Genomic DNA, 104,531 nt, shown 5'->3' on the forward strand with positions numbered 1-104,531 from the left:
GGCCTGTGGGTTCTCTATAAATGTAAACATGGCGTTTTAGGATTGAGCACGGGTTATTTTAAGGCAGCTACTTTGAGCCATAATTTGCCCCCTTGTTCCCCAGAGCTGGGAAAAGTGTTGGTCCCACTGATGTGGCCATCTAAGCTGGAGGAGGGGAGGGAAGGAAAATTAAAAATCTTTTCCTGGTAACTTCTGGGGTTTTAGCCAAACTTAAGGAGTATGCTGACGTTTCGTTGCTTTTTTTAAATTTTTATTTTTGGAAGCAGGGGCTTAATATGTAGACCAGGCTAGCCACAAACTCTAGATTCTTCTGTCTGCCAAGTGTTGAGGTGGATCTTTTTATGGGGAGGGGGGTGGTGCTTCACTACGTTTATTTTTGTGTTTGGGGAACTGCACGCGTGGCAGTGCGGTGTGGAGACTAGCACTAGCTTGGAGTTGCCTTTCCTTTGCAGGTCGGGAGTGGGAGGATTCAGCTCAGGTCTTCCGGCCGCAGGAGCCACCCCCCCCCCCACCTGGCTGAACTGTCGCACCATCCCTATTTTGATTCAAAACTTAAAGGTCTCACGGCTGAGAAGTTTTGTACTAATGGCATGTAAGCATGGTGACATGTGGCACCTGACTGATTTTGTTATTCCGGACAGGCAGGGATGACTGCCTCCTGCCCCGGGCACAGCAGTGGTTTTGCAGGCACCCACCTGTGTTATATTGGATACTGTGAGGTCTTCCAACAAAGTCCGTCATTAGTCTCTGCCTGGCAGACTCTCTGGGCTCCTGCCCCCAGCAACCATGGCTACTAACAATTACCCAACTTAGTTCCAGAAAGTGAAAATAGCCCTTAGGCAGATTTTAACACACTCTCACCCCAGTTGCAACAGAGGCAGGGATTTCCTCTCCATCCTCCCCCTCCCGGAGCCACGCTGGCCCTGGAAACAGCTGACAGCTCTTTGGTAATCTGTGAAAAGCAGAAATGAGGATGATAATGTGATTCATATTTCGAGAGTAAATACTCAGGCTTGCTTCCCCTGCAAAGGGAGGGTGTGTGAGCTCTCTGTGCCCTCTGTGAACCACTTCTGCAAAACCCACAGTGGCCCTCAGCTCAGGCTCGGGCCCTTCTTGCTCAGAGCTTTCTCTGGAAGAGGAAAACACTCCCTTAGAGGGTTGGTGTGTTGGATTTTGATTTTTTACATTTTGTGGCGATTTGAGTGCCAGGATCATGGCCCTAGAGCTGCACTACCAGGCACCCACAATTTAATCTTTTTTTTTTTTCAAAATAGGATTTCACTGTACATTCCTGGCTGTCCTGGAACTCTTTAGAGATCCACGGAGAGCTGGGGTTAAAAGCGTGCACCACCACTGGGTGCCCCCTCCCATCATAAGGTTTTTGTTGTCGGTTTGGTTTGCTTTGCTGGGGTAGAAAGTGCTACGCCTCTGAGCCACACCCTGAGCCCTTCAGATGTAAATAGCTCCGTGCACAGTCCTGCATTCTCCCCTGAAGCTAGAGCCTTGAGCCATTTTTCTTGTGTAGTTTTTTGGTCTCAGCCCAGGCTGGCCTCAGGTTTAGTGTGTTGCTCTAAACTAACTTTCTCCAGGAATAAATACTTCAGCTGTCCCCTGAAAGGCTCTGAGGCTGAACCAGGCTCCCTGAGCCTCGGGTGGGGTGCCGCTGGACTGCTACTTCCTGTGGGCTGCTGAGGATGGGTTGGAGGTTCCTCCAGCAATGGGCTTGAGCATTATGTGCCCCCTGGGCTGCCTCCTTCCATTCCTTTGCCCCCTCAGACAAATGTGTATTCTGTGTATTCTGGTGACCACCTTTGGAACTGGGGGTGGGCTCGGTGTGGACCTTTTTTGATTGCCCTAAGGCTCCCGTTGGCTGGCAACTAAAAGATACACAGGGCAGCCCTTGTGAGACACACTGAGGCTGAACTCTGCTCTGGGTGCTGAAAAAGAGGTGGCCCAGTCTGGGAGCAGTGTGACCCAGCGGGGGTGATGAAAATTTCTGTCACCATTCTTGACAATTCTGGGACGAGATAAGGCATAGGACCATTTTTCTCCCTCTAGAAAAACTATCCACAGCCTTGTTCATGTCCGTTTTTTGTTTTATTTTTAATTTAATTTATTTTTAGAGTCAGGCTCTCTGTGTAGCCCTGACTGATCTGAAACCCAGAGATACACCTGCCAGAACCTCCAGAGTGCTGAGACTAGAGGCATGTATACCAGGCAGGGCCATTCTTGGCCTTGGAGGAGATGTTAAATGTCAAGGGTACACGAGATGGCTCAGTGGAGGAAGGTGCTGAAGGCGGTTGCTGCCAAGGCAGACCATTTCCATGCCATCCCTGGGACCCACATGATGGGAAGAGCAAATATATATATACACTTTTGGTGGTCTGAATTTCAAGACATAAAATGCCAGCAAATAATAACAATCAAAATCAAAGTTTTTCAAGTTCTGATGTCATCCAATGTAAACTAAAGAGAGACGATTCATTTTAAAACCAACTTCATGGTGCCTCCTCAGTCTCTCAAAGCTCTATCCATATTAAATTATGCTCTGTGTCTTTAAAACCAAAGTCTGCTATAAAATGCACTCACAGTCTATAAGCCACTGCACCCTCCACTCTGGTCTTGTCTGCGGGTGCCTGGCTCATGGCTGAGTTGCTTTCAGTGTTAGTGTAGCCCTTCACTCCAGAGTGATACGGTTTTCACGTTCTCTCCCCTGCCTTTCCCGCCCTTCAGTTAGATCTTCTAGGGGTGCCTATGCAAGCTGGGGGGACAGTGGTCTCTGTGTTCCTTCTCTTATTCTCTAATCTAACAGCTCACATGGTGTTTTCAACGTGTCAGGTATTCTAACTCGCATGTACACATGTGTGTAGAGCCCTGAGGTTGAGGTTGGGATGATAGATCATCCATCTCATTTCTCCTCCACCTATTCAGCGAGAAAGACCCTCATGGATGTGGCTAGTCTGGCTGGCCAGCTTGCTCTGGGGATCCCATCTCTGCCTTCTGTGGCTGGAACGACAGGTGGGCTACTACAGTCACGCAGCATTCACATGGGTACCGGGCATCCGATTGCACTCTCCTCTGAGCCATCTCCCCAGCCCTCACTGTACTAATTTTTAGCAAATGTGTGAAAGAAAGTCCGTGGGTTTCGGTATGGATAGAGGGGCCTTGCAAGCCAACCTCTATGAAGTCTAAGACTGGACATCAGATGGTCCCCAGTGCAGGGGTCACAGTACATCTCCAGCCTTTATGGGAGGATCCTTGACTCAGTTTAGAGCTGGTTCACCACGACACAGGTAGTGTGAAGTTCTGGTCCCCTGTTCCTACCTGTGCCAGTGTAATTCCATCTCAGCTTGATTGATAGAGGGCTCTAGGTCATCTCTGGGACTAGAATACCGAGCAGAGTCCCAGTCCCCCACCCAGTTCCTCACCTGGTTCCCTACACTGGTCCCTCACTGGGTCCCCCACCCAGTTCCTCACCTGGCTCCTCACCCTGGTCCCTCACTGGCAGAAAGATCAGTTCAGGGCCATCCCCAACTACATGGAGAGGCCAAGTCCAGCTGCCCCTCCATCCTTCTCCCTCTCCCATTATTTCTTTTGTGAGACAAGGTCTTACTATGTAGCTCAAGCTAGCCTCAGACTCAGTTTTTCCTCCCTGAGCCCCCACTTCTCTCCCCATTCATCCACTCATCCACCCAACCCTTACTCCCAAGGCCTCATCCTCCTGTCCCCTGCCACTATCACTGACAATCAGGAATGACTCAGACTGTCTCAGCCTCCGGCCCCAACCTAGAGCCTGTGCCAAGTGCCCGTCATGTGACCGAGAAGCTCAGACCTACTTGTGGTCCCTCCAGAATCCTCATAACACATTCACTCTGGACATCCTCATGGACCAATTTCCTACCCTCTCAGCAAGCCTAGGACAACAAACAACCCGAATTTTACTTACTTATGCAGAGGCAGGGCTTCTCTGTGTAAATTTGGCTGTCCTGAAACTCACTTAGTAGACCAAACTGGCCTTCAATTTCAGAGATCTACCTGCCTCTGCCTCCTGAGTGCTGGGATAAAAGAGGTGTGTGTTTCTGTGTGTCTGTGTCTGTGTGTGTGTGTCTGTGTGTCTCTGTGTCTCTGTGTCTCTCTGTGTGTGTGTCTGTGTGTGTATGTGTCTGTGTGTGTGTCTGTGTGTCTCTGTGTGTGTGTCTGTATGTCTGTATGTATGTGTCTGTGTGTGTCTGTGTGTGTGTGTAGTCAGAGTCGGATTTTTTCATCAGGACCATCATCTCCCCGATAATGACACAGAAACTTATAAAAAACTGAGCCAATAACTTAAACTTGTTTCTAACTAGCTCTTACAACTTAAATTAACCCATTTCTACTAACCTATGTGCTGCCATGTGGTTTGTGGCTGTTACCTCTCCTCTGGCATATTTTGTTTGTTCCTGTCTCTTGATGTCTCAGCCTCCTTTCTGCCTCAAAAATCCTGCCTAGCTATTGACTGTTCAGCTTTTTATTAAACCAACCCAAGTGACACATCTCCACAGTGTACAAAAAGATACTCCCCAACATTTCCCCCTTTTTGTCTAAAAGAAGGGAAAAGTTTTAACTCTAACATAGTAAAGTTATATACAATAAGAACAATTATCAGATAAGAATTACATTTACAATGTTCAGTCCATTTGTATTTGGAAAATTTAGAGAAAATATTCCATTACCTATCCTCTCTTGATGAATCCAAAGTTTTGTACTCAAGTTATCTTCTATCATAACTAAGAAAAACTATAACATTATCTTGTCTTCAGTTCCATCAAAGACCCCAGAAGGATATAATATTACCTGAGTAAACAGGATGTGCAATTCAAGATACTTCTAAAACTAAGAAATAATAGAGACATCTGACTACCTGGACATTCCAAGGTTTCTCTGCAACATTCAGGTATCTATGTTCGGCCTCCAGGCCTAGAGTATTTGACAGACTTTCCGGTGAAGCAGGAATTTTTGAAAGGCTGTCCTACCCTTGCTTGACAAAGTTCAGCAGTTGCTTTCTTTTGTGTCCTGCTTGTTCAGTTTGAACAGCATACTGTCAGCAGTGGAGGCAAGGGCAGTTTCTTGCTCAGATGGCTAGCTTTTGCCACAAAGAAAGCAAACTCCATCCTTTTATGAAGTAGATTTGTATTACCAGGAATAGACATGTCTCACTGCCATTAAAAGCCCTATGTTATTAAAACATTAAAATGTCACATTCTATAGGTCTCTGAAGTATTTAAAGACCATCTATCTATTTAAAATATGTCTCTGATTAACCCTAAAAATATACCTAACATGACTATAAGTTTGATTGTTATAGATGACTAATTATTATCCTGTCTTTCTTTATTATCCTAAGTAGCTTTCAAGAACTAGAACTTTACACTACATTGTTTTTTTGTTGTTGTTGTTGTTTTGTTTTGTTTTGTTTTGGTTTTTCAAGACAGGGTTTCTCTGTGTCCTGGAGTTTCTTCCTGTCCTGGAACTCACTCTGTAGATCAGATTGGCCTTGAACTCAAAGATTCACCTGTCTCTGCCTCCTGAGTGTTGGTACATTACATTTTTAAATGAGCTGCATAGGTACAATACCTTAAACAAGAAATAGAACATGCAATACAGTATAACAAAAAAAACCTTGAATTTGTATCAACATACAAATATCTTACACAAAAGTAGAAACATATATACAGTATAACAAAAATAACCTTAAATTTGTATCAATATACAAAATATCTTACACAAGAGTAGAAACATATACAGTGTAACAAAATAACCTTAAATTTGTATCAATATACAAAAATCCAGACCAATGTGAAATATTTGAGACTAGTGGGCTTTTTTAGTCTGAAAGCAGATATAATAATCTACCCTTTTATCATTTCTATACTATATCCCCTTTTTCTCTTCAGAAATTGATTCCTGAATCTAATCTCCTTTGTTTGGTTTTTTTTTTTTGTGACCATGACCAATAGCAATTTGTAACCAACCCACTTAAACAATGACAAACATCTATAACCCACTGAATGACTAAAAACCACATACCCTATCTCTTGAGAATGTGGGTGCTGTGTTCTCTCTAGACTGTTTCCTGTTGTCTTGGGATGCTGGAATCTTTGGGGGACCCTGAGAAAATTAGGATAATGGTCAAGCCCTGGCTAGACTAGTCTGTGAGGCTGGAGCATCTCAGTCAGCAATCTTGAAGCTGTTCTGGATGCAGAACTCTGAGGAAACTGCAGCAGAGGCGTCTAAGAGGATGGATCACCTGTGACACCCATTTTCATTGGTGTCTGGTCCCCTTGCTCTGAAAACACAAATTTTCAAAGGTAACATACGTATCTGCATTAACACAAACATGGACTGTGTATTGTACACAAGTCAGCCAAAGATGATTTTTTTTTTGTTTTATGTTTGAGAAGATAAAAGATATGTCACCTGTAATGTAGTTTTTTTTTTTTTCGGTCTATTTCTTTATGTCGGTAGCCAGGATTTTTGAGGGGGGGGGGGTCTTGTCTTCTCTAATGAAATCAGATCTCTACCAACCTCGAATGAATCCACAGCCTTTTGTTTTTTGTAGAAACAAAAGCCTTACCTCTTTCCCAATGTAACCTATTTTTGACTTTCATTTTGAAGTTAAGACATTTTTAAAATACATAGGTTGGTTTAATTTAATAGTTTTTATAACCCAGCCCCTCTCAGCAGCTGTCATTTGCTCATCAGCAATCAAAAATTTAAAGTTGCCAGATGGTGGTGGTGCATGCCCTTAATGCCAGCACTCGGGAGGCAGAGACAGGCAGATATTTGTGAGTTCGAGACCAGCCTGGTCTACAGAGTGAGTTCCAGGACAGGTCCCAAAAACTACAGAGAAACCCTGTCTCAAACATACACACACACACACACACACACACACACACACACACACACACACACACAGGATCCAGATTCCCTGTGTATTTCCCATCTCTATGTGGCCTATTCGTTTTTTATTATTTATAAACTATTTCTTTTTCTATGACTGCCAATACCTATTTTCCTTTTTCTTAAGTTTACACATATTTTTAAACATGCTGTGACCCATTCAGATGTTTTTCTGTCTGAATCTGCTTTACAGTGTATGTGTAACCCTTTCTGCCTGCATGAGCAAAATCTTAAGCCAAATCTTAAGGTTTGTTTATGGCGGGCTGGCAGCTCAAGCTCGAAGGCAGCAGCCAAGAGACATCCCTGTACTGTGGCCCGCGTGAGAGACTCGGGGACTAGGCAGCTGCGTCTGGCTCTGTTTTTGTGCATTTGGAGCCTAAAAAACTTTCTCATGTGAAAATGCGTGGCCCCACACTGGATGCCATTTGTAGTCGGACGTTTTAGTCAGAACCATTATCTCCCCAATAATGACGTGGAGACATTGTTAATTATGAAAGCTTGGTTGATAGCTTAGGCTTGTAACTAGCTCTTACAGCTCAAATTAACCCATTTCTATTCATCTATGTGCTGCCACATGGCTCATGGCTGTTACCTTTCCTCCTGCATGTCTTGCTTGTCTCTTGGCATCTCCCTTTCTTCTTTCTAGCATCATTTCTGCCCCAAATCCCACAGAATCATCTTGCTGGCCCACTCCCACCCCTGCATGCTCTTGCCAAGACACTGAAAATCCAGAAGAAACGCACTTTCCAGGAAAACCTACCAGGACAGGACAGGCTAAGAGGCACTGAAATAAGACATCTGAGGCCTCAGAGCATTCCCTAAAAACAAGAGTGCAATGGTGTGTTTCTTTGAGATGTCATCCCAAGATACAGGCCCCAGGAGACACCTGCCTGCTCATGTCCTGGGCTGAGCCATCCAAACAGCTCTCTGCCCAGGAATGCAGAAACCTCCACATCCCGAAAGCTAGAACCACCACGTGTGACTCACGGACCACCCTGCTCATTATTTCCCCTTGCAGGTGTCGTCTGGATTTCCCAGGCCCTCTGCCCCCTGGGACCCCGGGTCTGATGAAGCAGTGGCTCTTGATCTCTCACAGCAGGACCTCCATGCTCCTTGCCACCTGTTCTCTGATCCGTAAGCATACTTCCAGCGAGCCCTACAGTCTCTGTCTCTGGGGTCCCCCATCCACCAGCAGAGCAGTGGTGTGTGGTTCCTGGGGTGGAGTGTTAGAGGAGATGCCTGTTCTTTCGTGGAGCTTGAGGTCATCCCAACAGGAATACATTCTAAGAGAAAGGAATAAGCCAGGGCTGCAGGAGTGGGTGGCACTAGGGAGCCATGGAGGGATCAAGGCAGAGAGTGGCCATCAGCTTTAGTTGGACCTTTAGTTGGGAGGGGACCCTCCTTTCCCCTCTGACCCATCACACCCTCCCCTTCGTGTATCAAAGGGCTCTGCATTCTAGATTTTTGGGAGACGATCTTGTTGGTTCTGAACTGGGACTCCATGGGTAAATACTAGGCCAAGTTCCCGTCAGCACTGGGAGCTACCTCCACAACTGTGCAAAGAATTTTGAAACTGGAGAGGAGATAGCTAGGAATGAGGACTCAGAAATCCCTCTACCCTCTCCAGCTTGTACCTTTGGAAGCTTTTCTTTTCTTTTCCTTTTTTATGGTACTGGGGATGAAACCCCACCATGCTAGGTAGGGGCTCCACCCCTGAGCCACGCCCCAGGTCCTCACTGGCGGATTCTAGGCAGGGGCTCCACCCTTAAGCCACGCCCATAACTCTTTCACTTTGGGTGGGAGTGAATGGGTACCCTTTGAAGTCCGGAAAGTGGGGTCTCATCCCTCAGAGCTTGTGGGTTTCCAGATGTGAGTGCTGGGATCAGAACTCCAGTCAGCAGAGCAGAGACTAACCTGCCAAGCCGCAATCCCTGCACCTTTCCCCTCTTTATTCTGAGCTGGTCAGGCCAGCAGTGAGGCATGTGTTAACACAATCTTGATCTCCTCCTGGTCCTCTTGCCTCAGTCTATTGGTAGCTGGGTGACAGGCTGTGCCCGCAGCCTGCCCAGCCTTTCTTCCTTAATTATTGTGGTTAAAAACCCCAAACAAAACCTGCCACCTTGCAGTGCTGGTGAGGTACCCAGGGTTCTGGAGCCAGACAGCTCAGGCTCAGGGAACCATTCTCAAGAACACAGCTCAGCACACGGAGCTTTTGTTATGTAATCGCCACCCTCCAGCTCTCTCTACTCACAACTTTCTCACCTCTCAAACTGAAACTATGCTGCTTTCTTCCCTCTTCTTTTTCTTTTCAAGACAGGGTTTCTCTGTGCAGGCCTGGTTGTCCTGGAACTCACTCTGTAGACCAGGAGGCTGGCCTCAGATTCACAGAGATCCCTCTGCCTCTGCCTCCCGAGTGCTAGGAAATAAGGCACATGCCACCACACTCAGTTTTTTTTCAAAAAGACTTCCACATAGCCCAAGGCTGGTCTCGAACTCACTGTGTAAAGGAGAATGGTCCTCCTCCTGGGAGCTAGGAGGACAATCAGGTGTCACTGTATTTGACCTTCCATCCAGATTCACTCCCTTCTACGCCTTCTCCAGGGAATGCCTATAAGTGGGGCTGGCTTCTTTCTTTATACTGAATAAATACGCACAACAGTCCTGTCCAGCCTGGAACTCCTTGTAGACCAGGATGGCCTCCCAGCATCACAGACATGCACCACCACACCCAACATGTCACAACATGCCTAGCAGGCCTAGAGGTGTGTTCCTGCCATCCCAGCACTAGTTAGACCGAGGCCAGAGGATCAGGAGTTCAAGTTCAGCCTCAGCTATGTGAGACCCTGTCTCCAATGAGATCACATAAAAAAGCAAATTTGTCGCTGGGTGAGGTGGTGAAGGTTAATTACTTTGGTTACTCAGGAGGCTGAGGCAGAGGGATTCAAGTCCAAGACCCTATCTGGACAGCTTAATGAGACTCTGTCTCAAAATTTTGAATTTTTAAAATTAAAAATATGTATTTATTTATGTATACATGTGTGTCTATGTACATGTATGCCAGGTGTGAGGAGGAGTTGGCGCTGCCCCATGCAGGTGCTCCCTAAGGGCATGTGCTTTTAACCACTGGGCCATCTCTCCAGCCCCTTAAACATAAAAAGTTAAAAATGACAAGGGCTGCTTTTTAAAGCGTGGAGCTGCACCTTCACGGCAGAGTGCCTGGAGACCAACACTCTTCACCACAGACCAGAAGACGTTAAAAAGAAGATACAGATAAGGTCTTGGCTGTCTAGGCAGGCAGAGCTCTCGACCAGTGTGCACAAGGCCCTGGGGCCCATCTCAGCACGTGCTACAAATGTGATGGCACACACGTGATTACAGCTCTCCAAACTCAGGCACCGCAGCAGCAGCAGCAGCGTAAGAAGTTCAAGGCTACAGGGTGAGTTTGAGGACAGCCTGGGCTACAAAAGACTCGATAGCAAACAAACAAGCAATGGCTACAGAAAGAAGTCTGATCAAGCCATCTGCGGATTCACACTAAGTGACTTCAGTGTCAGCTGGGTCCCACCACACTCTAGGCCTTGGTTTCCTCTTCTATGAAATGGGGGGGTGACAGCTAGGAGGGTGTTGGAAGACCCGGACAGTGGGCCAGATTCTAGGTGCCACCCGGAACCCGCGGTTTAGCAGCAGCCAGGGCTGCTGGAACTGGGAGCGGCCTGTGGGGGTAAGTGCTGTTCGCACCCGGCCCACTTGCCCTCGCCTGCTCAGCTGTGGCCTGGACACCTCCAAAGACGGGACCCACATGCCACAAGGGGAACTGAGGGAGACTCGTGAATAAAGGTCCTCAACATGCTGTCACACCTGTCTTCCCAGAACGTGAAACACTGAGATAGGAGGATCACAAGTTCTGGGACAGCCTAGATTGAATAACGAGAACCTGTCTTAAAGAAAAAGCACAAAAGTGGCTGGGGCTGGGGCTCAAGCCTGTTCAAGAAACCCTGGCTTTGGTGGCTCAGTGGTAGATCCAGTGAGGGGGTGTGGTTCAGGGGTGGAGCCCTTGCTTAGAATCCTCTAGTTATGAGCTGGGGGCGTGGCTGAGGAGTGGAGCCCCTGCCTAGAATCCCCCAGTGAGGGACTGGGGGCGTGGCTGAGGAGTGGAGCTCCTGCCTAGAATCCCCCAGTGAGGGACTGGGGGCGTGGCTGAGGGGTGGAGTCCCTTACTAGAATCCCCAGTAAGGGACTGGGGGCGTGGCTGAGGGGTGGAGTCCCTGACTAGAATCCCCAGTGAGGGACTGGGGGCGTGGCTGAGGGGTGGAGTCCCTGACTAGAATCCCCAGTGAGGGACTGGGGGCGTGGCTTAGGGGTGGAGTCCCTGACTAGAATCCCCAGTGAGGGACTGGGGGCGTGGCTGAGGGGTGGAGTCCCTGACTAGAATCCCCAGTGAGGGACTGGGAGCGTGGCTTAGGGGTGGAGTCCCTGACTAGAATCCCCAGTGAGGGACTGGGGGCGTGGCTGAGGGGTGGAGTCCCTGACTAGAATCCCCAGTGAGGGACTGGGGGCGTGGCTTAGGGGTGGAGTCCCTGACTAGAATCCCCAGTGAGAGGCTGGGGCTGTGTCTGGGCAGTAGAGCACCGAGGAAACACCTTCACTCTGCCTTCCTGCCTTTCACTTCCTTGCCCTCTTCCGTGCAGTCTCTTCCCTCTGCTCTATGCAGCACTTCTCTGTAAAATGTTCCTTACACTACAAAGCCCCTTCCGGAATCCATGGCCCAGCTCTGCATCCCTCATCTGGGAAACCCACTCTGGTTCCCATAAGTACTCTGCTGCCTGTGCTAGTCCAGGCACTATCAGGGAGAGGGGCCATGACTACCTGAAGTCAACAGAGAAGACAGGGCAGTTATGGCCTGTGTCATTGTGACTTTGTCCCTGAAAGAGACAGAAATCTAGCATCCAAGATTTTTTTATATCAAGGCCAAGATGCTACTGGATGGAATGTGGGGAACACACCAGAGTCCTGTAGGAGCATCAGAGTCTAGACACGGCATAGCCTGTGGGAGCATCGGCGTGCTGGTGCTGCAGAGTGCGGGGGGGGGGGGGGGCACACCTGAGTCCCATGGGAGCATCGGCGTGCTGGTGCTGCAGAGTGCGGGGGGGGGGCACACCTGAGTCCCATGGGAGCATCGACGTCCTGGCGCTGCAGAGTGCGGGGTGGGGGGGGGCACACCTGAGTCCCATGGGAGCATCGGCGTCCTGGCGCTGCAGAGTGCGGGGGGTGGGGGCACACCTGAGTCCCATGGGAGCATCGGCGTCCTGGCGCTGCAGGCTGTCAGTGGTTGTCTGTATCTGCGAATGAATTATCACTGACAGCTGAGAAATACATCTTTTTCCATAAGGAGCAGCAGATGTTCTTCCTAGCAGACCCCTATGTAGCCTGCTGCGGCACATCCTGAATTGCCGACCTTTACTTCAACAAACCTTATTTTCAACCTTAACCTTAGGTTGGCCTTTTGGGGACTGTCCCAAGATCAAGAGAAACAAACTCAGCAACCAGAGCCTTTTTATTCAGTGGTATTCCAGAACGAAGAGGGAATCCTGGAGCAAGGAGTTGGGGGGCAACTTAGTCCCTGTCTGGCTTTAACATGGATCCAGAGGAATCCACTTGGGCTCTGAGAACAGAATTCTCCATATCCCCAGAGCACTTCAGTTGAACCCCAAAACCTCAGACACATCCTGATGCCTCATTTCCTCAGTGTGGCCCCGGGGTGACTCGGGCCATATTGCCAGGGGCTCTAAGGATCGTTCTGAGTCATCCCTGAGTCTGTGAAGGAAGACTTGTCATCTCAGAAGCTGGTGGCCACAGCGGCACACCAGTTCCCACCAGTCAACAGCTGGGCATTCCTGCAACTACTCTAGTGTGTGTGTTTATGTGAATGTGTGTGAGAGAGTGCATGAGTGTGTGTGTGCGTCTACGCGTGTGTGTGCACATTCTGTGGTGCCTTTTGGAAGCCGTGCTCTGCTAGATTAGGGAAGCACAGCTGGGAAGTAGAGTGCAAAGCCCATTTGTGCAAAGCCCTGGGTTCTGTCTGGAGTCTTGAAAAAGAAGGAAAAAGTTGGAAATTGGAAAGGAGTATTTCCTCCCCTCTACGGGTCAGAATGCCTCTCTGGACAAGGGATAGGGACATGCAACTGACGATCCTGGGAAGACACGGGGATGGGCAGGTACAGCGGAGGACAAGGGCTCAAAGGCAGAATCAGTGTAGCTACTGTGAAGGGCTTAGAGTGATTGGACTAAGCTCTGCAACGGCTGTGGGCTCCCCGGGGTTTATGTGTTCCAAGCGCTCAAGCTTAAATGCAGACACTTTCTGAGCGCCAAGCCACTTCCAGTAAGTCTCATTGTCAGCTACAAAAATAACCACCGTGGAAGTTGTGACAAGCTGGGATGCTGCCCAGCCATGCCACAAAGCGCAGTGGCCTTTGCACCCGGTGTGTGTGGGGGTGTCTTCCTTTAAAGTTAGCACCCTGGTTTTAGACACACCAACGTCAAGGGGTCACGGGAATAGTAAGATTTCAGAAGACTTTGGGGACAGTGAGCCTGCACCATCACTCAGAAAGCAGGAGGCAGGGTCTTCCATCATCAGCCAAATTCCCAGGTGGGTGCAGTAACCTTAGATTCAAGCGCCTGGGCAAGGCACATGGATCTCTGTGAGTTTGAGACCAGCCTGGTCTACTGGTCTACACAGTAAGACCCTGTGTCAGAGAGAGAGAAAGAACTGTTGATGGCTGTCTCCCAGGTATGACATGGTGGTCCTTGTGTTCCTTAGTGCTGTTGGTCAGTTGTCACCACCTGTACAGATTGGGTCCTCAACACTCCATCATGGACGGGGGAGGGTTCAGGAAGCTTGCCCATCCCTGAACATGAGAGGCAGTTAATAGGTTCATAGCTGTCAAGGGATGGAGAGACATTTTCTTCAGCTCTTTGGGTCACACGTGTGTGCATGTGCACAATAGAAGATCTGGTTGGGCATAGAGATCACCCTAATAGAAGGGGGTCACCAGAGTATGAGGGGGCAGGAGAGTGTAATGGGGATGAATATGATCATAGTCTGTTAACAAATATGTTGGAAAATGTCTCGAGGAGGGGCTGATGAGAGGGCTCACTGGGTAGAGGTATTTGACACCAAATCCGAACGCTGCAATTGTATCCGGGACCCACACGCTGGAGGAAAGAGCAGCTCCTGAAAGTTGTCCTCTGACCTCCATACTCACACTGAGGGAAAAACGGCAACAGCAGACAAGGTGGAGCCAGGGATATCCTATCTCCAGATCTAGAGCTGGACCCAGTCTGGGGCTCTGGCCCATCTGCTGTCACTTCCACTGAAGCTGGTGTTTATTACTGAACAACTGCTGTAACTGTGTCTTTCTTGGAGGGACTCCTGCGGTGGGAATCAGCGTCTTTACTACAAACGCCCAAGAACAATGCTACTCACGCCATTTGCTACATTGTTTTCTCACACCGCCATTTGCTACATACTCTTCTCACACCGCTCCCCGCTCCCCACTCCGCCATACTCTACTTGCTGGCATGCTTATTTTCTGGGGGAGGCTTTACTTACTTCTGTCTTAGGGGGGTGGGATTTGGGGGCTCTTCAGGTGATGGTGTGAGACCCAGAGCCTCAGGCACACATGTGCCCTCACAGGATGTGGATAGGTTTTGCATCTGTCCCGTGCACACTTACATGCACATGTAGAAGTCGGAGGACTTCTTGCTGGAATCTGTTGCCTCTCTCTTTCCACCACGTGTGTCCATGGGATCAAATTAGGTCATCAGGCTTAGCTGCAAACACCTTTACTTGCTGAGCCATCTGGCCCATGCTGGCCCATTTTCTGCTGTTTAGGACAGGGTCTCCCACAGACCTGTCTGGCCTCTGACATGCTATGCAATTGAGAGTGGGTTTGAATTCCTGACCCCTGTGGCCTTTCTGCTTGTGCCCCTCTCTTTGGTTATTAGATTCTTAAAACAATGAACCAACCCCAAGAAATCAGAGTTCTCCCATGGGGAAGGCTGAAGTCCTGGGATCAGCCAGAGGAACTGCTCTCTGTGGGAGAGCCGACTTGTCACTTGACCTGGAAGGAAAAACAATGAGGGTCAGTTGTGACTGCTTAGTTCTGGGAATTTATTTCCATTCACTTGTTGATTTGTTCATTCCTTGAGGAGGTCAAGAGCAACCAGCTTCCCTCCCACCTTGCAGGGCCTGGGGTTGGTCTTCTGGCTTGGCAGCAAGAGCCTGAGACAGCTGAGCCATCTCACCAGCCCTGGCTGTATGTTATGCTGCAGGCAGGGTCTCACAGTTTTGCTCACTTTGGTCTCAACCTCTTAGACATAGGCAATGTCCTGACAAGATGGACCACACTCCACCTGCTTCAAAACCTGCTTCAAAACCTTCAAAACCCTGCTAGATAAAGATTCGTGAGCAAGCCCTGTTCTGGGGCTGACGCTCAGTGGGCAGCACACTCTCCCAGCCTGTACCAAGCCCTGGGCATCCCCAACATCAACCAGGTGGCACACCCCTGTCATTTCAGCACAAGGGAAATGGAAGCACTCAAAATGGTCCACAGCTATGTAGCATACATGCTTCTCAGTATGGCCAGGCCTCACCCAGGAAGGAAAGTTCTACAGCAAACTTACAAGCACTAGTGTTTGACTTTATGCTGTGGTACTGGGTCCTGACAAAGCGACTGAAACCCAAGAGGTCAGTCTGGGAGCCAGGATGAACCGGTTCTCTGACCTTGGGAAGAATCGGAACCTAACCAAGGCTGTTCAGTTGAGTGACAAAGAGAATTCCTCCTGTCTTGAGCTGCCTCACACAAAAGAGGCCACCTACAGAAGCCAGGCCAGTCAAGCCCAGATTTTTCTTTTGTTTGTTCCTAGTTTGCAAAGAGAGCAACTTTGAACTGACAAGTCCGCAAGCTTCCCTTTAAAAAACAAAACAAAGGAAAAACTATGGCGGGGGGGGGGGGGTACAAGGTATGGCATCCCTGGTCTTCCAGCCTCAGCCTCCCAATGGCCTAAGTACGATTGAGACCCCCTCTCCTGCTCCCCTACATTCTTTCTGAGGCGGATGATTGTGGGGTTCAAGGTCATCCACCACTGCACGTTGTGTGAGGCCAGCCTGGGACACCTAAGACCATCTCAAAACGAAGAAACTGACAACAAAGCCCATAAAAACAAAGCCAACTTTTCTGGAGGGGAGGACGGTCTAACCTGGTAGCCCAGGTACCAGGAGTGCACCCCACACCCAGATTAGCATAATGCTAATGTCGCCTTTAAAACTGCATTTATTTATCTATTTAATATGTGTGTGCATGTTCGAGGGCCATGGTCATGGTGGAGGTCAGATGACAACTTGCAGGAGTCAGCTCCTTCCATGTGGGTATCCCAGGACAGAACTTCGGTCCTCAGCAATCTCTTTTGCCCACTCAGCCATCTCCCTGGCCAGTGAGATTTGTTTATTTAGAGACAGAGTCTCATTATGTAGCCCTGGCTGACTTGAGTCTGCCATGAAGATCAGGCTAGCTCTAATTTTTAAAGAGATCTGCTTGCTTCTGTCTCCCGTGTGCTGTGACTAAAGGCATCTGTCTCCATCCTTGGTTATTAGTTTTTATTTACTGTTGTGTGAGACAGTCTCAAGAAGCACAGGCTGGCTTTAAATTTCTTAAGCCGCCTCTACCTCCCAAGTGCTGAGACAACATTGCTGTAACTAATGCTGCCACAGCTGAGTGAAATGATTCTAGGTTGTGTTTATCAAGCTGAATCACACCATTTCAGAGTCAATGTTTGAGTCAGGGTTTGTGCCTCTCAGGCAGCCAGCAAAGTTACTCACATTTGTTTTAATTGGGAGGGGTCTTGCTATGTAGTCCAGGCTAGTCTCAAACTTCCACTCTCCTTTCCTTAGCTTCCCAAATGCTAGGACAGGCACGCACCACCACTACCCACTGACAAAAAAGACATTTAACAGTTTTTTCTCATTTTTAAAGTTTTTTTTTTAATTATTGCATTGATTGATGGATTGTGGGGGAATCCACGTGCCATAGCTTGTGTGTGCACATGTGCACGTGGACATCAGAGGACAATTTTTGAGTCAGTTTTCTCTTTCTGCCAAGTGGGTCCCAGAGACTGAACCCAGGTCCTGGTGGCAAGCGCCTTTGCCCACTGAGCCCATCCCGGTCCCTGATAAAGGATTTTTGGTGAAGACGAGAGTGAACCTCAGGAGGCTGAAGTAGGCGCTGGAGTTCAAGGCCAGCCTTAGCTACACTGAGAACTGGAGGCTACAGAACCCCTCCAATCAAACAAAACAAAACCCAGAAAAGATGGAAAACGGGACCCATAACTGAGGTCCTGTCTATTGGTCAGAAAACAACCAAAGCCCATTCTACAGACCCGCACATGTCCACACAGCTCGGTGCTGCCCCCATCATGGAATTTCTTTGGAATAAACAAGAGATAATGATCATGTTTCCATTTCCCCCTATGTTTTTTCTTTTTCCCAATCTCACCTCCTGATACAGTTTGTCCAGCGCCTAGGAACTTTTTACTGAGGAAAGAACCTGTAGGGTGGGAGGCCCTCGTTTGAAAGGCACTAGAGCTGATAAGGGGCCAAAATAGCAAGTCTATTATTTTTAGTGGCAAGTTTGTTTTCTGGCTGCTTCCTGTTTGGTCCTAAAATAGCCCCATAGAAGGGGCTCAGGACATGCACGGCCGTCTCATACACCGACTTGAAAGCTGGGACTCCGTCTCACAGGAGTCTGACCTTGCAGTGATAAACTGTTGTCCGGCTCGGGTAGTTCGGTCCCTTGACTCTTTCTACCTACCCAACTGCCATCAAAGTGACCTCAGGTCATCTGCAAGGTGAATCTTAGTGTCTGCAAAACATCACCTCTTGAGTCCTGACTCGGCTCATCTGCCATTTGCCTGGCACAGGCAGTGGCTCCCCACAAACCCAAGCTGAGGACATTCTGCCATTGAGCACCACCCTGAGCCCCCCTTTACTGTTTACTATTATTATTGTTGTTGTTGTTCTTCAAGACAGGGTTTCTCTGTGTACTCCTGCTTCTGGCTGCCCTGAAACTCACTCTGTAGACCAGGCTGTTCTCAAACTCACAGAGATCATCTGCCTCTGCCTCCAAGTGCTGGGATTAAAGGCATGTGCCACCACTGCACAGCTTTTTGTTTGTTATTAAACTTTTTTTTTTTTGAGTCAGGGTCTGTAGTTCAGGATGACCTTGAACTCCCAAACTCTCTGCCTCAAATTCTGCAGTGCTGGGATGACAGCGTGCATCCCAAACCCGGCTTTTGTGATCCTAGGGTGGAGTGCAGGGCTGCACAACAGGCAGCAGATTTTCTTGCCATTCCTTTTTTGAGACACAGCATCTCCACACAGCTGTTTAGTTCTGCCTCAGCTTCCCATGTGTGGGATCAGTTGTGCGCTGCCACACCTGGTTGGCTGTGGGGACCCTTTTCCTTCTGTGCGGCTATCTTTTTTTTTTTTTTTTTTTTGGTTTTTCGAGACAGGGTTTCTCTGTAGCTTTGGTGCCTGTCCTGGAACTAGCTCTTGTAGACCAGGCTAGCCTCGAACTCACAAAGATCCGCCCGCCTCTGCCTCCCGAGTGCTGGGATTAAAGGCGTGCGCCACCACCGCCCGGCTCTGTGCGGCTATCTTGTGTGCATCCTGGTTGTAGAAACCAGAAATGGATGTCAGGTGTTTCCTCAGTCTCTCTCCGTCTTTTGTTTTTGTTTAAAGACAGGGTCTCACATTGAACCTGGAGTTCAGGCAGGTCAACCTGGCTAGCCAGGGAGCCGCAGACATCCTCCTGTCTCTGACTCCAGCACTGGGGGTACAGCTTCTAGGGATTTGAACTTAGGCTCTCATGCTTGTATGGTAAGTGCTTTAATGACTGGACCCAATAGGACCCAAAAGGAAACGCCTATGTGTTTCTGCCCATGAATCCCGAGGGACGTGGGCAATATACCTCATCTCTGCGCCAGCTGGAGAGCTGGCTCGGGGTGAAGAGCGCTGGCTGTTCTTGCAGATGACCCAAGTTCAGGCTCCACTACGACAGAGCCGCTTGGGAAGGCCAGTAACTGTTTCCAGGGAATCCGATGCCCTCTTCTGGCCTCAGAGGGCATGTATACAGGATACACAGACACATGCAGGCCAACCCCATCACACACAAAATCAAGCAGGGGTGGGGGTGGGGGATGCCCAAGGTCTAACGGCAGGAAGGCCAGAGAACTCCCAGGGCCCACAGGAGCGAAGGAAACCAAGGGCTAAAGGTCCACATGAACCCATGATGGAACAGGAGCTGAGGGGAAGCAGCGGCACCATCAAGTGATGACAGCTGGTTGGGTAACTGCTGATCAAATGAACAGGCCATGACGCAAGGGGCTTCTGGAACTCTTGTATACCTCTGTGAGTCTAAATCTAAAAAGGTCATAAAAAAGGAAAGTGAAGGGCTGGAGAGGTCGCGTAGGTAGGTGTGCTTGTTGTCAAGTCTGACGGCCTGAGTGGCATCAGCTGGTGGATGACAAAACACTGTCACCTGAAGCTCCATGTCTCCAGAGGCAGGCAGTTTTGTGAAGCTTTTAGAGTAAGGAAATAAAGCCACAAATCGAGGGCTTTTCAAATACCGTGACGGAGACGTCATACAGCAGGTTACGTGACCTGAGCAGAGCTGCCTGAGAACTCCTGGCTTTTTTGCTGGTAGAGGCAACAGAAGGTTTGCTGTTTCCTGAAGCTAGTATATAGTTTTTTTCTTTCTTTTTTATTCCAGAGACAGGGTTTCTCTGCGTAGCATTGGCTGCCCTGGAACTTGCTCTGTAGACCAGGCTGGCCTCAAACTCAGAGAGATCAACCTACCTCTGCCTCCTGAGTGCTGGGATTAAAGGCAGGTATCACCACTGCCCAGGCTAATAATTCACTTAAAAAAAAAAAACTGGGAAAGAAGTTGGACAGTGATAATGCACTCCTTTTATCCTAGCACTAGGGAGGCAGAGGCAGGCAGAGCTATGTGTTTGAGGCCAGCCTGATCTACAGAGCAAGTTCCAGGACAGTCAAGGCCACACAGAGCAACTCTGTCTCAAACAAACAAACAAACAGGTTTGTCTGCATATATGTAAGTGTGTGTCTACACATATGTATGTGCAACACATAAGTGCTTGGTACTCAAAGCCAGAAGAGGGTGGTGGTTCCCTTAGAGCAGAGGTACAGACGGTTGTGAGCCATCATGCGAGTGCTGGAAATGAAGCCAGGGTCCTTTGCAAGAATAGCCAGTGCTCTTAACCCGTCTCTCTAGACCCTTATTTATTTCGAAACAGTCTGGTTATGCGGCCCTGGCAACCTTGAAGTCACTACATAGCCCAGGGTGGCCCAAACTCAGATCTGCCTACTTGTGCCTCTGCTTTCCAAGCAGTAGGGTCAAAGGCATGTAACACCACTATGTGTGTGTATGTGTGTGCCCGTGTGCCCATGGAAGCCAGAGGGGGTAGTGGGTCCCCTGGAGCCAGGGATCCTTGTAGCTGAACTGTCTGATGTGGGTGCTGGGAACGAAACTTGAGTTCTCTGCAAGAGCAGCAGGCATCTATCCAGCTCCCCACTCCATCCCTAAGTCAGACTCTAAACACACGAAATAAAGTGTGAGCTCTAGGGAAACAGGCCATCTCCCACCATGGCCAGAGGCCCTTCACACGCCAGGCAGCATTTCCACCTGCCCCATCGATAGAAGGCTGTGTGAGTGTCTATGTTTTGTCTTCACTCAGAAAGCTGCATATCTAGAAGTATTTCTGATTCAGGTGTCTGACCTGCATCACTTTCTTTGAGACATGGTCTTTTTACACAGCCCTGGCTGTACTGGAACTCATGTAGAACAAGCTGACCAACTGCCCTTGCCTGCCTTTGTCTCTGTCCCAGGGTGTGCCAGCAAACTGCATTTCAAAAGCACTTGTCTCCTGCAGAGGGAGAAGAATATATTTTGGAAAAAGGATAAGTCAAATTGGATTATCTGTGATCATAAACTGCCTTCAAAGATTAGTGTCTGCAGTTGCCAGCATCCACATGGTGATTCTGTAACTCCAGTTCCAGGGGCTCTGGCGCTTTCTTCCGACCCCCATGGGTACCCAGCACACACACTGTATAGTTCCCAACTCCTGTATCTCCAGTTCCAAGGGATACGACAGCCCCTTTGGCCTCTGCCAGCACCTACAGGCACCATGCACAAGCTAACAATTTAGTGCTTCTCTTTACCCTGCTGCAGGAGCACCTGGTCCTCCCTCAGACTACCAGGGAGTCACTGACCCACGCTCCTAGATTGAAAACAAGATAGCTTCATGTTTTGTATTAAAATATTTTATATTAATCATTCAAACTTCATTTTTATACAACGAATGCATACATCATGTGTGTGTGTGGAGGGGTGTCTTGTGGATGTGGGGAGGGCCTAGGGGTGGGGCCTGTCTGCAGTCAGGAGAATGGAGGCCTCCTCTACCTTTGAATAATCTGGAAGGTGAAGCCTGACTGATGGCCATCACACCACAGAAAGACCCTCAGCTTCCAGGCCTTTTGTCAGCTGCCCTCCTGGCCCAACCACAGGGGTAAGCTGCATCTACTGCCTCTGAACAAGGCCCCAAAGCCCAAGGCTCTGCGGCCAGCTTGTCCTTGTCTGTGGTGGCTGTGGCATAGCACGGCTTGAAGCGGGGCGCGTGCTGAGCATGGGTGTACGTATAGACAGCAGTGGCCTCCCTGCACCGCCTAAGCCGGCATGTCAGCCTTGCTGAGGGCGATGGCCAGCTCCAGGTCCTCTTGTTCCTGACGCCGGAGTCTCGCCAGCCGCTCCTGCTCCGCTTTCTCACTCTCCCTCTTGGCCCAGGCCAGCTGCTGTTCCTCATTGCCAAACTATAAAAAAAGATTGGGACAGTGAGAGGGGGGCCAGAATGTGGGCGGAGGGGCCCTTGGGCAGGTAAAAATCAGAGACCATGCTGGGACCCCCTGACCTCACCCCATGTACAAAGAAGCAAGGTGCATCCAACCTGAGATGCCAACTGGAGGACCAGACACCCACCCCTGCAGAGACAGGCAGTCTGGCCTGGTGCTGGAAGTTCTAGCAAGCAGGCCTACCAACTCTGTAGGCACATCCTCCAGCTTTCTCTCTCCTTTTGAGACAGGTTCTCCTTATGGAGACCAGGCTGGCCAATCCTCCTGCCTCAGCTACCCCAACTGGTTGTCAAAGTTTCCATCCTCCTTAGGTTGGAGCCTCAAGTGCCCAGGGAGCCAGTCCATTGACTGTATAGGGACCTCAATAGTCCCCTAATCACCATCTCCTCTAGTGAATGTGGATATCTGTCCTTGAGAACAGACAGACATCAGTAGACAAGGGATGAAACACAACCTCCTTGGGAAGGAGGGAAGGGCAGTGGAGAGGAACACAGGCAGCTGCTTCACCAGGGCACTGGGCCCTCAGAATGAATTGTCTGTACGTTGTCACCAGTAACTGACACGGACAGTGGCTTGGGGACCTTGGAGATTCTAGGTGGGAGATATGGGGGTCACAAGGAACCTAACAGTCCCAGAACAGGTCTGTGACTTCCTAGCCAGTGACAAGGCGCCTACTGGAGTATTACTCAACTATGCTGGTGGTGGGAGTGTGGCCTCCTAGGGAAGGGGTGGAGCCCAGGAACCCTCACCAGGGCTCAGGTTGGGGCAAGAGTCTAAGAAATTTCTTGGAGGTTGGATCCCCTCATCTGTTCTCCCTCACTGTCTTAGGGAACTTCCCCAAAACTTCATGGGGAGCAAAATAAGGGAAGATGGGCCACAGAAAGAAGGGCTTCATCCTCCACAGCCCAGATGAGCAAGCCCCTGCCTCTACTGCACCTCACTCATCCCACAAATTGGGGTGCCTCTGAGCTAGAGGCCAAGAGAAAGAACCCCATACAGATCTGCCTCACGCACTTAGGTGGAGAGAAGTTTCTAGCAAGGGTATTTTCTCAGTAGTACTGACTAGTTCTGATTGGAGATGCTTAGACTAAGCCATTTCTGGTTCTCCTGGGTCACATAGGGGTGACCTGAGTCTGGGGTGTCTTAGGCGCCCCTTGAGCAGCAGCTTGGGTGCCGCTTCCCTTCTGTACTGTCAGCTGCAAGGAGTCCCCTTTCTCAGACACCATCATCATTGTGAATTTGGTCAAGAAGCTTTTATTTCTGAAGCCCCTCGAAATCTGTCTGCATGGAACGTACAGACAGGCTCTGCCTCCACTTCTCAGCCTGTTCATGGATGCCTTTGCGAGGCCCAGAGAAGTCAATCTGATGTTTGCCTGGCTCTTAGGGAAGCTGTGCAGGCTGTCAGCTGTTCTGCTAGATTTGCACCCCTAGCTGCTTCTAAGAAATACACGCGAGGCCTGAGGCAGAATGGCTGTTTGTGCCTGTTTCCTAGGGCAGGGACTCAGGCAACCCACACTGGCCTTGAATTCCCTGGGCCTCTGATAGGCACCACCGTGCCCTGCTTGCCAGAATGTAAAGAAACTTTTTTGTTGTTTTAAAGAGAAGTTCTCTCTATACAGCCAAGGTTTCCCTCAACTCAGAGATCTGTCTCCCTAAGTGCTGGGATTAAAGGTACTGGCTACCAAGTCCTTTTTTGAGATAGGGTCTCTTATAGCCCAGACTGGACTTGAACCAGCTGAGGATGATCTTTAACTCCTCAACTACTGGGTGCTGGAGATGGAGCCCTGGGCTTCATGAGTGCCACCCACTGAGCTACAGCCAGAGCCCAAGAAAAGAAGCTTCCATTAAAGCTAGGCGGTGGTGGTGCACGCCTTTAATCCTAGCACCTGGAAGGCAGATGCAGGTGAATCTCTGTGTGTTTGAGGCCAGCCTGGTCTACAGAGTGAGTTCCAAGACAGTCATGGCTATACAGAAAAGTCCTGTCTTGGGGTGGGGGGAAAGCAGCAGCTTCCATTAAGATGAAGAGTTACTGAGGAAAATGGCTTACCACTAGAAAGCTCTGGGGTGTCACAGCAGGTGCCAAGGATAGCACGGCTGGCCTGCATGAGTGACATCAGCTTCCAGAAGTCTACCCCATCAAGCTGTTTTCCACAGATGACTACAGCCTTTCCTGAGCCTGCACAGTACTGAAGCCCCAACGGCCTGGAAAGCAGGTTCAGAGAGGGCCCCTGCCACAGGTGGGGACCACACTGTGCTGATGGGAACACAGGTCAGGCAAGGGCAGGGCAGGGCAGGCGGGATTTGGTTTCCCATCTGGAGATGAGGGTGTTTAAATAAAAAGTTAATTTTTTACTGGGATGTACAGGACCCAACATCCCAGCACCCAGAAGCTAAGAGTTTGAGGCTAAGCTAGACGAGACTCAAACAACAACTGATAAACTTGAAAAATAAACCTGAAGCCAGTAAGCACTCTGGGACAACGGAGTCGTTAGCCCCGGCACAGCTCGGAACCTGGTGTTTACAAGAAACTGTGCAGAGGAACGGAGTGCTCCGCCGGTGCGGGCACAGGAAGTGAACTGGCTTTTCAGAAAGGCCACAGTCATTTCTCTACACTGTGGTTCAGCTCCACCACCACTCTTCCCTGCCCAAACCGAGCACTGGAGTCACGTGGCAACAGCTGTGCCCTGTTTGTTTATTTTTTTTTAAACGGACTATTTTATTTTTGTAGCCCAGGTTGACCTGGAACTCCTGATTCTCCTGCTTTTACCTGCCCCGTGCTGAGATAAGAGAGCTGGTATGGAGCTGGGCTCAGCACCAGTCGTGGCCTTGTTGGTTAATAGTTTCCACAATACCTGGTGCTATCCAAAACCTAAAGGCCTTCTGTCTCTGGCTCTTACCAATGATGATGCCTTTCTAAAGGCACAATGTGTGTGCTGCCAATAGAGACGAAAAAGTCAACTTGGAAAAGTCACAGCTCCCCAGAGGCCACAAGAAGGCCAGGGTCAATGTATTATTATTATTACTATTTTTAGACATCATCTCCCCATGTACCTCAGGCTGGCCTCAACCCGAGATCCTCCTGCCTCAGCTTCCCAGGACCAGGATAAGAGGTAAGTGCCATTGGGCCCAGCTCTGCCTATGTAATTCAAATAAAGCCACAATACAGCCACATTCCATGGATGTCACTAACGGCTGGAGAGCACCTGGGTATTTACTATGCCCTGATACAAGTGCTTTGAGTTTTTGTTTGTTTTTTATACTGGGAATGGAACCTAGGGTCATATAAGGCTCTGCCAGTCTCTCACAACCGAGCCACACTTCAGCCCTCCAGGTCTATTTGGAGGCATGAGGATCAGTAGTTCACGACGGTCATTCTAGGCTACAAACTGCAGTCTGGGCTTATCTCGAAGAACAGTAAGAAATGAGTAAGCAGAGCAGTGATCCCAATGTCTCCCAAGACGACCCAGCGAGGAACTCACAAACCTTTACAAAGGAACACTTCTGGGAAAAGAGTGACATAGATTATGGGAAGACAGTACACTCAGAACACAGGCTGCCCTGAGGTGGTAGATGTGCTGAGAACGCCCTGAAGGAGCCGGGGCTGGCTCTAAACAGACAACAGGGCAGCAATGATGAGAGCCCAGGCTGATTCCAAGAAGACCCTGGTCTGCGAAAGTGGCCTCTCTGAACCCTTGAAAGAGAGAAGAGGTTCCAGGGCGGTCGTCTAGGTTGGATTCTTTCTCATTGTAGCTAATAAATCAAACAGAAATTGGGAAAAAACCAAAACAGAACAGAAAGTAACCGAATCTCTCGTTGTCAGATGCCCTGCCTGGACTTCTCCTACATGCACGATGTGCTTAGGCAGGATCCTGGCACTCAGAGTCCTTTCCTGATGAAATGTTCACAGTCAGTCTTGGGAAGTGCCTGCACGCTCAATCTCCAAAACTCACTGGACCAGCACGGTGGCACACACCTTAGTCTCAACACTTGGAAGGAAGAGGTAAGTGGACTCTGAGTTCCAGGCCAGCCTCTGCTACATAGGGACCATGTCTCAAACAGAAACCCAGTGAACACAATATCCTCTGAGGGACAAAGATCAGTCACTGAGCACAGAGCAGGCACACTCTGTGCCACTCTCCCAGGAGAAAGTTCATCCTCCTGCAGTCCATTAAACTGTCGCTCTTATCTTTATCGACAACCTATTTTTCTTACAGAGGCCAGTGCAAAATAAATAACAAAAGTAGTAGATGGATGGTGGGAGGTGCCAGCAGCAGGAGGAGCAGTGTCTGTAGCTGCAGAGGGACCCCCACCCCCAAGAAGCAGCAAGCCAGGCAGGAAGGCAGCCGAGGGAGGACTCAACTTACAGAGGTGAAGTCGGCAAAGCCGGAGGAAGAGGCCTTAGGAGGTTTAGATGAAGAGGAGGGGGCAAATGGATCTTTGCCACTAAATGGGTCCCCAAACCCCTTTTTATTTTGGAACGGGTCGCCGCTGTCAGCCCCGAGTGGCTGGAATGGATCGGGGGACTCGGGGAAGGCTGAAGAACCAAGCTGGCTTACAGGTGTACTCTGACCTGGAAAGTTTAGGGGAAAAACAAAACAAAACAAAAACAAAAAAACAAAACAAAAAAAAGAAACACAAGTTACTCACTACGATCGGGTGGAGGGCAGAGTGGGGCTCTTGGCTGTCTCTCTGGGGAGAGCAGTGGCCCTGGGGACTCTAATTTTTGGGGGGGTGGGGGTCTGGAATCCACGACCCTATGCCCACTCTATACTTGTTACAGCATGGAGTTACAGTTGATAACAACCCCAAACAGAGGAACAGGGTAGTGAGCAGTGCCAGAAGAATGATTTAATTGCTTTAAAGTTATTTTTGAGACAGGGTCTTCTCACGCAGCCCAGGCTGGGCTTTGAACTCATCTTCCTGCTTCACCCTACCAAGAGATTAGGATGGCAGGTATGTGCCACCACACCTGGCCCAAGATCACTTCAGGTACATAAACACACAGACCCACCAGCAGCTAAAATTGAACTTGTCTTTAGTAGTTAAAAACACACATTAGAACTCAAGTTTGGTTCCCAGTACCAAGGTCCTGGTTCTGAGGTGTCACTGGCCCACACTTCCCTACAGTTACTATTCCATTCAGAGAATACCTAGGATGAGACAGGCAGGCTGTTTGCACGTGACTCACTTTAGCCCAGCCCATCACACCTTCCCATCACAGCTGAGCAGAGACACAGTAAAAATATCTAAGGACAGCAAGAGAGGGCAGGGAGGATTCCCCGGTGACAAGGTCACAGGCAGAGCAGAGCACAGGGCATAATTACAAGTGACAAATACCAACCACACACTTCCAAGTCAGGCAGGTACTCCTGCATCCTGATGTTGCACCTCTGCCTGAGCACAGGATCCGGACATCTGACATGGCTGAGACATCAGTCCCAAGGGCCAGGTCAGCACAGCTCCCTGGTGTTAATGAACTACCCACACCGGCTCTCATGGTTTCAAAAATCATCATTCAGAAAGAAAGTAGAACAGTCGGCCCTGGCCACCTGCCTGTCAGAACAGTGCACAGCCTGACAGCAGTCTGGCTAGCAAGATTTCTAAAGCAACACGTATCACCAAGCCTGATGACCTAAGCCACCCCAGGAACCAACATGGAAGGGACAGACAGCTTTGTAAGATATTTTGACTTACATACGTGCCACGGCATTCATCCCCCCAGCAAATTTACAAATGCAAGTAAAAAGTCCTAGCATTGTGTTCTGTTCCCCCTAGACCATTGAGCCACCTCCCACCTTATTCCAGCTATCTAGGGCTCCAAACTCAATTCACACCTTCCACTCTCTGCTCTGGGGTTCATGAAGGAAAAGTTCTCTCCTCATGCGTGGGCAGGAAGGAGAGACTGGGGTGCTGTCAGGATGATACTCGGGAGCTGATTCTTGCACTCGATGGAGCCCTGGCTGCACTTCTCTTCTGAAAGCATCAATGGCAGCCTGGGCCCAGACAGCTGTAAAGTACAATAATTGGAACCAGGTTGTCTCTCAGCTTAGTTTACGCTAGAGGTGCGGCACCATGAGAAATAAGTTTCACACAATAGTGACCTGGTGCCACCACCATGAGATAAGAACCTGACAGGGTAGGCAAGGGTTCTTGCAGTTGCTATACTGCTATAATTCACACACTCACAAGACACATCTGGAGTGGAACCTGGTGATAGGAGGGCACAGCAGGTACATGGCCATGGGAGGAGTCCAATGAGCACCACTGTACTGTTCCTTCAGGATGCTGCTCCTCCCCCCCTTAAAAAAAAAGATAGCTGGGCGGTGGTGGCACACGCCTTTAATCTCAGCACTCAGGTAGAGGCAGGCGAATCTGAGTTCCAGGCCAGCCTGGTCTACAAGAGCTAGTTCCAGGACAGGCTCCAAAGCAACACAAACCCTGTCTCGAAAAAGCAAAGCAAAAAAAAAAGTAGGGTCTTATCGTGTAGATCAGGCTAGCCTGGAATCTACCTCCTGACTGTTGGGATCAAAGGCACACACCACTACACCTAACCTCCCTTTAGGTTTCTGCCCAGGTCATTGTCACAAACCTGGAGCCCCTGTCAGAAGGATGGTACACATCTCATTCCACAGAGGTTCTGACCCCTGTGGCTTATTAAAGCCTATCTCTCTCCCACTCCAAATATCCCTGCAAGCCTACCCAACAGGCATGAACGAAACGGCAGTCAGAAAGGCTGGGGAGGCTCACAAGGCTCCAGCACACTTTTGGTACTGACCCAGGGTCCAACTGTTGTCCTGGGCCTTGCTTCATCCTGTGGTCTGGGAGCCTCACCCAGGCAAAGAGTGTGTGACATAGGAGAGATCCCTGTCCTCGTCTGGGGACCCTCTCTGGTCATTGTCTCTGTAACTTCCACCCTAAACAAACCCCTCCATCAGCCCATAATGCACTTAGCCTCATCTGCACAGCCCATCCACATGCAAGGTCATATTGTGGAGGCTGTTCCAGTGCCCACTTGTTGGTTCAGATGCCTCCCTGTCACACCTGGTGGTCAAGTCACTGTGTGCTTTCTCATTCTCTTCTCGAAGGCTGGAACCTCCACCCCTGAGTCTGGACCTTGCTCCCTATCCTCAGTGCCCAATCAGGAGTTGGGAGGGAGGGTGGGCTGTGGGCCTTTGATGAAATGTGGCTCATTATAGCACAAGATCTGAGTTCCCTAGGTATTGGAGTACCAGAAAAGCCCCAGAACCACACCGACTCTCCTCTCAGCCTTCTGCAATGATCCCAAACCTGGGCACTCTCAAATTAGATGCTATCTTATGCCACTTTAGTTTCTGAAACCCACCCCCACCATGCATAAATACACACTAACTCATGCCTGTGCAGGCCTAGTACTGGGCAAGGTCCTAGGCTAGGGACTGAACAAGCTGGCCCCCGGGATCTCCCACACAGCCTTGCTGCCTGCTCAGCCTGTCTCCATATCCCTCCATCAAGTTCATGGCTAGAAGTCCTGACCCCCAGCTATGAAGAGCTGGTCACTATTGTTAAAACGGCTGTTTTTTGAGAAATGGTCTCATGTAACCCAGGCTGGCCTTGACCGTGTTATGTAGACTGTCATCCTATACTTGGGAGGCTGAGGAAGGATTATGAGCTTTGAAGCTAGACTGTATTACTTAGCCAGCCCCATCTCAAATAAAAACAAGGGTGGGGCACTTGTTCAGCCCTGGGTTTCATTCCCTACCCACTAAGAACTAGGCGTGGTCAGCCACACCTTTGATTCCAGTACAGCGGCTGAGGGCTGAGGCAGGAGGACCAGGAGTTCAACATTAGCTACCAGAGTCTAAGGCTAGCCTGGACTATATGAGAATCCGTCTCAAAAGCAATGAATAAGAATTTAAGAGCAAGACATTTCTTGCAGAGTGTGCTGAGGCCGGGCAGGGAAAGGAGGCGACGAGCCACTCCTGGACCACTCTTCAGCTATCTGATGAAGAGCTCTCTCTCCCCTGGTTTGGGGATTAAAAGAACGCAAAAAACTGTTTTGGTGGGAAGGCAGTCAGGAGCCTAGCCAGTTGCAGTCAACTGAGGTTGAGGCTTCTGAGAGCAGAGAGGCGACCAGAGATGAAAAGAGCCTTTCACACCAAGACTCGCTGCAGCTGAAACCGTTATTTAGAAATCGCGACTGTGCTCATGAAACCCGCCAGGAGCAACTGCTGCCTCTTGTTTTCAGGAGGGAGACGGTTTTCTCTTAGGTGCCTGTGTTTTGGGTGCTGGTGTGCAGGTGCTGCAGGTCCCTGCCACTTGCAGCAGGTTGGTGTGGCCCTGGATTGTGCCCACAGCTTGAGCAATGATGGAAGACCCTGGCCGTGGCTTCCTACTTGGTACTGAGTTACTTTTGGTGGCTGTATTGTTTCAAGGCTGGGTCTAGTTCCTGCTTTTATGTAACCACTTCTGCTAACTCCTTCATCGCTTTCCCTAATTTTCGAGGTGAAGCTGATCCTGAGTGCGACAAAGTCACTCTGTCTACCCCAGCAGTAGGAAGCAAGGTCACAGCGCTTTTGGCTCTCGGGACATGAGTATGGAGAAATGGCTGCGGAGAAGGGATCAGAAAGAAACTAAAAAAGACAGAGGCCATGTCTCAAAGACAAAACTGGCAAGATGGTTCATCATACAAAGTTGCTTGTTCCCAAGCTTGACATCTGGGTTCAATCCTCAAACTAACATAATGGAAGAACTGGCCTGACAGTTGCCCTGAGTCTCACCTGTGTGCCACTGACCAAAGTGCACACACAAGCAAATAAATGTAGAAAACCAAAACAAAGGGAAGAAATAAAAACAGAGTTCGTAACTGGAAAACTCGGCAGGGGGAATGAGACGACCTCCTTGTCCCTGCCACCCTCCCAAAAAAAAAAAAAAAAAAAAAAAAAAAAACAAATGACAATAAAAACGTTACATGAAAATTTAACGGGGTGGTGCGTGGTAACTGATGCCACAGCGGGCACGGTACCCCCGGCCATGCCCTCCGGCCCCTGCACTAGCTGAGGGGACTGAAGAAGCACAGTAGGTCGTATGTGGAAACCACAGCAGTTTCAACAGCCACCCGAGCGGTGTACCGAAACCACACACAGCACTGACTTCGGCAAAAACAACACGAACTCCATGGTTTACCACAGCACACTCTGCTAAAAAAAAAATTACTCAGTGGCCAGCCCCACCCTGGAAGAATTTCTTTAATTTTTCTATTTTTCAGGTTTTCGAGGCTGTTTGTCTCCCAGCACAGAAAGTCAGCACACCCAGAGACTAAAGATCAGGGAAGTGCCTTTGCCTTTCTTGGCTTGCTTTTTAGGGATCCCCTGAGCCATTCCTTCCCAAAGTCGGGCTTGAATAACACACTGGATCTCAATAATCAAAGAGGGGTGACTATCCATTCAAGGGACTGATACAAAAGGACAGTCAAGAGGTCTGGAGTGCAGGGTCCCTAGAAATTTGATTAAGGAGAATATCAAATATCAGGACCGGGCTCTGGTGTATTTAGAAGGCTAAGGCAAGGGGATCATCAGTTCCAGACAAATCAGTCTGGGCTATAGAGTGAAACATCGTGCTGTAAAAGGGGGGAAAAATTAAAAAAAAAAATTGCACCCAAGAGAGAGCATGTGCTTGCCCCATCAAACTCTGAGCTCTATTGACACAATTCATCGCTGTACTTAGAAAACGCAGTTCTGCAGATGAGAGATAAATACAGGAAAAACACCTCCCCAAAAAAGACAACTAGAGAACAAAGACTAAAGGTTTGTGGTCAGGGCAGTTGCCCCACCCCAGCCATTACCCGCTGCAACCCAGGTCGTTCCCACACCACCGTGCACCAACATGGGCACCCACACACCGTCATTGTCCTTTTTTGCCCTGGACAGCACTGGTCGTTCTTACTGCCAGGCTTCTGGGAGTCCTTCTGTCGGGAACTAGGTGAGGGACATTGTCCCAGGCAGGGACACCAAGAAGTCACCAGGGATCTCATCTCTTTTTGCCCACAGTTTACCAACAAAGTAAAGACTATGTAGGGACAGAGAGGAGAGAGAAATCAGATTGCCTGACTCAAACTTTCAACTGTCAGAAGAAAGGAATCCCTTCCGCTCACACCTCTATTCTCCCGCTGACTTGTTCTGGTAGCCTTGGTGCCCAGGACACTGCAGGCACATCGGTAGATCAGAGCACAGTATAGCAGCACAGTCTAGGAGATAAAAATCTGAGGTACTGGATCATATCATGGTGCCAAAACTTCCCACCCAAAATATTTACCAATTTTTGAGAAGTCTTGCTTGGCGCATCAGAAGGGACAGGATGAGGTTTGGGTCTGAGCTGAGGAGAAAAGCTGAACAAATATTTGTTATCCCCACCTGTGCTTGGGCTATTTTGTCTGCTGTGATATGGGCAGAGGCCATGGGAGTCTGCGGGGCTGGCAGACACGGCGCTGCCCCACCATGGAAAGGGTCCACAAAAGACAAAGAGGTCTGAAGTGAGAAAGACAATTTTGAGTTTTCACAAGGGCCGCTCTGAACTCTAATGAGGAACTGGTGAAGGGGGTGACATTAGCCTACAGAAGAAAACAGGCTGGGGGGCAGGGCTGACACAAATTGCTACAAACCACCTGCCCTGTGTTCTGTCATTTGTTTTGGTGTTTCTGAGACAGGGTTTCACTCCGCAGCCCCAGTGGGACCTTATGCCCCATGTGCTGGGATCACAGGCACAAGCCACCATTTCTGGCACACATCAATCTTCACTGCGCAGCAATACTGAGAAGTCACTTTTGATGCGATCCTTCTGTTTCAGTGGATGTTCTGGGAGATGTTCTCTGCAGAGAAGTGGCGGTGGGGAGTCCTAAGTGCTTCCTATGCACAGCCGTGGGGCTGCCAGGGACCTTTGTTCTTCCCTACAAGGGCCAACATAGCCAGAATGCTACCTCTGTGAGGGGCAGGGACTCAGCACAGACCGTGATATCTGCAGTGGGAATGAAGACCTGTGCTGGAAAGGGTCATAGGCCGATGGAGGAGCCCAGGGAGGGTTTAGGGTAAGGATCCCTACTTGGTTCTCTCTTTTTTTCCCTTTTTTTTTAAAAAAAAATAATTTACTTAATTTTATGGACATTGGTGTAAGGGTTTCAAATCCCCTGAAACTGGAATTACAGACAGTTGTTAGCTGCCATGTGGGTGCTGGGAATTGAACCCAGGTCCTCTGGAAGAGCAATCAGTGTTCTTAATCACCGAGCCATCTCTCCAGCTCCCCTCTTTTTTTATTTTTTTTTAATATATTTTACGTACATGAGTGCTCTACTTGCATGTATACCTGCATGACAGAAGAGGGCACTGGATCCCATTATAAACAGTTGTGAGTCACCATGTGGTTGCTGGGAATTGAACTCAGGACCTCTAGAAAAGCAGTCAGTGCTCTTAACCACTGAACCATCTCTCCAGCCCCTCTACTTGGCTCTATTTATGGTCAAATTTCTAACAAGCTGTGAGTGACCACACTGACCCCACCAGAGGGTTGGGGAGGCTGTACCTGGAGCCAATAGCCTGAGTCCTTTAGGTGAGTCAACAGTGGACCCTTGGCTCACTGAGGGCCTGGAAGTTAGTTGCTCGTGCCCACTCATCACCACAGATGCATGTGGGAAGGAAGACCCTATTTCTCTGGGCTTACATCCCGCAGGCTCCCCAGGACCTCCACTGTCTGGATGTGACCCACCCCTGGAGTAGCATTTACCCGCTACTGCATTCCGGGTAATGGAGTTACAGGACATCCACTGGAATCACCCTGCTGGGTACAGTGGGGTGGGTGTGATAAGGTAGGCAAATACTTCTATTTCAAACTGTTCTGCTAACTCTGCAGAACAGGAATTGCAGGGTTACTGCAACCAGCTGGAGAAGCATGAATTAACCCATAGCCTGGGAAGCAGCCCTTTCAGAATATGGGTGCCTCCTCAGCCTGCATCTGCACAGGCACTGGTTAGAACGGACTCCAAGACAGATCCTCCAGGGCTACCCTGACAACAGCAGGGCAATGGGTACAGTGAGTGAGGGCAAAATGGGGGTGATGGTGCTCCACCAGTTTAGGTGTCTCAGGCTGCTTGGGTGCCTTCTGCCCATCCTGGCTGGCTAGTAAATGCCAGCATCTTCCTGAAATGGAATAAGTGTGTCCCATTCTAAACTCTCTAGTGTACCCGCTGCATTATCTCTTTGCCACCATCGTGGGAACGGAATTAAAGTAGTTACATTCAGGGCAGAGGTGCTAACCACAGGCTCAGATGGCGATGCCATTTGACAATACGCAGCAACAAGAGGCTTGCGCACAGTATGGCCAGTGTTAGGGCCCAGACACGCAGGTTCTGTTGTTGGCCTGGGACCTCACAGGAGGGTTGAGAGCACACTAGAGTGGAATGCTTACAGTCCTAGAACATTCCCTGCGTCTGTACCCTGCAGACCACAGTGACCCTGCGAGGAACTCATGCCACTCTGCATAGATCTCACACGGGTGGGAAGAGGATGTGTCTGTCACGGCAGAAGTGATTTTTTTTTTTTAAAAGAAGTGACTTTTTGCTTCTGCTTTGGAAAGGGCATCAAATTCAATACAAGTCCAGACCATTCTCATGTGGCTTGAGAGATATTTGCTAATGTAAGTGTACTGCTGGTGGCATTGTGGGGAAAAAAGCTACTATGTGGTGGCAAAAAGCTACTATGACCTTATCCCTATCATGTGCCTGGCCTTGTAGAGGAGAGGTCATGAGTAGTAATAAAGATGATCATTAACTTGGGGAGAGGTTAAAGGTGACAGGCTGGTGAGTGGGTGCCGCTGGGGCAGCGGGCAGGCTCTGCTGGGAGCCGCAGGGCAGCACTGGCAGGAAGTGGCAGGGTGGGGCCCGTCAGGATTCCGCTATCTCAGGCAGCCCAATCACTGACGCCCACACAGCCGTTTCCTGCACTTAAAAAAAAAAAATCTGTTTCTCTCTTTGCAAATCAACAACTTTTACCTAGAAACTTTAGCGGTGAGTTCTGACTGATCTCCGTCTTCGTCCGTTGCAGAAAATACACCACTGTTTACCTGGGGGAGGTGTGCACTCACTGGCAGTTTTCAGGCTGTTTTGCATGCGTCTGAAAGCAGTCAGCTGCCTCAAGCTCAGACAGACACCTGCAGGTTATTCAATACCTTGATAGACCTTTCTAGAAAAGATCTCCAGGCATGAAAATGCACTGCTTTCAAAGCACCCAAGTTTTCTGCACACCCCAGCAGCCTAAGACACATATTCTATAGCTTCAAGGAGAGAACTGTATCCTTGGCATCGGAGGGGGGGTGTGTACCACAACAGATACAGCTGATCCCTATGTGAACTGAAACTGAGATAGGACAAATAGCAGACCCCAAGAGACATGGAGCTGGGAGAACGCAGCACGTAAGTATATGCTGCCCAGACCCAAACTACACATCCTGAGTGACGACCCTCAGGGGACCCTGCACCTGGGAGGGCTGGGTGCACACAGAATGCAAGGCAGACCTGTACACCATTCACCGTGCCATGTGCTTTACTTACAAGTCTGGGCCCAGGCTGTGGAAAACTGAGGCAGGATGAGCTCTGGGCATGTGTACAAGGCAGCCCATGGACATCTGCCCGAGGTCCTCATGTCCCCAAAGCAGCCTGACTGAACAACTCCTTAGATTTTTGTTGGACAGATGGACCAAAGCTAAGCGGCCACTTCCAGGCACAGCAGGGTTTTTCAGAGAGTCTCTGTCCCTGGGCTAGAAAAGCCAAGGCAGGAAGATGGTAGCATATTTCACATGCAGGGCAGTCACAATGAGGAAAACCACTGTCACTCACGATTCCTGCTTGAATCAGCTAAAACACAGCCTGGAAAAGCACCGCCGTCGTCACACACTCTCTGCCAGGTACACCACCTGTAGGGGTCCTTGGGAGCAGGGTGCCCTACTTCCTCCATCCCCTCCCAGTCATGCCAGGGACCAGCTCTCCCACTGTAGAATTCCACATGTGATATCGCAAGGGTCTGAACGATGGAGATGAGGGCTGTTATTGTTGTACACTGATCACGTGGTTTTCCTCAATGGAAAAAGGGTGGGCAGAAAAGCACCATCCAAAAAACGGCATTATGAGGCATGAAGTCTGAGGCAGGAGAACTGTCGAGTTCCAGGTTATGACAGAGATCCTGTCTCAGACATAAAATAAAATGTAAAGGCCCCACTTCAGCTTGGCTATGTCTTCTTAAGTGGTCAGAAGACAGAAAATGCCCTGGCTCCTGAGCAAGTCCAGCCGTGGGAGTTGATCAGTGTGAACTGCTGCCCCATCCACCTGTGAGAGTAGCTGTGGCATGTGTGGTATGGATGGGACACAGGAAGAAGTGAAGATTGAGCTCCAAATCCATGCATGAACCAGGAACTTGATGCCAAATGATTTCCCATCAAACAGGGCTAATTAACAAGTCAGCTAAGGCGGGGGAGGGTTCTGAGCTGTGCACTGGTACCATGGCGGTACCTGCATGGTTAGAGACTAGCATGAGATTGATACAACCACAGCATAGGATGCTGGGCTTACATGCACCTCACACACATCTGTACCTACCACCCAGCAGTGTGTACACGGCCGCGCCTTTCTGTCCAGCTGCTGCTTCTGGGTAGAGTGAAATGAAAAACGCTTAGGCCCCCACAGGTACGCTGCAGCTGCTCAGGATTACAGTGCACGAGAGAGCCCCAATTCTCAGGATACTGGGACCCTCCTGGCTGGGTTCTCCTGATTGCTGATGTAAGAGCAAATGGCAAGTAACAAGAGACGAGTGATGGAGGGAAGGTGGGGACCAAGTCCAGGTGCAGATGCATTTTCCCCCGTGACTCCAGGTGGCCCCCATGCCCTCTTGTTCCCCTTCCTCTGTGGTAAGTAGACATTGTGCTGCCTGCCCTGTCTATCGCAGGGTCTCACTAGCATCAGAAAATATAAGGGATGCACCAGGCTTCCCAAGGTCAGACAGCAAGAACACACATGCACACCCAAGGCACAGTGGCTGTGACAGAACCCAGGTCTGCATCATCGAAAAAGCACCAGGTTCAGAGCCTCAGACAGGTGGCTGAGGGCCCTGAGGTTCCGATCCTGGGCTGATTCTTGAGAAGACTCAACTGCAATGCCAGGTACCGGGCTACTGAGCACTCAGCACTTCACAGGCTGCCTGCTCTATAAATTCGGCATGAGGAGAGGACACACAGGGACATGGGAGGCCATATGGGACAGTGTCAGCATTGTGTCCATGAGAGCATGTCTGTGGACACACATGATGCAGGAGTGAGTGCAGTGTTTACAAGTGTGCAAGTGAATGCCTGTGGCACATCTGACACAGGCAGTGGGCACACTGTAGGAATGAATGCTCACTTGACACTTGAACATTTGACACCAAGAGTACATACGCAAAATATACATAGGTACACATACATTCAAGCCTTTGCTTTCAAAGTGCATGTGAGCCTTGAGTGATGGAATATGCATGTGGCCACATATGTGTATGAGCGTGCACACACACTGCCTGTGAATGAGGGGCATGTATGTGCAGGTATGCACTTGTGTTTACATGCTACATCCGAGGTGATGGAGTGCAGGGTGTTGCCCACAGTGGAAGGACTCCCCTGTACTTCCAGGCCAGTGTCTTTTACAGGTGCCCCTTTCCCACCCTTTCACAGAGAGTCTGCTCTCATCATACAGTCTGCCAACCTGTCCCTGAGAGGCACTGGTGACAGGAGGGGAGGGCAGCCTCTTCAGGATAACCCTCCCTCTATCTTCTGTAGGTGGTCTGTGCAGGTGTCCTGCTGCCAAGGACAGCCTGGATAGCAGAGTGGATGGATGATGGACGGGAGCCTGTAGGGACAGTTGTAGCCCTGTGGCCACCTGCTCTTATTAGGGACTGGAAAGAAGACATTGCGTATGCGAGTCACTCAGAAATGTTTCCTCTTTTTCAGTATTAGATATCGAAGCCAGGACTTCAGTCATGCAAGGCCACTGAGCTCTGTCCTCAACCCTTCACATGGGAGTCACGAGTACTCAGGATGTGCTAGGGGAGGGCACAGAGGCCCTCTCTGAAGAGCAGGGTTCAGAAATGTGTGATTATAGGGAAGAGGGCAGGAAGCCCCTCTGGCAGCCTTCTCCTGACCAGGTGGGCCCAAACCACCACCTTACCCCAACACTCAGGGACAAGGGATACCCTGAGTCCCTGCTGCAGCCACTGTGGAAACGGCATGAGGCCAGGAGGACGTTGGACACTAAGGGATGGTGCAGATAGAGGTACACTGATGCAGGCGCCTTCGGGAGGACCTTCGTGTGGATACTATCACAGCCTGGACCTCGGGACAGAGAAATAGCACAGCACACACAGCTCAAGCCGAGTGGGATAACGGGGAAGCAATGGGGCAGAGGGAAACTCTCCTACCCTGGGGTCTATTCTACTCTGGGCTGCTCAATGGAGGGGCCCTGTGCCCGCCGCCCTGTCCCCACCGGCGGGTGCCGCGAGAGGAGGAAGCGTACTGACCGCTGGGCGGTTTGGGCCGTGGAGGAGCGGGCTTCTTCGGAGGCAGAGCGGGAGTGTCCTGTTTACTTTTAAAGGGGTCATCTGAGAATCCTGTGCCTCCCAAGGAGGAGGAGAAGGGGCCAGAAGGTGGGGGCTGTAAGAGAGGACATGAAAGAGGCAAAAACAGACATTAAAAAGAAGGCACCGGGCAAATACTCCCGCACCAAGAGCCCTGGTAAGACCAGGGTCCTCTCAAGACCCCACTTTCCTCCACCCTCAAAAGCCAGGCCCTCTGTATGAAAAGGGAGCCACCAATACAAGCAGCAGAGGGTAACCCTATCCCCCAATGGTCTCTCTTGCTCCATTATGGGATCTTTCTCAGCTCAACACTACACATGGGTTCCTGGGACTTCAGCTCATGTTCAGAGATGCGTATGGCCTCAGCCTCTGCTGGCCTGATGCTGAGACAGACCCTCTCTATGCCCCCAGAGGCCTGTATGCTGCAGCCCACTGAGTGATTCAGGCTGGAGGGTATGCTCCAATGCCTGCCCCTCTTCATCTGTTGGCACAACCACACTACCTCCATTAGCTCTACCCACTCATGGCAGCTACTTCTACTTCAGCTTGTTTCCCTATCCAAGGCTTAAGTCTCAATTAAATTACCCCCAATTCCCATTTGAAATAAGACAGTTACGAATAGATGGATGAGGGAGTGGATGAATGTGTGGAGTGGTGAATGGATAGACAGATATGTGGGTAAGGGTAGATAGGACCTGTGGGTGAGCATGGATGGGCCATGTCGTGGATGAGACGAGGGTGAGGGTGGATGGATGAACGCACAGACTGATGTGGTAAATGGGTGAGTAGATGCATGGGTGCGTAGGTGGATGGATGGTAGAATGGTTAGTTTAAATCTTCAACCTGATATAATCCACAATCACCAGGGAAGCAATTCTCAACAAGGGCTCCAAGTCTAGATAAGGTTGGCCAGTAGGCATGGGAGAAGGGATCATTCTGATGACATGAACTGAGGTGGGAAGACCTGCCCACTGTGGGTGGCACCATAGACTCTATAAGCAGAGCTGGAGAGCTAAATACAAACACTCACGCATTTATCCCCTGCTCTGGACTGTGGGTATGACTGGATGCTTCAAGCCACACTCTGACTTCCCCACAGTGATGAACCAGGATATTTTATGACAGCAACATGAGAAGAGCAGGACAGACGGATGGAATAGTGAGTAGATGGACAGCAGGGAGATACACAGTGGACTGATGGGGGTAGTCTGGTGGATGGATGGGTGGAGAAAGGAGGAGGAGGAGGGAGGGGTGGTAAGCAGAAGACAGACCGCACATGGGGCTGGTGTACGAAGCGCACTCTAAGTGCTCTTCAGGGCGTACAGGTGCCAGGTCTTGGCCTCATTTGAGCCCATCTCCTCAAAAAACAAAACAAATAAATATAGCTAGATATGATGGTGCATGGGATAAGGTGAAGAGGAAGGCCTAAAAAACACTGGCTAGACAGCATAAAGGAAGACTGTAGAACCTTGGGTATGACACTAACACAAGCATCTAGGACTGCCCAGGATAGGAACAGCTGGAGAACCACCATAAACGGCTGCCCATGCACACTTAAGCATTGCCAGGGCATAAATGATGATGAGGAGATATGATGGACTGTGAAGCTCTATGAGGCCCCCTGGGAATTCGGCCAAGTACTAGAGACCCCAGGGTAAGTTCAGCAGATGGACTCCACTCTGGTCCGAGCCCTGCCTGTCAATAATCACTCTGTCTTGGCACTGTTTCAGTGGTGGGCCTGGGCCTCCCCCTGCTAGTTAAGGGCTCCCACCACTCACGGCATCCTTCCCAGTTCAGGGTCAGTATCTGTGGCTGGCAAGTGCCTGTCTGTCAGCATCATAGGGATGCAGTGCCTCTGACCTATGGGGGAGACACCCTCCGACAGACAGGTGGACAAACCACAGGTGGACAAACCACAGATGCCAGATCATTTGAGATACTTGCAGGAAAGAGCTGGAGCCTCCCATGTGGGAGAAAGATCTCTGTGGTATGGCAAAGGGTGGGTAAGAAACACTGTTTTCTTTTGTCAGATAGTCCTGGGTTTCCTGATCCTCCTGCCTCAGTCTCTTGGGTGCTAGGAGGACAGGCAGGTACTATCACACCTGGTGGAGAGCACACAAATAGGAAAGAGAAATGGGAATGCTAAGAGGGATTGCTGTGATCCCTGGACCTGCATGGTGGAGACAAGAAACTCCTGTAATACTTGTGCACCTTGGGGTATTTGACACACTTACACAAATAAAATATGGTGGAAAAAAATAAAGTGAAATGCTTGGACAATGGGTGATGAAGAGCACTGGCTGCTTTTGTGAGGCCCTGGGTTTGGTTTCCAGCATCCACATGGCAACTCACAACCATCTGTAACTGCAGCTCCAGGAGTCTAACAGAGCTGTGTTGCACAAGACGTATATGCAAACAAAATACCGTACACATAAACTAATTCTTTCTTAAGTGAAATATCTGACTGGATACAGTGCCACATACCTTTAACCCCAGCACAGACAGATCTCTGTCTGAGTTTGAGGCCAGTCAAGGTGCTACAGGGTGAGACCCTGTCATGGACAATTCAATGTCAACTTGACACAAGCTAACATCATCTGAGAAGAGGGAGTTATAATTAAGAAAATGCCTCCAGCTGGGTAGTGGCGGCATATGCCTTTAATCCCAGTACTTGAGAGGCAGAGGCTGGCAGATCTCTGAGTTCGACGCCAGCCTGGTCTACAGAGTGAGTTCCAGGACAGCCAGAGCTATAAGGAGAGACCTTGTCTTGGAATTAAAAAAAAAAGTCCCCTTAAATTAGGCTGCAGGCAAACATGTAGGGCATTTTCTTAATTCGTGGTTGATGGGGTAGGGTTCAGCCCATTGTGGGTGGTTCCATCTCTGGTCTGATAGTCTTGGGTTCTATAAGACTGAACAAACCATGAGGAGCAAGCCAGTAAGCAGCTCCCTCCATAGCCTCTGCATCAGCTGCAGCCTCAGGTTCCGTCCATTTGAATTTCTGTCCTGACTTCCTCTGATGTGGAAGTGTAAGTGAAATAAACCCTTTCTTGTTTAAGCTGCTTTGGTCATGATGTTTCATCACAGCAATAGGAACTATAACTAAGCCGGGGCCGTGGTGGTGCATGCCTTTAATCCCAGCACTTGGGAGGCAGAGGCAGGTGAATATCTGTGATTCAAGGCCAGCCTGGTCTACAAGAGCTAGATCCAGGACAGCTAGGACTGTTACACAGGGGAACCCTGTCTCATAAAACAAAACAAAACAAAACAAAACAAAACAAAACAAAGGAACTCTAACTAAGACAGACCCTTTCTCAAAAAGAACAAAATGTTAAATAAACAAGAACACATTTTACCCAACATATAAAACAGTAAAGTCCAGATCAAATAAATTCACTACTGACAAAACCAGAAGGACCAAGCCAGGTGTGACGGCACTGCTGCCACCACAGTGCACTACAGCACTGTGACAATAAAAATGACATCAAACTCCTCAAACTCATCCAGTCACAGGAAAGACGCTTGGCTCTAGTCACAAGTTCTTTGCACCAGGGGTACGGGCAGGGCCTGCAGAAGCTACAGCTCCTTCCTTAGCCCCCTCAGTGCCTCTGGCCCCGGCAGGATGGAGACGGCTGTCCTGCTGCTCTCACCCTCTCCCTAAGGGCTTGTGAGGGAACCCTACTGCCATCACACACAGGCAAACTGAAGCACAGAAAGGCTTGCCCAGACTGTACCGCATGTCAGTGCTGACCCAGGGCTAGTACAGCTTGTCTACTACTCAGACTTGGACTAACTCCATGGCACCTTCTGAAGGGCAGACACCGAGAACTCCCCATTCTCAGGTTGAAGGAGACACATGGCTTCAGGGGAGAAATAGCCAGGAGCAGACACAGAGAGAAGGCAGTTCCTCCAAAAGAAAACAGTGTTCTAGGGCTGGAGACACAGCCAACGGGTCAAGTACCTGAGCTTCCTAGTAGCCCTGGGAAAAGCCAGGTGCTGCAGTATCTATGGCATGTGTCTATGGTATGAGGTGAGTTGGGTTTCCCAATCTGGGCTGAAATCCCAGCCCAGCTCTCTGCCTTGATTTCCCATCTGTGACATGACAGAGACAACTGGCCTCATTGTCAAGAGTGTCCTGGAAAGGAAGAGTTAGGGAAATGTCTGCCACACACTGGATACATCAGCAGAGATGCCACAATGAATACAGTGATCCCCACCTTGTCACTGTTCATCACACTGAGAGTATGGAGAAGGAAAGTTCCAGAAAACAGCTCCTGAATCTCAAATTACTTATTGTAGCGTACCGTAACTGTTCATTTGCCAGTTGTGCCTTGTTTAAAAGTCATACTGTGTCAGAACTGCAGGTGCATAGGAAAGTGAATACGAGTTTCAGGCATCCACTGGGGAAGGGCTCCCCAGATGGGTCTCCACAGGCTAAGAATATGGTGAGGCATGTGAGCAGCATGCTATCTCTTTCTGGAGCCTGTGTCTACAGAACCTCAACTCCTCCTGCCTCTGGGGAGCGGAAGGAGATAGACTAGGGCCATCTACAGGCTAGTGGTTGTTTTTTTTGAGATAGGGTCTCACTATAAACCCAAGGCTGCCCTTATATGCATGTTTTTCTAGCCTCCGGACAAGACACAGGATAACAGAAAAGGTGTGTGCCTCTCAGTATCTTTTGATGCTGGCAAGAGGCTCAATGTACTTGCAAGCAAGCCTGAGTTTGATCCTCAGGTTCAATGGTGGAAAATAATACTGACTCAAGCAAGTTATTCTTGAGTTCCACATGGGTGCCACAACACATGCACTGCTCCTCCCATAGAGAAGTCACTTGTTAGCTAAAGGTCTGACTGTGTGATGGCCTGTGTGATACAGTCCTGGTTCTGGGCCTGAAATACAGAAGTGGACAGAGGGTGCAGTGTGGACATGGTTCCCTGGTCTCCTGACTTGGGAAGCCCTGACACCTGGTGATACAATGCTATCTGACCCTCCGGCTTGCTGCAATGTCTCAGACCAGAGAGTTGTGTCACCTCTCCCTGGGACTGAACTGTGCCAGCCTGGCTCTCCTCATAGTGTTCTATCTTTTCTAGTGCCACAATGCCCAGGGAATTTCCTGGTACCAGTTTTATTCTTTTCTTCCTTCCTTCTTCCCTTTCTTCCTTTTCTTTCTTTTTTGAGGGAATGTCTTCACTGTACAGCCCTCGCTGACCTGAACTCACTATGATCAGGCTAGCCTTGAACTCACAAAGCTCTACCTATCTCTGCTTCCCAAGAGCTGGGATTAAAGGTGTCTTTCACCAGGCCAGCTTGTATCCCTAGTTTTGATGATTTTAGGTTTACCACCATGTTTCCTTTGGAATCTGGCTCTCTCCTAGTTGGGCAGTGGATTCAAGGCAGGCTATATTTTAAAGAGGTTCCTGTGAAGCCTGGGAACTGGGGAGGTACAAGGTATGCTTCCAATGACATCAAGAATTCAGAGGCAGGCGTGAGCTGACCACTGCAACGGCCTTGGAATTGTGTTAACATAGACTGCTCAGACCTTCTGGAAAGCAGTTTTGAGGAACAGTCAAAAAAGACTGGGGGCATGGCTCAGGGATGAATCCCCTGCCTGGCATGCAGGGGACCCTATGTTCCATTAGCACCACTGCAAAGATTTTTAAAAAAAGAAAGAAAGAAAGAAAGAAAAAAACCACGACAAGGTTGAAAAGTCACTGAAAATGGGCTGTCATCCACCCCGCTACTTCACAGGTGGCTTTTCTTCTGGGTGTGGGTGGAGAGAAGGTGAAAGAAGTTAGCCGTATTTACATTCTGAAGTGCTCTATGAACACACTTTAGAGAACTTACTTACTTTGATTTCCTTTTCGGCTGGAGTGCTGGGATGAACCCAGGGCCCTGATCATGTTCTGCAGGCTCGTGCCACTGACCGCACCTGCAGTCGGGGGAACTCATTTTTAAAGCAAGCAAATGTCACCAAAGCTCAACAACTGTCTAGAATATTCCTCTGGGAACCTGGCTAGTTATATGTCAACCTGACACAAGCTAGAGTCATCTGAGAGGAGGGAGCCTCAGTTGAGAAAATGCCTCTGTAAAATCTGACTGTAGGTCAACCTGTGGGCATTTTCTTAATTACTGATTGATGGGGTGGGCCCAACTCATGGTGGGTGGGGCCATCCCTGGTGGTCCTGGGTTCTATAAGAAAGCAGGCTGAGCAAGTCAGGGGAAATAAGCCAGTAAGCAGCTTCTCCACAGCTTCTGCCTCCAGGTTTCTGTCCTCTGTGAGTTCCTGTCCTGACTTCCTTTGATGAACAGTGATGTGGAAGTGTAAGCCAAATAAACCCTTTCCCCCCAAGTTGCTTTAGTCATAGACTTTCATTGCAGCAGTAGAACCCCTAAGAGAGAGCCCTCCACTGTCTGAAGGGCTCACTGAGGTGCCTGCTGTCACTTTCCTCAGCACAACTGTGCTGAGGTAGGACACTCTTAACTTGAGGAGCGAGGAACGGCACGCATTGCGGCCCCACCCAGATCAGGTGCAGAAGGCTGGTGGTGGTGATGGTTTAAAAAAAAAAAAAAAAGAAAAGAAAGCTAAAAGAAAAAAGCCCTCGCCACTCTACTTTCATTTCCCTCCAGACTTATTTATACTGGGTGTTGTTCTTGAAAACTAGCAAGGTAACCAGAGAGGAAAATCAGTGGGGGGTGGGGGTGGGGCGGGCACAGGCTTTACAAGTATCATGAAGTCAAGAGCCCCAGGATGGTGTAAACAGTGTACGGGACAGGATTTTCCACAGTCCCAGCCAACTGTGTCCTGGCCTGGTGCCGAGAACAGGAAGTGGGCCTGGCTTTCCTATCCCAGTTGTGGGGGGCAAGGGGAGACAGAGGCTTATCTGGGGGGTTCATCAGGAGAAGGGGACAGTAACTGGGCAGAGAGATAGGGAAGGACTAGATAGGGGTGGGAGCTAGCATCTACTCCAATCTCAAATCCCAGCATCCCAGGTGGAGAGAGGCCTAGGCCCTGACTCCCCAGCCACACACTGAACACTTAGAACTCGCTAACATTTTCACACGTGTGTGATGTTTTCCCATAGTCCTGTTATTCCTTTCCACTCCCACAAACTCCTTCTTCACTCCTACTTCCACGTCTTTGGTTTCTGTAACTCTGAGCTTAATTAGGGCTGCTTACATGTGCATGGGCAACCAGCCAGTGGTTACTCACAGTGCAGTGGAGAAAACACCCTTCCCATCAGCAACCTACAACTGCAGATACCTGTACACTTGCTTAGGCCTTCCCTGGGGCTGACAATGAGCAGGGAACAGGTTCCATGCCTAGAATAGTTGGCTCCTCAGAAAGGAGCCCAAACTCTTGATCATCAGTCCTTATAAGCTGCTGCCCCCATGTGGCCAACATGCCCTGACTCTAGGAGTTGGGCTCCCAGGGCTGCCTCTGCTTCTCCAAAGTTTGCCTAGGTACTGGCTGCTCCTGGACCTGTAGGTATGAGGCTCTTGAGTGTGCTGGAAGCCAGGCCTCCCTGTGGTGCTGTCACTGTGCTCAAAACTTGCAGCATGTCAAGTGTGTTTTGGAAGCAGCATGTCACATTGCATGTTGCTATAGTTGCCGCCTTTGGCACCTGAGAGTGACTGCGCAGTTGGGACAGAGTGAAAAAAAGGCATGGTGGGGGAGGGCAGGAACCCCATGTGGTTGGCCTCCATCTCCTGGGGTTTCCACCACCCTCACACTGAAGACAGAAAGACAGTGCACACAGGCAGCGTTCCTTCTGACTGCAACAGAACCATGGACACTCGAAGCAGCCCAGACATACAGTCTGTGGCACTGAGTTAAATCACAGGAGGGATGCTAGTGAGGATTTTAATATCCCCTGTGCATCATGCAATACATCTTTATGGATACTAAAGGATGCCCGTGCCCTCAGAATGCCCTCCTACTGCCTCCTTCAGGTGGATGGAACCAACAGGGGACAGGATTGCTGCCTGGTGACTCTCATCACCACCTGGCCCCAATAGAAGGTTGGATTCTGCTAGGGAAACTGAGCCTCATGAGAAACATTTGCAAGGCATACCACATGGCTCAAGGATAGATCTGATGCCCTGCTAGGGCAGGACAGGAGAGCACACCTGTAGCACTACTATTCTTAACTGTTTGGGGGCAGGGCTTCCCTGCACAGCCCAGGCTGGCTGCCTCAGCCTTCCACGGTTTGCTGCTACAGCTGGTTTGACTTTTTAATTCATTACCAAAGATGATACCAACATACACGCACTGGCGTGCTGGGCTGGGACTGGTGACTTAGTCTATCTCACTAAGACCACAACTCCAGGTTAGCAAGTTCTTCATAAGGATGAGCCCTGCTGATTTCTTCTCAGGCAGGGAGGGCTAGCTCCTAGTAGCCCAGGCTAGCCTCCGAGTCACCTGAGCCCACTACCAAGTGCTGGAGGAAGATGTGCACCCACTTAGGCCTTGAGCTGCTCTACTTGGGCTGACTGCTTGCTGAGCTCAAGATGTTGAGCTCTTAAACTCCATGTCCCCTCAATGAGTGACACCAGCCACCATGCATCACAGAGCCAGAGCAGACAGGGAAGCTTTACAGGGCCCCTGTTCAAGACAGGGCTGTGGCTTCCGTCCTTGAACAGTACAAGCTGTCTTCACATGCATATTTGTTCACCTCTGCTGTGAGCTTGCCTTCACCATTCAATACTCTCATGAGTTGGTCCCTGGAGGTTCCAGACATTTGTGTGGTCCACTTTCTCCAGACACCTAAAACCTGAGGCATGTCATGCTGGCCTCCTGGGATCACGTGTCTAACTCTTCCTTCCCTAGGTCCTTGGCAGACAGACAAGAGTGCTGCCTTGGGCCACTCCCTGACCTTCAGTGTGTCACAGAGGTGCCACTTCATGTCCTGAGATCTGATCCTTGTTTGATCAGATCTAAGAGCAAGGTGGGCAATGGCATGACTGCACCAAGAGGGACTTGGCCATGGCAGCTTCAAATGTACACAGGTAACATATCCTATCCCAGGTCAGGGCATTTTCTAGGCCCTATCCACTCTCTGCTGAGTAGAGTTGCACTCAAAGAGTGCAAACACATACATATGTGGCAACAGTTATATCTGCCCACCCACAAGAGGCGGGCAGACATAAGCTGTGGCTGGGACTTCCTGGGAGGAGACTTACCTTGGACATCTGGCTGAAGTCAGCGAAGCCCTCGGCACTGCTGAAGGAGCTGCTTCCAAAGGGGTCTAGGGTTCCAAAGGGATCTGTGAGGAGCACCAACATAGTTGGGGTTATGGTCTGAAGAGATGTGCCTAAGCATCAAGGGGTAATCCTAGGGTCCAAGAGTAGGAAACTTGGGACCATGAATGTCTCTGGGAAGATGGCTTCTGTGAGGTTCATGGAGAGATTGGTTCTGCCGACCTACCAGTCCAGGAGAAGCAGGCAGCATGGAGAGAAGGAGCCATGTGAGGGTGGCCGGACACAACACAGTTTATACGTGTGTAGGGCCATCAGTTAGGAGAGAGCCCCCATTCCTGGCTTTTCAGATAAGGTCTTACTCTGTAGCCCAGCTCTAAAACTCACAGAGATCCCCCTGCCTCTTGACTCCTGAGTGGCAGGCTTATTAAAGGTGTGCACCACCATGCCTGGGTCTGTTTCAAAACCAGTGATCCTCTAGGTTGTTTCCCAGTGCTGAAGTCAGAGGTGAGTGACACCATGCTTGGAAACTGTGGACTATTCCCATTAAGGACAATGAGCAAATGGCCCCCAGCACTGGTGTTAACAGAGAGACTGTCTGGAAGGACCCCAGATCTGTGTGGAATGGGAGCATCCACTTAGGCCTCATGTTCTACCTAAGGCTATACAAATCTAGGGACTGAGGGAATTACTGAGGTGTGAAGTGGTGGGGAGAAGGGGGAGAGCCGCAGGTCTCACCTGATCCTTTTGAGGAGATGCTGGAGGAAGAGAAAGGATCACTGGACTCAAAAGGGTCGAGCTGAGGGACAAGAGAGAAAGAATTTACTCTGCCATCTACCCATTCATACCTGTACTTTCCAACATTATTGTACTTTCCAACATTATTCCAACAATATTGCAAGAATATTGCTTATGGCATTTGAAATACCGTAAGCAATAGCACACCTCAGGGAAGGTGGGGTGATTCAGACAAACTTGGGCTGTGGAGGGTAACCCTCAACATGCACCCTGCAGCAGGCAACCAATGCTACTATCCCCACAAATTACTAGTGAACTGGAGGCCTAAGAAGCAAGCCAAACACACAGACACAGAGGGCATTAAGATCTGGCAGAAGTGGAGCCCCTGCCTAGGATCCCTCAGTGAGGATTAGAGGTATGGCTCAGGAGTGAAACCTCTGCTTAGAATTTCCCAGTGAGGGGCTGAGGGTGTGGCTCAATAAAGGGAGGGAAGTCTGTCTTTCAATGGAAGTAAGAGAATCAGAAATGACAAATGACGAATGCCTGGCCAATTCTATGAGTACTTAAAGGGCTTGGCTGCGTACGACTTTTATCCCAGCAGTGGGGAGGCAGAGGCAGGCATATCTCTGTGAGTTTGAGGCCAGGCCTGGTCTACAGAGTGAGTTCAGGACAGCCAAGTCTACAAAGAGAAACCCTGTTTCAGGACAAAATAAATAAATAATAGATAGATAGATAGATAGATAGATAGATAGATAGATAGATAAGTGAAATGGAGTGGTTAACTCTTTTAAATTCGTGCCTGTCATCCCAACACACAAGAGGTCAAGGCAGGAGGATTGCTGCAGGCTTTTGAGGTCAGATGGGACTATGTAGAGAGACTATGCCTCAAAAGGAAAAGAGGAATAGAAGACAGAGAGAGATCCATACAGAAAGGATCAAAGCAAAAATAACAAATGCTGCCAGCACTGTGGAGGCAGAGAAAGGCAGATTTCTGAGTTCCAGGCCAGAAAATACCTGTCTCATTTGGGGAAAAAAAAAAAAAAAAAAAAGTTCAGAGCTGGAGTGGTGGCTCAGTGGTTTCAAGCACTGATTGTCCTTCCAGTGGGCCAGAGCTGGGCTCCCAACACCTATATGTATCTCAAGGTTCAGGGATCTGATGTCTTCTTCTGGACTCCATAGCCAGCAGGCACTCATGTGGTATACAGTCAGACATGAAGGCAAAACACCTATACAACTAAAATAAAAACTTCTTAAAATCTTTTCTTTAAAAAAATCTCAACAGAAAAATAATTATAGGTTATGATTCACTTTCCAACATGTTGGGCAAAGGGACTGGATTCTAGAAGATGTAATATTATAGCTCATTATGTATGTACATAGCTCATTACATACATAATGAGCTATAATATTGGGGATGGGACCCCAGTCTCAATATGAAATCCATTTGTTTCTAAGTGTATGAGGTTTGTTTGCATGTGTGTGGGTGTGAGTGTGTACATGCAAAGGCCAGAGGTACCCTCTGCCTTACTTCTTTTAGGCAGAGTCTCTTACTGAACCCGGAGTTGGGCTGACCATTGAGCCCCAACCATCTTCCTGTCTCTATTCAGCTCAGGGCAGGCTGTATATGTCCAAGATCACAGGTAACTTGTTTCACAGGAGATGGGGACTGTACGCCCACCTCAGGTTTTCACAGTTGTGTTTTTGACTGCTGAGCCACCACTCCAGCACCCCGTCACTCCAGCACCACCACCTACCTCATTGGGGTTTTGTTTTTGTTTTTGAGACAGTGCCTCACAATGTTTCACTGCTTGCTATGATGGCCAGGATGGTCTGGAATTCTGTTGTTTCTTATATTCTATAAACAGCCGGAAGGGAAACTGGCACAGCATTCTGAGTGCACTTGTGCCCTGGCTATATGTCCAGCCACACGAGGTCACTTGTATCATGACATCAGGTCTGGCAGGGGCAGTTAGGCCTTCTGAGTGTTACATGGAGGGAAAAGTAAGAAACTTGGCACCTCTCAGCCTTTTGGTTCCTTACTTCCACAGAAATACTCCTTCTGGGCAGGGTTGTTTTCCTTCTCTGGCTGCTGCTATGTTGCTCCCACAACAAAACCAGTGGCCACACTACTCCAGAACTCTGAACCAAAATAAACCTCTTTGCTTTGTTAAGTGTCAGCCTCAGGGATTTTGTTAGAGTAACAGAAAACAGGCCAACACCCGAGAGAGTGATAACTTAGAAGTTATCTAACTCAGTGGTTTGCACCACCTAGATCCCAGAGCACACAGCCAATGAGACAATTCATCAAGTAAAGGTGCTTGCTGTCAAGCCTAACAATCTAAGTCTGATCCCAACAACCTACTTGGTGGAAAGGGCATCAATTTGTTATCTTGACATCAACATATGTTGTGGCACTGACAAGTGTGTATACACACACACACACACACACACACACACACACACACACACACACACGGGGCTATGGACTCCTCAGTGGTTAATAGCACTTGGTGCTCTTGTTGAGTCTGGTTCCCAACATCCATGTCAGGTAACTCACAGCAAACTGAACTCCTGCTCTAGGGGATATGATGTTTTCTTCTGTCCTCCAGGGCACCTACACACATGTGGTACACACAAATTCATATAGAGGGGGCTGGAGAGATGGCTCAGAGGTTAAGAGCATTGCCTGCTCTTCCAAAGGTCCTGAGTTCAATTCCCAGCAACCACATGGTGACTCACAACCATCTGTAATGAGATCTGGTGCCCTCTTCTGGCCTGCAGCATATACACACACAATATACAATATTGTATACATAATAAATAAATAAATATTTAAAAAAACCCAAATTCATATAGATACATGTTGCCCACGATGACCCGGGACTCCTAGACTCAAGTCTTCTCCCACCTTCACCCTCCTGAGCAGACAGGACAACAAGTGTCCAGCTACTTGTGATATTTTACTGTAGCTGTGAGAGATGGAGTACAGGTGGGAGGCAGAGGACCATAGAGAGGAGATGGAGTGGAGGTGGAAGGCAGAAGAGTTGACCACAGCAGAGGAAGAGACAAGAGCTATCTGAGGAATCACCCTGGCCCTTACTTGGTACTGTAGTACACTGGCTCACAAGACAGGACTTGGCAATGACAGTGTTGGGAGCCGCCTCACTGACCAGGAATGAGACTACCCTTTTAATCCCAGCTTCTGGCCAAGCCAGCCAGCCGCCAGCCTCCTGAACACCACAGCCCCATCCAAACACACATCAAATCAGACCTGCTCAAGTGGGCCCCACACAGAGACTACTCTACTCACCTTTGGAGGTAAGGAAGGGTTCTTCGTGAAGGGGTCTGAGGTAAATGGGTCATTCTTTGCCTGTTTCTTGAAGAAGTCATCAGTGGTTGAACTATGGAATGGGTCACTTTCTTTGAAAGGGTCTCCTCCAAATGGGTCTACAAAGAGAGGGCACAACTGGTGAGCAAAGATACTAGAAAGATGTAATAAGGAACAGGCACCAGGGAGAGGTAAGGAGTGGACACCAGGGAAAGAAGGCTCAGGTGAGGCACAAACTGTGAGTGATCAGTTGCCCTGAGGCTAGGATGGGGACACTGGTCACAAGTGAGAACCTTTCTGGGTGATGGACAGTCTTTCAACAGTTTCACGCATCTGTCAAAAGCTTTACTGGGCATTTGCTGCCAAACCTAACAGCCTGATGCACATGGAAGAAGCAGAGAACTGACTCCTGCAAGTTGTGCCCTGACCTCCACACGTGGCACACACACATACAACAGTTAGAAGTTCCTGGAGACAGGATCTTGCTATGTAGGCTGGCTTTGAACTCAAGAGATCCACCTGTCTCTGCCTACCGAGTTACTGAGTTCTGGGGTTAAAGGTGTGTGCCACCATGTCCAGTTTATGGAGAAGTCTGTGATGTGTACATTCTGCTCTGCCAGGGGCAGGAAGCACACTGGTGGACCAGGCATTGGACAGGATGGGAGCGACTGTGACAGATGGAAGTCTCTGCTGGGATGCAAATATTTCAAATCTTTTTTGTTTCTGTGGTTGGAGATGGAATCCAGGCTTTTGGTCACACTAGGCAATGCCAACACGGGAGAAAAAAAAGGTACACATGACATATAATGGCTGTCTTTTGCTGTGACATCACAGTCCCTGGCATGAGTGGTTGGAAATCCCACCATGTGTAACAATTACATAACACACTAAACATAGGCAGCTATGGCACAAGTGACTATGTCCCCAGAGTCTGGAGAGACTCTGAGCATTGTCAGGGACACAAGGAAGCCAGCCTTTACCTGTGGCTGCCGTCTGCTGCTCTGCGAAGGGATCATTCTGGAAGGGGTCACCTGGAGCAAAAAGAGCAGCAGTCAGCTGAGTGGAGGACAGTGGAGACATGTATCCTGCAGTCAGCTGAGTGGAGGACAGTGGAGACATGTATCCTGCAGTCAGTTGAGTGGAGGACAGTGGAGACATGTCTCCTGCCTGGTTTAAGGAAAAAAAGTGGACCCTGTGCACCCCGGCCTTGCCACAAAAAGTTCATGGGTGAAAGTGTCAGTCTCAAGCAGGAAAACACTGAAGATGGCCCAGATGCCTGGCTGGCTATAGAAAGAACTACAGTTGTCATGAACTCACTTTTCTTTCTCCACTCTGGATCCCTGTATTTCCTCCTATCTGGCTTAGTCAGAGAACAGAGACACAGTGGTTGTCCTGGTCATGTCATAATGACCTGTGACAATGCCAAAGCTGCTGGATCTGTCCCTTACACCTAAGATCAAAATCTGAAAGCTCTTCGGGCGTGGTGGCACACATCTTTAATCACAACAAAGCAAAGCAGAAGCAGGAGGATCTTTGTGAGTTCGAGACCAGCCTGGTCTACAGAGTGAGTTCTAGGACAGCCACGGCTACATGGAGAAACCCTATCTCCAAAAACAAACAAAAAAACACAAAAATCTGTGGCTTAGCAGTTAAGAGTGTTGGTTGATCCTGCTGAGGGTCCAGGTTCAAGTCCCAGTGCCCACATGGCGGCTCTGACGTCCTCTTGTGCCCTCTAGTGGCACTGCATACACATGATGCATACACATGCAGGTGAAAACCCCATACACATAAGAAAGCATTTAAAAAAGAAGAGAAACAACAGTCCTTTCACAGACTGGGTGTACCTTTGAAAGGGTCAGCTCCTTTAAACGGGTCAGATTTGAAGGGGTCCTCTGCCTGGAAAGGGTCTGGATGCAGTTCTTGGGAGTTGTTGCTAAACAGTAAGGCTTTGTTTTTGAAAGGATCATCCTAGGATTGTGAAGAAAGAACAGGCTCTGAGTTACTTCTGACTTACACCTAAATCAGACCTGCACTTGACACAGTGTGAGCCAGGACAGAATACCTCAAGAGTAGTTCCACAAGTGGACATTTTAGAAAAACAACCCTAGACGCTGGTTTATTTGCTGAGATGCAACAGAAACCAGGCATGGCACACATGGAAACTCTGCACCACAGTTTTGCAGTGTTGCAATAAATCTACAACTCTAACAAAATCACTGAGGGAAAGGAGCAAATAGATGGAATCTAATCCACCCACATGGTAGAATAATATCCAACCTTGAAGAGGAAGGAAATCCTGCTGCGAAAAGAGGAGACTTGAATAGTGGAGAAGGTACCTGAACTGGTTTTCCCCTGCAGTCAGATTTATGACTACCTTAATTGTCATCATAGAAACTCCATATAGCAACTGATGGAAGCTGATGCAGAGATCCACAGCTAGCACTGGGCCAAGCTCCCAGAGTCCAGTCAAAGAGAGGGAGGAGTAATCATATGAGCAAAAGGATCAAGATTATGATGGTCCCACAGAAACAGATGACCTGAGCTAGTGAGAGCTCACTGACTCCAGATTGACAGTGGGAGAACCAGCATAAGGCCAAACTAGGCCCTCTGCATGTGGGTGACAGCTGTGTGGCTGGGGCAGTCTGTGGGGTCACTGGCAGTGGGACCAGGGTTTATCCCAAGTGTTTGAATGGCTCTTTAGAGCCCATTCTCTTTGGGGGGATACCTTGCTCAGCCCCAATATAAGGGGGAGGAGCCTTGGATGTGTCAGACTTTGTGACTCCCCATGGGAAGCCTCACTCTCTCTGAAGTGTGGATGGTGGGGTAGGTGGAAGGTTGGGGGAGCAGGAAGAGGGGAGGAAAAGGGAACTGGGATTGGTATGTAAAATGAGAAAAGATTGCTTTAAAAAAATAAGAAGAAATAAATAGAAAAAAAGAGGAAACTTGAAGATATGAAGCTAAGTAGAAATAAGAGGTCAGTGACAGAGAGATAAATGCTGTGTGATCCCTTTCATACAAGGCCCCTGGAGTCACCACATTCACAGGGGCAAAAAGTGGAATGATGGGGGGGCACTAGTGCCATTGGCCCCCAGCCCCCACAGTTCTATGTCAAGAAAGAAGTGGGCCGTTTCTGCCCAAGCAGGAAGTAAGGTCTGGGGTGACCCTGGTGTAGTGGGAGTTGCTAAAGCATGCAGGGCATTTTGCATTTTTATAAAAAGGTGCTTATTTCTAGAAACTGGCAAGTGTATTCAAAGCAGCAGAAAAAAAAAACAAAAAAACATTTACTTTTGAAGAGTGCTTTTCCATAGTGGAAATGGACCGAGGGGTGGGGTGACCCCTGCAAGCAGAATGTTGGGTTAAGAATCAGGGGTCTGTTTTGCCTAAGAGAGACACAATCCTTCAGGAAACGGGGCTACTAAACTGGAATCTTTTTTTTTCCCCTGAGGAGACAGGAGGTCTCTCTGTGCAGCCCTGACTAAATTGGAACTCACTATGTAGACAAGGCTGACCTTGGGTTCATACATCAGCCTGCCCCTGCCTCCCTGACTGCTGGGATTAAACGCGGACGCTATCATGGCTAGCAGATGGTTTCTTACAGTAGCACTCACAGTCGGGGAAGGGACTGTTATTCCTCCCATGACCAAGTCATTCAAAGCTGGGGCATCTGTGAAAGCAGACAATGGTTGAAGAAATGACTGACACGAATGGTCTAAAGGGACACATTCTAAGGCTTCCAGCACCTAGGACAAGAGTTCCTGACCAGCTTGGCCACACAGCAAGATTCTCAGGAAATGAAGAAATAAAGATTTAAAAAATAGTAAGCAGTAGTTACAACTTGAAGAAGTGGTGGGCCATCTTCTTACCTGGGACCAATTCTTCAGAGCTTCTGGGCACAGGCCTTCCTAGGGAAGCCAGGCCTGGCGCTCAGGGAGGTTAAGCACAGATGCAGTCAACGCAGCATCTGTTGAGGACGCCTGGGTGCTGCCAGCCCCGAGATGCATACCCCAGTGCAGCTGCTGGGGTTCAGGATGGAGAGGAATGTGATGGGAGACTCTGCCCCGTGCACTGAGGCAGAAGACGGACCTCTCTGCCACACCATGGGCAAAGGAAGGACACACAGCTGTTGGGGTTCAAGGACAGAGAGACACTGGCAGAAGGTTATGACTTAAGAAAGCCCTGAGTCAGGCAGAAGACTCTTGGACTAGCCCTGGGTGAGGAATGGGCTGTGTCTAAAAGACAAAGGGATGAGGGATGGAGTTTGGTCTCAGAAAGGAAGCTTACACTGCCATTTATGGACAGGGCTGAGTACTATCTATTGTTTACAATTGTTGAAGGGAGGGTGATGAGTGAGTGGGTTTCAATGGCACAAACATGCCTGTGAAGTGTACTACCAGTTCTCACACGGTGGGATGGTGGGGCCTACGCAGTAATGTCAGGAGAAATCGCACACCTCATGCAGCTTTGACACCGTACCCAAAGGGGGCCATAGAACAGCTGGGTACAGCTCAGCATTGTAGCCAAGGTACTGGCTCACATTAAGAATAAGGAAGAAATGGAGCTAGAAAGAAGGCTTTTCCCCACCCACAAATGAGAACACAGCCAGTTACCAGCCAGGAGAATGAAGTGTATGTCACTCTGGGAGACAGAATACAAGGCTAAAGACAGGCCTGTGTCACTTCCAAATACGGGACACATGCTATCACCATGTGCACAGAAGCGGATGAACGAATGTACAATGCCACTAGTAGATGCCATCTTCCCAGAACACTGAATCATGTGGTTATTCAATGATGAGGTAACTACATTAGGATGTGTGATAAGTTCCTTCACAGAGGTAAAACATATTAACTAATTTCATTTAATTACTAGCTTTTGCAACATGGAGGATGGGACCAAGGGCCTCACATACACTGGGCAAGCCCCCACTGATGAGCCACGTGCTCAGATGTAGAAAATGTCTTCAAAAGCAAGGCAGCAATTAACCCTAAGTTCTGCCTGCTTTCAGATTACAGATATGGTCACAGAGGACACCAAAAAATTTCTGTGACATCTTTGCTTTTTACAGTGTTGGGGGTTGGGTGTGGGGTGCATCCCTTTTATCTCAGCACTATGAGGCAGAGACATACAGATCTCTCTGAGCCCAAGGACAGCCTGGTCTACATAATTGAGGTTCCTGGTCAGCTACGGCTGTACCATGAGACCCTGCCTCAAATAACAAAACAAAACAAAATGAAAAGAGTGTTGGGTGGGGGCTCAATGCTGAAGCTCCTGCTAACTGTCCTGATTTAATATTCCCATCCTCAACTGAGTTCAAGTAACCAGCTAAGTAGCTCTCATTTACTTGCTGGGAGTCCATAACCTTGGCTCCTGAAAGTTACCGGGGCTGAAAGGGACCAAGGACCCAACTGTGCTGATGAATCAAAGTAACAAATGGGATGGTTCACGGCTTTTTCTCTGCTGGGTGGGCTATCTATCCATCAGTCACAAGAAATAAACATGACTTTGGGCTGGCTCAAGGCTTGGTGGTTGAGTACTTGCTAACAAGTGTGAGGCCCTGGGCTCCGCCTTTGCTAACACACGAGGCCCTGGGCTCCACCTTTGCTAACACATGAGGCTCTGGGCTCTGTCTTTGCTAACATGTGTGAGGCCCTGGGCTCCACCTTTGCTAACACATGAGGCTCTGGGCTCCGTCTTTGCTAACATGTATGAGGTCCTGGGATCCATCTTCGCTAACATGTTAGACCCTGGACTCCACCTACAGCACTGTGAAAGAAAAAAGTAATTAAGGATATACATACAGAAACGAGCATGGCCTTAAGATCCTATGTCTCCACCATTGGAACTTAATATTTAACTCAGTGACTCAAGAATCACCTGCAGAAAGTTGTAGATGTGCCACTCTGGTTGCACTGTTCTCCACAAGCACAGCCCCTAGCTGCACCCCATGAAGAGAACTGACGGAGCACTCTGCTCCAGACAGTCCCCAGATGGAAAACTGAACAAAGACCTTGCTTCAAAGTGTTTATTAAGAAATGGCAATAGCCCCAGAAATCATCTTAAAACTATTTGTACAAAGAGATGTGGGTTCCTTCAGACACAAGTATTGAGTTTTTAGGTAATATATCTGATAGTTACACTGTACAAGTGACAGCCAACCATGCAAACTCCACCTGGTTCAACAATGAACAAAAATACCCAGGTACAAAAGCCTTAGGTAGTAGCAGAAATGACCAGCCACCAGCAAACTGTCACCCACTGAGAAGATGCAGCCCAGGATGTGAGCCTGATAAAAGCCAAGGAGAGCCAGGCACACACCTTTAATCCCCAAAACTGGAATCTCTGGAGTTCCAGGCCAGCCTGGCCTGCAGTGACATTCTGTCTCAAGAGACAGACAGAAAAGAAAACAACAAACGAAGCAGTCTACAAGGGCAGGCTTAGAGTGAGCATTTCCCTGGCCCAGGACACAGGACAAGCCAGCTGCATGGGAAGCAATGGTGAGACCAAGTGGAGAGGGCAGTCACAAGAAACCAGCTACAGGCCACAGCGCAGGGAATTCCATGGGAATCCCATGGAACAGTGAAGCCTGAGATGCTGAGGTGGGCAGGAAGCCACCTGCTTTTGAGTCCAGGAGTGAAGAGGACTTCTGTGGGCAGACACAAGGGACAGGCAGAGATACAAACAGCACCTACTAAGTAGTCCAGGACAAGTACAGGCTTCCCTGTAAGTTCTTGGATGCGAAAGAAACACAGAGAAGAGAGGGAAAGGTGGCTGTGTTTAGAGCACAAGACAAGAAAGGAATCGACAAAGAGAGAAAAGCAGCAGGGCCGGAGTAAGGCAGAGCCCTGGAAGATGAGGCAGCCAAGTGGTTAAGAGCAGCATAGCAGCCCAGATACCAGGTCTCATAAGCCTAACCACAGAGATATCCGTAGGTGGGGGCTGATGGCTCCAACAATGGCATTGACAACTCGAGAGAAGGGTTACACTGCCTGGGCTGATGGCTCACAAGCAGTGAAGACCACAGTGTTGAGGTTCTCCCAGAAAGGCCAGTTGACAGCTGACCACACAGCACCTGGAAGGTGACAAGCTGTGGTGTTTTTAGTGTGCGTTGGAGGATGGAACCTGGGACCTGTGGTGCTTGCTACAAGCTGTACCTCCAGTGGTTTTCTCATCTTTCAGAATCACTTGACTTGAACAACACACGTGCACCCGTGGAACACAGAACTTCCATAGCATGGGACCACATTGGCTTTGGTTAGGTTTGCCCTCTACAATAGAAACACTTCTGTGGAAATGAGACACTTGGACTTCACAGCTTCTAGACAGCTGGATAAATCTGACCACCAGCCCCTGGGCCCTGAGTAGATTGCCATCAAAAACAAGGGGTGCCATGCACTGAGGGAGCCAGTGCCGTGTGCAGATTCTGCAGCTGCAGCAGAGCCCACGAGGACCAGGAGACGCTTACTCGACCTTTACCATGGCTCCAAAGCCGCCCCTCTCTGCCAGCAAGACGCCTTCACTCAGGGTGGCCAGGTCAGGCAGGCTGGTGCCAGAGACCCCATCAGGCACCTGGTCGTACTGTTCCAGGCTCCGGTGAGCTTCTAGATGGCTTTCCTGAAGCTGCGACAGCTTGTTTCTTGCCTGCAAGATAAATACCATGAGCATCAAGAATAGCTCGGGGTGCAGTCAGCAAGATGCCTTCCCCAGGGAATCATGCACATGGAAGGACTGACCTGTGCATGCTGTATACTACTCAGGATGCACTGATCTGTGAAAACCAAGACACCCTACTGCTCCAGGGCTCTGCATCCAGCCCCCAGAGGAGCACTTGCTCCCCCAAACATTTGCCAATTCTCAACCAACTGCAATTACACAGAATCTGGGATGGCAATCTGCTACCTCTTAGGGTTTTCACTACGCACGTGTTTTCCCTCACTCCCAGACAGAGAACTCAGGGAGAGGACAGTGACACATGCAACAGAGACAGCTCAGTGCACCCAATTGGTCCTGGACCCAACCTCTATTTCTTTATTTTTGTTTTGTTTTGAGACAGGATCTCTCTACATAGCTCTGGATGTTCTAGAACTCACGATATAGACCAGGCTAGCTTCAAAGTCACAGAGACCCACCTGCCTCTGTGTCCCAAGAGTTGGGATTAAAGGCATGCATTACCATGTCCAGCTTTTTGTGATTACAATTGTTGTTCTCTGTCTCCTCTATTTTAAAAATGAATATTGGAATGACGGAAAAGCAAACACAGGAATGTCAAAATGATATCTGCTGTGTAGCATCTGCTAATGAAAGACAAGAAGAAGGGGAAGAGGAGAAACCAGCAGAAGGTCTGCAAAGGCTGAGGCGGAGAATATGTCACAAATTAAAGGCTGACCTGAACTATACAATGAGAGTCTGTCTCAAGAACAACAACAACAAAAAATCTCAAATCCAAAAAAACTGAAACAAAAACCAAAACAAACAAAAGAAATGATGATGGCTATGGTGGAACACACCTTCAAACCCAGCACTCAAGAGATAGAGGCTGGGTCTATGAGTTCAAGGAAAGTGGTTTACATAGTGAGTTCCAGACTTGCAGGGGCTACACAGTGAGATCTGTCTAGTACCATCATCAACCATTACTCTATCAGCAATTCTATGTGCATCTTGAACCATCTCCATGTAAGACTCTGAAGGATGGAGGAAAAAGCCTGAAAACAATCCTAAAGAAAAATAACCCCCACGTTGCCCTGCCAGTCTGTAACCTTCAGACAAGCACTTTCAGTCTAGAGGACAAAGGTTTTCTTTCCTATGGATCAAGGCCCAGTACCATCCTGTTCTGTGGCCTGCATACCAGACACCACCACAAAATTTAATGCTCACTATATGCAGAAGGACAGGGCACGATCAGAGTTTCCTCCCAGCTGCCAGGAAAGGGAGGCCCAAGCACTCATGGAACAGTATGCCAGGCACCCTGAGCCACAATGCATAAAGTCCCATCAGTTAGTCTCCCCAGCACCACTGACCCACAGCACACAGGCAGGTGAGACAAAAAAAGCCAAAGTAACAGTGCAGCTGCACAGGCGACCCAGCTTCAGTTAGCCCCCAGCCCCATCAAAATACCTGGTTGATCTCATCCTGCGTGGACTTCAGGGACTTGAGGATGGTCTCCAGCTGGGCACGTCCTGCCTGGATGCTCTGCTCCAGCTGTGTCTCCTCCTGCTGCAGCCGATTCAGCTCTGACTTGGCCCGGTTGAGATCATCCTCTTGGGACTTCAAGTCTGACTCCTGAGACTGGATCTGGGTTTTCAATGATGAGATCTGAAGTGATAGTCAAAGGACTCACGAGTTAGGGATAGAAAGACAGACATCGAACTTTTTCACTGTGTGAAGCTGGGGAGGTGGTTAGTGGGTATACATGGAGGCTGCCGAGCCTGAAGACCAGGGTGGGCACATAGAGTGGAAGGAAAGGACCACTAACCTATACACACACACACACACACACAATCTCTCACAAAAAAATGAATAAATATAATAATAAGTATTTTTTTTAAAGGCAGAACAGGGGACTACAGAGATGGTTCAGTGGTTAAGAGCACTGACTGCTCTTCCAGAGGACCTGGGCTCAATTCCCAGCACCCACATGGCAGCTAACAACTGTCTGTAAATCCAGTTCCAGGGGATTTGACACCTTTACACCAATGCACATAAAATGGAAGAGGCAGAGAGGCACCTGGAACCGTTTCCTGCTGTGGGACACAGACCACAGTCAGGTGTCCAGGCCATGGTTACGAAAGCCATGCAATTCTGCAATTTCATCTCTAGGAACAGAGGGATCATTCACGGGTCGGGAGATTCCACTCCAGGCATTCGGTCATCTGCTGGCTGTTAGGGACACTCAGCACATCTTCCACACTGTGGGACTCACCATCTGGGTCTCATCCTGGCATTTCTGCCGCACATCACTCAGCATGTCCCGCAACTTGGCCTTTTGCTGGTCCATCTCATCCAGGCGGTCTTGGGCATCCTGCTTCTGTGTCTCAAGTTCCTGCAGACTGCTGGTTTCCCTGTCCAGGTCATTTTGTAACTCCTAGGGAAATGGGAAGGTGCTGACTGACAGTAGTAATGGCCCTGAACAAGGAGAGATAGATTAAAAGCATTCTCTGGGCTTGGCTGTGGCTTTGTTGGACCTCTGTAAGATTATGCTCCATCCCCATGCTGGCTGAGAGTGAGCATGAGGTCCTGGGTTCTTGTCTGGCACCTGAGCACAGGTGAGGCAGGGTTTTTTTTATGGTCATTGCCTACCAAGTATGAATGAAACCCCAGGTTCCATCACCGATGCTGGCAAGGAAACAAAAACACTTTGCAATCCCAAAGCTGTTTATAAAGCATGTTCCCTACACTCAGCACAAAGCTGCCAAGCAGTGGTGGCACACACCTTTAATCCCAGCACTGGGGAAGCAGAGGCAGGTGATCTCTCTGAGTTCAAGGATAGCCTGGTCTACAGAGTGAGTTTCTGGACAGCCAGGGCTACACAGGGAAACCCTGTCTCAGAAGGAAAAAATACAAGCCAAGGTGCAGCATCCATACCTGTACTTCGCTGGTTTTCTGTCTGATGGCCTCTTCCTTTTCTCGGATGTCTTGTTCCAGTGAGTACTTCTCTCTGTAGGTTTAAAGACAACGCGGAAAAAGTGAGTCCATACACAAGGTATGCAGCTGTGACCCTGACTTCAGACCTGATCCTATACATTCCCACACAGAATGATCCATGTGTCCTGTCCCCTCAGGTATGCCATACAACTGGTCCTATGTCACTGTGACAGCCTATGTCCTGAGGTCCTCATCAGAGGCCAGATAAATCAGTTTCTAAAACTGAGAGAAAGAAGCCGCTCTCTATACATTATCTAGTCTTAGGTACTCTTTACAGCAACACTCCTGGACTAACCAACAATCCCCCACCCTAGGGTACAGCGGAACCTGCACACAAGAGGTCCCTCTCCCAGTGCTCACTGCCTGAGAGCACAGTGTCTTCCCCATCTGATGGCCAAAGAGGAAAATGGAAACTCCTAGGTGTGACAGGGACTTGCCAAGCCCTTACTTACTTACTCTGAAGGTTCAGGAGGCAAACAGGGAGGTATAAGAGTGGTCTCTAACATTAGCAACCACCCCACTCAACAGCCAGCAAGAAAATGGAGAGCTTGGGCTCAAAGGGGCAAGGACCCAGAGAGAAGCTCAGGCACACACGTTTGCCATGGGCTCCAACACCCCAGACAGTTGGTACAGGCACCTCCATAACACACTTATGCCACTGCACTGCTCAATTCTATGACTGTCGCACAGAGAGACACCATCCCCTACATTCCACACCCAGTGAAATGCTACTCAGCAGCCTGACATTGAAGGTCCGCTCAACAAGAGTAGAGGACACTGAGGACAAAGGTCTGCACATGAATGCCAACCAGCACCACAATAAACAGTGGACTCTGAGGAGCTATTGTGGGAATGGGGAGATACGGTAGAATTTTCTAAAAGGCAGGACTGGAAACAAAACTGGGCTCAGGGAGCCATGTGGAGTGACATGGAGAGCAGCAGTAGTCACCCAGCTTGTGGTGAAGGGCAGTGAGGAACTGGCCCACTGTGCAGACCAGGTGCTCCAGACTAGGGTCTATCTCCTAAGCTGGGCTCATCCCTGCTGTCTGTGTCCCTATGCAACTGTGTAGCCACAACCGGCTGAGGCTACCTGGACAGTGTGGGCTCAGGAAAACAAAGACCCAAACAGAAGCAGATCTGAAAAGACTGTGTCCTCCCGTCCCTCAGAGGCTTACTGGGGGCATGGACACAAGGCTGCTGCATCACGAGCCACCAGGGAAGAGGGCAGTCACATACCTCTGCAACTGAGAGATCTCCTGGCTAATGTCATCCAGCTCCTTAACACCAGTGAACTCCCCTGACCCGAGAGTACACGAACTATCCTAGGATCAAACGTCAGACACAGAGTCACAGGAAGCCAACAGCCCACATCTTTGGTACAGCAGGGGACCAAAGTGTTGGCCACTGGTCTGAGAACACTCCAGGTGGCCCAGTCACAGGATGCCCCAAACCCATCCCCAACCTGGGCTTGGGGACTGAGGACTTAGGGGCTCTTGGAGCATCAGCACCACCTTCTGGTGGGTGGAGGGAACAACAGAAACAAGGGTGTCTAGTTACTCACTGGAACAGGAGTGCCTCTCTCCGAGGGTGGCACCATGTCTGGCGAGAGGACTTGAGGAGGGTCGATGCCTTTACTGACCTTCTGCTGAATGAAATACATAGCTAGCGCGAATTGCTCTTTGCTTAACTTCCCCGTTTGTCTCGTATCAGCCAGGGCCCTGGGAGAGACGTGGGATGCAATTACACACCACAGCTGTGCTTGCCACCTACCCTGATCATGCTCCACTTACTAAGCAAGCCCTGGGCATGGCCTCCACATTTCCTCAGTGCTGATAAGCACCTACCCAAGGCTGGTAACAGGCCGACAGTACGGGAATGAGGGACTGGTCTACACAACTGAGGTACCTGGTCTCAGGAAGGACCCTGCCCCTAACATACACTTCTAGCTAACTGTAAGGGTCAAGACTTTCTTGGTTCACCTCATTCAAGGTACTGTAGAGACGCAGTTGCCCCATTAGCTCCTGTGCAGAAGGCGCAGGATTACGCTCTGATTCCTGGAGAATCTGGAGATCTATAGGTTGTGAGTCAGTGGAGACAAGAGCTGCACTATGGAGGTCTGGAGACACAGTCCCTGCCACAGTATCTGTGCCACCAGGAACTTGCCTCTGGCCTCTCTGTTCCTAGTGTGGAGTAAGAGAACAGGAATGTCCCAGACTTGAGCTGGCAGTGAATGGCCTCTTGAGGGGCAAACACTTCCACTACTGGTGACCGATGCAACTGCTGTTAAAATGCAGTCATTTGCCAGAGGCAGAGCACAAGGTCTTCAAGGAAAGCAGTTACTTGCAGAGCATTGTTGAAAAACAGCAGGCTTGGGCTGCTCTCTGTAGCTCCTCCATTATTTGAGTGCAGCAGCTCAGCTCTGAAGGAGCCGGCAGCCTGTCTAAAGAGGCAACTCCGTGACCGCTACCCCTTGGCCAGCTCTCTTCCCTGCCCAGCTAGGATTATTCAAGATGGTTCTTTCTGGCTATCATGTAACCAGCTCAGTTTCCCTGCTGCGGTCAGGAAGTCACTCAAGATCCTGGTCCTGGACAAGCTAACAATGCCCAGGACCAGGCAACCACAGGAGCCCCATTCTGAGATGGCAGAGGGAGGATGAAGGTGGCTCCTCCACCCAGCACCAAGTGTTACACAGTGGCCACCATCTACACCAGAACAGTTATGAGAACCCTGAGAGTGAGCCTATTGGCTCGTGACTGTCTGTCCCTGTGCTGGCTAATTTTTTTAAACTTTACACAACCCAGACACATCTGGGTAGAGGCTTCTTGAGAAAATGTCTCCATCAGATTGGACTATAGGAACCTCTGTGTGTGCATTCTCTTGATTAATGACTGAAAATAAGAGGCAGCTCACTGTGGGTGGTCCCTTTGCAGGTGGTCCTGAGCTGTATAAGGAGGCCGAGCAAGCCATGAGGAGCAAGCCAGTAAGCAGCACTCCTCCATGGCCCCTGCTTCAGCTCCTGCCTCCAGGTTTCTGTTTGAGTTCCTATCTGATTTCTCTAAGTGATGGACTGTTAACTGAAAATGTAAGCAAAAATAAACCATTCCACATTGCTTTTGGTCACAGTGTCACAATAGAAATTTTAACTAAATCAGTCTCCCATAGGAGGATAGGGTGGGGAGGGTTGCTAGACCCTCATCTACACATCCCAAACACTGTATGTAATTCTGCACTAATCTCACATAGCCAGGGATCTCAGGATGTGCCAAGATCCACTGTGTGTAGAAAGTGCAGTTGTAGAGGTCATCAGCCTTTCTGGGGTGCCCTACACTCTTGTAAGAAGCATCTCACCTATGAACTGCAAGGCCAGTTAAGTCATTAGTGCCCCAATGGACTTCAGTGGTATGAACCTGGGTATATCCTTGGCGCCCTATGTGTGTGTGTGGGGGGAGGGGTGTGTGTTACATCTCCCCAGGAAAGGGTTCCCATAACACTGAGAAACAAAGGTCCTACTCCCTACCCTCCTCCCTGTTGGAAGCAGGTGTTGCCCTTTCAAGTAGGACTTCACTAAACTGTCAAGGCCCTCTCTGGCTTACCCAAGTGACAGGCACAATGATTGTCACAGGTAGCTGAGGCAAGGTAAGGCTTGTGGAGAGATTGTCCCAACAGAGCTCTCCAGTACGAAGGCTGACCCAACTTCCTTGTTCACTGGCACCTGGGAAACTGGAGCCCTTCCTCCTGTCTGCCCCCTTCCCAGCCTCTCAGAGCCACCTCCACCATGGCTTCCACTCTTACCAAATGTGTGCTAGAAGGTTCTGTGTGAGGCCTGAGTGCATGAAAATCTCCTTTACTTCCTGGCCACTCACATAGCCATCAAGGTCCAGGTCCGTCTTCAAGAAGATCTCATCAAAGCGCATCTTATCTGCCACAGGCACCACCCAGGCCACTGGCGGCTGAAACATATTACAAGAGTGACTTACCTATGAGCCCTGTTCTAGACTGAGCTAACATCTAGGCTCTTTTTTCACTTTTAAAAAATAATTTATTTTTAATTGGTGTTTTGACTACAGGTATGTCTGCATAAGGGCATCGGATTCTCTGGAACAAGAGTTACAGACAGCTGCGAGCTGCCATTGGGTGCTGGGACTTGAACCCAGGTGAGTCTTTTCTCTGAATGTGGAGAGTTTAGAAGCACACACTCTGGGCTCTGTGAAGACACTGTACCATTGGTGTTCAATGAGGACACCACTGCAGGGCACTGGCACCCTGGGGGTTCTGGAGCCCAGGCTTCACAGACACCAGGAAACAATTTCACTTACCTGCAAGTGAACAAGAAAGTTAATTCTGAATCCTTCTAGAAATTTTTCTAGGTTATTTATTTATTTTATGTGTATTGGTGTTATTGTCTATGCATCACATGCGTAAGTACAGACTGCTGTGAGCTGCAATGTGGGTGCTCAGAATTAAACCTGGGTCCTCTGGAGGAATAGTCAATGCTCTCATCCACTAAGTCAACTCTCCAGCCCCATACCTCTAGTCAATCTTCTTAGAGAATTGAATCAAAGTTTTCTCCTTTTTTTTTTTTTTCTGTCAAGAAATAATGGTGTAGGACCTCCGAGGAATTAGGCCTGAGCCAGGACCTCTGTGGGTCTGGGCATGAGTCTGGGACCTCCGAGGGAGTAGGCAGGAACCAGAGATCTCTGTGGGTCCAGGTGTGAGTCTGGGACCTCAGAGGGAATAGACCTGAGGAAGGACCTCTGTGGGTCCGGGTGTTGGCCCGGGGCGTCAAAGGGAGTAGGCAAGAACCAGACACATCTGTGGGTCCAGGTGTGAGTCTGGGACCTCTGAGGGAATAAGCCTGAGCAAGGTCCTCTACAGGTCTGGGCACACCTGAGCCTGGGAACTCCGAAGGAGTAGATCAGAGCCAGAGTCCTGTACAGGAGCAACCCCAAGCCAGGGACCTCTGCAGGAACAGATCCAGACCAGGGACATTTACAGAAACAGGTCTGAGCCGAAAATCTAGGCTAGAGCAGGCCTGAGACAAAAACTCCAAGGGAGCAGAGCAGAGTCCAGGAGTGACCAATGGGGGTAACAAGAACCGTGGCACTGACTGTACCACAAGAAACAACCATCTGAGCTTTGGATTCAATGACCCCTAGAAGATTAATCAACAGAATCACAGGCAGCCCCAACCACACCTACTAGAGGAAAAGATGAGTAGAAAAGGTAAGAACACACGCAACACGACACCAGTAAAACCTAAAGACCCTACAACAGCAAGACTTGAACAACCAAATACAGATGAAGCAGAAGAAAATGACCTAAATAATAACTTCAGGAGAATGTTTGAAACTCTTAAAGAAGAAATGAGAAATTACCTCAAAGAAAGGGAGAAAAAGGCCAACAAAAAATTGGAAGACATCAGCAAATCCCTTAAAGAAAACCAAGAAAAAGCAATCAAACATATGAAAAAAAACTATTCAGGACTTAAAAACTAAAATAAGGGCAACAAATGAAACACAAGAGAACTATAGAAACAGAAATCATGAGAAAATGATCAGGAACCGCAAATGCAAGCATTAACAGCAGAGCTGAAGATACAATAGAGGGAATAGACTTATCAGTTAAAGAAAACATTAAATCTAACAAAAGCTTAACCCAAAATATCCAGGAAATATGAAACACTGTGAAAAGGCCAAACCTAAGAATAATAGGTATAGAAGAAGTTTAACTCAAAAGCACAGAAAATATATTTAACAAAATCATAGAAAAAACTTTCCCAACCTAAGGAAAGATGTGCCTATGAAGATACAAGAAGCTTACAGAACACCAAACAGACTGGATCAAAAAAAAAAAAAAAGTCTCCTCGCTGCATTATAATCAAAGCACTAAACATACAGAATAAAGAAAGAATATTAAGAGCTGCAAAGGTAAAAGGCCAAATAACATCTAAAGGCAGACCTATCAGAATTACACCTGACTTCTCATTGGAGTCAACGAAAGCCAGAAGGTCATGATCAATCATTATGCAGACATTAAGAGACCACAGATGCCAGCCCAGACGACTATACCCAGCAAAACTGTCAATCACCACAGAAGAACAAAACAAGACATCCCATGACAAAACCAGATTCCACCAATACCTAGTCACAAACCCAGCCTACACAAAATACTAGAAGAAAAACTCCAACCCAAGGAAGTCGGCTACACCAACAAAAACAGACAATTGACGGTCTCACAGGAGTAAATTCCAAAGGGAAAAACACACAAATTAACATCACCAACAATGAAAACTAAATTAACAGGAGCTAGCAACCACTGATCATTAATATCCCATAATATAAATGGACTTATAAAAAGACATAGGCTAACACATTGGATACGAAAACAGAATCCATCCTTCTACTGAATGTGAGAAACACACTGCAACCTCAAATTTAGACATCATCTCAGATTAAAGGGTTGGGAAAAAATATTCCAATCAAATGGACCTAATAAGAAACAAGTGGGTGTAGTTATCCTAATATTTAACATAATAGACTTCAAACTAAAATCAGTCAAAAGAGACAAAGAAGGACATTTCATATTAGTCACAGGAAAAAAATCCATCAAGAGGAAATCTCAATAATGAACATTTATGCCCTAAATTCAGGGGCGCCCTTGTATGTAAAAGAAAGGAGAGGGGAGAGGCAGGGAGGGGACCAGAGAAAAATGTATAGCTCAATCAATAAAAAAAAGAAAGTTAAAAAAAAAAAAAGAAAAAGAAAGGAAGAAAGAAATAATGGTGCAGGACCGGACAGTGGACACTGACCTGAGTCTGCTTGACACTGTGCTTTGGAGACAGGCTGCCTGTGCTGTTGAGGCTGCTGACGCTGCCATGGGATGGTGTGGAGCGGAGGCTGTCTTTGGGTGGGGGGCTGGCAGGCAGGACAGGCACAGCTCCTGCAAACACTGTCTTCTTCTTCTTGGAGGGTGGGATGAGGGATGGGGGCAGGACGGAGGGCACTGGTTCCTTCTCCAAGGCACGGTACACCAAATGCATGGCCTGTGGTGCCAGAGAGAAGAGAAAGGAACTGAGGAGCAGGGGCCACAGAACTGAAAGAGAGTCTCATGCAGTCTTGGAAGCCATGGGAACCCCTAGAGGCTCCAAGGAATCTGGTCATCTTTTCTCAGACATCACCCTCCTCTGCAGTTTCTTGAGCCATGTTGAATTTAGGCAAGTGAAGCGAGCACAGACAATCATCCAGACACCATACAGCCAGTTCTGAGGGTTCCTTGTGAGCAGAGACAACCATTCAGACACCATACAGCCAGTTCTGAGGGTTCTTGTGAGCAGCGACAACCGCCCAGACACCACACAGCCAGTTTTGAGGGTTTCTTGCCAAGGTTTAAGTTACCCGTGGTCTGAAATGTTAGGTAGGAAATTCCAGAAACAAAAGACCACATTCATAACACTTCTATTATAGTACATTGCCATGACTGTTTTGAGACATGTTTCTCAGGCTGGCCTCATGCTCACTAAATAACTGACCTTGAACACCTATCTTCCTGCCATGACCACCTCCAGAGTGCTGAGATTACAGGCATGTGCCACCACACCTGATTTATGTGGCATGGGATGACCCCAGGGCTTTGTGCATGCTAGATAAGTACTCTACCCACTAAGCTCCAGTCTCTGCTGCAATTACTTTATTTCAATCGTTATTAATCTATTAGCAATAAAAATGCTGTAATAGCCAAGAACAGACAGGAAAAGTGAAGTACATGTATGTAACAGATTTGACTGAGTCCATCAGTATGTGGTATGACCACCAAGCTCCAGAGCTTGATTACCAAATTTCTGAAATCTGGAGGTGCACAGACCCTGAAAGGAGCTTCTACTTCAAAATACTCAAGAGACACGGAGTAGATCCCAGAGGGGACAGAGAGAGGACAGGCAGGGGGAGCAGAGGGACACGTTCTAAATCATGTCTATGTATTTATTTATATGGAGGCAAAGTCTTAATATGAAGTCCAGGCTGGACCCGAATCCCAATCCTCCTGCCTCAGCCTTCTGAGTACTAGGATGACAGGTACACACTGACAAATAAATAAATCACAGCTTTTGGAGATTTATTTTTATATCTATGAGTGTTTTGCCTGCCTGTGTATCAGTCCACTAGGTGTGTGTAGAGCTCATGGAGGTCAGAAAAGGGTGTCAGAGCTCTTGTAACTTAAGTTACAGATTGCTGTGAGCCTCCATGTAGGAGATGGGAATCAAACCCTGGTCCTCTGCTGGTGCTCTTAAGCCCTGAGACATCTCTACAGCCCCAATATCACAGATTTTAAAACCTATTTTAAAATGTAACTGGAAGTCCAAGTACTGTACATGTATAATTCTAGAACCAGGGAGATAAGAGGCAGAAGAATCAGAAGTTTAAGACCATCTTCAAGCCAGGCAGCAGTGGCACGAGCCTTTGAGCCTACCACTTGGGAGGCAGAGGCAGGCGGATATCTGAGTTTGAGGCCAGCTGGGTCTACAGAGTTGAGTTTCAGGATAGCCAGGACTACACAGTGAAATCCTGTCTCTCTGTAAAAATACAAAAACAAACAAAAAAAGACCAGCTCCAATTATCTGAGACCCTGCCTCAAAAACACACAAAAACAAACAAAAAAAGACCAGCTCCAATTATTACAAAAATAAAGGCACTGTGTTTACAATTTATCTCCTTGAAAATGATCCAGGAAAAAGTGTGTGTGTGTGAAAGAGAGAGAGATGGGGTGGGGGGAGGATAAGGAAGAGACAGAGGAGGAGGAGGAGGAAGGATGGTGAGCAGGCATTGTAAGACTACACTGGATGAGTGAAGGCAGCTGTGGACCCTGCTGTGCCTGTGAACTTTTTCTAAGTATTAGAAGAGGTCACACAGAGACCCCCATACCCACCCCATGAGTACTTCCTTAGGCCTCAAAAAGGGAGGAGCAGGACACAGAGGACTTACCACAGCAAACTCATCTCGGTCCAAATGTCCATCCTTGTCAATGTCACTGAGGTCCCAGACCTGTAAGGGACAGAGAGATCCATGGGGAGGAAGTGCCTATAAGTCTCACACAGCACAAGCAACATCTGAGTTAATAGTGAATGAGACCACAGCAATCAGAGGCACTTAAGAAGCTGTGTACCTGTCGTTCCACACCCCCCACATACATACACACACACATACATACATACATATGTATACACATGCACACACACAAAGAGAGAGGGTGAGGGGCGGGGGGAGGGAGAGAAAGAAGAGAGAGAAAGAGAGAGAGAGAGAGAGAGAGAGAGAGAGAGAGAGAGAAGAAAAGGAAAAGCATTTAAGAGCTAGTTCGTGACAAGAAACTGAAGCAGGAGAATTGGAAGCTCAAGACCAGCCTGGAGTATATAGAGAGTCCTAGGCCCATCCTGGCTATATAGCAAGATTATCTGTGGTGGTCTGAATGGAAATGGCCCCCATAGGCTCACATATTTGCATGCTTAGTCCTCAGCTGATGAACTGTTAAGGATTGGGAGGTGTGGTCTTGTTGGAAGAGTTGTGTCATTGCAGGATGTGCTTTGAGGTTTCAAATGTCCAAAGCAGGTCAGATCAAGTTTCTCCCGGCATCTCTGCCTGTGGATCAAATGTGTGCTCTAGGCTACTGCTCCAGCACCATGCCTGTCTGCCTGCCTGCCTGCCACCATGCTTCCTGCAGTGATGATCACAGACTAACCTTCTGAAACTGTAAGCAAACCTTAATTAAATGCTTCCTTTTATAAGAGTTGCCATGATCATAGTGTCTCTTCACAGCAATACAGAACACTTACTAAGATCCTACCTAAAAAGATCAAAACAGGGGGCTGGAGAGATGGCTTAGCGGTTAAGAGCATTGCCTGCTCTTCCAAAGGTCCCAAGTTCAATTCCCAGCAACCACATGGTGGCTCACAACCATCTATAATGAGGCCTGGTGCCCTCTTCAGGCATGCACGTAGACAGAATATTGTATACATAATAAATAAATATTAAAAAAAATAAAAAGATAAAAACAACCCTGCCACCCTCCAGCTCTCTGAAAACCATTCTGAGGGAGCTAATGGCCAAAACAGAGACCTATACCCTTCCTAAAACATGTTCACTGTGCCTACAAAGGTCAGGATAAAAATCACATCCCAGGTAACTCTTTCAACTGAAATTTAAGTAAAACTGGAGTCCTCTGCAGTTTTCTTAAGCCCTAAGACATCTTTCCAGCCCCTGTATCACAGATTTTAAAGCCTAATTTAAAATGTAACTGGAAATGCTGCAAATGCCTACGAGTCTATAACTTGGGCGACAGAGGCACATCTAATGAGCATTAGGAAATGGTCTCTGAGAGCCACCGAGGATAATGTTTGTTGTATTTAGGCTCTGCTGCAGGCTAGGGCCTTGGGCTCTGGCTGAACAACCATGGTCCCTCTGTAGCAAGGCCTCACAGATGACAATAAGCTTGCCTGGCTCACGTACACCAGGAAGCAGGCTGCCAGGATGAAGTCTTAGCCACAGCCACATCCCTCTAAAGGAATCATGCCTATAGTAGGGGTCTGGAGCTAAACACACTGCACTAATATGAACAAATGCAGGGTCCTGCTACAGACTGGCCTGGCCTTAAACTTATATCCTCCTACCTCAGTCTCTTGGGATTATTAGGTATGTATGTCCACAGCCACCAAAACTAAGGCGGGGAGGGGGGGTGCACTACAGAGGTGGAGTGGGAATTTAAGGGTTACCCTGTCAAGATGGGGTAAATGGTAAAACCAAAAAAGGAATATCTAAGACTGTTTCTAAACCCGCAACAGAGCTGAAAATGCTTTAACCTAAAAACTGACAGTCAGGAAAAAGCATCTGCTTAAAAACAGAAGACAAAGGTCAATGAAATGGCTCAGCAGGTAAAAATGCCCGCCGCAAAGCCTAATAAGCTCAGTCTGATTCCCTAGGTCCTTTGATCTTCACAGATACACAGCGGTGTGCACACATACTACATACATGCACACACTTAATTTTTAAATGAAGGTAGCATGGTGGCTCACACTTTTAATCCAGCACTTGGGAGGCAATGGCAAACAGATTTCTGTGAACTCAAGGACAATACTGTCTATATAATAAGTTTCAAGTCAACCAGGGAAACACAATTAAATCTCAACAACAACAAAAAAAAATTCAATGTCACTTGTTCTTCAAAGCTAGGTGTGGTAGCATGCTCTTGTAACCCCAGTACTAGGGAGACAGAGACAGAATGAAGCCTGGACTCTTGGCCAGCCAGCTACTTAGTACATTCCAGGCCCAGGGAGAGACCCTGTCTAAAAAAGCAGTAGCCAGCAGTTGAAGAGTGCCCAAGGTTGTCTTCTGAACTCCTCATGTACATCTACTCCTATGCAGACACCTTTAAAAAAAAGAAATGAAAAGAAACAAACACACAAAAGAAAGGGGCTCAGTGCTGGGCTTGGAGCAGGCTCTGCTCTCACAGGTACATGTAGCCATCTCCCTTCTGCCCCTGCCTCTTGTCGTAAGAAGATGGATGCCAGCATCTTCCCAGCAGCAAAAGAGCAGTACTGATCCTCCAACTACAGAAGAGCCAGACGCGTAGGACGCACCTGGTGGCACAGTACATGGTGGGAGGAAAAGGTGACTGTTAGCGGACAGACACACCACAGTATAGGATGGGAGAGCACCCAGGTCTTACCCTGCCCAGCACATCCAGAGGGAGTTTTGAGTTCATAAGGACTGGCTTGACCTTGTCTCCAGAAAGTAGACCATTGACTGGTAGAAGACTTTCAAAGATGCCATCAAACTTTGCCTTCTCCTCCACCTACCAGGAAAAAAGGAGCTGCAATGAGTATAGAGTACACAGTCTGGATTCAAACCCGGCTTGTCTATACAGAGCTCAGTTGTTCTAGGGTGAGCAAGCCCAGCTGCTGAGTTTCCAGGGAGAATTTATGGCCTGAGGGCCATGGTGAGCAGAAGAGAAGCTGGTCCATATCTTGTTCTGCCTCATGGCAAAAGGGACCTAGCCAAGTAGGGCAATGATTTTGCAGTGTCTCAAGGAAACTCATTAAATGTCTAGTTTGGTAGCAAACATGGCCCAAATCAATCTCTAGTGCGGCTAATGACTCATATTTCTCATTCCAACAATCAAGATGGAGCTAGGAAGATGGAGGGCTTCAGGCTAGCCTGTGCTACATGGGGAAGGCCCTATCTTCAATTTAAAGAGCAGAAGTCTTGCTTCTCAAAGTTCAAACATAAGCTGTGATGGGGCTCAGTACAGTGAAGCCTTAAATTCTAATCTCATCACTAAGAAAAAAGTTTTAAAAAGTGTGCTGGTGCTGTGGTTCAGTGCAGCATACACAAAAATCCCTGGGCTCCATTCCCAGCACTGCATAAACCACAGGGCCCATCTGCAATCCCAGGACTGAGGAGGTAGAGGTGGGGGTCCAAGGTCATTCTTGGCTATATAGAGTTGAAGTCAGACTGGGCTACAGGAGATCCTGTGTCAGAGAAACAAACTAAACAGGGCTAAGGGTATAGTTTGGTGGCAAAGCCCTTCCTGAGAAGCTCAAGGTCTGTCCAAGGATAGGCAGAGGAGGACGTCAGGGGCAGTCACCAAGCCAGCCTTGGAATAAGAGTGAAAGTAAGACACACAGAAATAAGAAAAGGAAAAAGCCCAGAGGCAATAGGTAGTTGGGATAATTTAAGATAAGAAAAGTTAAGGCTAGGCATTTATAATTAAGGATAAGCCTCCAAGGGATTTATTTGAGAGCGGAGTGGCAGGCCCCACAAAAAAGCCAAAAAAGTAAAAAACAACATTTTATCGTTCCAACAAGGGACTAGAGTAAAAGAAAATCCAACAACAGGTCACTCTCTCTCTTTTTCTTTTTTGTCTTTTAAGACAGGGTTTTTTTTGTATAGCCCTGACTGTCCTGGAACGTGCTCTGTACCAAGCTGGCCTTGAATTTACAGAAATTTGCCTGCTTCTGCCTCTGGAGTGCTGGGATTAAAGGTGTGCACGACCACTGCCCAGCCCAGCTTTCTGATTGTTTTTTTTTACTTGCCCTGAGATAGTCATAGGTTCCTTCCTCTTCTCTTAGCAAGGCAAAAATGATTCAAACTACTGCTTAATGAAAGAGCAGGACAAGTCCAGAAGAGGGGCAATAAGTGGATCTGTGTTCCTGCCTCTGCCTCCTGAGTGCTAGGATTAAAGGTGTATACCTCCGTTGCCTATTTGTAGTAGTCCCTCTCATTCAGATCTAACACACACACACACACACACACACACACACACACACACACACACACACAAAAGGAGCAAGCTGAGCAAGGAAAATCACAAAAGGTCCAGTTCAAGGAGAAAAAGGGCATCAGAAAGTGTAATGGAGCTAGTACAGTGCTCAATGAAATAAAGGGAGTGGTGACTTCAAGCAAGACTCCAAGCAACTAAACTTCCAACTTGTGAAAAGAAATTAAAGTTTAGAACCAGGCCTGGTGGTACACATCTTTAATCCTAGCACCAAGAGGCAGAGGCAGGCGGATCTCTGAGTTTGAAGCCAGCATGGTCTATAGAGTGAGTTCCAGGACAGCCAGGACTACACAGAGAAACCCTGTAAAGAGAGACAGAGAGAGGGAGAGAGAGAGACAGACAGACAGACAAAGAGAGGTTGTCATGGTCTCAGAAGAGACTTTGGACTTTCAAACAGTGTGAAGACTGTGACAGACTGGAGACTTTTGAAATTGGACTGAATGTATTATAGCTACAAAGCCTTTGGGGGCCAGGATGTAGGAATGTGGTGGTTTAGAAGAGAATGGACCCCCAAAAGCTTATAGATTTGAATGCTTGGTCACCAAGAAGTGGCACTATTAGGAGTTGTGACCTTGTTGGAGGAAGTGTCACTGTGGGTGGGCTTTGAGGTTTCAAAAGCCCAAGTCAGGTCCAGTGGCTCTCTCTCCCCCTGTTGCGTGTGGATACAGATATAGAACTCTCAGCTCCTCTCCAGCACCATGTCTACATGCCACCAGGTTTCCTGCCATACTAATAAACAGACTAAACCTCTGAAACTATAAGTAATCCCCAATGAAATGCTCTCCTTTATAAGAGCTGTGGGGGTGACAGTGTCTCCTCACAGAAATAGACACTAAGACAGCCACTATGCTTGTTTGTCCTTCCTAGAGGCAGGACCACATTGCCCTCTACGTGAAAAGGGAACACCTTAAGAGCTGGGTGAGGTTTTTTGCAGAGCAGTAGGTATCTAGGAGAGGGAAGATGGGTCATGGCAGAGCTGGAAGGCTGTGTACAGCAGTGTCTCTTCTCTATCTTGAAGAACCAATACAAGTAACACAGCCCCAGGTGCAGCCTGAGTGCACAGAAATTAACTGCAACCTCAGATTCTTAGCTCCTTTGCTCCCAGACACAGCTGCCAGCTATACTGAAAGAATGTGAAAATTGATTTTTCAAGCCGAGCATGCCTGTCCTCCCCATCCTAGGGAGACAGAGGCAGAGGATCAGAAGTTGGGAGCTCCTTTAGCTACAGGTTGAGCTTGATGTCAGACTGGGTGACGTGAGACCCTTTGTCTATAAAAAACAAAACAAAACAAAACAGGGGCTGGAGTAGCCCTTGGTTAAGAGTAGCCAAGTGCAGCTTCCAATGCCCAAGTTAGGTGACTCACAACAGCTGGTAATTCCAGCTCCAGGCCTCCCCCACTCTCCCCGACCCTATTATCTTTGGTCCCCAAGGGCAACATACCCACCACAGACATACAAACAATTAAAAATAAAATCTTAAAAAACAAAATCCAAGCACAGATATGATCCTCCGATTCTACGGAGACATAGAGATGGCAAAGGTGCTTCCAAATGATACACACGGCACGCATCAATTATGGCACTGTCCCCCTCACTTACGCGCACAGCCCAGTGGGTCTCTGTAGACGATTGTGTGGCCATCAGTGGGCTGCTAGTGTCATGCTGAGGAAAAAAAGAACAGGATCACATGTGCAAACACAACCAAAACGATCTCATTGCAAAGCGGGAAGGTCACAAACAGGGAATGATTTATGACCCCACAGCTCCCCTCCCAGGTGTAGACCCACATGTGCACACGCAAATCCATTCACAGCTGTGCTGCTCCCAACAGCCAAAGGTAGAGGCGACATCACAGAGCTCAGCAAATGGACAGAACAGCCAATTACAACAGTACAATGTCCTGATCTGGGCAGACTGAGTGAAAGATGTACACACAAGGCCATACCCTATGCGACTCCACTGAGAGCAACATCAGAAAAGACAACCTACACAGAAAGAAGATGCGTGGCTACTAAGGAGTGGGAGATGGGGAGACAAAGAGTAAGACATGGCCCAGGGTCTTTCTTTTGGGAGGTGAAAATTGGAACTCAGGATTAATGGCTGCACGACACTGTAGTGTGTTAAGGGCTACCTAACTATGCATTTTATTTATTTTGTTTTATTTTCAAGACAGGGTTTCTCTGTATAGCCCTGGCTGTCTGGAACTAGCTCTGTGGAGCAGGCAGGCCTAGAACTCAGAAATCCACCTGCCTCTGCCTCCCGAATGTTGGAATTAAAGGCATGCCACCATGCTAGCTGAACTGAGCATGTAAAAAAATGGGGAATTTTATGATATACACATCTCACAGGAAAGACAAGAGAAAACATGGAGCATCATTCACACAGATGTGCAAACACACGGTACCAAGAGAGTATGATGGCTTGCACACTCACAAATTTCGGTGGTGGCATGGTGAGGCTCAGATTGCTCAAGGTGACTTCATGGCCACTCTGTGCACAGGCCACCAATCTCAATGCAACAAAGAAACCCTGTGGATCCAAAAAGAGGAGGCATGAAGAGCATAAGGCTGGACAGCTCTCACTTTCACTGTGATGACCACAGACACCACAGCAGGCAGTCACTGGTAAGTACTGAGCACTGAAACATTTTCAAGCAAAGGGATTTTCTCAAAGGCAGTGCTCCTAGGTCACAACGCGAGAGTGGTCCACTCGCTCACAATGACTAATGACTGACAGGTCAAATATACACAGCCTGCTTTGTTTTGTTTTTGTGGAGCAGGGATAGGGCCTGAAGCCTCAGGAATACCATGCCAGCACTTTTCTCCCAAGCCGGGCCTCAGCCCAGGTATTGGATTTAAATTTTTTGCTTAAAGAAACTATGAGTAGCCGGGCGGTGGTGGCACACGCCTTTAATCTCAGCACTTGGGAGGCAGAGGCAGGGGGATCTCTGTGAGTTCGAGGCCAACCTGGTCTACAAGAGCTAGTTCCAAGACAGGCTCCAAAGCTACAGAGAAACCCTGTCACGAAAAACCAAAAAAAAAAAAAAAAAAAAAAGAAAGAAAGAAAGAAAGAAACTATTAGTATTTATTTGGGAAGAGGGGTCATGTGCATCTTGAGGGAATTCAGCTCTCTCCTTCTCCCACGTGAATCTAGGGATTAGGAACTGAACTCGGGTCATCAGGCTTGGCAGCACCTTCACCAGACGAACTATCGCACTGACCTCCTTTTTCTTTTTTTGGTTTTTCAAGACAGGGTTTCTCTGTAGCTTTGGCACCTGTCCTGGAACTAGCTCTTGCAGACCAGGCTGACCTAAAACTCACAGAGATCTGCCTGACGAATAAATACTAATAGTTTCTTTAAACTCTGGCTCTTTTGGAACTTGCTCTGTAGACCAGGCTGGCCTCAAACTCAAAGATCTGCCTGCTTTGCTTCTGCCTCCCGAGTGCTAGATTAAAGGTGTGTGCCACCCTCAGAGCCCAGAGGTACAGGCAGTTGTGAGCAGTCCTGCCTGTGGGTACTGGGGCCTGAACTCAATTCTCTGCAAGAACAGTAAGCATTCCTCTGGCCTCCTTTTTAGAAACAGGTTCTTTAACTACGAAGTTGAGTCTAAAGGAGAACTCTCAATTCTGCCTCAGCCTCCTGAGTGCCAGAAGGACCTGTATTCTGTGATGAGTTGTCAACTAGCAGAAAATAAAGTTAGCTGACAAAGAACCTTGATCAAGGAACTGCCTCCATTAGACAGGCCTGTGCACCTGTCTGTGGAGCACTTTCCTAATTATGACTCACACAGACAGTGCCACCCCTGGGCCGGCAGTCCTAAATTCTGTAAGAAAGCAGGCTGGGCAAGCCATATGGAGCAGGCTAGGGAAGCAAGCCAGAAAGCACTGATCCTCCATGGCTGCTGCTCCAGTTCCTGCCTAGAGTTCTTGGTTTTCCTCAGTGATGAACTGTAATCTGTAAATCAAGTAACCCTTCCTCTCCAGGTGCTTGTAGTTTTATCAGTGACAAGGCTAGGGCAGGTGTGCACCCTACAGCAGAGCTTTTCTCCTGGCGTAAGAACATGGGGAGAGAGCTACACCTTTCATAGAGATGTTCACAGAAGCTGTGGAGAAACACATGGTGTCAGAGGGAAGCTGAAAACAGGGCAGGATGGTGGTCAGAGGGATCAAATCAGGTCCCTCAGCACCTTCACTGAGCGGCCGAGCAACCCCATCACTGCTGGTGTCAGTGGCCAGCAGACAGACAGACTTGAGGCCTCAGGACATGGAACAACCTCAGACAGTACCTTGGGGGAAGAGCTGGGGAATTCACTTGCACCCAGACCCTGTGAGCACAGCACCGCAAAGCCTTGTGTAAGACTCCCACAGCCAGAACTTCGGGACAAACACAATTCCATTCAGAATACTCCTGAAGAGTAGATCCGAGGGCTCCAAGGGGAGGTCTGAGAGTTAAGCTGATCTGCACATGCCTCCATGGTAGAGGGCACTGGAAAACACCCGGCCTGGCTGCAAGCCCTGGTTAGTGCTATAACCACAGCAGTCTGACACAGCATTGGAATTGTGTGACCAGGCATCCCTGGGAAGAGCTGGCTACAAACATGGGCTAGAAAGGGTGTGTAGGAACCCACTCAACTACACTTGGTCTCTTTAGAGAATTCTAAAATTACTTTGAAAAACAACAGTCTTTAGGTTGAAGACATAGCTCTGTGGTTAAGAGCACATGCTGCTCCCGCAGAGTTCAGTTCCCAGCACCCCATCAGGCAGCTCCCAACTGCCGATCACCTCACCTCCAGGGGATCTAGCACCTTCTTCTGACCTCCATGGGACACATACACACACAAATTTTTTTCTAGTCTCTCCCCACCCCCATCCCTGTGGGCTTTTCTGTTTGATTGGTTTTCTTTAGAGACAAAGTCTCCCTGTGTAGCCCTGGGTGGCCTGGCACTCCACATGTAGACTAGGCTGGCCATAAACTCATAGAGATCTATCCATCTGCCTCTGCTGCCTGAGTGTTGGGATTAAAGATGTGTGCTACCATACACAGTACAATTTATTTTAATTACCTTAAATCTTTAAAGTGCTTTAATCACTGGTAAATTCATCATGATATTTAGGTTTGTTTTGTTTAAAAGTGTGCATGTATGTATACATGTATGTATGGGTGGGTCCTCTGAGAAGCCAGAAGAAGGCATTGGATCCCTAAGAGCTGGAGTTAGAGGTGGCTGTAAACCGACAAATGTGGGTGCTGGTACCTAAACTTGGTTACAGCTGAGTCCTCTCTCCAGCCCCCTTGCTCTTTAGTGACACAATGGGAACTACCTAAGAAGAAGTCTCAGTGAGGAGCTGCTTCAACTAGGCGGGCTTGTGAGAGGTTCCTGGGCCAGGAAAGAGTACCCTATGTGTGGGTGCAACACCCTTGGGCCAGGCCCTGGGCTGAATGAACAGAAGAAAGCATTCAGGTCCCTGTGCTTCTGACTAGATGTGACCAGCTACATCAGGTTCCAGCTTGACTTGTCCCAAGTGGCTGTGCCTGGAGCTGTGAGCCACAGGTGCCCTTTTACCAGAGCTGCTTCTGTCAGGGCGGTTTATGACATCAGCAGGTAAAGAGGCTGAGACAGTCCCAAGACAGTCAAAAGTCAGGGGCTGGATACTTACAGACCTGCACTCCAAAGTGAGAATTCCTCACTTGAGCCTGGCAGCTGTGTGTGGATGATAGCAGACAGTGGAAGAAATGTACAAGTTGCCCAGACTCAGGGGTACCCAGCCCCTCCCCTGCTCTGTGTGTGCGTATATACCTGTTTGTCCAAGAACCCTTTACCTTCAGGGTCCGCCAAGTCCCATATCTGTGGAGACATAAAAATGCCTGTAAGTATGACTGTCGTCACCAGTCAAGTTGGACGGAACAGAAGTCACATCAACTGCTTCTCTGCCATGGGCGCTGGGACCAATAACTCTGCCAGGCACACAGCCATTTGGTGGCAGGGCCCAAAGAACCCCAGATGCCCACTTAGCTCCCTATTCAGTCATTACATGGCAATGCAAACCCACAGCTATCAAGACACCAGAAGCACTCTACATTAACGGGTACCACCATCTGAGACTGACCTCAAACTCCAGAGATTCATAGCCCTCTGCCTCCAGAGAGCTGGGATTAAGGGAGTTCTCTGCCATGCTTAGCATTGCGGCTTTGATTTACTTTTTCAAAACAGGTTATACTATGTAGCCCAGGCTGGCTGAGAACTCATGATCCTTCTGCCTTAGCCTTTCAAATGCTAGGATGGGCATGAAAGGTTAGTTCTAAAGGCCTTTAGCTCCACCAGCTACAGCAAAGAAGCTCTGAGTGTCCTGGCCCTACCCAGGGAGGGTCTGCATAGCTAGGCGTGCAGGAGACTACGCTGCATCTTCCCTACCTTCCCCAGGATGATGTCAGAGAGCCCCGACTTCTTCAGAAACAGCGCAGCCTCGCTGGCCCCAACTCTCCCCGTGTAGGCAGGGTCCACCTGAAAAAGGACAGCAAGAGTTGACACAACCACTTACAGATGCAGAGGTAGCTGTGCTATCTCCATGTGTGTTCATAGGAGTCAACACAACCACTTACAGATGCAGAGGTAGCTGTGCTATCTCCATGTGTGTTCATAGGAGTCAACACAACCACTTACAGGTGCAGAGGTAGCTGTGCTATCTCCATGTGTGTTCATAGGAGTCAACACAACCACTTACAGGTGCAGAGGTAGCTGTGCTATCTCCATGTGTGTTCATAGGAGTCAACACAACCACTTACAGATGCTGTCTCCATATGTGCTCACAAAAAGTTGCTTTAACTGTGTTCCCAACTTCAACAACAAAGATGGGTACCTCTGGGTTCCATCTCCAGCACTAACACACACATGCACATGTGATTACATACACAATATATAAAAAGGCACTGGTGGACTGGAGAGATGGTCAGTGGACAAAGGTTCCTGTTACCAAGTCTGATGACCTGAATTTGATGTCTGGGACCCACATGGCGAAACGAGAGAACTGATCCCAAGAGTTGTCCCTTGACTGCTACAGGCACACGATGGCATAAGTGAACACATTCACACCTACACAGTAAAATAAATTAAAATGTAAAACAAGAAGATAGCAATTAGACATACCTGCTTGTAGTAAGATTCATATAACGGATTTCCACTGGGAATCTGAACAAAACAGAAAAGTCAGAAAGTGGTCACAAGTGGACATATGGCCTGACAGCACAAAAATACCCTCCTGTCTTGGGCTTTTTCCTCTTCAGGTGTTGTCCAGGCTGATCTTTGGTTGTTTTGTTTCATTTGTGTTGGAACAAGGCACTGCTAGATAGCCATGGTTGGCCTTAAATTCCCAGTGATCCTCTTGAATCTGGCTCTTGAGTGCTGATATTATAAGCAGAAACTCTTACCCAGTCCCAAGCTCCTCTTGAACTCCTAGGGTCAAGTGGTCTTCTACCATCACCAAAATACACCCTGGTTCTGGTAAAAACGTGTACACCTGGCAGCCAGAGCAAAGCCAAACCCCAGCACTGAGGCTCGCTGAAGGAGAGGCAGTGGTGGAGCCTCCTTCCTCCACCCCCCCCTCCGTGTGTTGGTGGAGTTTCTGGATGTGACCCTGAGTCACCAGAATGCACCCATCCTGCACACAGATTCATGTTGCAGCATCCTCCAGGATGCAGACAGCCTCACACTGAAAGCATTCACTCATCTATGGGGGAAGCCAAGAGTCTTCCATTCCACACCAATGGCACCCCTTGTTCAGCCCGGAACGTGCCTGGAACATAAGGTCACTTATCGGGCTCTAACTACCACCTCCGTCCCTCACTGGCCTCAATAGGCTACCCCCCTCTATGGAGAGGAAGAAGTCACCTGGGGGAGCAAACTACCCCAGTGAGGAAGTAAACAGCCACTATGTAGTAGTGGAGTCTCCCAGCATTGGACAGAGGGGTGGCTGAAGCAGAAGTCTTGTGAGTCAAGACAATCTGGACTATGTAGTGAGAGCCTGCCAAAAAAAAAAAAAAAAAGTAAACCAACAAGTGACTATATGAAAAGGGCTTCCCTATGTTGGTACTTTATGGAGGCTGAAGCTCAAATGCAGGCAGCATCAACCCCAGTGAGAACAGGAGAAGTAACAGTCAGGAAGGGGACTCTATACTCTGAAGCATCAGGCTGCTATTACCCTGTCCCCACATGGGGGTGTGTTCTGCCCACTCCCTCTGCCTGGCCAGATGTAGGTGTCCTGCTTGGCCTTCCCAACCATCAGAGCTTACAAGAGGCAAATCTCTTCTTGACCAATGGCCCAGCCTTGGACATCCAGCACAAAACACACCAGGGTCAGTGAAGAGAGATAAGGGTAAGTTAAAGGGTGTCATCCACACAGCTGCAGGGAGACTGAGAGGCTGAGCGCTCCTACGAGGTTTATCAAACCTTCCTTAAGTTGTGATGCACACTTTCAAATCCCAGAACTCAGGAGGCAGAGACAGGAGGATCTGGATCTCTGTGAGTTTGAGGCCAATCTGGTCTACATAGTGAGTTTCAGGCTACTTAGGGCTTCATAATGAGAACCTGTCTTTATAAACAAATAAACGTCCTTGGACTGGGCTGCCTGTGATGCTAGTGGTCAAGAGACTGAGTCAGGAGGGATGCTGTCCTGTGACTGCACAAGGATAATCCAGGGCAGGAACTCCAAGCTCTGAACCAGCACTAACCAGCACAAGATCATTTCAGGTTCAAAACAATGCAATTATAGTCAGTTTCTCTGGGGGAACCAGGCATCTGTGAGCAGAGCAAGATACCCAGACAAGAGGGGAAGTACAGAGGGCTGCAGGTGAGACAGAGGGGGAGAGGTCGAACAGCAGGAAAAGACCTAAGGCTTGAAGCAAATGCTAGAAAAAGCATATGAAAATGCAACTATGCAGGGTTAGCAAGACGTCTCAGCAGGTAAATGTGCTTGCTCTACAAGCCTGATGACCTGAATTTGAGTTCCAGAACCCATAAGATGGAGAGAACAGACTCCCTCAAGTTATCATCTAACCTCTCCACACATGCAGTATGCATGCACACACATACATAACTAAATATGTCAGTAAGTCTCTAGAACAACTTCCCCAGAGCAGTAAGACCGACAGAAAGGAGATGGGCTGCTTGTCATGTGTGAGAAAAGGTGTCAATGGTATATTACCTGCCACAGCTCATCTACCTCACAGGTCTCATTGGTAAAGTCTAGACTGAAAATATTTTCCTCAAGTTTTTGGAGGTAGTTCAATTCCATAGCATCCAAGTACACCAAGCATCCATTCTCAAGGCACTGTGGCTCAATGATAGACAGCGGTAGGTCCAGTGCATGTCAATGCAATTATTACCATCTGGCTCAAGCTTCGCAAGGGCCTAGAAATGACAAGAGCCACACTCGAGCCAATGAGTTCAAAACCAACTAATCTGAGCAACACAGAGAGAGCCGGCCCCAGACAAAACAAAACCCAAACCCAAGCAAAACTATCAGATCCATGGTCAAGAGAAAAACAGCCCAGTATCCAGAGAGGCGGCCACAGCCAGGATCACGAAAGCCTGTTCTACCCCTGGGGCTAGCTATCAATCCTGAGAAGCCACAGTCCCACAAGCCTAGGGGCAGGGCAACAATAGCAAAGGTTTCATTAGTGCTCACACTGTAATACTGTGGACAGAGAGACAAGGAAACAGGGCAGACCAGACATGAGCCATGATTCCTCTTATGTCATGGCTTCCTGGGAACAATGAAGTGACATCTGCAGGCTGCCTTAGTGTTCACTGTGACACCACCCAAGCCTCAGTCATGGCCAATCTGTGAAACAAGCATGAGCAGAGACCTCAGTCACAGCCAGCTCATGATAAGGGCAGTGGTCCCCAGAGTGAGCTCCCAAGCTAGGACAGAGGCCTCTGGACTCACAGCTGCCACACAAGCTATGTTCACAAGTCTGACCCCAAAGGGAGAGGCACAGAGAGGAATCAGCCAGATGACAAGGCTTTGAGGGCAAGAAGCTGCAGGGGCAGGCCCACTACACAGCCAGGACATCATAACTGTCCACTACAACATAGCATGCCACCCACGAGATCCTTTAGCTTCTCCTCCAGCTGGGTGAGATAGCAGGGAGAGGACATGGTACAGCTTTACACACTGTTGCTGAAGCATTTACACACTGTTGCTGAAGCAGTTTTGCAACACCACAATTCATGTGCATTAGAGAATACGGAACACGGCAGCAACTCTGAGGAGGATGCTTTAGCAATCACATCACAGCAACCCTAGTCCTGGCAAGATCCTGCCAAGAGCCCCACTCCTCACACCCACACACTTTTTTTTTTTTTTAAAGAATGAGACTCTTTGAGGAGGGCTTATTTTGTGTGTGTGTGTGTGTGTGTGTGTGTGTGTGTGTGTGTGTGTTTTCAGTACTCAGGGCTGATCCTAGTCTAGCTCTACCTGAACTATGCTCCCAGCTCCTAAACTGGAGGGTCTAGAAGCTCTAAAGCCCTTAGTAGGTGGCAGAACTTATAAATAATAAAGAATTTAAAACTTCTAGGAAAATGTATAATCCACTCTCCTAATAAATAGATAATAGTGTAGCATGACAGCACACGTCTGCCATCCCCAAACTCCCCCAAGTAAGTGGAGGCAGGAGGGTCAGGAGTTCAGGACAATCTCAAGTTTGTATGGAGTCTGAGGAACTCTAGGATATCTGAGACCATCTTACCCTTCCTGATGGAGGATGCTCTTCACTGTTCACTCAATGTCTCACATCCAACACTTACATCTCATTTCATTTTCAGGCAGGGTCTTGGTATATATCCTTGGCAAACACTCACGATTTATCTCAGGCGGACCTCAAACCCTCAGCAATCTCCTGCCTCTGCTTCCTAAAGCTGGGACTACTGGCAGTATATGCATGCCACCATGCCTGTTCTTGAGCTACTCATTCAATCCTCCTATAAGGCAATCCTCCTATAGGGAAGACAATATGCCAGCCCAAGCAAGCAGTGAGTGCTGAAGTTCCGGGAGCTCCAGGCTGGGAGGCCTTCACTTGGTTCTAACTTCCTACAAAGACAGTCCATGTGTGGCAGTGCTGGATGTGGGACAGTTACATAGGCATATGACCTGGGAAAATGCACTTTCGAAGCTCCACAATGATGCACTTTATAAAACCAAAGCAGCCGTGATTAGACACTGAGCATACAAAGTCAGGTGAAAACAGGTGCAGCCTGCTGCTTCCCCGGGGAGCCCATACCCAATCCTGGTTGCTCTGGGCACAGTAAGAAGGGACAGTCTGGACTCCCATATGATGCAAAGCACAGCCCTGCAGAGGTATGAGTGCAGGTCCTGTCATGTCAGCCCTACCCCCAGGGCATGCTGGCCTGCATTCCGTCATGTGGCAAGTATGTGGCAGGAAGGAGACTCCACTACATGGGTGTGTTTGAGCCCCAGAGTAGTAGCTCTCTCTAGGCCAGGTCAGAGCTTAGGCAGGCCCTGGGAATGAGGAACTTCACATGGGGGACAAGAAAGAGAAGCTGATCATGGCAGTATGACCTGCAGACATAGATAGAGACTTTAGGCTTGGCATGGGCTTCTGAAACCTCAAAATTCAGCCCCATTGACACACTTCCTCCAACAAGGCCACACCTCTTAATCTTTACAATCCTTTCAAACACTGCCACTCCCCAGTGACTAAGCTTCAAATATATGAGTCTATGAGGCCATCTGTATTCTAATCACCACACCTGATGACCTGGCTTCACTCCCAGAACCTACACAAAGATGGAAGGCGAGGGGTGGCTCCAGATATACAGTGTGTCTTCTAACCTCTACACACACTGTGGCAATGCTCTCCCACCACCCATAATAATAAAATAATTTCAAATTAACAAAGAGACAGCGCTGGGACTCAGTGGTAGAGCATCAATGTGTGTGGACAATGTCCTAGGTTTTATTCTCATCACTTCAACAAATGAGGGAAGGAGAGAAGGAGGGAAAGAAGAAGGGAGGTAAAAATTAGGAAAAGAAGAGAAAAACGGTTGAGAAAGGCAGGCCACCCCCCACTAGCAGTTATGCTGGCAGAACATCCTGCTATAAGGTGCCCAGGCCAGCAGGGCTTCAGGGCTCTTTCAGGTTATGGGTATTTTTCACACCACACAGCACCATCTTCTGAATGGAACTCAAGTCTAAACACAGAACTCAGCTATTCCTAGGAGCCTTGCACACACTGTAATGATCAATTCTGTCCCTTTATGAGACAAGCCCCACCCATTCCCCCCCCCCCCCCTGCTTGCAGGAAGTCTCTTCTCTCCCAACAAAGTTTGTCCTCAGGGTTAGGGACATTATTTAGGAGCTGATTATAATTGGTACAGGGCTGGGGGAAATTTTATAGGCTCAGGGATCTCTTTGGAAAAAAAAGGAAATCGGATGGGATAGTAGATTAGTATGAGCTCACTCACACTAATAATAATAGTGAGTAATAGAGTAAATACTTGTGAGTTATTATTTTAGGCAATTACATTGGTATAGATTCTTGCATATTGATACAAAGTTAAATTATATTGAATATTGAATGCATGCTTCTACTTCTGCTTAAAACATTTTTTATAGCCGGGCAGTGGTGGCGCACGTCTTTAATCCCAACACTCGGGAGGCAGAGGCAGGCGGATCTCTGTGAGTTCGAGGCCAGCCTGGTCTACAAAAGCTAGTTCCAGGACAGGCTCCAAAGATACAGGGAAACCCTGTCTCGAAAAACAACAACAACAAAAAATTTTATATATTGATATATATATATATATATATTTATCATATTGCAATGTACGTTTCTACCTCTGATCAAGATACTTACACATTGTTTACATTTTGAGGTCATTGTCCTCGCTTGTTGCACAGTTGTACAATATTCTAATATGAAGTCTTAGGCTTTAAGTTATATAGGTATTAAGAATTATAGATCAAGCCAGGCGGTGGTGGCGCACGCCTTTAATCCCAGCACTCGGGAGGCAGAGGCAGGCGGATCTCTGTGAATTCGAGACCAGCCTGATCTACAAGAGCTAGATCCAGGACTGGCTCCAAAGCTACAGAGAAACCCCGTCTCAAAAAAAAAAAAAAAAAAAAAAAAAGATTTATAGATCAATAGTCATCTATGTTTGTATGTTTGTCATGCTTATAGTTAGACTAATCAAGTTCTTTAGATACATAGAGATTATATTCTGCATAGATAAGTAATATTCAACCACTTCAAAGAGCTGTAGAATATGGCATTTAAATAATTTAGGGTTCTGTTGAAATGAAACACGATTGCTCCTGGGAACACTGATCTATTCCAGAGAGAATGTTGAGCATCGAAGACAATCCACTTGGAGCTTATTTTCTTCTTGGCAAAACTGGCCTTTGGGCAAAGAACTGCCCATGCCCCAACCACTGACAAGGTACATGGTATCCAGAAATGGATAAGCAGGACTGTCAAATCTTGCCAAGACAGGGTAAGATGGTTTTGAAAAACGTCCTGCCTCTGAAAATGGTCTGTCAGTTATTCTAGGCCTTAGCCAAGGTTGGTTGCTTCAACATTGCAAATGAGACTTTGGGTGATTGCCCAGGTTGTCTCTGTCATTTGTTGCACATTTTGGAAGTTGCTTGATTGCACTTCCTGTTTACTCAAGTAATACTATTTCCCTTCTCGGATCTTCGAGGGGGTTAAAGACTAGATAGTTGTAGTTACTTTCCTCTCATGACTTGTCCAGGTTATTTATTATACAAGACTTAAACTAGTTAGAATGGGATAATTATTAAATATATTTGTTCTTGTATATAATTTTGTATTAGGCTTAGAACTCTCTTATTTAAACCAAAGGGGAAGGTGCTATAGGAAATCCTATAGTAGTTACCCGCTCACTGGGGTGTGGCCTCTTATACTACTTATGCCATTTGCTCTTTTCCGGCTGTGGGATTCGGTTTCTGATCTCCATTCCAGCAGAGGATTCTGATTTGTGAGTCTACCCCTAAATAAATAACCATCTCTTTCTCAGTTCTGAGCTAGTGTGGGATTTCTTTTAAGTGTCCTTCTTTAGTCTCTCTCCCGAAGAAGCAGCTTCTGCCTCTGCCTCTCTTTACTCTCTCCCCACCCCACCCCCGTTCTTTCTCTCTCTCTCTCTCTCTCTCTCTGTTCTTCTCCCTTCTCCCCTTACCCCCTTTTCCTTTCCCACCCATAATCCACTAAATAAAGATCCAACCTCAATCTGCATGGCGTGCCTATCCACCTCGGTCTCTTACCGGCCCACCATGGTCTCAGGACCCACTGCCCACTGCCTGCCACCGCTTGGGGACCTGCACATGGTTTCATGGCCCACTGCCGCCCTCGGGGATCCACACCATTTTATTTTTACCATAACACACAGACACACAGAGCTTAGTGAGTTTCCTGCCATATTCTGATGGAGGAGGGTTATCTGTCTATTGTGTTATTTTCATTGGTCAATAAAGAGACTGCCTTGGCCCTTTGATAGGACAGAAAATTAGGTAGGCGGAGTAAACAGAATAGAATGCTGGGAAGAGGGCAATGAGGCAGAAGCCATGGAGCCAGCCACCAGGTCAGACATGCTGAATCTTTTCCGGTAAGCCACCAGCTCGTGGTGCTATACAGATTATTAGAAATGGGTTAATATCAAGATATGAGAGTTAGTCAGTAACTAACTCTCTAGAGATAATGGGCCAGGCAGTATTTAAACGAATACAACTTATGTGTTATTATTTCTGGGGCTAAGCTAGCCGTGCGGGAGCCGGGCAGGACGAAAAGCAGGTCTGCCCGAAGCTCCTTACAACAATATTCCATGCAAGCTAGTCCCAGAAGGGCAGGTATGCAACTTCCTGCCTGTGAAGCCATGTCTGAAGAACTTTTGGATTTGGGGGCACTGCTCATTTGGGATTTCAAGCAAAACAATGCACAGGCTGTACTACAGAACAGAACAGCAGCTAGCCTTGCTGTCTACTTGGCAAAGTCAAGATCAGTCATGGAACAGAGTTGGCAGAAGCACAATGCACACATTGTTTGCCCTGCTCTGGAGGTAGAACAATGCAGCTGCAGGAGCTGGACCTATGCACCCCAGATGTGCAGACGTAAGTGACTTCTCCAAACTCCAGCCAGACTTCTGCTAACTATGGGATCATTCTCAGACTGACACACAAAAGCAGAAGAACTAAAATATATGCCTATGCATGTGTATGTGTCAGAGGACAACTTTGTGAGAGTTGGCTCTCATCACCATGTAGGTCCCAGGGATCAAATTCATATTATCAGGTTTGGCGGCAAGCACCTTTAGCAGTCGAACCATCTCATCAACCCTAAAGTTTTAATTTATATTTAAACTTTTTTTAAAAAAATGTGTGTACATGTGGGTCTTTTTTTGGTTTGTTTTTGTTTTGTTTTGTTTTTGTGAGACAGGGTTTCCTGTAGCTTTTGGAGCCTGTCCTGGAACTAGCTCTTGTAGCCCAGGCTGGCCTTGAACTCACAGAGATCCACCTGCCTCTGCCTCCCGAGTGCTGGGATTAAAGGCGAGCGCCACCGTCGCCCGGCTATGTGTGTACAGGTGTAATTCTATTTCAATTAAAAGCTGTGTACATGAGTGTGCAAACATGCCACAGCTTATAAGTGGAGGTTAAAGGACTCGTTCTCCTCCCACTTTGTGGGTCCCGGGATTGACCTCACAGCTTTCAGGCTTGGCAGCAAGTGCCTTTACCTACTAAGTCATCTTGTTAGCCTCCCTCCCTTTTTATTTTATTTTTTTATTTTGTATACAATATTCTGTGTGTTATTCATTTATTTATTTTGTATGTAATATTCTGTGTGTATGTCTGCAGGCCAGAAGAGGGCACCAGACCTCATTACAGATGGTTGTGAGTCACCATGTGGTTGCCAGGAATTGAACTCAGGACCTTTGGAAGAGCAGGCAATGCTCTTAACCACTGAGCCATCTCTCCAGCCCCCCTCCCTCCCTTTTAAAAAGAATAAATGGTGAAGGGTGCTGGAGATACAGCTTAGTGCGTAAGAGCACATACTGATCTTACAAAGACCCGGGTCAGGCAGCTCATGGCCATCTTTAATTTTAGTTCCAGAGAACTGACACCTCCTCATGGTCTCCACAGGCACCTGAATATACATTTCGAATAAACTCATGCAGGAACCAACACACACAAATAAAAATAAACAAGCCAGAAGAGGAGGAACAGGAAAAAAGGTTAACGTGCCTGATCACAAGGCTTTCTGCAGTCATGTCATAATGGGGCAGAAGACAAGTGTGCACCATGTAGGGCAGAACAGAGCCTAGATGGACCCATTGAGATGAACCTGTTTGCTCATTATTATTATGGTATCTTGAGACAGGATATCACTATGTAGCCCAGACAGACCTCAACTTCCAGCAGTCATTCTGCTTCAGTCTCCAAAGCACTGGGACTGCAGCACCACACTGCCCTGCACGATACCCCATGTTTGCAATGCCAGGGGTGGAACCTTGAGTTTGGCACATACTAGCTCCACTACTGGGTCACACCCTAGTCCTATTCCAATGGAGTCTAATAAAAAGCACAGCAGGGTGAGATGGCTCAGTGGGTAAAGCTGATTGCCACTAAGCCTGACAACCTGAGTCTGACCCCTACTACTGTAAGTTGTCCTCTGACCTCCACACACATACTTTAGTGTCCCCCGACATAAATAAGTGTGATAATTTCTTTTTAAAAAGTAAAAGTTACACCAGGGGCCTCATCTGAAGACTATGAGGGAAGGAGGTGGCTTGGTGGCCAAAAGGGTAGTTTTCAGCACAGTGCTAGAGGAAGCAAAACAGAACAAAGTGAACCACAGTTGCTGGTCACATTAGTGATTGATACATAAAAGATACAGATGAAAACTAAACTAAATAAATAAATAAATAAATTTAAGAAATGAGCATAGACTTCAATGTAAAATGTAAAAATATGAAACATTCAGGAGAGAATCAATTGCTACCAGGTGACCTTGGATCCCAGCTTCCACTACAAGAAATGACCCTAGGTCAGGAGCAGCAGTTTTCCGAGATAAGCCCACCTTCAGACAGCATACCTGGCTCTGCCAGCTCTTCCACCCACCCTAACTGACTTCCTTAAGGCAAGAAGTTCCAGTCTGACATAGTGGCACATGCCTGACCCTAGCACTTAGGAGGCTAAAGCAGGAGGCTGGCTATAAGTTCCTGGCAAACCTGAGCTAAAGCAAGCAGCTCTGTGCAGGGCTCAACTGTGCTATTCAACAGTGTGGATTCCCTTCCTAGCCGAGCCCTGGTTCCCTGGGCAACCCCAGGACAGTGGACCTCTCTTCTCTCTGGATCTCAGTCTCCACATCCCACCAGCAAGGCCTTGTGGTCCGTGGCTATACTGATTCATATGTTCATCCTATCTATCCTGCTTCCACTCAAGTTTCTCCAACCCTCTACAGACGATATCCCCAAAGAGAGGTAAGAGGTAGACCTCTGGCTCCATTACTCCTCCCCTGCTTGCTTATTCCATCAACAATGAGGCCCTGAGGATACAGTGTGCATGACAGTGCTCTGAGCTTCATAAAGGACAGCCTACAGCAAAGAGAATCCAGAATGACAGACAGGGACAGTGTGAGACAGTGAGGGGCTTCATGGCTGGGGCAAGGACCCAGCAGATCCAGGGCTCTGCAGGAGAGGGCGACAAAAGCCAAGTGTCTTGAGACCTGTCAACCCAGCAGCAGGGAGGGCTACGTCAGCGATCATCCAACAACAGCGATGATATAAGGACACAGGACTGGGGGCTGATGTAGGAGTCATTCCAGCAGAAGAGCACCTGCTGGGTAACAAGGCTACAGACCCAAGGGCCAGGAGGACTGCACACCCACACTGACCTCTCAGACTTAGTGTGCAGGAAGAAATGCAGGGCTAGGGAGGGAGTGGCTGTCACCCTGGCAGAAGCTGAGGTGCAAATGTGATTGTGAGCAGGATGACTCTGCCTCCCTCCTGGATGCCATTAAAGCGCTGGGGCAGTAGAAAGGAAACTCTACTCCGAGCAGTCTTCTCAGAGTCTGTCTAGGGGACAGCCAACAGATACCAAGCAGCACTACCCAGAAGCAGTGACTTCTCAGACTCCAGACACAGCCCACCATCCAGCTCAGAGACCATCCATCCTCTCCCACTCTGCCTGTGCTTGAATAGCACCCTGGGAAACCTGGAGATAGTCACCCCAAATGGCACCTTAGCTCAGTAGACTTGCCTGTCACACCCAAGACCACCTCCCAGCTTCTGGAGTAGCCCACTCTGCACAGCACTCACTCTGTCAAGGACACCCTGGCCTTAAGAGACTCCTTTCCTCCATGGTCCTAGGGCTGTTACCTTACATCTTCCAGCTTGACTCCCCCCTGCCTGGTCTGCTGTCCCCTACCTGAACACAGGTCCTAGGACTTGAGTTTGAATGCATCTGACCTCCTTCTAGGGTGCTTCCAATCTGCTGGGACTCCTTGATCCCACCCTGAGCTTTGCAGGGTCAGTTCATCACCTTCCCACTCTGGACAACCACTGGTGACATCAATAATCTTGGTCACCGGCCAGCTACTAGCTGAGTCCTTAGACTGAAGGTCCTGAGGTCCAACATCTTGGTGAGTTGAGGTCACAGGCACAGGAGTGTACTGGTTGGATGAGAGGACCAGGATCAAAGCTATATCTAGATAAGAAAGAGTGAAATCCAGTATTCCCTCTTCCTGGCCCACTTGCCAGCACAAAGCCTCTCCTCTGCTCAGGGACCTCACCATTCCAAAGGCAAGGACACACCACTGCGGACTAGGCCAAGGAAGACCCAGTCTCCTAACTAAAGGAGAAAGTTTCCAGTCTCAGGTCCAGTCTCTACGAAATGCCATCGCAATGACAGAAACCCTAAAGAGACCACGCAGGCTAGCGCACTCACCCACAAGCTCACACCGACACATCCACCACCACCCCTCAGTCACACTCACAGCAGTACTCTCTCCTTCCTTTCCTGCCAGCTGAGGTCACCACACATCCAGGCAGTGTCACAAATTACGCCTATGCTGAGTGTTGTGACCGGCTATTCTCTGCTTCCCTTAGCCCCATAGCAATGTGCCTCTCCTACCCCTATGCCCTAGGCCAGAACTGAGGAAAGGAGTGCTTCTTAAGTCTGGTTCAAGAAGGTGTCTGTTCTGGTCCCTCCTTCTCTTTGCATTTTTCACACAGTGGGAGTTGGAGCTGACTGGGGCATGGGGGGAGGTTGGAACTCAGGGCCTCTAAACACTAGGCACGTATCTGCCACTAAGCTATGAGCCCTCAAGTGAAAGAACTTGGCCTGAGAGAGGATACCAATCCCATGGTACAGGGCGCTCAGCAGACCCAGCCCCACTCACAAGGTTCCAAAGGTCCCAAGAGTGAAGGAGACAGCCTTAGAGATCCTATCTAAGAACCAAACTTAAAAGGCAAATGCCTTCCAGACTCCACCAGGTTCAGCTGCATCTAGGACTCCAACACAGACAGGGAGGGGACCTGAGGATTCATCCAGCCCAATGGGGGGCAATAATGTTGCTTAAAATTGCAGCCACACACCAGCCTGAAAATTGGTTTCTCTTAATCCAAAAGGAGCATGCTTTTCAATTTTACATTTTCCAGCAAAGATAAACGTTCTAACATGTTCAAGTCAGTGGCTTCCATTTCCAGCACCAGAAAAATAAGGTCTGGGGGCAGGGGAAAGGGTAGGCTAATTTTCTGTGATGAGGCCCTCTCATCCTCCAAAAAGTTTGTAAAGCAGAGGTGAGAGGTGTCCCGTGCTGCCCTGGAACACAGAGGGCTAGCCTCAGGCTCTGGTCTGCATAGGTGATGGCTACTTCTTTCATTCATTTGTTGAATGAGGGGATGAGCATGGGCACAGCACTTGTGGAAGTCAGAAAACAACTTGTAGGAGTTGGGTCTCTCCTACCATGTGGCTTCCAGAACTGAACTCAAATCATCAGGCTTGGTGGCAAGTGCCTCTCTCTACCCAATGAGTCATCTCACAGGTCCCCACAGCTACTGCTTCTCTTGACTACATCCCTTCCATGAGCAACCCCACTGCTCTTCCTGAAGCCCTCTGACCAGCTCCTCTGCCACTGCACATCCAGCATTCCCTGGGTCAGTGCTGGCTCCAACACAGCCCCACCCAGTATTTCTCACATTCCCTAACAGCTTGGCAGTTAACATCAAGGCCCTGGGATATAGGATGAGTAAAAAGCATGGGCAGGAGAGGCAACAAATATATCATTTGTCAATCACTCTACTGAGGATCCCAAGTCAGGGATAGCAGCTGCTGTGGCCACCCAGCTACTCAGGAGACTGAAGCATGGAGATGAAACTTTGAGGCCAGCCTGAGCTACATTGGGGGAGCCTGCCTCAAAATAATTTTTTTTTAAAACTCCAGGGCTATATAGTTCAGTTGGTAGTGCACCATCTTAACATGCATAATGCTGTAGAGTACACCCTCAGCACTACATACTATGGTCATGGTGGTGCATGCCTGTCATCCCAACACCTGGGAGGCAGCGGCAGGGAGACCAGACTGCAAGACCATCCTGCTCTCCACAGTAAGTTCCAGGCGAGCCTGGGCTCCATGACAGCCTGTCTCAAAAGATGTTTTTGTTTGTTTTTATAAATGAGACAGAATGCAAGAATACAGAAATCACAAGCAGGCATGTGGCAAAGCACAGGGTGTCCATCACACCGTTTGTGAGAAAAGACTCCCTGAGGAGACAGACCAGCTGAGGCAGGAACAGCAGGTAAACAGGAAGTAGGGAAAGGGGATTCCAGACAGGCCACTGCAGGTACAAAGGCCCCAGGGCAGCCCACAAAGCAGGCAGTGCTAGGAGATGGGAACCCTGGGACTCTCTCCCCCACCATGCTGATGAGCAGCAGCCCTTCTCAAGCACGGCTTCTTATGCCTCTTCCAGCTTTCAGTGAATAAGATGCAAGCCTGGCTAGAAACAGAAGGTGAGGGATCTCCCATGCAGCAAGTAGCAAGAGTCAAATGTGTAGCATTGGTGTTTCTGGGATGGAAATCAGAGGAAAAGCACTTGCCTAGATAGAATACATGAGGCACTGATGCTGATTCAGACCCTAGAACTCTTACATCAAACTAAGCTTGAAAGACTGTATCAGCCACAGCAGTTAATGGCTCAAACTCCACAAAGAGTGGAACCCATCACACCCTAGACCACTGGAACCACCACCCTGCCCAGCAGTAAGCTGTGACCCTGCCTGAGGACAGTGGGTAGGTGTCACTTCACTGCAACCCTTGGCCTCAGGCCAGCTCTAGACAAGCAGCCTCCTGTCAGCCTTTTGTCCCAGACTCATCTGCAGTCCAGACACACCACGTCCTATTTACCAAAACACCTTCCTCCTTCTGTCCCTAAGTTACCCACAATCAAAGAACATGGAAGGCAGGTGCTGTCAATCATGTCAGTACTCAGGAGGTGAGGAGAGAGGATGGTAAGACAAGTTCTAGATGAGACCAGGTGATAAACCTGTCTTAACCCTCTCCCCCAAAATGTACACAATGTACACAAAACATTGAAGACCACCAGATGGATGGTTCAGCAGGCAAAACCAAGCCTGGGGCCACTTGTCCTCTGACCACACACACAGTACCCTCATGCCCAGACAAACATACACAAATATGTAAATGTTTTAAAAAAAAGTACAAGGATATAACAAGCAGGTGCTCTGAGGAGTGACTACTGCAGGCAGCCAGTGACATCTGTGTCTGATACCTGGAAACAATCCTTCCAGGACAGGAAACTGCAGCACAATAAAAAGAGCTGGGTCAGAGAGCCTGGCCAGGTAAAGGTGCCAGGCACAACCCCAACCAGGGACCAGATGGTTCCGACTCACTTTACCCCTCTACACAGTAAATAACTACAACAATGACCAGAGTGACCCAGATGATTAACCCAGTAACCCAAGATACAGCCCCTCCCCTCTTCTCTCTCAATGTGTATTGGCTTTGTTTAGTCAGGTTTAAACTACATAGTCCTGCCTGACCTGGAACCATACAATCCAGGTTGTCCTTCAATTCACAGAAATCCTGTCTTACTTAAGGCTGGCTGACGGGATGTCTGCCTAGACCCACTGCATGGAATGCCTTTCCAGAGGGACACTGGCTGCTCCAGGGAAGCCAAAATGAGGAGACTAACATCATGGCTGTGCATCATGGCTGGTAACATAGCCTAGAGGTCTCATCAGAAAGTGATGCTCAGCTCCCCAGAGCATTTCAGGCAAAGACAGGCACTTGGCTCCTAAAAGCAGCTAACCCGGGTTCAAAGACGGGCATGGGAACTGGGGCTGAGGAAGGAAGCATGTGATCTTGCTTGAGAGAGCCTCAGGAGTCAGCAAAAAGCAGGCAACACAGGTCAACAAAGCAGCCAGGGGAGTATGGTTTATTCCAGGGCCAAATCTGCCCCTAGACACCCTGCTCTTTGTCCATCAAGGCATATTGAACAGTCACTAGCCTTTCAGAAAGATAAAAGCCTTGAACATAACACAGGCACAAGGGGACAAATGAGGGTCCCCAGGCCCTCAACATTCATTCCAGACACACTAGCCTGGCTCAGAGTTCTGAGCAGGTTGACCAGCAGGCTGTATAGAAGAATGGGCTGGTGGGGGGCCTCCTCAGTAGGTAGCTGTGTGTCAACTCCAATGTGGCACCCACAGGTATGGGACTTCACAAGTCACCTGACTACTGCGGTCTCAGCTTCTTCCCATGCAATAAACAGTCTTTCTAGAGGGGCTGGGGATAGCTTGCCAGTAAAGCACCACCTGCCAAGTGCAAGGGCCTGTGTTTCATCCGCAGCCCTGGAAACAATCAAAACCTATAACCACAGTACTTGGTTCAATAAAGTGTCCCCAAATCCCCTGGAAGTAAGACGTGAAAGCAGGTGCTTTCCTCCAGTCTGCGGTACCTTCAGTATGAGGATGAGGATTATGAACAGCGGACCAACAGAAGGTAGCAGGCAAGATGAAATCAGAGGCCCATCAGGGCAAAAGGGAAGTCAGCAGTCTCCCAGCGCTACTACAACACCAGCAACAACAGAGCCTATTGGTGAATGGAAGACAAGGGTCAGGACATAAGACTGGAGTAGCAAGGCTAGGCAACGAGGCCAAGTGAGCCAGAGCGGAGCAGAGTGGGACTGGGGGTGCTGGCTCACCAGTCCAGACTCATTTTGAAAGGGCAAGCACTTTACCAGAGCTACTCCCTATCCCTTTGCTAAGAGAATGAGAGTAATGGAAGGTTGTGGAGCAAGGGAGTGGCTAGAAGATCCCAGAGTAGTGTTAGGAAGAAAAGAGGAAAATGAGACTGATGCCCCAGAGAATTGCAAGGCTCGGGAAGTGGCCTACTCCAGAGTCCAGCAGGCCCTGAAGCAGTGGTGGAGAGTGTCAGGAGCATCTGCTGATGACAGATTTAGAGTACTGGGCATAGAGGCTGGGACCAGAGGGCAGAGAAAAAGAAGGTAGACAGAGAGGTGGGAGATGGCAAAAGCCCCTGACCAGAGAGGAGGAAGCTGAGTGGACAAGGAGGAGGCTGGGCACAGACCTCAGGCTCTGTCCCAGCACCTCTGAAAGAGCAGGAAGGGTTCCTGGGTTACGGAGAGCAAGGTGGAGGCTGGGTTTGCTGGCACTCAGAACTGCAGATCCGATGGTCAGGGTGGTGTTGGGAAGGAAGGCAGAGGATAACAAGAAATGTCCTCTGGGGCTGGTGGAGAAAGAAGAGCAGTGGACTTCCACTTGTCCTGTGCCTGGAAGCTCAACCACACTAAAGTCTTCTGTGCAGAACACCTCAACCATCCAAATGGCATCCCAGAATCCTCCCCTTGATTTCCCTGGGATCCTATGTGAGCTCCAAGGCTTGGCTCTAAGGGCTTAGTAGGACATTTGTCTTACACCTGGGTCTGAGCTTCAAGGGTGGCACAGTGGGCTAGAAAGATGGATGGTTCAGCCTATAGAGGACTTACTGCTCTTACTGAGGACCTAGGTTCAGTTCCCAGCCCCCCCCCCATGTAACTCTGGTTCTAGTGAAGCCGACACCCTCTTGCCTCCATGGGCACCTGCACACATGTGGTATAATTAACTCAGGCACATACACACGCGCGCACACACACACACAAAAGCAAATAAATCAAGGCAGGGAAGGGTATAGAAGCTGAGCAGGTGGCACATACTGTAATCCCAGTACTTAGGAGGGTAAGGCAGGAGAACTGCCATGAGTTCAAGGCCAGTTTGGGCAACTTAGTGTCAGAGAGATGGTTCAGTAAGTAAGGATAGTTGTCACCAAGCCTGATGACCTCAGTTTGATGCTTAGGACCCATATGATGGAAGTAGAGGACCAACTCCTAAGTTGTATTCTGACTTCCACACCCATAAATATAAGGACTGCTCAGTAAGTAATTGTCTAGTGTGCAAGAAACCCTGCACTCAGCCCTCAGCACACTGGCCCATAGGAGCAGGCAAGGGAGTTGTGAACCAGGCCTTCTGCTAATAAGGGGATAGGGAGCAGTCAGGTATTAATCTGTGATCACAATCCTCCAGAGGCTGAGGCAGGAGTCAGCACAAGTTTGGGGCCAGCCTGAGCAACCAGCAAGACTCTGGACACACATGGAGGATCAACGCAGGAAGAGTTGCCTTCTGACCACCACATGCACCATGGCACACACTCCTACATACATACACACACACACAACAATAAACTAAATAAATACAAAAATAATATTAAAATAATCAACACAAAAATACAAGCATGGAAGGGAAGCAGTTTAGAAGGTATAACCTGAACTTGTGAGCTACAGCAAGATACCGACTCCACTGCTGGTTCAGCTCCTGTTCTCACCCACAGCTCATCCTACACAGGGAAGAAAGGCCATGTGGGAGCTACTACCCACTTGGATGACACTTCCTGAATGCTGGACTCCGAGCAAGTAGCCTGTCCTCCCACTGGTGACAGGTCTGACACAGACACAGCAAACAAACAAGCAAACTCTGAGGCCTAAAAAGAAGGTTGTGGGGTCGTGTGAGGCACACATGGCCACGTGCCATGACTAGCAAAGGCCTCTGGGAAGGATGACATCTGAGCTGCCACTGAAGGAAGGGAAGGAACCAGGAGCCAAATCACAGAAGGGGAAAAGGTTAGAGTGCTTCAGGAAGGAGGAACAGCCCTCAGGGACATCATGACGGCTGGACTATTCAAGGAGCAGAAAACTGGCCACATTGTGGTGCCAACAAGAGCATGTGGCAGGCAAGTCAGAATTTGGTGCACACCTGGAAAGAGAATCAGGATTCTATTCCAGAAGGTTCTAAGGTGAATGTCATGAACTGACTCACGTTTTCACATGGGTCACATCACTGTGACAAAACACAATCCTACGATGCAGCTACTTTATCAGTAAATCAGAAGAAGGGTCTCTGGAGCACTAGCTGAGAGTCAACACCATGCTTACCCAGGAACCTCCTCCTTAATATTCTGGTGTTTTGGCAAAATTGACAGCATGTACCCAACTCCCATGCACTCAAAAACCATCAGCTACTACCATGGCCCAAATTTTTAAAAAGTCCAAATTATGGGACAATGTCAAAATCAGAAACTTTGAAAAGACCTTCTTCCAAAAGCCGGAGGTAGTGCCTGGGCTGGAAACAGTTCGGTTCGTAACATGCTTGCCCTGATTTATGCCCTATCCCCAGAGTTCACACAAATACCACATGGTGACATACACTTATTAGTGCTGGGGAGGTAGAAAACTGCTTGCTGGCTAGACAGACTGCCATAATTGATGAACTCCAGGCCAGTGAGAACCTGTCACAAAAGAGGTGGATACCCAAGATTGTCCTCCGGTCTCTGCAAATAGGAATGCACACATACACACACTTTTCTTAAGAAAGCACAGCCAAGAGCACTCACTCCTTCAATGGGCTTAGCTGAGACATCCCTTCCAAGCCTACACTGTGTATCTGCCTACTAACAATGATACCTTATGTCCAGGCAAGGCCACATCACCTGCAGTCCCAACTTGGAAGCCTAGAGTAGAAGGATGGAGTGAGACCAGGAACTGGAAACCAGTCTGGGTGACATAGCAAGGCTCCATATTAACACATATCTCACATCTGCCTGGTCCTTACCCATTTACAGAACACATTCACTGGTGCTGTAAGAACACGTTAATTAATAACCACTGGTCTCCACACTGTTAATTTAGTGACAGGGCTGCTGAGTGGCTAGTGCTTGCCTGTAGGGCTTACAACCCTGCATTTCTTTCTCCATTGGCCCAGCTAAGCCGGCACACCAACCTGCCTATCAGTTCCTACCGGTTTTGGCATTCATACCTGCAGTGGTCTCTAGTCCCAAACACCCAAATTTAGCGATGGGAACAAAAGAGCTTTAAATTGGGCAAAACGCGCTTTCCATAGTTCTTCACCTTCCGTTAACGCATTTTATAGCTCAAATAGGTAATTGATGTGTGCTGAGGCCAAGAAGCTTGCTTCAAGGACACTCAGGAAGAGGAAGAGCTGGGGTTAAGATCTAAACATAAGGTGTTTCCTCACTGGTAACCATGACTCCATGCAAGATGATTCTAGCAAAGGGCTTATAATATGCTGTGGGGACAAATGGGTAATTTGGCAAATTAGCAGGACAGGAGTACTTTCTAATTTTTATGGGTGTCACCTCCAGTTGACCAGCGAGCGACCTTGTCAGTGAGAGACTGCTGCGCTCCCAGCATCTGACCCCACGCACGTTAGAGGGACTGAAGAATGAATGAATGACTCTGCCTAGAAGCACAGAGGCTTTCTCGTGGCTTTTCTGAACATCCCTGTGGCGTTTGACGCTCTTTTTAAAAAAAGAATAGGGCGACTCTGAGGACGCAGACCGGCGCCCACCGTGGGGGCGTGGGATCCGCGCTTTTCGCAGCGCGCAGGGGCAGCGGAAGCAGCTCCCTGGGGAAGGAGGGCTGGGCGGCTGGAGGCGCTGCGGCGCGTCCCGGATCCCGGCGCGGCTCTACGCAGGGACGCCATCCGCCCCGACGCCAGACCCCGCGGGAGACAAAGACTAGCGACTGGGCCCACCGTCCTCGCCCACCTCCGCGGAGACGAAGCGCGACACGGCTTATAGGCCTCTGTCAGCCTTGCCGGGTCCCGACGGAGCAGACACGCGCGGCGGCCGCGCCCCGTCACGTCGTCGCAGCCTCTCGGAGGGTCGCCAGGCGCTAGAGTCCGCGGGCCGCGCCGGCCTGTCACCTTCAGAGTCGCCCGAGCCCTCGGCGCAGCGCCGCCGCCGCCGCCGTTCCCTGGAGCCGCGCTTCCGCGGTGCCTCGCCCTTCCCACGGCACCAGCCGCCTGCACCGCCCCGCGGCGCGCCCCAGTACCGTACCTGCTGCGAGAGGGGGACTAGTGGCGCCGCCATCTTCGTGCGGACTCGGCCTCCCGAGCGCCGAAGGGGGCGGGGGCGGAGCCGTGCGTGCGTACTAGGACGAAAGAGGGATGCGTTGCGCGCGCAGCCCGGCCAGCTCGTTGACAGGCCTGAGGGCTAGAGGACAAGAGTACACATGCGCAGATGGGAATCCAGGGCCTCACATGCGCAGTTTTGCAGAAGAGGGGTGAGGCCTCGAGTTTAGTCTGTCAGGAGGGGCGGGGCGATTCTGCTCGAGGCGGGGCCTTGATGGACAGGCTCTGGCGCATAGCCTAACTGGAGTGGGACGGGCACGATTACCATCGAGGGCGGAGCCTAGAGCCTATAGTCGGCCTGGAAGGGGCGGGGCCTCGACCTCAGTCATCCAGAGTAGACCTACCTGTGGGGACCAGGGACGGGGCATCGGGAGCACAACTGGCCCAGAGTGGGCGGGGTGGGCGGCCTGGGGGCGTGACTCGTGTGCTTAGACTGGAGTGGAAGGTACAGCCCGGAACGTGTCGTAGGCAGGTTCTGAGGGGCAGGAACACCAGAGATGCAGTAGGCCTCCCTTCCAGGCTGCGGGCCTCCCTGTGGGTGGAGGGCTCGCTGCTGGGTTTGCTCTAGGCTTCTTTTGTTCCTGGCCCTCTGTGCGCCACCCAATCTGGGTGGGCATCTCAGAGTTTGGCTAAACTCTGGCTCCGCCTTAACCTCTCTACTCTAGCAGCCACTACAAATGCTTAGGGTTTACTGAACATTTCCCAGGAACATAGGAACAGACAAAGTACCATGACACCCAAGTCCGGCGTGGACCCTTTGCGGTGTCAGTATACCCTGTGGACTTACTAAACAGACTTGCAGACTTGGTTCTGATGTGGGTGTGGGTTTTCAAATGTGGGTGTGGCCTGGCAGTTTGGTTTGAACTTCGTTTTTAGTTCTTTTGTAATTTATGTATGTATGTATGTCTGTGTGTCTGCTACATGCACGCCAGTGCCTGTCGATGAGAGAAGAGTTGTTGCATGCCCTTGAGATGGAGTTAGGAGCGCCTATGAGCCTCCACATGGAAGTGGAAACCGAACTTGGGTCCTCTGGAAAAGCAACAAGGACCTTTAACCAATGAACCATCTCTTCTGCTACCCTGGCGTTTTTTTTTTAAATTACATTTTAACCAAAAGCAATATACAAATTCAATGCAATGCCCATCAAAATCCCAGCAAAATTCTTCATAGACCTTGAAAGAACAATACTCAACTTCGTATGGAAAAGCAAAAATTCCAGGATAGCCAAAACAATCCTGTCCAATAAAAGAACTTCGGGAGGCATCA

General features: G+C 48.8%; 1 protein-coding gene and 1 long non-coding RNA gene across 13 annotated transcripts; one reads left to right on the forward strand and one right to left on the reverse strand.

Moving 5' to 3' along the window:
• Nucleotides 1-21,315: 21,315 nt before the first annotated feature.
• Nucleotides 21,316-103,294, reverse strand: Eps15l1 (epidermal growth factor receptor pathway substrate 15 like 1). 12 transcript variants are annotated; one of them, XM_085680375.2, is made up of 25 exons: nt 103,192-103,294; nt 82,890-82,931; nt 82,158-82,247; nt 81,543-81,590; nt 78,182-78,277; nt 77,348-77,410; nt 74,138-74,263; nt 71,404-71,463; nt 69,237-69,470; nt 66,221-66,378; nt 63,990-64,146; nt 63,665-63,750; nt 62,369-62,441; nt 61,707-61,868; nt 60,902-61,099; nt 59,264-59,428; nt 53,635-53,758; nt 52,771-52,821; nt 51,773-51,909; nt 48,463-48,523; nt 47,710-47,792; nt 38,476-38,608; nt 36,531-36,578; nt 26,281-26,486; nt 21,316-21,877 (listed from the first exon to the last, which is right to left on the reverse strand). In XM_085680375.2, exons 1-25 carry the CDS (start codon nt 103,222-103,224, stop codon nt 21,734-21,736), a joined length of 2,778 nt encoding a protein of 925 aa, XP_085536501.2. In that variant the 5' UTR covers nt 103,225-103,294; the 3' UTR covers nt 21,316-21,733. The 12 variants fall into 12 exon arrangements, with proteins under 12 accessions (XP_085536501.2, XP_085536500.2, XP_085536502.1 ...); XM_085680374.2 differs by having other exon boundaries at nt 59,258-59,428; XM_085680376.2 differs by lacking the exon at nt 78,182-78,277 and having other exon boundaries at nt 59,258-59,428.
• On the forward strand, nt 24,320-30,918 carry LOC125406017 (uncharacterized). Its single transcript, XR_007233761.3, has 3 exons — nt 24,320-25,026; nt 25,737-25,916; nt 30,398-30,918. It is a non-coding gene; the product is annotated as an uncharacterized LOC125406017 (long non-coding RNA).
• Nucleotides 103,295-104,531: the final 1,237 nt, after the last annotated feature.

Source organism: Myodes glareolus, chromosome 23 (assembly GCF_982192425.1).
Source record: "Myodes glareolus chromosome 23, mMyoGla1.1, whole genome shotgun sequence".
NCBI classification, from domain to species: Eukaryota; Metazoa; Chordata; class Mammalia; order Rodentia; family Cricetidae; genus Myodes; species Myodes glareolus.

Bases quoted from the DNA above. Each gene is read 5' to 3' on its own strand.
- Eps15l1 (XM_085680374.2), bottom strand. From the start codon at position 103,224: ATGGCGGCGCCACTAGTCCCCCTCTCGCAGCAG. The intron at 36,579-38,475 runs GTCAGTACGCTT...CACTCTACCCAG, and splicing joins ACGGCCCAAACCGCCCAGCG to AAGCAGCAGCTGGACAGAAA. The intron at 26,487-36,530 runs GTAGGTACAGAT...TAAACTTTCCAG, and splicing joins CGTGTACACACTGCTGGGTG to GTCAGAGTACACCTGTAAGC.